At 38.6% G+C, this 108,054-nt stretch overlaps 6 protein-coding genes and 3 pseudogenes across 10 annotated transcripts; 3 read left to right on the forward strand and 6 right to left on the reverse strand.

Moving 5' to 3' along the window:
* Positions 1-6,133: 6,133 nt before the first annotated feature.
* On the reverse strand, positions 6,134-12,635 carry LOC121796952 (annotated as a pseudogene).
* On the reverse strand, positions 9,267-12,511 carry LOC121795861 (serine/threonine-protein phosphatase 7 long form homolog). 3 transcript variants are annotated; one of them, XM_042194507.1, is made up of 5 exons: positions 12,053-12,511; positions 10,748-11,604; positions 10,593-10,680; positions 10,068-10,514; positions 9,267-9,973 (listed from the first exon to the last, which is right to left on the reverse strand). In XM_042194507.1, the coding sequence occupies exons 2-5, from the start codon at positions 11,374-11,376 to the stop codon at positions 9,923-9,925; spliced, it is 1,215 nt and encodes a 404-aa protein (XP_042050441.1). In that variant the 5' UTR covers positions 11,377-11,604; positions 12,053-12,511; the 3' UTR covers positions 9,267-9,922. The 3 variants fall into 3 exon arrangements, with proteins under 3 accessions (XP_042050441.1, XP_042050442.1, XP_042050440.1); XM_042194508.1 differs by having other exon boundaries at positions 9,267-9,970; positions 10,748-11,609; XM_042194506.1 differs by having other exon boundaries at positions 10,748-11,609.
* Positions 12,636-12,954: 319 nt separating the features above from the next.
* Positions 12,955-14,961, forward strand: LOC121796953. Its single transcript, XM_042195707.1, has 2 exons — positions 12,955-13,866; positions 14,714-14,961. The coding sequence occupies exons 1-2, from the start codon at positions 13,650-13,652 to the stop codon at positions 14,959-14,961; spliced, it is 465 nt and encodes a 154-aa protein (XP_042051641.1). The 5' UTR covers positions 12,955-13,649.
* A 2,293-nt stretch (positions 14,962-17,254) lies between these two features.
* On the reverse strand, positions 17,255-31,539 carry LOC121796954 (annotated as a pseudogene).
* Positions 31,540-34,176: 2,637 nt separating this feature from the next.
* Positions 34,177-38,013, reverse strand: LOC121796955. The gene is made up of 5 exons (XM_042195708.1): positions 37,893-38,013; positions 34,774-34,932; positions 34,606-34,683; positions 34,406-34,531; positions 34,177-34,310 (listed from the first exon to the last, which is right to left on the reverse strand). Exons 1-5 carry the CDS (start codon positions 38,011-38,013, stop codon positions 34,177-34,179), a joined length of 618 nt encoding a protein of 205 aa, XP_042051642.1.
* A 1,566-nt stretch (positions 38,014-39,579) lies between these two features.
* Positions 39,580-41,149, reverse strand: LOC121796956 (protein IQ-DOMAIN 19-like). The gene is made up of 4 exons (XM_042195709.1): positions 40,910-41,149; positions 40,770-40,820; positions 40,046-40,564; positions 39,580-39,708 (listed from the first exon to the last, which is right to left on the reverse strand). The coding sequence occupies exons 1-4, from the start codon at positions 41,147-41,149 to the stop codon at positions 39,685-39,687; spliced, it is 834 nt and encodes a 277-aa protein (XP_042051643.1). The 3' UTR covers positions 39,580-39,684.
* A 27,595-nt stretch (positions 41,150-68,744) lies between these two features.
* Positions 68,745-75,665, reverse strand: LOC121795862 (annotated as a pseudogene).
* Positions 75,666-95,433: 19,768 nt separating this feature from the next.
* On the forward strand, positions 95,434-97,697 carry LOC121793506 (homocysteine S-methyltransferase 3-like). Its single transcript, XM_042191523.1, has 7 exons — positions 95,434-95,521; positions 95,555-95,841; positions 96,277-96,333; positions 96,561-96,787; positions 96,852-97,185; positions 97,259-97,330; positions 97,401-97,697. The coding sequence occupies exons 2-7, from the start codon at positions 95,662-95,664 to the stop codon at positions 97,539-97,541; spliced, it is 1,011 nt and encodes a 336-aa protein (XP_042047457.1). The 5' UTR covers positions 95,434-95,521; positions 95,555-95,661; the 3' UTR covers positions 97,542-97,697.
* A 1,863-nt stretch (positions 97,698-99,560) lies between these two features.
* Positions 99,561-104,249, forward strand: LOC121795863 (pentatricopeptide repeat-containing protein At3g22690-like). Of its 3 annotated transcripts, XM_042194510.1 has the most exons (5): positions 99,561-99,761; positions 99,856-99,957; positions 100,184-100,244; positions 100,326-100,400; positions 101,558-104,249. In XM_042194510.1, the coding sequence occupies exon 5, from the start codon at positions 101,631-101,633 to the stop codon at positions 104,157-104,159; it is 2,529 nt and encodes an 842-aa protein (XP_042050444.1). In that variant the 5' UTR covers positions 99,561-99,761; positions 99,856-99,957; positions 100,184-100,244; positions 100,326-100,400; positions 101,558-101,630; the 3' UTR covers positions 104,160-104,249. The 3 variants fall into 3 exon arrangements, with proteins under 3 accessions (XP_042050444.1, XP_042050445.1, XP_042050443.1); XM_042194511.1 differs by lacking the exon at positions 99,856-99,957 and having other exon boundaries at positions 100,140-100,244; XM_042194509.1 differs by lacking the exon at positions 99,856-99,957.
* The last annotated feature ends 3,805 nt before the right edge of the window (positions 104,250-108,054 follow it).

Here is a 108,054-nt window from a genome sequence, read left to right on the forward strand (position 1 = left end):
CTAAAGAAATTCTCTTCCATTAATTTACTGGGTATTGTTTCAACACGGCTTAATCAATTTCTTCTCTCCCGTGGCTTAGGGGATTAATTCCATTATGCTTCAACCAATTTAATGGTCCTAATAAATTCTTAGGCCCAGAATATTTATCCCCCAATTAAAATCGGCCCAGTTTTGAATAAATGGGCAGTGGCCCAATTCATGTCACTGCCTTCTCCACCGATTCTCTCTCTCCTTCCCCAAATTCAATTTCACCCAAGTTTCCATACGAGAGCCCTAGGTCTTCTCGGTGACTCCTACCACTGTTTGCCATTCGCCGTCGCTCCGGCTCGCTCGTTTTCCTTTTTCGAACCCTCACCTAGTCTTCTCACGACATTCCCAGCTTGGAGAGATCGAGTCGCGAGGTTCCAGCTTCCATTTGAGGTGGGGTCTGGATCGAACGACGTCGCCTCCTCAGCACGCGCTCGGGGCTGCGGAAATTCGCAGGGCTCTCCGTCGCCTCGCCGTGGACTCGCGCTGCTGGTTCGAGACTCAGAGTTGCGGAGGACCGCAGGGTTCCCCGTCGCCTCGCCGCCTATTTGCGCTGCTGGTTCGAGAAGCACGGCGTCGCTGCGGCCGTCAGCACCGCCCTCTCCGACGACACCTAAAGCTAAGTCTTCTACCCCAACTCATATCTGATTTTGTTCCTCGACAATGGTTACTCAAAATTGTTGAGAGTTAAGTCTGTGCTAACGGTGACTTGAGCATCCCCTTTGGATCTACTGTGAAATTGGATTTCTAAATGGAGAAACTGATTTTGGTAGAAATTTCAGAACTTAGCTATGCCTTCTATGCGCACGACGCCATTTCTTTGTGTTCTGGCCTGGTCTAAAGGTGTATGGGCTATATTTGAGGCATTTATCACTATTACGTTGTTTCCCTTGTGTGAGGTGTTATGTATGATGCTATGAGCTATATTTGAGTTTGAGGAAGAAAAAAGGTATGGAAGTTACCTTCTTCCACTGCTCCGATTCCCCTCCTCTGGCTTCGGTGTCGGCCTCTTTCCCCCTTTCGGTTCTGCTTAGAAATGCAGCTGATATGTGGTGTGAAGGGGCGGCTAAGGGTTGATCCCATATTTATGCACAGCTTGTAACTGAAAGCTGCTAAGTTTGTTGTGTGGCTGGAAAAAGGGTCCTTGGTTGGTTATATGTTGGCTGGCCTTGCAGCCTTCTTTAACTGATTTTGGTGGCACATTGCAGGTGTACTCAGTGGTGTACTCGTGAATTAAATGCAGCCTCTGTTGCTCTTATACTACCTTACTGTAGTAGCCTTAATTCTCTTTGTTTTTCTTGCTGCATTTTCACTGGATCTTTCATGAGTTGTGACTTCTTTTGGCAGGTATTCATAGAGATGGCAGGGTCTGTGGCTGACCACCGAGGCTGCCCTTCCTCGTAGTCTTGCTCTCTCGGGCTTGTCTGGAATCTGGGCCGAGATGGCCTATCGACAAAGTTCTTTGGGCTTCCACCATGTAATAGTGTAGCTCGAGTTAATTTTCTTTCCAACATGTACAAATTTGTTAGCTTTGGAATTTCTGAAATTGGTATTTATACTCTTTATTCAAGAAATAAAAATACTCCATCATTCTTTATCGTAACTTCTAGCATTTCATTTCAAAATTCTCGAGAATCTAAGTCTCGGCTATTACAGTTTGAATTTATAATCAGTAAATTTAGAGCATTCAAAATTTTAAATTAAATTATTAAAATTAAAATTGCTCACGATAATTTTAAATGAACCAATATGTCGAGTAAAATAAAAGTATAAAAAGAATCCATCACATCACTTAATCTACTTTATTACCAATCCCTCTTACCACACTAAACAACACTACCTAAAATCCCGTGCCCAAAAGAAGTGCCTCACTTGAGGCGGGACGGAGGGAGTATTATTTATTTCCATAGATATAGAAAATAATAAAAATATTCCTAAAATCTAGATTAATATTAGAAAACTATTAAATTATTCTCATCAATATCATCTAGGAATAAAATAATACTTCCTCCGTCCCGGACTACTTGCACTTATTTCCTTTCTGGGCGTCCCAAGTTATTTGCACTCTTTCCATTTTTAGTAAAAATTATCAACTACAGCCGCAATTGTTGACTTTGCTATACACTTATTCCTTAATCTCCGTGCCGAAAAGGAAATGTGCGAGTAGTCCGGGACGGAGGGAGTATTATTTATTTCCATAGATATAGATAATAATAAAAATATTCTTAAAATCTAGGTAAATCTTCCAAAAAGATTTTATTTCCATTAAATAATAATATTTTAATGATATCTTTTTATAAAATAATTAAATAATCATTAAAATAATCCTTCATCGTTATCTCATCGCACGAGGTTCGCACGAACGATGAACGACGAAAATCCGACGAATTCGTCGTCGGATCACGACGCATGAAGTGTCTCGGCCGTGGCACGCAGGTGGAGCGCCAGTGTCTCGGCCGCCTGCTCGTCGGGTGTCGCATCCTCTCGGCCAGGAGCGTGCACGTCGGTGCCGCTCCTCTCGGCCAGGTGCGCCTTGCCCTTCTCGGTGCGTTGATCCGTCGGGTGTCGATGCTTCTCGGCCAAGCGCGTACGCGAAGGCGTGCGCCTCTCGGTGTCTCGGTGGTTCTCGGACGAACCACCACTCCGTGCCAGCCTTCACGTTGGCCTTGGTGCGGGAGCCGCCTCGGAGTTGCGGTCTCGGCTGGCGTCGCGCTCGAACCTACGCTCGACTGCGCGTCACCCCGTTATCGCGATCCCTCGGCTCCCACTCAATCGACAACCCTATTTCACGATCGCGCGTGGTGCAATCCATCTCGGCGCAAGCGCCGACGGATCGCACGTCTCGTATGATAGAGTAATTCAAGTTCTTTGATTCGATAGTTCTTGAGTTCATCATGCATAATAAATTAAACAAAACACCAAGAACATACTTCGCAATCAAATAATACATGCATACATAAATTTCGCGAAATTTAAATCCAAATAATCAGAGCTAAAGACTGGCTCTGATACCAATTGAAGGGGTTGGCAGCGAAACGTGCGTAAAATCCGATCACATAATTTGATCTATTTAGCAGATTATTTAGACAAATTCTATTCGCGTAATTATCACATGTATCATGCTCATAACTTGAATTAAAACATGCTTTAGCATATTAAATCCCTAAAACAGGCTTACTACGGAATTAGCCAGTTTACCTCGTTGATTCAATCAAGAATCGATGATGGCTTGCTCCGTCTCCACGTGAAGATCTTCAGTACTCGACCTCGGATCTTCTGACTGGTGTCCCGGACTGTACACTGTTATTTGTGTGGGAAAATCTCACCAACGTACTAGGACTTGAATAACGAAGACAGAACTCTGCTCACGGAGGAAGCAATTTTTGAACTCTCTCTCTCTTTGAGGGGGACGAAAATTCTGAGTAATAATTATTATTCATCTACCTTTCTGTCTCTTTTATTCTCCTATTTATATTAAGTCACATATTGGGGCCAGTCAGGGATCTAAGGAAGAATTTGGATCAGGCCTCACTCAATTAGCTTTTTACTAATTAAATTGAACCCACAATTTAATATAAGCTTATATTGGAATATTACAAGCAGCCACTACAGAAGTAATATTGCACTGCCTCTCCAAATCCGAAATTACGAGTATTCCGGGTTTCCTTTTTAAGTAAGTAATTTATTTCCCGTGCTTAAGATGGAAACATCCATTAATTAATTAATGTCTGCTATGGACTTAATTAATTAACATATTTTAATCTCCAAGAGTGGACTCAGCAAGAAACTCTTATTTATTATTCATAGAGTAATTAAACTCCAACTAGCTAGGTTCCGAATAATAAAACCTTGTTTCGAGCTCCTCTCGTGGATGTTATCAAAGGAGACTCTCCTCGCGCACGATTCAACGTAATAGCAATCCTAGCACCGCTAGATAACTATCACCACTACCCAATATACCTGGATCGTTGAGTGACGAAAAACCCGCACCTTTGGTAAGTCAAAGTAGTAGATACTCAATATCGTATGCTCAATGCTAACGTACACTGATTAAGAAATTAATTATCAAGACCTCGTCTTTCAATAGATAGCATAAAGACATGTCTTGCTGTTAGATCCATTCAGTGCTATACCACACCAACGTCATCTTATTTCAATAAGGCTTAGAAATAATCGGACTGACATTGCAACCTTTCACGATAGGTAGTCTAGGCCTATCTGAGTTGTGAAATTCTGCTTTTTCTTTGTTCAGAACTGACCGTGTTACCTTAAATTGGACGACGCCCACAACCGGTCTACTAGAACAAAGACTTGACTTTGTTACGTTCTTATACATTTAAATATGCAATAAACAACCATTAAATGTAAAATATAACAACATTATGACAAAAATAATCTGTTTTATTTATTGAAAAATAGCTTATAGAGTTTTACAATATTCAATCACTCGAAAGGTGATTTCTAGTATACAAATTCTAACATAACTTGTCACTAACATCAAAGCATTATGAAGAATATGGGAAAACCAATAAAATAGATGTGAAAAAAATGATTGTAAACTTCAAGCGTTCATGAACTATTGTAGAAAACTTCATTTAAATTCAATAGCAAGTACTTATTTTACATTAATACCTTGTTTACTATTTAATTCACTGTTCAAGACACCTCACTTAAACATTGGAACACAGTGCACTCTTCAATTCACAAAACAAAAACGCTTCAATTAAAGCCTATATACAAAACTTTAACATATAAAATACATCACTCTAACGTATTTGAACATCAACGTCGTCACTCTAATCATGATGAGGACAAACACGAATTTCAACTTCGTCACTATAATTATGATCGACCGTAATTGTTATAGAAGTGAACGAATAATGATTACCTTTAGAAGTCTCAGCTTCCTCGCCCGAAGATGATGAATCGAAATCGAAATAAACTTCGTCCGACCTCATAATTGAATCCATTGATTAGAATCACGATGATTGATTTGAATCGCGATGAACGGATTGAATAACGAATTGAATCGCGTAGAATTGAATTCAATCGCGATTTAAATGAAGTGATCAGATTTGTAAGGAAATTTGGAATGAAATTGAAGAAGATTTGATCGCAGATTTGGAAGAAGAAAGGATCGCAGATTTGGAAGATTTCACAATTTGATCGCATGTTTAAATTCAGAAAGTAATTTCCAAAAATATCCTCAGCATATTTTATATTATTAAAATAAATAATATTTGTTCCATTAAGATGTGTGGCTGAGATTTGTTCTCTAGTTATACACTTAAAAATAGTTATATCTTGATCACTACTATATATATATAGATTAAAATATGAAAGAAAAGAGAAACTGGAAAAAGCGAGTAGAACTAAGAAACTTTCAATTTTTCAAAATAATAGTACTATTTTTTGTGGATATTTTAAAAGTAACAAATGAGACTATTTTTTCATGAACGAAAGGGAGTATAAAACTATGACTTAAAATTAAAAAGAGAGATTAACTACATTATTTTTATATATTAATTTTATATAAGAAATTAGCAGTATATAAATTTTATTTTAAAAAATATTACTTTAAAAAATAATTTTAGGACAAAAACGAAGAAATTCCTTGACAAATGAAGGAAGTACTCTCTCATAGTATAACTGTTTAAAAGATGACAAGCTCGGTGTGAATTTGAAAAAGAAATCAAAAACTTTAGGACATTTTGTTTGTGAGAATTCTAGTAGGGAAAGCAATTTAATTTTTTAATTTTTAGAATTTGGTGTTTGTTTTAATTATTGTAATATTATTTTTCTTATTTTTAGGATTCTAATTACTATTTTAATATAATGTATTAAACAATAATTTAAGCAATTATTTACAACAGTGTTTAGAATTTTGGTTAAAATAGTATTACTATAATTAAAATAGTATTATTGTTTATACACTGTTTCCTTAAATTTTTAGTACGGAGTACTAGAATATAGTGTTTGTTTTGATGTATGTTGTGGACTTGCCGCTTGGTCCTATATTTTTATCAGTGGAACGTGGACCACACTTTTATATATTGATTTATAATAAAATAAGAGTTTAATTAGTTAGTTGAATGATTTGGTCCATTTACCTAAAACAGAAAAAAGTAAATCAGACTTAAATCACAGACATTCTAATATAGTAAAATTAGACATTTTTTTACCGATGGAGGGAGTAATTGTTTAAAAATAATTGAGAGTTATAAATATTTTGGTGTTTCTACTCAACTAAAGAAGTAAATTAGACTTTAAATTGCGGACAAAGAGAGTTTTCTTTATATTATTCTCTCTCTTACTTTACTGTCTTTCTATTTTAACTATTTATTTATCATTTTTTTGAGAATGAGTGCCCAAAAGAAATGTCTCAACTACATAGCAAGAACAGAGGACCGAGTGCCAAGTCCACAACATACATCAAAAAGCAACTTTCATAACCAAAGCCTTATGATGTAACGTTACATATTGTAGATATTGCGAAACACACAATAATAGTTGACTTAAAATTAGCATCCATATCCTATCAAGAATTGTTCACTCGAGCATTCCTTTAGCCTCGCAACACCGGTTTATTTGGAGCTCAATATATTACATGAAAGCGATTCCAGTGCAACCACACATTGAGGTTTCAAACAGTTTGAAAACAAGCGTTTTAAGCTGCAGCATTGACTGCTGGACCACCGCTTTGTTCACAAGGTTATCAACATATTCTTGCCTGCACATAAATATAGACGGAATTGCTAATATTTCGTGCAAATGGTTATCATACACCCTTTTATGATAGGTGGATCTAGGATATACTGATAAATGGGGGGGGGGGGGGGGGGGGGGGGGGAGGGAGATGGTCGATTAAAAGGAGTCCATACAGGATCACCAACAAATAGCCTCATTGCCTGTATACATTCAAGTGATGCTAGTGATCGTGTCAATAACGATGTGAAGTAGTAACTGCTATTCTGAACCTACCTTGATGTAATTGTGTGAATCAAGTGTGAAGCGGTCCAGCTGGAAGAACAATCCAGATGCGGATCCAAGCTTCATCACGATCACGCACATCAAAATAACCTTCATGACCAAGAAACTGCTATTAGGCACTATGGTCATCCAATAGCATACACTAACCACCAGCTAGAGTCGATCACAAAATTTACCGCTTCCAGCAACACAATAGCGAATCTCCTCATCAGTGTGAAGATGTTCTTCCGTTAATTTGGCAGCTTTTCGGGGCAAACTTCACAAAAATCCTAAGCCAATTGTATTCCGTTATGCTAATGTTAAACAGAGAGCAAGTAACTATCTATGTAGAACATGAGTTGAAACAAATGATACCGTATCCACGGTCTTCACGAATTTTCTTCAACTCTGGGTCAGTTTCGTAATTATCAGCATCAAGCCTCCAGCTAAGCACACCTAGCTCTGAAGAATGACAAGGCAACTCATCTTAGAAGCTCAAAAAAAATGAGAAAGCGGGTAAAACAGAATGCATTAACAATAAAAACTAGGTAAGACAAATTAGAAGGTATGATTTTGAACGAGCTCTAGGAGGACGAGGTTTTTGTCACGCAAGTTAGCTATTAAATCTACTTATATAACTGAAACAAAGGCTGTAAATTTGATTATATAGTGGGGAAATGCGAAGACTGAATACCATCAAGTTTCTCAAAGGGGACAAATTGCTGTGGATTTCTATGATGAGGAAGCCTCTGGTCTTCATCACTGTCATCCATGTACCATGCCTGAATAAGCTCTTCCCTTGGATCCTGCATCAAATATTTGGGTAGGTGAGCAATGCCTGGATTGACTTTGTAATTTTTACTCTTTTTGGTGTTCACATACAATCCACTTAAGTAGAGGGGAAATCACAACAGCAATGAAAAGAAGATAACAAGTCACAATATTACCTAAGTGACAGAAACGACCAGTTAATCAACTACTCTAAGCAAACCAGGAAAATAAAGTAATACTCCATATGACATGAAGTAAAAATAAACTGAACAAGTGTTTAAGATCTCAGAAGTAAATATCATTCTATCTACCAGTATATAGACATATGCAAAACGCTAGATAGACAATATAGGAGAGCTATTCCTTATTAAGCAGTAACTGTATGTAAATATGGAATATATTTTAGCATAACACCAGAAACTGAATAGGATATACTGTTCTTTTTTTGTACTCCGTATTATAATTGTGTACTACTACTACTATAATCCAATAACACAATGAAACAAAGAACATGTTTTCATAACTTCTTGCTCTTTACATGTTCAAATAGATTGAATTAAAGGTTCAATTTCTCTGTTCTTTGAAACTGATTCAGACATATGTATTTGCAAGTCCTCCCAAAGGAGCAAGTTAAGTTACTGGAAGCAGCCAGAAAGTCAAGGATTGGAGCATTTTACACAGATTGGAAATGCAACAACCAAAACTCGTTCCGTGGAGATTATGGATTCGCGAAATTATCACTCTCCAATTCTTATTTTTGACAAGGTTCTTGAAAAACTCGTTCCAATTATTAAATCTAGCAACTGAGTACGTATTTCTCTTCGGGTTTTTTCTTTTTTTGTGCTAGAATAGAGTTATCATTCCATGTTTGTACTGGACTTTTTTTTTGTTCCGGGTTTGGGAGAGACGCATGGCGATTATGCGTCTTTTATAAAGACGCATGAGGGTCATGCGTCTCTCTTTTTTTTCATTTTTTTTAACGACGCATGAGGGTCATGCGTCTTAGGGAGAGATGCATCTCCCTCATGCGTCTTTTTTTTAAAATTTTATTAGACGACGCATAAGCATCATGTGTGTATTAAAACTCACCTGGTCATGCGTCTATTAAAACTCACCCGGTCGGGTGTGTTTTTTTGGCCTACTAATTCCACCCGCCCGAGTGACAAATTTAACAAAGGCGGAGTCCAGAGGCATTATACCCGACCGGGTGAGTTTTGCACCAATAAATCACTCGGCCGGGTGACAATTTTAAAGCATAATGCGTCCATCTTTGCTACTTGTACTTTGAATGAAATTATCCCTCAAGGTGCATCTTTTGTGATAGTTTAAATTTCTTATTTTGATGCCTCTTTAGCTTAAAATTAGATGGACCGAAGTAGTATTTAATTATCATTTGTATTCGTTCATATTATCATCTGCCTTGAAAAAAGTTCACTACTTGAATATGGGCGACAAAAGTTCTCTAAATTAAAAGCTACTTATACGACGACAGAGTGTATTTAGACGGTTCAATCCCCTTATTCTTCCTCGTTGACAGTCTCTTGTACACTTTACTCATGAGCTTCCCAACACCGCCGCGTGATGAACCCTCCGCAGCTGGTCGAGGTTGGACATGGATGCTCTGATCAACGTCTTCTTCCTCATTTTCCTCCTCTATGTTGTCATTTTCTTCTTCTCCTTCATCATCATCCTCTTCTTCAGCTTGTACAGGAGGCACGATCTGATAATTCTGGAAGAATGAATCGACCGACGCTCGGGCCCCACTCCACCCACTCCATTGCGGCACGTCTTGGCTTTGTGAATATAGGCGACGATTCCAATCAGGCTCAGGCTGGCTTGGAGAATACAGGGGACGGTGAGAATACAGGGGACGGTCCCACTGTGACTGAGACTCATGCGCCGGGTATGAATACCACTGTGGTGGGTCATGCTCTTGATTCTGCGGCTCTGGTGCTACATAATCGGGATGCGGCTGCGACATCCTAAACTGCTTTGTGTAGCCGTGTCCCCCAGTCCGAACACCAGGCACTCCACGACGCCGTGGAACTACTTCTAGTTGATAAGGCATGACCACATCCTGATGTTGAGAAGCGGGGTACTCCATTACATCAGCGTTGTTCGTAGATTTGAGGATATTCCTAACAATTTCTCGAATCTAGCGTACTCGTGGGTCCATTTCGTGTTCCGTAGTTAAATGAAAAACCTGCTAAAAACCATCAACCGAGACAGAAAAATGATACAAATATCAATACGAAACAATCTATCACATGAAAGCATATAGTTTAATATAACAAACTTACAAATAGTCTCATTGAAGCAGCCGACTCGTTCATCCCAGCAGTGGCCCGTGCCCCAGGCTGAGTCATGTACGTCACGATAATCCTGTTATACCACGCCATATACCCCGGGTTCATGGGAATATTCATGGACATCGGTGCGGGGTATTCGGCAGCTTGGAACCTTTCGTACCTCATGTCCCACTCCCCAATGTAGAACTGATGCGTGTTTGCCCAGTTGTTGCCCTTCTTACCACGTCGATCATTTTTGCCCAAATGATCGGCGTTCCTTAGCATCCTGTCTACATACTGAGGTATATCCTGATACCGATTGAACTGTCGGCGCACTCGTCCAGGCTTATGGGCCTCGACATATGCCCAACATACCCAGTAGGATTCGCACAAAGAGCATCCATTCACATCATTGCAGTAGTCAGGCAGTATGCAATTTGCGTATGGCGTCCAAATAAACTACAAAACAGCAATGCAAATGCCAAATTACTTCCATAATAAGTTTATAAATGAAGTCTAAACCGAAATAATATTCACCTGGCCAGGTCTAATCAGAGATATTTGGTCACGGTAATGCTCAACCGAGTGTCTAGGAGTATTTCCTATCTGCGTTGTTCCTTTCCACCTATACATAAAATTGATGTAAGAAAATAACCCAATATGCATTAATAAATAAATATTTAGATATATACCTGGCGCAACATGGTGTATATGTCTCGTGCACAACTGGTCCTATGAACGCAGGCCTCAATGTGGGCATTCTTTCCCACGCCCATACCTGTAGAAGGATCATAGGCCCGCCCAACTCTTTTCTCTTATCCATGGAAGCCTCGCACAGATAATGATAAAGGTAGGCCAATGCCGCACTTCCCCAACTAATATTCTTCACCTCTTCCGGATCCCCAAGCCCATTCAACCACATAAATGGCACCTTACACCCCGTGGTGTCCGGTAGAATGAGACCTCCTAATAAAATTAGGGCATGGATACGTGCCCTTTGGATGTATACGTACGTAGGTAGGTCATCACCCAGAGGCATCCTTGTCTGGTTGATCAACGCGGTCATCAGCAAACTGCCTTGCTTTGTCTCTGTGGAAGTATCTGGTATCCATCCCAACAGATCGCGACACTTGCTGGTCCAATCTGAAAAGTTGTCATGATAGTCACGCCCTGTGAAAACGTGACCCTCCGCCCTCAAGCCCCAAATGGCTTGCACATCTTCCAAGGTGATCGTCGCCTCACCGATCGGTAGATGGAAAGTGTGCGTCTCCGGCCTCCAACGCTCAATCAACGCCGTGATCAGCTCATTGTCGACCTTCATGGGCCTCCCAAAATCGATCACGCCTTTGAAGCCAAAGACGTCAAGCCAATATCTAACATTCTCATGAATTTCGACGTCTCAAGTCTTACTTTCTGTCCTTCGGACTTTAAATACTTGTGTTGTGCCCTCTTTCATGAGTTTATTTGAAATGTGATTTTTCTGCATATTTAGCACGGACGGGTCTTCGGGTCCATATAATAATTGTCCGCTAGAACTTGAAGTCTCCATCTAATCTAAGTACATATTCACAAAACAACAATTACAAACTCACAATTGCAATACAAATAACATATACATTCAAATTCATCGGCAAAATAATAAAACATCATAAACCAAATGATTCACTCCAATTCAACACAATTCATGATTTATAATGTCTAATTTATATATAACTACTAAATTAGAAGGTTAAATTAAAAGATACATTTCAACCCATACTCTATTCTCCAATTACAACCAAAATCACAACACCAAGTATCTAAAACATATCATAAACTATACAATAGCATGAATTTAACCAATAATATCCATTACCATTAACAAAACAACAAAACATCGGCTAAAAATTAAGCAATTTGTTGTAAACCCTAATTTACAAAAATGAGAGAAATCTAAACAAAATATGCACATTAACAATAAATAAGGGAGGAATGTTGAAAGATTGAAGGAAACTTACCGGAATACAAGGGAAATCGTCGGATTCGCCGGAATTGCCAATGAAAAATTGCCTAAATCGCCAAGGGAAACTCTCTTTCTGTCGCTGCGAATGAGGCTACTGCCTCTGACTCGTCTGATTTAATTCGAATTTGAGACGCATAAGCCTCATGCGTCTCTCCCTAAGACGCATGACGCTTATGAGTCGTCTATTAAAATTTTTTTAAAAAAAGACGCATGAGGGAGATGCGTCTCTCCCTAAGACGCATGACCCTCATGCGTCGTTAAAGAAAACAAAAAAAAAGAGAGACGCATGACCCTCGTGCATCTTTATGAAAGACTCATAATCGTCATGCGTCTTATTAAAAGGAGACTCATGCGTCTCTCCCAAACCCGAAACAAAAAAAAAGTCCAGTACAAACGAAGAATGATAACGCTAGTCTAGAACAAAAATAGAAAAAACCCATTTCTCTTCCAATCTCGCGAACAACCAAAAAGAAGTAAAAAAGTTGCAATTTTACATAATTAACAATCACAACGCCGTAGATTACAGATTTTGAAAAGATAAAACTTGAGAAAGTTCATACCGTGGTTAGAGAACCCATTATCTCTCACGAAAATCAGCATGGAAACGCCTAAATTGGAATTTTGTGTTGGTGTTTTTTGATTTGAAATTTCTGCTGTAAGCACTAAAATACCTATTTGATGTGTCTAGGTTAATTGAATTGACTGAAGTCATTGGGGGCGTTTCGGTCATTGAAGAAGTGAGATTAAATTCGATTAAGAAATGTGTATGTGATTGTGATTTAGTATTTGATTTTGAATTGACTTTTATTTTGTGGCACGTTACCTGCGGTTTTCCTTTTATTTTGTGGCATGTTACCCAATGGATTTTCCAGGGAAAGAGTGCGCTAACGTGTCGTATTTAATTGATGTGGCATCTCGTGGCCGTTAACATGTGCAACAATTATTGAATGTGCAATATACAAAAAATAAACTTAAAAAACAAAATTAAAAAAACAATTAGGGCCAACTCCCAAGCTTTCATCGTCTTCCTCCCACCCTCGTTTCTGGCTCTTCATCTCCTTCCTTTGGGCCCAAGCCCTCATTATCTCCATAGCCCGCACTCCCCCCTCTGCTACCCCGACCGCTCCTCCTCCCCCTCCCCTCCGTCCGCTACGTCCCGATTCACTCACCCTCCCGGAGCATCCTCCCACCCTATACACCGACGATTGCCCCTCCGGCTGCGTCTTCTCCTACGACCTCCCCCCTCCTTCAATCGCGACCTCGTCGTCCCCAATTGCACCGATCTCGACTTCTGGAATTGGGAATGCAGCATCATCTCCAACCAAGGCTACGGCCGCGCCGCCTCCGAGCTTCGCCGCACCCTCCCCGCCGATCTCCACAAATCCTGGAGCTCCTCTTCTATGAAGGTGTTAATACGGCGTATTTTCCTTGGAGCTCATCTCCACAAACCACACCAATCAATTCTCCACATTTTTCTCATCTAAAAACAAACGCAGAACACATTTTGATTTTTGAGCAATTTTTTGTTACAAAATTGAAAATAAGCAAAAGATGAGAATATTGAATTGGAGAATACGCTGAGAAGTGCGGCGATGAAGGACAACAAGACGGTGATAATCACGACTCTGAACGCGGCGTGGGCGGAGCCAAATTCTCTCTTCGATCTATTTCTGGAGAGCTTCAGAATCGGAACGACGCACCTGTTGGATCACGTGGTGGTCGGCACGTTCGACAAGACGGCGTACGAGCGGTGCAAGGCGGCGGGACTCCACTGCTACACAGTGAGGACGGAGGGCGTGGACTTCTCAGGTGATGTTTTAACTTTTAAGAACGTCAAAATTGTGCAACTGTTTCTCGCCGTCCACGTCAACATTAGGCATGCCACATAGGACGCTTAGTTGCCGGAAAATATCAGATCGGGTCAATTTGGTAACCCGGAAAAGTTGGTAACTTTATACACTAATTTTATAGGTCGTGGGAAAAACTGGAATTCGAGCAAAGTTGATGACTTACCGTTATCTTATTTAAAAATATAAGAAGACAATGTGTGGTAGCAGAGTGATGTGAAGTTTAGTAAGCAGCAGAAGGTCCTATCCAATTCCTATCTCACAACTTTTCAATTTAGGTAATAAGATGTCTCTTTGACTTGGACTCTATCGCACGCAATGCTCTTCCATTTCATTTCACCAATAATACATTCCCTATTCTCCCACTCATTATACTACTCTGTAGTACATGTTTTTATTCTCACTCTCACTCTCACTCACAATAATTCAAACATTCTTTTTCCACCGCCGGCAGCTAGTCCTCTCCTTCGCCACCCTTGCTCTTTTTGCCCTTCTCTCCTCCGTTTCAGCTCTACTGTATATATTTTTCTAGAATGTTACCTAGATATAAAAATAAGTAGTCTCATTAGTATTTAACAAACTCTCATTCTTGTCTCATATTGACTTGTTGATGATTCTGTTTCGTTTACACATTTTTAGATAATCTTCCTTTTATGAGGCCTTTTAAGTGGTGAGTAGCACATATGTGCATTATGGCCCATATGTGCGTGTTGGAACCCCCGACTCCTTTATAGGGCCTATTTCTAAACTTTCCAATTCTTCCAAGTAATTCAATATCCAAATTAAATAATGATCGATTTAATCCGCAGGTGGAAGGGCGGTGATGGAGCGGCGGCGGCGGCTAGGAGGACTGGGGTCGTCACCGCCGTGGTGCAAATCGAAATGCGGGAGTTGTGCACCGTGCAAGGCAGTGCACGTGTCGATTCAGCTGGGGGTTAAGTATGCCATTGGAGTACTATCCAGAGGCCTGGAGATGCAAGTGTGGAAACAACCTCTTCATGCCTTAGGATTTTACTTTTTTCTTTTTCGTTTTTTAGAAGTACATATTAATTTGTAGTGTAATACTTATGAAATACAAGAAGAATTGTTTCAATGACTGAATGAATATGATGTTGGAATTTGGTCCGTCTCACAATCTGCATAGATTTTAGTTCAATCTGTTATCTGTTGTTTATTTTATTATTTTTTGTAATAATTGTAATTACTGAACTTGCTGCTTCTTTATTTTTTTTATCGCTTTTTATGTGTTAGTAAAAGAGCCTTGGGAATATAATTTCTGTTTTTTTCCTCTTCTAAATGTGAGTGTTTCTTTCTTCTTTAAATAATAAGTGAACTACTATAACAGTCTCAGATCTTGTCGAAAAATACGCCAATAATCCTAAAAAAGTTTTATACCATTTTTAGTTCCTAAAAATTACATTTTTGGTACCTGTCGGTCTTTTATACCCTTCTGCATTTGAAAAAATCCCCTAAATGCCACGGAGGACATTTTTTATCTTTGAAAAATCACAATTTTAGTACCTCTTCAATCTTGCATTTTTTTTGGACATATATAAAAAGCACCTTTTCGGGTAAAAAAAATTTTACATTTCTAGTACTACTAGTTAATTTATATTTTTACAACACTAACATTTTCTTTTGAATTATAGTTCACTTATATTTTTTCAATAATTACTTGAATAACGTATAAATTGAGCTTTATAATAAAAAGTTGATTTAATTTACTTTAATAATTTTATTAAAAATGTTACTTGCAAGAGTTCGTTTTAATTTACGTTGGATATAATTTCACTTAAATTTTAATGATTATACTTAGAAAATATTTTTTCACATACTTTAATTAACATAATTAAAATATTTATTTTTCACTTAAGTATAGTAAAACATTTAAATATTTAAGTAACATTTTTTAAGTAAAAAATTACTATAGTTCATTATAATATTTTTTCTTCTCAAATGTAAAAAGTTTAATTAAATTTTTTAAGTAAAAATAAATTGCACATGCAAAAAGAATTTTCTATAGTCCACTTTAGTATTTTTATTAAAAGAAGTTACTATTAGATTTAATTTTTTTCCTTATAGATTGAGTTTAATAATAAATAATATTTAATTTTAAAAATAAATAAAGTATAATTAAACTATTTTAAGTTGTATTTATTTTTAAATACATAATGTCAATAAACTATTTTAAGTAACTAAAATTACAAATATAGTATGCTAGTATTTAAGGTCCAAAATGCCCTCAAACATTAAAAATTTACATTTTTAGTGTCTGGGGTTATTTTAGTCTTGTCGTACCAAAAATGTTATAAAAAATTTTAGACCATTTATGCATTTTAGTCTTAAATAATTGTAGTTACTGTCATTTTTGTAACGGGTTATTTTAGTGATAAAATAGCCAATTAGGATATCTGTTCTGTGACAGATGGAAATAAAAGCATGGATTTCTTAAAAAAGAAACCATAATTCATGTTGCCGTTTCTCTTCTAGCAGAAAAACAGTACTCCCTATATAATCCCTACGTCCCACATAATATATTTCTATTTTAATCAATTTTTTTCATAAAACTGTGTACTAAAAAAAACCAATAAGATAATTTTTGAATTTATATGTATATATTGTTTTTTATGATAATGTAAACGTAATAAAAATAATGAGTGCAATCTTCAGATCATGAGAAAAAATATATTTTAATGTATACTAATCTTTATATTTATTGAAAAAATAATACTGCTTCTTGTCTCTATTAAAAGTCTCTTATTTCATCATTTGGAAGGTTCTAAATAAATGCCCCACTCTATATTTACTAAATACGGAGTATTTTTTATAAGTGAATCTCACGTTCTTTTGTTTTTGGTAAAAATGCGGGCAGAGCCCGATTGCACACTAACAAACGTAAGAAACACCTAATCCTTTATGCATAAGCCAAATAACTCATTTTACTCACAATTATTATAAATTTCAATATATAAAAATGAGGCTCACATTTCTCTATTTGTTTTACTCATTTTTTTCTAAGTTAAACAATTTCTTAAAACTCAGTACTAATCAAATATGGGATATCTGTTAGGACAAGAGAGTATATGTTATTCTTCTACTGTTAAGTAAAATTGCAGCAAACTGAAATTTAGTAAAATAGACTCGCACAAATCGAAAACAATACAGATCCAAAATTGACAAATTACAGCTACCACTTTCCCGAGGTTGAAAATGGTCAAGCTTGCATAACGCAAATTCTTAATTAGAGAGTTTGGAAAGGCAACTAAAAATCCAGCAAACTACTACATTTCACATTTTGAATTGTCTGTTTATTAGTAGTACTACTGCTACATACTAACTCTTCAATTGAGCTAGACTAGAAATTCAAATGTTGAAAGCTGAATAGGAACCATTTCATCATGCCCTTCTCTTATTGCAACAAGTTGGCTCTCATCATCTTCCAAATAAGCTTTCAAAAATGCCCCCAACAAATATCGTCATTGGGCCCCTAGACTCCCCATTCTTGCACACACAATATGTCAGCCTTTAGTATCATCGTCGAGCATGTCAAGGTGGCCGTAGTCCTTGGCCACGCAGTAGTATGCTGGCTTGCAACACTCACTGTAGAAGTCTTTGTGATTCACTCCTTTTGGAGCACACGGCGGGAAAAGCGGATTCTGCCTCACCTCCCCCACCACTAGCACCGCAGTGCCATCCAGATCAAAGGAATGCGGTGAGGACGGGTGGGGGAGTTTGCTTCCTGAAGTCTCTTCCATCAACCCCAATTAGGGCTGAGAACTTTAGGGATGTTGATTTCGTTAGAGCTAATGCGAATGCAACTTAGGGCCAACCAATTGGTTATTTCTGCAGTAGTCTTAATTAAGAAGCAAAAGAATGTGTAATATATAACTAACCACGACTATGAAACCATGGGATGCTATGTGTTGGAGAAGGAGAGAGTAGAAAGAGTTGTAGAGAAGATAGCTGATGATGTGGCGAATTTTTGATGGGAATAAATGCAAGTAATAAACGATCACAACACGGAAAATTACGTGGTTCGATTTACTGGGGTAAATCTACGTCCACGGGAAGAAGAGAGGGCAAATTTGTATTGCTTGGTCTCGCTTACAGATTACAATAATGATTTGCTATAAGATTCAGGATCTAGAGAGCTTCACCCCTGTCTATCTGATCTAGGTTCTATTTATACATTGAACTAAGACCGTGGTTTGCAGCACCACTCACTAGATCGTGGATGGTTGATAACTGCTTAACACCACTAAATAGATCGTGGGTGTAATGGAGGTCGTGGAGATCCTGCATGGGTCCACTATCTCCTTGTTCGGTCGAACACTGAGACCGAACTGCTGAACTTTGCCGATTAGCTTTTGCCGATCTGAGAGTAGAGCTTGATTGGTTCTTTTGCCGATCTGAGAGTAGAGCTTGATTGGTTGGCTTTTACCGAGCTGTAGGCTGCGACCGAACTCTTTGGTTGTGCCGAACCGAACTCTTTGGTCATGCCGAACTGATACTCTTTCTTGGGTTTTGGGCTGATGGGTCGTCACTGTTAATGGGCTCGCAACTAGGGTTTAGTTGTTTAGTTCGTACCCCATCACCACCCCCCCCCGAAAAGCGAAGTGAATCACTTCGTCATTTTGGATAAATGTAAGGGGGAGGCTGACGTCAGGGGACGTGCCATGCGCGTGTCTGCATTAAATGTGACAGTAAATCCGGCCGTTGAATCCAGAAAAAGTGAGATTTGAAACGGCGCGACGGATTTGAAATGCCTTTGCGAATCCGATAAATATTTCCTCTCTTCATCATTGGAATACTTTTGCGATTATTTCTTCTGTATTCTCTCTCTTTTTCGTAAAATTTTCTTCCGCTTCTTCAAGAATTTCTTCAGACTTTCGACCATCAAAGAGTAAGAATCATGTCTTCTTCTTCTGAATCTGTTTCTGAATCAGGTAGTGGTAGGAAGGGGGGTGAGGGGTCTTCTGGCCGGAAAAGGTCCGGGGAGAAGACGGTAGAATATTTTCACAGCATTTTGAGTAAGGATACTGTGATATCCTTACACAGAAAATATTTTCTTCCTGGGGGGTTATTGGTGATTCCCGACGACATTCATAGGGCTAACTCGCCGCCGGAGGGTTATGCCACCGTTTACGAAGCCTGCTTAGAATGCGGGCTTCGTTTCCCTCTTCCCCCTGCCTTTGTAGAGCTGCTTGATTTTTTTCAACTTCCTTTAGGTCAGGTGACTCCAAATTCTTGGAGGCACTTATCTGCCTTTGCTGCCGAGCTGCGTAGACTAGAAAAGGATCTGTCTCTGAGGGCAATCCTTAATTTCTTTCAGTTTAAGAGAAAGGGATCCTGGTTTTACTTGATCCCTTTACAGCCCTTCAGAGCATTCTGTAAAACCAAATGGCCGAAGTGGCAAAATCGTTTCTTTTTTTACAATAGGACAGCGGCTCCGGACTTTTCCTGGAGAGGGCCGAAGTCCGTAATTCCTCATCCTCGGGTAGAACCGTTGGACGAGCTCGAGGGCGAGCTCAATAAGATTCCCATGATTAGGAAACAGTACTCGGAATCTGAGCTCGTCAAGGGTGACTTCGTGTTCGATATCTCGTCTTCGGACGAAGAGACTGAGGGTGAGGATTTCTTTTTTATGCTTTACTGCTTTAACGACGAAGACTAACCTTGTTTTCTTGCTTTTTGGCAGTGAACATGCTAAACAAGCTCGGTCGCAAATCCTCCGAATCTAATGAGCCGGAGAGACAGAAAGCCACCGGCTCGGCGTCTGATGCCGAGAAGAATCCGAAAAGGCAGAAGACCTCTTCTTCGGATCCAAAAAAGCCGGAGTCGACTTCGGCAAAGGGGAAGGGGAAGATTCAGAAACCCCCAAGAGCGCCGGAGAAAGACATTGTCTTGGCGGCCCCTTCGGAACATGTCTGTGAGCCTTTTGCATGGCCAACGGACTTTGTAGAGGTGAATTCTCTTCTTGATTTTCTGGCCTTGCTTTTTTCCTATATTTTTTGTGGCCCCTCTGTTGACTTTTTCCTTTTTCCATTTTCAGAGGAACAATATGCTCTCCAAGCTCGTCGCCGTTGAACTCTCCAAAGCGTCCAACGATTATGCTGAGATGCAGAGGAAGTTGAATGCTGCTCGTCACCAGGCCGAACAGGCTCGGGCAGACTTTGAGAAGGCAAGGGCCGCTAGGATCTCGGCTCAGGATGAAGCTCAGCGTGCCAAAAACCAGCTCATCATCCAGAGAGAGCAATCTAAACAGAGGGAGGCTGCCGCCGTGGTTGCTCAGGGGGAGGCTCTCCGTGTTTTCACGGAGAAACTCTTTTTGAGCAATCAATTTTCGGCCTTTATCGGTGATCTGCTGAAATTGATGACCGATAACGCTGAGCAGGGACCCGAAGTCGTCCTGCCGCTGTATGGCCGAGAGATTCAGCTCGTCTCCAGAGTCTGCCGCTCCTTGAGGAGCTTGCTTCTTCCTCGGTCCTGCTCTCTGCTGAAAGAGTCCGTAACTGCCGCGCTGACCGGGACGAGAACATGGAGGCCATCTTTGCCTCCTTGGGACCTGTTTCACCCGCTTCAATCTTTAACGAAGAGGGTGGGCAGGAAAACGAGGCCGGCAAGGAGACCGAGCAGACGGATCAGCAGGCCGGCGACGGGCATGCCGAGCAGGAGGTGCAGCAGATCGGCGATGGGGGCACCGAGCAGGGTGGAGGGAGTAGGGAGGCCGAGGCTGAAGCCGAAGTAGACAAGGAGAAGGAGGCTGAAACCCACAGAGGAGCCGGAGACGAAACTGGCGGAGTATGATTTCGTCTCCCTTCTCTTAGTTTAGTTTCTTTCTCTCCTTGTAAAATGGCCTTGAAGCCCTCCTTGTGTAAAAAAATTTTCTTGTGAATGAAAAAAATTCTTCTTTCTACACTCGTGTCTTCTTTATAGCTTTTCGTAATCTCTTTTACTCCTGTTGTGGTTTACTGCCTGCTCGGTAAACTGAAATGCCGAACTGACATAGCTGCTTTGTATTCTTAACTCTAAGGAGCTGGAGGTACTTCACTGGAAGCGGCTATACTCTTCGGCTTTAAACGAAGCTGAGAAAAAAGCCATAGATGACCAGGTGAAGTATGACGAACTCTTGGCTCGGTTAGTGGAGCTGGAGTCCAACAATAAGGACTTAAAGTCCATAAAGAAAGATCTGGAGGCCGAGCTGAACACTGTCATCGCTGAGAGGACTGCATATGAGGATTTCATCTGCGGGCGCGGGGGAATGACCATATCTGAAGTTCAGAATCAAGTTGATGAACTGTGGGAGGAGCTTCATGTACTCCGGAAGAACAATGCGCTGGAGAGCTCGGCTTGCCAACAAGTTGTGAAGTCATTGCGGCGCTTGGCTTCTCGGTACGACATCATTCTTTCCCGGCGTCCCTCAATCGAGAGATTCCTTAGGCGTTTCCCGCCAACAGATGCTCACACTCCAACTCAAACCTCTAATCCACTTGCTCAAGATTCTACTCCAAACCAACAACGGACTCAGGATGAACCGGAAACGTCAAGACGAGAACGTACTCCAAGTCAGCAACGGACTCCGGAGCAACCGGAAATGTCAAGAGGAGAACGCCCTGAAGTTCGTAGAGGAGTTGTGATTATGAGTGAGCAAGATCAGCGGATGCTTCGTGAAGAGACTCTTCGCCGCCGAGGTGCTAGAACTTCCCGGACTCAGGGAAGGGGCGGTAGGTCGATCAGAGCATCTCGTCGACCTACTTATTCTTCAACTGTTCGGAACACCCGAACTCAGCATCATGAGGATTTTTTGGATAGGTGGCTCAACTTTAGCAACCGTGGACAGTAGAATAGTCCTTTGTAATGGTGTAACGCCTTCTCGTAGGGCAGCGAAATTGTATGCCGAACAAGACTTAATAAATGAAATTTTTTCATTTCGCTTCTATCGCTGCGTATTTACAGTTCAGCGATTTTTTATTTCATTTATTGTACTCGTCCGCGGTCTTATGAAGAAAACTCTTCTTTGGCCGGACTCGTCCTCAGTCTTATGAAGAAAACTCTTCTTTGACCGGACTCGTCTTCGGTCTTATGAAGAAAACTCTTCTTTGACCGGACTTAGTTTGTGTCCTTATTTGGCGAGTTTTATCGCTTGGATTGGACTTTCCCTTTGTGTCCTAATTTGGCGAGTTTTATCGCTTGGATTGGACTTTCCTTTTGTGTCCTAATTTGGCGAGTTTTATCGCTTGGATTGGACTTTCCTTTTGTGTCCTAATTTGGCGAGTTTTATCGCTTGGATTGGACTTTCCTTTTGTGTCCTAATTTGGCGAGTTTTATCGCTTGGATTGGACTTTCCCTGGTTGACCGAAGTGGTTTTCGGCTTATTGCAGTCCGTTTCAGACGAACTGCTTGTTTCTTAAGCTGAATTGTGGTCTTGTATCTTCCTTAGAAGCTTGGACTCACAATTGTCTTTAATACATGATCTAAAAAGGGGATCAGCCTTTAAAGATCAATATACGTCAGTAATATTTATAAGAGACAAAACGCACATAGAGACTAAACGCACATAAAGACAAATAAAAAAGACGAAAAAGATTTTAAACTTTTATAAAACGACCAGCATAAAGGACAAATAGAAACATGAAAGCACATATCCCTAGGACCGAACTAGATACAAGACTGACCGGACCTTGTCTCTTACAAATGGAACTTCTTGAGGTTGGAAATATGCCATGTTCGGGGTACTTGTTCTCCTGACATGTGGGTCAATTTATAAGACCCTTTTCCCAGGACTTCTGACACCCGATACGGACCTTCCCATGTGGGTTCAAGTTTGCCCAGCTTTTCTGCTCGGCTTACTTCATTGTTTCTCAATACGAGATCTCCCACTTGAAACTGCAGCTTTTTCACCCTTTGGTTATAATACCGGGTTACTTGCTCCTTGTACTTGGCTGCTTTTATGCAGGCCAGTTCTCTTCTTTCTTCGGCAAGATCTAGTTCGGCTCTCAGTCCGTCATCATTCAGTTCTGTTGAGAAATTGAGTGTTCGGGGGCTGGGTATGCCGATCTCAACCGGAATTACGGCTTCAGTGCCGTACACTAGACTGTACGGAGTTTCACCGTTGGAGGTTTTTGGTGTAGTTCGGTAAGACCATAGGACTTGAGGAAGATTTTCTACCCATTGTCCTTTGGCTTGTTCTAACCGAGCTTTTAATCCTTTCACCAAAATACGGTTTGTTACTTCCGTTTGTCCGTTTGCTTGTGGGTGAGAGACCGAAGTGAACCGCTGTTGAATATTCAACTCTTGGCACCAATTCTTGAATGTCTTGTCGGTGAACTGAGTCCCATTATCCGAAATGAGGATATGGGGTATGCCAAATCGGCAAACTATGTTCTTCCAAACAAAATCCAATGCCTTCGAGCTCGTTATCGTAGCTAATGGTTCAGCCTCCACCCACTTTGTGAAGTAGTCCACGGCAACGATCAAGAATTTCATTTGCCGAGGAGCTTGTGGTAGTGGTCCTACTATGTCTATGCCCCATTGCATAAAAGGCCAAGGGCTTTGCATAGCACATAGATCGGTCTGCGGCATCCTTGGGATATTTGCATGGATTTGGCACTTCGTACATTTCTTAACGAGCTGTACTGCTTCTTGTACCATAGTTGGCCAATAATATCCCCATCTCAGAACTTTTTTAGCTAAAGCTCTAGCTCCGATGTGGCTGCCGCACGATCCTTCATGAACTTCTCTAAGGATGTAGTCCGTCTCTTCTGGTCCTACACATCGCAATAACGGTTGAAGGTAGGACTTTCTATATAGGACTCCTTCATGAAGTTCATACCGAAGTGCTCGGCATGTGATTTTCCGAGCTTCTCTCTTATCCTCGGGCAGTTGTCCTTGATCTAGATACTTTGATATTGGCGTCATCCAGTTCGGCGAGCTGGTTACTGAAAGTACCTCAGCATCATCAATGCTTCTGTGCGGTAATTCCTCCACTTTTGAGCTCGGATATGAGGCCAACTTGCTTAAAGTATCTGCTCGGCCATTTTCCGCTCTGGGAATGCGGATTATCCGAAAATAAGAGAAACTTCGGCTAATGCTTTGCGCTTTGTCCAAGTATTTTTTCATCCTTTCATCTCGGGCTTCACTTGTACCCAACATGTGATTCACTATGACTTGTGAATCACAATGGATTTTGAGAGATTTGATAAATAGACTTTGCGCTAACCGAAGTCCGGCAAGAAGGGCTTCGTATTCGGCTTCGTTATTAGTGGTTGGGAATAAGAACCGAAGTGAGTAAGTTACCTCGTGTCCGTCGGGAGCGATAAGTAGAATACCAGCTCCACTTCCCGTCTTATTCGAAGCTCCATCTACGAATCCAATCCAACAGTCCGGCGGCTCTACTTCGGGTTCCTGGGGCTGTGTTGGTTCATCATTGGTAGGGCTTTTCGGTTCGGCAATAATAGGGATTGCTTGATCGAACTTTGCCTCTACCAGAAAATCTGCCAAGGCTTGTCCCTTGATGGCTTTCCGAGGTAGATATTCTATTGAATGTTCTCCCAACTCTATGGCCCACTTGGCAATTCTGCCTGATGCTTCAGGCTTAGTCAAAACTTGCCGAAGTGGAAGATCGGTTAAGACGCATACCTTGTGAGCATAGAAATATGGCCGCAGTCTCCTTGCTGCATTTACTAATGCCAGAGCAATTTTTTCCAGAGGTTGATACCTTGTTTCGGGACCTCTTAATGCTCGGCTTGTAAAGTAGATAGGACGTTGCTTTAGGCCTTCTTCTCGTACAAGTACCGCGCTAATGGTTTGATCTGATGCCGCTAAATATAAGAATATCACTTCGGCATCTGTTGGAGCAGAGAGAATAGGGAGTTCGGCTAAATAACTTTTGAGTTCGTCAAAAGCCTTTTTCTGTTCGGCTCCCCACTCAAACTTTGGTGCCTTCTTCAAAACATTGAAGAACGGCAGTTGCTTTTCGGCTGCTTGGGAAAGGAATCTATTCAGTGCGGCTAGACATCCAGTTAGCCTTTGCACATCATGTATGGACTTCGGCATTGCCATGTTCTGAACAACTTGAACCTTTAGGGGATTTGCCTTGAGTCCGTCCTTTGAAACCCAACAACCCAGAAACTTTCCCGAATCTACCAAAAAGGTACATTTTTGGGGATTGAGTTTGAGGTTGGCTTTTTTGAGCACGTCGAGAGTTGATTAGAGATTGTCTTCGTAATCCGAAGTGCTTCTACTTTTAACAACTATGTCGTCAACATAGACTTCAACCTCTTTTCCGATCAGGTGCCGAAATAGCTTGTCTACCATCCTTTGATATGTGGCTCCGGCATTCTTTAAACCGAATGGCATCTTTTTATAAGCAAAAATGCCGAAGTCAGTAATGAAAGCCGTTTTTGAAGCATCATTCTCATCCATTAAAACTTGGTGGTATCCTTTATACAAATCAAGAAAACAGAAAATTTCGAAGCCTATCAAAGCTTCTACTTTTTTATCTATGTTCGGAAGGGGGTAGCAATCTTTAGGACAGTGCTTATTTAGATCGGTAAAATCTATGCACATCCGCCATCCTCCTTCTTTTTTCTTGATCATCACAGGATTGGCCACCCAAGAAGGATATTTTACTTCGAATAATACATCCGCTTTCAGTAATTGGCGGACTTCGTCATGGATGACTTGATTTCTTTCTGCCGCAAAGAGTCTTTGCTTCTGTTTTATAGGCCGGACTGAAGGATCAATATTTAACCGATGTGTAATTACCTCGGAAGACACTCCGGTCATGTCCAACGGAGACCACGCAAAGACATCTTTGTACTCTTTGAGGAGCTGGATGGTCTTTTCCCGGAGCAGAGGTGTTCCCGCGAAACCGATCTTGACCGTTCTGGATGGATCATCTTCGTATAACTGAACTGTCATCGAGTTCGGCTCCGGTGTGACTTCGGTCATTTCGCCTGCCCCTGACTCCGGCTGCTGTGATTGTTATGCTTGATGGTGCCGATCTGATTGCTCGGCACTTTTAAGCGCAATCTGCAAACATTCTTTTGCTCTCTTTTGATCACCTCGGATGACTGCAATCCCTCCTTTAGTGGGGATCTTGATTGTGAGGTGATAAGTAGAGCAAATGGCCCGAACTGTGTTGAGCTAGTCTCTTCCCAGGATGATGTTATACGGGGACCGAGCTTTTACCACAAAAAACTCGATCATCGTACTGGAGCTAGTAGGCGCTCTTCCCACCGTAATCGGAAGGCTGATAGTACCTTCAGGGCGGGTGTCTTCCTGGGCGAAACTTTTCAGAGGAAGTGGGGCCGGACTGAGCCGAGCTGGATCCACTTCCAGTTTATCAAAACATTCTTTAAAAAGAATGCTAACCGACGCTCCTGTATCCACAAACACTCTGTGGATCAGTTTGTTTGCCACTCCGGCTTGAATGACAATCGCGTCTTGATGAGGAGAAATGGCCGGGACGGGATCTGCATCTGAAAACGTGATTACTTCCTCCTTCTTCAGCCTTTTATGCATAGGCTCCTCTCGATTGACGCCTCTGCGTTCTGCTTTTAGAGACGACTTAGTCTTCCCGGCTGGGAGAGCGTCAATAGTCTGGATTACTCCGTCATATTGCGGCTCGTCATCGTCTTCGGGATCCTGTTGCCTTTTAGGATCCTGAGGAGCGCAGTTCGCACCTCTCTGTTTCTTATTCTTCTTCGGCAGCTTGCTTTGGTATTTTTTTAACGTCCCTGCTTTCACAAGAACATCAATACCTGCTGCCAAATTTCGGCACTCCTCGGTATCGTGACCGTGGTCTTGATGGTAGGAGCAGTACGTATCCTGACTTCGGCGCGTGGCTGATTTCGTCATCCGCTTTGGTTTTTCGAACATATCAGAATGCAGTTCGAAAATTTCCGCTCTCGACTTGTTCAATGGTACGAACTGAGCGGGCGGTTTCTCAAGATCGAGACGTGGTCCCAATCTGCCTTGTACCGGTGCCCTTTGAATTCTTTCAAAAGGAGTCCGGCGAGGAAGCCCCTGATCGCTATGATCGGGCTTCTTTTTGTCTCCTCTGGATGAGCTGTCTAAAGACCGTTTTCGACGGTCTGCCTCATCGGCACGAGAAAACTGGTCCGCAATGTCCCACATCTCTTGAGCTGTTTGCGGACTGCACTCAACGAGCTTTCTGTAGAGAGCTCCGGGCAGAATTCCATTTTGGAATGCCGAAATGACAAGTAGATCATTGAGATCATCTACTTGTAGGCATTCCTTGTGGAATCTCGTCATGAAGTCGCTAATTTTTTCATCGCGACCTTGACGTATAGAAAGCAGCTGAGCCGAAGTGATTCGGGCTTCCGCTTTCTGGAAGAATCTCCTGTGAAAAGCATCCATTAGATCTCTGTAAGATCTAATGCTCCCTTGAGGGAGGCTGTCAAACCACCTTCTTGCGTTCCCGATAAGCAGCTCGGGAAACAGCTTACACATGTGAACCTCATTGAGACCTTGGTTCGCCATATTATACTGATAGCGTCCCAGGAAATCATGAGGATCCACTAACCCGTCATAAGTCATTGACGGAGTTCGGTAATTCTGTGGCAATGGAGTTCGGGTGATATCATCCGAAAATGGAGTCTTCAGCGCTCCATACATGGCGAATCCGACATCTCTTCGGTATGGTGGAGATGGAGTTCTCCTGTGATTTCGGTACCGAGGAGGAGAAGGAGCATGTCGGTGGTGAGGATTCTTTCTCCTGGAAGATACGACACTACTGCGGTAGTGACTTTCATGTCTGGAGGGGGAGGGAGAATCCGCCGTTTTCTTCTCCGGCTTCTGGCTCTTTTGCAGGAATGTTAAGAACTCATCCTGCTTCTCAGCCAAGAACGACTTGACAGCCTCATTCAAAGCGAGCTGCTGGGGAGGCTCGGTGCGATGACTTTTGGAGTGGTTTGTTCTTTCACCGTGAGAACTGGAGGCAGATTTCTCCCGAGGCTGTTTTCCGGGCCTACGGGCTGGACTAGCTTCCTCACGTTCATCACGGACGGAAGTATGGGTATTATGTGATCTGGTATGCATTTTTTGGTGGAAGAGGATCAAAAACTCGCTTTTATCACAGTTTTGGTTCTCTGGTTCCCACAGACGGCGCCAGTGATGATGTGGCGAATTTTTGATGGGAATAAATGCAAGTAATAAACGATCACAACACGGAAAATTACGTGGTTCGATTTACTGGGGTAAATCTACGTCCACGGGAAGAAGAGAGGGCAAATTTGTATTGCTTGGTCTCGCTTACAGATTACAATAATGATTTGCTATAAGATTCAGGATCTAGAGAGCTTCACCCCTGTCTATCTGATCTAGGTTCTATTTATACATTGAACTAAGACCGTGGTTTGCAGCACCACTCACTAGATCGTGGATGGTTGATAACTGCTTAACACCACTAAATAGATCGTGGGTGTAATGGAGGTCGTGGAGATCCTGCATGGGTCCACTATCTCCTTGTTCGGTCGAACACTGAGACCGAACTGCTGAACTTTGCCGATTAGCTTTTGCCGATCTGAGAGTAGAGCTTGATTGGTTCTTTTGCCGATCTGAGAGTAGAGCTTGATTGGTTGGCTTTTACCGAGCTGTAGGCTGCGACCGAACTCTTTGGTTGTGCCGAACCGAACTCTTTGGTCATGCCGAACTGATACTCTTTCTTGGGTTTTGGGCTGATGGGCCGTCACTGTTATTGGGCTCGCAACTAGGGTTTAGTTGTTTAGTTCGTACCCCATCAATAGCCATGAAGGAACAGTAACACTGGGAAAACACCTTCTTCTACGGGGCTGCATTGGTTTTGGAGGGCTATTACTATTCTTATTTCTATTGCATACGTTTGGCTCAGCTCTTATTAATGTAGGGGTGTAATTTTCAATCTAAAAAACATTTGTGGAAGGAATAGTAGTTGAAGGACTCATGACTAAGGCAATTCTTCAGCCTTGCCTTTCTTCCTAGCTATGAATGTGTTTCTATCAACTGAACTTTTTTTTCTTTTATCTTTTCAAAGGGATAAGAAAAAAGTTGAAATTTGTGTGGCCCTTAAAACCTCACTAGATGGGATATAGTGTGAAGGCTTGGAATTTTGTGAGATGATATCTGGGAGTTGTGAGTTGTGAGAGTTTTAATGTTGTGACTTGAGAAGCCACTCTTTTGTTACTGCTAATATCTAGACTGCTTATAGATAGGTTTTTTTAAAAATTTAATTTCGTTCTTTACACTATAAGTATTCATACATTTAAAACTACATAATAATATTTTGGAGCCTACCTTGGGAGAGAGGGGCCCAGCCCAATTTACAATTGGATTTAGCAAATCAAAATAAGAAATATTCTGCCGGCCTGATAGAATAAAGCCCGGTTCGACGGAGAACTTCCAGAATCCAGATCTTTAGTATAAATGAATTGTTTGTGAACTTTTATTAAAGGTTTAGAAACTTCAAGAACTTCATAAACCTATAGTATCGTTTATTTTAAAGAAAACTTTTATTCTCTTTATCCATCATTTAAAGAAGAGAGGTTTAAAAACTTCCAGAACTTCATAAACCTATAGTATCGTTTATTTTAAAGAAAACTTTTATTCTCTTTATCCACCATTTAAAAACTATATTTTTATTCTCTTTGTTCTCTATTTAAAGAACAACTTTGCTATTTTAGGTTGTTCATAATACATAACTATTTATTTTATTCTATTTTTAATATGTGTATCCATATTACACCAACTCTGTATACTCAAAATCCAATATAAAATTAATATTTTAAACCGTCATTCATTTCATTCACTTTTTCCCTTTACTTTTCTTCATCACAAAGTCAAACAATTTCAAAATGGCTCTTTAAATGGTGAATGGAGCGAGTATTAACATAATTGAAGTGGCTTTGTGACGGTGTTCCGTGGACATTGAGTAATACATGAATTGTGAATTTGTTTTTGCGTTAAAATTAAATAACATCGAAGTAGCTTTGGTCAATAATAGATGTGACCAGGTCAAATTAACAACTTAATTACTTGAGATATATTATGATATAAATATAATTCACGAATATGATAATCAAAAGTGAGCACTTTCTATAACAGTTAAAATTAGTAGTCCATTTAAATGCAAATTATGATGGTTAAATCCCATCTCCAAAATGAAATGTTAAAATTAGTAGTCCATTTAAATTTCAAATTATGATGGTCAAATCCCATCTCCAAAATGATATAGGTAACGGTTAAAATAGGACTCTCCAAAATGAAATCCAATATAAATAAAGGAAAATGACTTTTAGACATAATGGCTATATAGCCATAATGGGGTTGAAATGGTAATTGTATATTATATTTTAATTTTAATTAAATTTATATTTTATGTATGTACTGTATTACCCTTGCATTAATATGTTTATTAGATACACCTATTTAAAAGACATAGATGTAGCTTATGCATATTTATTCAAGCATTTAATGAATATGTCTTCATACATTCTATTTAAAATATGATTGGATAATATTATTTTTATCTCTTCCCCTTTAATTCACTCATATATTTAACGTTCTAAAGCTATATATTCTTTATATTCTTAATTTATAAATAAATCGTTGATATATGATAGTACATTAAATTAATCTAAAATGATCGAATTCATCCAATTATTTTTGTATTAAACTATAATTTTATTGATTTTTTATTTTTGAAATGTTACACTCGAATCTCAATAAAAAAAAATAATCGTATGTTCTTCATTTATCTATTTAATATTTGAAAGCAATATAATTACATTTTTTAATAAAAATATTAGAGTTTCAAACTCAATTAAAATAAAAAAAAAGTTACATGTGAAAATGCTAAGGAAAATAACAAAAAAATAAAAAAAGATAATGAAAAAAAAACGCTTCATCATAACAACTACGGAGATTGATTGAAAATCCTGACTCGTTACTTGGACGGGTTCTTAAAGCTTGATATTTTCCTCGAATGAGATTCTTGATGCTGGAAAGATTGGTAATCAAAGTTCGTTTTGGAGTGGGTTAGTGGCACCCAAAGATCGTCTGAAGGCAGGCTTTAGGCAACACATTGGTGATGGAAGAGAAACGCTCATTTATGGGGGAAATTGGTGGCCGAGTGTCAATAAACTCCATCCAGTCTCGTGTAGAGATGATCAATTTCGTGATGCTACGGTGTCAGAGTTGTTCTCTGAGGGGGCACATGTATGGAATGAAGCGGTTGTTAGAGCTGTGTTTACGAAGAAGAAGCTGAGCAACTGTTGAGCATCCTGTTGGCCCGGAGCTTTAGAGAAGGTGCATTATTCTGGTGTCCGAAGCGGAAAGGCTCTTTCTCTGTACGTCCAGCATATAAGTTTTTGTGCGAAGGCTCCTTTAAAGTGGCGAAAAACTCAATGGTATGGGGTAGGCTGTGGAAACTAAAAGTGCCACCTAAAATGAAGATCTTTTTATGGAAGGCATGTAGAAATTTCCTCCCAACGAGGGACTGATTGAGACAGCGCCAGATGGAGGTTTCAGAGATCTGCCCGGTGTGCAACTTTGAGCCAGAAACTATTATCCATTGTCTTATTTCTAGTGGCCTTGCGCGTGACTGTTGGTAGAGACTAGGGGTGCCGTTAACCATGCCAGGTGAGAGGGGGTTTATTTAGTGGTTGGAAAAAATAGTGAGTGGTGATTTAGAGGTGGAAATTGAAGAAGTAATTGTTGCGCTATGGCATCTATGGTTAATAGAAACAAAATTATATGGCGAAATGAGAACGGGTCAACTACAGGAATTATTGGTGCAGCCCGTAGCTGTCTGGCGGCTTGGAGAGAAGCTCAGGTTCTAAATGACATTGGTGCAGGGGAAGGGGGGGCTTTATTTGGAGGAAAAATGAGTGAAGCCGCGAAATGGTGTGCTAAAATGCAATATAGATGCCGCTGTGTTCGAGAGCCAAAGAAAAGTTGGTTGTGGGGCGGTTGTTTGAGATTTTGAAGGGACGGTGGTAGCGGCGATGTGTGGACAGGTGGGAAGGGTGGCTGACCCATCTATGGCCGAGCTCCTTAGCTTGAGAGAGGTGCTAAGTTGGATCAAAAGAGAGGGATGGAAGGATATAGAGAATGAGATGGATGCTCAAACGGTAGTACTCGCGGCGACATGTTTACGGAAGGATGAATCTATCTTTGGGGCAGTAGTAGAAGATTGTCGTCAGCTTTTGAAAGAGGTCTCCCGAACCTCTGATCAGCGAGTCAAGTTGCTCACACGCTTGCTCGGGCATATGATTCTATAGCTGAGAGCTAGTTTTGGTTGAATTGCATTCCTATTTTTATTCGCGATGTAATCGTTATAGATTTGTTTGAATAATATATTACATTTGGCGGCAAAACCAAAAAAAACATTTAAATCTGAATAAGAAAAATATTTAATTTAAAAAAATTCCATATATTAAATAAATGATTTCATTGCTATTGCATTGATAAAATATTTTAAAAGATTTAACATAAAAAGAACAAACTATGAAAGAACAGCACAATGGACAAAGAAAAAACTTAAAATTAGAGTATAAAGGTATTAAATAAACTAATGCTATTTATTTGAAAAATATACTATTGCTATTTAAGTTATCAAATTATTTTACAATTATATATAGTGATTTAGTTGTGTAGTGTACGTGTTAATTAATTACTTTTATAATGCATAATTTAAGTTTACTTATCTCGCCCAATATCATAACAGAATTAATTATAATCGCAAAAGAAATCCAATATAAATCAAATCCACATAATTAATTAAGATAATCAAAAGTGAGCACTTTCCGTAACTGTTAAATACAAGTACTAATATTTAAATAATTACGATGGTTAATAAAATTCCACCTCCAAAACTAAAATGAAGTCCAATCTCTCAATCACCGCCCCTCTATCTGTGCCGCCGTTGGGCTCCGCCACCACCCGCATTCTCCTCCAAGCCCCCATCATCTCCACACACAAGAAGAATTTCGCTATCAAAGCCGCCGCCTCCTCCTCCTCCTCAACGAATGCACCAAACCCCTTCCTTCCGCACCTAAAAGCTGCCTCTTGCGCCGTCATATTCTCCGCCGCAACATTCTGGAAGCTTCCCGCCCCTGCCCTGGCGCAGCTTCCGATACCGTCAGAAGCCTAACGGAAATCATATGTAGCGCTGAGGATTCTCTCCCGTTGAAATCCAGCTCCGACTCGATCGGCGCGCTCAAGGCTCTGCTGGAGGAGAAGCTCGATGACTGCGACGACTATGAGAGCCTGTCGCTTCTATGGAAGCTGGCGGCCGCCGAGCCGGAAAATGAGAAGTGAGGGTGCATGGCCGCGAGGATGCTGACCGAGATGGGGAGGTTCGAAGAGGGGAGAGGGAGGCGGTGTTTCCACGGCTGAGCAACGCGCTGGAGGTGGCAGAGAGGGAGATGAAGCCCAAGGAGGCGCGGGACGTGAGGATGATCATGGCGCAGATGAAGTTCTTGCAAAAGGAGATGGAGGAGGCGATGCGGAGCTACGATGTAATGGCTAAGGAGGATGATCCCTTAGATTTCCGCCCATGCTTTACAGTTTGATGCGTAACTACAGAGAGGCCGACGAGCAATTCGATAAGTATAAAGTGGTCCACGCAAAACTATACGGATTGGAAGCCTATATGTGGAATGCTCCATTTTTCAAAATGCTGCCTTTTGACGACAATTAAGATCATTAAAACACTTTCACTTCTTATTTTCAGAATGTTATAGCCCATTTTGCACTTGTTAAAGATTCAAAGTATTTTAATTAGTTACTGTTTGTTTTACTTGCTTGTTATACTATACCAAACATAAATAACAAAATAATGTAAAATCAAAGCAATTAAACTCACCTATTGCGAAATAATTTTGCAAAAACATCTAATAATTGTGTCTCGTTATTTAGACACTTGTAAAGATGGATGGCCAAAGGCTATATATTCAATCAAGTTCTTGTGGACGGACTTTTGCATTATAAAACTGGAGCTTATGAATCATAAACGGTCTGCGAGATTTTCGAAATGGAATTCGATTAGTTTATTTAGGTCTCCAAAGGTGGTAGATGAGTCTCAGAGTGAGTTCCATGTGAAAAGGATATAAGGAGAATGACTATCTATGATAATGAATCACAAGATGGATGCCTCTTTCAACTGTAGCTCCACACAAATGGAGCTGACATTGCAAATATGGGCATGGCAATCAGCCAACTGCAGGTGATAAAGCTTGATGCTGCGACAAACCGAAATTAAACAGTTGTTTTACAATGAAACAAAAGCTAATGCAACATTGCTAGAAAATTTCTCACCACTATCAGCAACTTCACTGGAGCTTTGTCGATCCGATGAGTTCGTCGTGTTGTTTCCTGAATCCGGGCTGTCCCCTCCAATTGCACCTGAAAACAAACACCCATGCCAATTGCCAAGAGTCTAGATTCTGATTTTGTAACATTATAAGTCTAAAATAGAATTAAAATGAGCAACTACTTACGCTTTTTTAAGCATGGGAAAGAAGTGGAATTGAACAAGTTGTAATAGCCCTCGTTACACTCACACGTGTGAGTGAGCATGGACGTCTTCTTGCACGTGCCTCCTCCACAGTTAGTCCACGAGCAGGCTGCAACACATGATCAATGTGGGAATTAATTAAATGATCAAAGAAGAGATTGCAAATTAAGACTGGTTTCATACGATCAATAAAGCTTGAATTGTTGTGGCTGGGTGCAGGAGCAGGAGCAGGAGTAGGAGCTTTATCACCGCTGAAATTGACTGAACCATGAGAAAAACAAACAAACGATAAAAAAACCTAAACGACAGTAAATGTAACCTAAATATTTGGTGAGATTAGAAAGAACTGACAGTAGGGAACAACGCAAGGCAGGAATTTGAAGGAGTCGCTATCATGTGGGCGTGATTGTGTCCACCCTTTCTCGCATTCACACTCGTATCCAAGACTGCTACTATTCGAAGCCACGCACTTTCCTTTTCCACAAACAACTACTTTGCACACTTTATCACCTAATTATCAACAATCACATAACTATGAGATACAATAAGCATTCCCTAGTTACACACGTAGTATTTTCTTTCAAGAATAACATAGATATGAAATGGAATATGCATTCCCTAGGAAGCTTGTTTCAGGAAGAAAGTGGAGTATATTAAACAAGGATTCCATAGTCAAATCGACGAGTAATTTGTTTCATGAATCACATCAAAAATAGTATAAATACAAAAAGTAAGAATGTCATTGCAACCAAAAAATCGTGGACTCATCCAAATAGCCGGCTAAATTTTAAGGATTATAGTTGAAAGTCTATAGCCAATAAAATCTATAGTTCGATCTATTCAATGTTTTAAAAACCGGACCGGACCGGCCGGTTCAACCGGTCGGACCACGAACCGGTAGGTAGTCCCGTCCGGTTCACCCCTTTAAACCACCACTGCATTGAACCGTCGTGAACCGGTGGAACCGGCCGGTCAGACCGTGACCGGAAACCGGTTTTCTATTTTTTTTCAAATTTTTTTAAAATTTGTTGTTGGTATAGGTTGAACTCGTGAGCTCTCTTCTAGTTAAGAAGAGCTCTACCACTCCACCACATGGGCTCATTGAACAATTTGAACTTTAAATATTTTTATACATTATCCATTAATTTTATCTACAAAAACTAATAATTCATTTTAATTTTATTATTCTTTAATATAATTGTTAATTATAATATATATAATTATCATCCTTTATATTTTAATGATGCTCTACTTACCACCTATATTATTATTAGTACCATATAAGATTCATTATTTACTATAAATAAATTTTTTATATTACATACTTAATTTATATACCCTAGCTATTGACATTAATGAATAATCTTATCTAAACTAATTAATAAGTACTTAATTCGTATTTAATTATATATTATTTTACGAAATAAATTTTCTTAAATTAATATAAACATTATCTATTTTAATACATGAAATATTAAATTTTTTATCTAGACTAAACAAATATTAAATATATATATATATATATATATATATCTAAATATATTTACTAAATTTTAATATTATTTATATTTATACATCACTAATTATCTATAACGTTTAATGTTTGTGATATATTATTAATTGTAAATCATTTACTAAATTTAATATATTTTTATATATATTTGCAACAGTAAAACGGTTAGACCGGTGGTTCGACCGGTTGGACCGGTTGAACCGTGAACCAGTAACATCGCCGGTTCGCTTGCCAGTCCGGTTTTTAAAACATTGGATCTATTGCATATTCTTCCATCTTATTTGGCAAGATTTGACACTTCAACATATATGCATTAGGTTTATTAATACTCTCTCCATCTACAAAAAATTGTCTCATCTTTTTAATTTCATCTGTCCTCCAAAATTAGTACTCACAATACAAAATGGGAAGTTACTTCTAATTGTCTCATCTATTTTCTTATCTTTCTCTCTTATATATATACTTCCTCCGTCTCACTCTAAGTGGAGCATTCTAATTCAGCACGAGATTTTATGTCGTGTTGTTTTGTGAGGAAAGTGAAGAGAATAAAGTAAGAGAAAAAAAAGTAGAGCGAGTGATGTTTCCAATTCAGAAATGTGTCATTTAGAGTGAGACATCCAAAAAGGAAAATGTATCACTTAGAGTGGGACGAGGGAGTACTTTATTTACATCTTGTCATTCTCTCCTTCTTTACCCACTTAATCTATATCTTTCTAGTACATTACTCCATCTGTCCGCCATTAGGAGTCTCATTTCTTGGTGGCACGAGTTTTAAGAAATGTTAAGAAAAGTAGGTGGAAAAAGGTAGTGGAATAAGGGTCTCACTTGTATATAATAGTTAAATGAAATGTGAGTGAAATGAGTTAGTAGAAGATGTGACACTATTACCATTTATGGTAAAAGTGAACCGGAACTTCTATTCGCGGACGGGTGAGTACTAATTATGTATTAAAACTCGTGTCTTCCACCAACGGACCTATTTTTGATGGATGGATGAAGTTTAACAAGTTCACAAAAAATATAAAACATTTGGTAATATTTATCAAAATTTGTTATGTTTCATTTTAATTTACAAATCTTAATTACTTTTTTTTAACTTGCAAATATCATCACAATCTTTACTTATACATGAAAACATTTAACAGTACAATATTTATCAAATAGTATCATTCATAGACTATATTTTTAATTTTATACCAGTAGTATTAAATGTATTTGTGTTTACACTTGTCTAGTAATAATCTCTTTAATTTTTTTTTATATTTTTATGTATTATAAATGTAGGATGTATAGAACTAAAAATATATAGATTAGATATACTTCATCCGTCCGCCAATAGAAGTCCCGTTTCTTTCCACGAGTTTAAGAAATGTTAAGAAAAGTGGGTGAAAAAAGTTACTAGTAGAATGAGTCTCACTTGTATATATAGTATTAGTTTTAAATAAAATATGAGTGGAATGAGTTAGTGGAATGTGAGGCTCTATTACCATTTATAGTAAAAATGAACCGGACTTCTATTTGCAGACGAACTAAAATAGAAAAATAGGACTTCGATTCGCGGACGAAAGGAGTAATATTTATTTCTTTAGCTCGATTAAACCGGTAAACTAGCACGTAATTTGGATGTTAAGAGTTATGGTGAAAATTTTAACCCTATAAAATTTCAATATGATTAACCCGCAACTTAAGTAATACTACTAAAAGAATACGGTATCACATACTCGCATCACCCTCAAATAGTTTCGCTCATATCACAAAATTTCATTCCAAGAAACACACAATAAGAGAAAAAATTAGTTGCCTCATTTTGCAATCAAAATGAAAGCCCAATCACAATTTAATCAACCCACAACTCAACAAAACAGAGTAATAATAGATGATTAAACTGAAAATGGAAATACCGAAACCAAAATTTTCGACGAGTTTAAGAAAACAATCCAAATTAATTAAGACAAACCGAGAAATGGGATGCTGAATTTGGCGGAGGTGGAGGTGGAGGTGGAGGCGGAGGCGGAGGCGGAGGTGGATCCCATGGCCAGTGTAATAACAACAAAACCAAAATACATAACTGTAGCCATATTCAAACTTCTATAGAAAATGATCCTATAAAAAATGTGTAGTGAAATCCGAGCGTTTACTGTAAAATAGAACTAAATTGGTAGGTATTTCGGTGCAGCAATTACTTGTCGAACGAGATCATATCTATGAAATAAAATAAGATTTATGTAATAAAATGGGATTTGGATTTAGAGATATATATATATAGAAACTGTCGACGTAATGAGATTCGATGTGTGTTAATGTAATAATATTGGTTGTGATCATAATATGTTACTATTTTTTTCTCTTTTATTGCCGCATCCTATTTCAGGAAATATATCATAGTATATGTGTAAGTAGAGTTGTCAAATGGATTGGACCGGTCCAAATCCACCATGGTCAGACGATTTGGGGACTGGCTCAGCCCAGGCCAGGTACACACCACCTAAGTGGGCTAGCTAGGTTGGATTGAGTTTTTTTTAATTACCTTCCTCGAGTATGTATAAGACCGAATCCATTCGATTTCTAGAAAAGATTACAAATCCTTAACTTTTCGAGGAATCCTTTTTTATAAATTCGGACTTAGCCCTAACCCACCTATTAAGTGAGTTTGGATGAGTTGGCTCGGTTTGTTCAAAAAAAAGAGTTTTCATGCATTTTTAATGTCATGTATTTTAAATTTTTAAATAAAAACAAAAAGTTACATTTTGATTATACATATTTATAAAATTTATTTTTTACTTATAATTCGTATATATTCATAGCATATTTTTAGAATTACATAAATATTAGTAGTAGTATACTATTATGTATTAAATAAATATCCAGATTAAAATTTATCTTATTGCAATTATTTTTAAGAAAATAAAATATAAGAAAGAATTTAATAATAGTTCATACAAAATTTTTAAATAAACATAATTGTAGTTGTGAGTCTTATTTGAGTCTTGGCTAGGATGAGTCTGGGTCTAAAGAATGGTTCAGTTGGAGGCTTGGAGCAACTTCAGCCAATGAATTAAGCCCAAGCCCATTTCGTTTTACTGATGGAGTTGGCCCGGATGGGTCTGGGCTGATCGGTCCGATACAACTGACAACTCTATTTGTAAGTGTAATCATATACCATCAAAATGTATCTAAAAAATTTGGACTTTGCTAATGCAGGCAAGTCACATTTATTAACAAAAAGGTGTCCTGATATGTGTATTAACAAAAAATTATGGTAAGTTTACGATTAAGCACTCGATTTTCGGTTCAATTTTTCATCAAAATAAATTTAATTTCTTCAAAAAATGAAACCTAATCGAACCGAAATCAAAATAAAATTGAACCTGAGAAATCATAAACCAAACAACTAAAAACAAAACTAAATCGAAAAATCGAACTTGCATGAAAAAAGAAATATAACAATTAAAATATCAATTTGATTTGATTTTCGTGTATAGTCGTATATATAGATAAATAACTTTATAGAAAATTTTATTATGTTTTCATTTACATGGTTTGGTTCGATTCGATTCGATTCGATTCGATTCGAAACCCAATTTTCTTAGAAAATCAAACCGAATAAAAAATCCGAAAAAAAATGATTTTTATCTATATGATTACTTACTCTATGATATAGGAATAGCATTCACTTGTAAATAAAGGGAATTTACAACCCACAATGTCGCACCGTAAAAGTATTTATTCTCTCATTTATTTCATCAACTTTACAAAGTGGTTTCCAAGTAATCCTGTGAATAAAATGATACTTTTAAATTAATGCATGGGAAACATTAATACTCCATATATGTAAAACTATCCAAAAACAGTTGCATGTCACCCAGAAAAATAAGGATATGTTATAATTACAAAATACTATGAAACAAGAGACCCCCTAAGGATCCCTCAAACAAGTAGTACAACAAATGAACACATACTCATTCATGAATTAGTATCCAACTAATATAGCTACTATTATTGTTGAACTTTTTCTGCAAAACCTTAATCGAAACGGAAAGCTTACTGAATAAAGACACAGAAAATCAAATTAGGCAGAGGTTTTCCGACAAGATCAATAAGAAGACATACCGATAAATGGTGATAGAAATGGGACGGCAAAGTTGGCGGCGGCGATGGAATATTGAAGAGCGATTGTAACTGCAAGAAAAACGGCGTAATGAACTGTAGCCATCTCCAAACATCCTTACAAACAGACCAAGGATAGTGCGCGACGACGTGGGAGGACGACCTCTGCATCCTGACCGCCCTAGGCACGTTCCGGCCTTCTATGGAGGGGCGGCGCCTGTCTAGGAGCATCTCGGGAGGCCGCTGCTTGGGGGCGCTGTTGGACCGGACTTTAGCCCTAGACGACTGCGTATTGGCCATGTAGTTGGGGTAGTCGTTGTAGAGGGACTCTGCTTTCGGGTATGAGAATGGGAGCCTGGCGCGGTCGGCTTTTGACACCACGGCTGAGTAGCACTGCGGACTGCTCTCCAACGAGTACTCCTCCGTCTCTTGTTGCGAGTAGCTGTTTCGGCCTCTTGTTGCCGGCTTGTACTCGCCTAGATCCATCTCCACGATCTTCACATTCTCTTCCGCTCCCAAATCCTGCATCATCGATATTCATTTGCAACTGCATTCTTCAATAAAACAGTATGATGATGAAAATAAAAAATTTACTTGATTGGAATGCCTAAACATATTTTCATGGGTAGATTTTGTGTGATTCAAGTGATGGGCTCGGGCTCGGGCCTGCACCGCGACCAAGGCCTGCATACACTGCAGCGTGGCCGTGGACCAGATGGCCTCTCACCAAGGCCTGCAGCTTCACCAATCCTTTCAGCGCATTCAAAGCTTTTCTTGCCTGCAACTCACTCAGATCAAGTGAAATGTTAGTATGTTCGAACTCGATTTGTTTGATCTGAAGAGGAAGAAAGGAGAAGCGGGAAAAACAGCTTGGATCTTGGTAGCCGCCGTGGCCTTATGAAGGGAGGCCGGGGCGGGCAATGGGTGCTTCTTGGGTTCGTTTTCGATGTGGATATCTACGGGCTTGGGAGGGGCTGCGGCGGAAGCTCCAGCGGCGCTTCTCCTCTGGGGTGGTGGGAGGTGGTCGATTTGCTCCTTTTCTCTCTCTTTCACCTTTTCTTTCTTCCCGGTTAAGATGTTTCTTAGCCATCGCCCTGTTTTCCCCATTTCTCTCCTTTCGCTGTCTGAATCTCTTCAGACAATACAAAGGAAAGCAACAGATGATATGAAGAGCCTAGCTTAGCTTAGCATATTTTCTTCTTCAACCTCTCTCTCCCTCTCTGAACTACACATATATGATGATTAGTAGCTTTCAAGAAATAATTGCTACCCTTTATGGTTGATGTACTTTTACATTTACAACTTTGTTGCACTTTCAATCTTTATCAACTGTAAAATAGGTATTATTGCAATAATGGTATGTAAGAAACAGAGAGGAAACGGGCCTATTCTTCAACTCATTAAATATATTCAATCTATGTACTTTAATACAGGGGTCACGTTATCCTAGCACGCTCCTCGTATAATGAAAATGATTACTTAGGATATCATATGATTGAATAAAAGAAAAGTGTGGATTTGGAAGGAAGACTATAGTGATAAGAAAACATGTGAAAAATTGGTTGGACTGATCAGAACATGGTTAATCCGTGTAGAATACTCATGTCAAGACAACCGATTTCATCCCACATTAAAATTTGGGACATGGTTTCGATCATTATATTCATTTCTTGTAGTTGTGTTTTTGCTTTTATGAATTTACTTTGCTATTACACTTTTGTGCATGTGGGGTGAATGGAATCTAACCCAACCTCATTTCATTCACTTTATTGCTAAAGGTGACTCTTCCATGTTACTTCCTCTTTCTCACTTCGCTCTAGTGTGACAAGAATCTAGATATAGCTATATTCTAGATGTAAAAGATATGAAAATATTTATTTGTGCAATAAGGAAGTCAATTTCATACTTTATTATATGACAGCATTTTAAGATCATACATATTGTAAAGCTTCAATTATATAGAATTATAGATTGATGATTGCTTCTTGCTAGTACTATACTCCTTTCTCTACATTCCTCTTTCAGATTATTTTATCATTCTCTGAACAATCCTTCATTTGTAAGACTTACTCATAAATTCACACACGTGATCATTTTGCATAATTAAATCTATTAGTACATGGTTAGTTGCCAAATATCATTAGCTTTGACTTTATTTTATTTTTAGACATATTTTATGAAAATGTTGAAGATCCAACAGTGTATTTTCCTAGAATATTTTGTAATGAAAGGAATTTTTCAATAGTATCATTATTGATACCTAAATTTAAAATTGGATCAAAATACAAAGTAGAGAAATAAATAATAGTAGTCATATTATGAATTTATTTAATAGTATGAATTTTATTAAAGTATGGTGACCAACAAACATAACAAAATTAGTGGGGCAAAAAATTAGATTAAAATTAGGTATATGTATTGGGATTGGGAAGAGTGGTTTTTATGGGATCTAGCACATGGTCACATCTAAATTGCCTTGCTGTGGTGCTTTAATAGCATCCACTATAGAGTGGAAACTTTCACCCGCCCCGCCCCCTCCGAAGCGTCCATCCCGGGGCGGCCACAAAAAAACGTTTCCGCAGCAATAGTGGACACTTTCGCCTAAAAGTTTCCGCACAAAAAGTTTCCGGATGGCCGCGCAATAGGCCGGCGCGCTTATCGCCGCCTCCGGGGCGGCCGGCGCGTCCTAGGTGAATACCCGCCGACGCTACTTCTGCCCCCGAAAATGCGTCAGCCTCCGGGGTGGACACTTCTACCACTATAGATAGCCGCGTCCTCGGCGTTTCCGTGGCGGCCGGCGCGCCGCCCCTATAGTGGATGCTCTAAATTACTCTTTTAATAGCACTACTTGCTCAACCCCTATTAACTATCCTATCTATTTCTGTTTATTAGTGCTCTTTGATACTGATACATGCATTTATTCTTCACGCACATGCATTTATTTTATCGACACAACTTAGAGGTCTCCAAACCGAACCGAACCGGACGAACCGGCCCGGAACTGTCACCGGCGGTTCCGACGGGCCGGTTCAGGTTTGCGAATTTTGAAGAACCGTAACCGGCGGTTCCGAACCGCCGGTCTCGCCGGAACCGCCGGTTCGGCGGTTCCCGACAACTCTCGACACCTTTTCAGGCCTACTTCCTAGCCTTTTCAAAAACCGCTCCCGCGGCCGTCGGTTTGGGCAGAAACCGTTGACGGAAACCGCCGGTTCCGGCGTGGTTTTTAAAATTCTGAAATTTGAAATTGACGAAAAACCGCCGGTTTCCACTGAAAACCGGCGGTAAACCGGCGATTCGGCAGTTATTTTCAAAAATTATTTTTTTTAAATCACAATTTTCCCCTATAAATACCCCCATCCTCTTCATTTATACTCACCCCATTGTTGTGTTAATAAGAATTTCTCTCTCAATTTCAATTTCTCTATTCTCCATCCTCATTCTCTCAAGTTGTTTACGTTATTTGCGCTCATAATTTACTCACGTTGTTCACGTTATCATCTTCACACAATCACACTACTCTCTATTCTCCACTTTCAATTTCCATAAATATTTATATCATGTCTTCATCTCGTCGTGGTGGTGATCGGGGCAAGGGAATTGCCCAAGATCAAAGTGATACTCGTCGTCGAAGTGCCCCTTCTAGAGCACAAGTTGCGGAGGAGGTGGGAAGGCTAGCCGCTCTTCGAGCTCAAGTAAGTTATAATATGTTTTAATTTTTTGTTAATTCATTTTTATTAAATTCATAATTTCATTTTTCAACATCTATGTGTATATGTGTTTTATTTTTGTGTTAGTATTTTTACTTAGTTATATAATTTTCGTAGGAGGAAGAAGATCGAAATGCGGCCTTGTTACTTGCCCTCGCCGACGACGACCAACAAAGGGGGCATTCACATTCGGCTTCGCGTTTCGAGTACGATGTGAATCTATCGTCGGACGAAGGCGATGATGGATCGCATCAATTCCCCCCTTCTAGCACCGGCCAAGTTGGCGACAATGATGAGGAGGAGGCCGATGCTCCTCCTCCCGCAGGACGACAAAAGAAAAAGATGCCTCCCAAGTTGAAATCCGAGATTTTCACCAAACATTTCAAGAAGGTCCCGGTGGTAATTTCAAATCCTAATGATCCGACCACTACCGTTGAGACAAGTGAGTTCAAAGCATATTGCAACTATTGCGATAAAGTCTATCCATTTGTTATCAGTGGGGGATATGGTACTCTCCATCGCCATTTGAAGGCAAAACACCCCGTGAAATATGGGCATTCTAAGTCCCAAAGCCAAATAAACTTCCCCGCCGGCTCATCGTCTCAAACAGGTACGCCGCTATTTAAATATGATCCGAAAAATGTTACCGATGCTATGGTAAGATGGGCGGCAATGAAACATTTGCCGTTCAATTTTTTTAATGAAAAAAAATATGAAGTTACTATGCAAACCACTTTTAATGTTGCTACAAAGAGAATTTCCCCCTTTACTGCTCAAAGATCTAGCAACCGTCAGTTTTTTGACAAAAAAAGAGAGGTTGGAAAATTTCTATCCACCTTAGGGCACAAAGTTAATATTTGCTCCGAAGTGTGGACGGATTCTTTCCAACGAAATTCTTACATGGGAATTTCATGTCATTTTATAGACAATAGTTGGTCTTTAAATAAACGTTTAATTGGTTTTAGACAATTTCCTTCCCCACACACCGGACAAGAAATTGCATCTTTAATTATTCAAGTTTTGAATGAGTATGAGTTATGCAACAAGATATTTTCGGTTGGTTTTGATAACGCAACCGCTAACACCGCAAGTATATGCGATTTAATTGCGGCTTGCTCCCCGGCGATAAGTGGTAAGTATTTTCACCAACGATGTATTTGTCATATTTTAAACTTATGTGTACAAGATGCTTTGTCTTTATGGCAAAGACATATTCAACCTATTACTACAGCTGTATCCTTGATCCACTGGAAGCCTCAAATTGGCAAGGCGTGGAAGAAGTATTGCCACACGAAGAAAATAAGGTACACAACTTTTACTTTAGACGTGTCTACTAGATGGAACTCTACATATGATATGTTGCATTCTACATTGGAGCATATAGAATATTTAGTTGATTTTTATAGAACTTACCCTGTTGATGATTTATATCTAACATCTTCTTGTTGGGATCAATGCATGAGCTTGTTTAAGTTATTCAAAGGTTTTCGAAATGCCACTATTGAGTTATCGGGTGTGTATTATTGCACATCCGTTCGTGTTTTAGAACATGGCATGATCATATCACTTGGTTTTAAAACTGCAATAAAAAATTCCACAAACAATCTTGAGTTAATGTGTGTTTTATATTACATGGTTGAAAAATGGCTCAAGTATTTCAACGAGATCCCCACGGTTTTTTTGCTTGCCAAAGTTTTAGATCCAAAGTGGAAACTAGTTGGTACTTTCAAAATTTTAGAATTTTATTACAACAATTTGGCTTCTATTGATCTTTAACCACTCCGAGCTTTGCAAACTGACGAGGACAACAACTACATAAACATAGCCCAAACATTCCAGATAAACCTCCCCCACCTCCCAAGCCTCCAAAGAAGTTTTGAGTTTGACTTACGGGCTCTCTTTCACGATTACGAAGCCAAGTACAACCGTACCCACCAAGTGAGACCTAGACCCCCCCCCCCCCGTCAAACACATAACTTTGGCTTCTTCCAAGTTGATGACCCCAACGCCCAATCCTAATTGGCGGACCTATACAGCTTCAGCAGCGGAGGAAGGACGGCAAATTCGACAAGTGAGTTAGACTTATATTTTGACTCACACTTTTCATTCAATGATGAAGAAGGAGGTCCCGTTCCCCAACAAATCAACGTCCTAGATTGGTGGGGATCACACGAGAAAGATTTTCCCATCCTTGCATCAATGGCCAAGGAGATCTTTTCGGTTCCGGCTTCCACTGTCGCCGTCGAGTCCGCCTTTAGTGTTGGAGGCAACGTCTTGGACGACAGAAGAAGTAGACTCACCGGGAAAAACATGGAAGCCACCATGTTACTTGATGATTGGTGCTTCGCCGAAATTAGAGACCAAGAACCGGATTGGAACAATCAAGTAGTACAACCCGACCAAGACTACATCCCCGACGAAGAAGAGTAGGCGCGCCGCCAATTCCTACGATCAAGCCAAATAGGTAAGCAAGGTAAGAGAACTACGTGGACTGTGATTCCAAAATGCAATTGAGCATTGAGGATACGTAGGCATCTCAACTTAAATTTTAAATTTAAGTTGAGCTCAAGTCCTTTTCCTTTAATTTTTTCCCCATTTGTTTCGAATATGTAATTTGTAAATTGTAATCAAGACTTTAAGTCTTTTGTAATTTATAATTTTTAAGTTGTAATTTGTAAATTTTAAGTTGTAATTTGTAGTTTTAAAGTTGTAATTTGTAAATTTTAAGTTGTAATTTGTAATTTTAAAGTTGTAATTTGCAATTTTAAAGTTGTAATTTGTATCAATAAAATTGCATTTGTACATCGCTTTATTCTAATTTTATTTATACAAATATATTTACCCTTTTTACTTGAATTACAAATTCACAATGTATAAAAAAAACAAAAATTGAACCACCGAACCGGACGAACCGGCCCGGAACCGGACATGCAACGGCGGTTCCTGCGGTTCACGGTTCAGGAACCGGAACCGCCGAACCTTGGCCGGGCCGGTTCAGGTTCACTTATTTTTTGAACCGGAACCGGCGGTTCCCGAACCGTGGTGACGTCTAACACAACTGATACGAAACCAAGATATATGTAACATTTGGTGGATAAAAAATTAAATCACGGCCAACTATAATTAAAGCTGCAAATTAGTCAATTGAATTATGTCGTGAAATAAATTTCCGACCTTATTTGATCTCGAATAATTTTCAATTTCACTTAGATGTTGTGGAATTATGGACCACCTTTTGGGCTTGGAATTAATTCGGCTGGGCCGTTTTAATTGATGGCCCGTTCTAAGTGTAATGAGTCCAACTCTTCTTGGCCCATTACTTATGGAGCGATTACCCGATGGCTGCCACGTGTCATCTTCACCCGGATTATGGCGCTGAGCCGTTGGATTGTGAGGTGTGTTTTCTCTGAGTCTTTAATCGACTCTCAACTCTTCACTCACAAAAAACTTCGATTCACTATTCTCTCTCTCTTCTCGAGCTTTCGCTCTGCCTTCTCTCTAAGAAACTCTCTCTCTCTCTGAAACTCTGGCCGATTTTCGTCTCCGATGGCTTCGATCTCTTCTTTTTGGTGAGGATCGAGTGTTATCTCTCAACCTCTGTGTTGATCTGGAGATTTGAGTGAGTTCAAACGGTTGAGTTTGTCCCTGTGTGATTTCTGGGAGGTTTATCGGTTGGTTTCTTAGATCCGTGAGATCCGAGGGTTCTTGAGGCCTTGTGGCTGTTATTGAGTCAGATATGTGGCGTGAGGTGGCTGTAAGTGGTAGTAGTCGGGTAACCCTAGCTCGAGGTTTAGATTGGTTCCACGGTGCTCCCTTGTGACTTGTTGGATAGGACGGGGGGAGGTCCTTGGCCCTGGTGTAGTCGTGGTTGCGACCTGAGCCATTTCTCTGTTCCTTGTGTTCTGTTTTTGTGTTTACAGTTTTAGATCCATTCTGGATCTGTTTCCTTATATTACTAACTGATTTCTTGAGTGTGCAGGTGAATTGTGGTGAGAAGCCTGGTACTATTGCAAGAGGTTAAGTCTTGTAATAGATTAGGGTTTAGTCTACCAATTCTTGTACTCCCTGAATTGTTCTTGTTTGTAATATTTGGTGTTGTACTTGGCTTGTACCTTTTGAGATTAGCCATCTCAGTCTCTGTCATATAAAAAGAGGTCCCGGTAATTAGTGAACCCCGAGTAATCTGATCCCTACAGTGGTATCAGAGCCACGGGGGGATTACTTGGGCACATCGGGTCGCTAAAAAATTAAGGAGGTGGGCTCGTCAGAGTAAAGCTCGGCCTCCGGTATAGGCCCAGTGGTAAGACGGTTACACCTTAACGATGGGTAACCGCTCTGGTAAATTGGCTGAAATCCTTAAAACCTTTACTGCTTTCTACTCTAGGATTGGGCAGTTGTTTCTGGTAGATACCACTGGCCGTGGTCTAGGCTTATGTGCTCCTGTGTTTCTGATTTGCTTCTTGATGCATTCCTGCTTAACTTGCTTCCGTTGATTACAGTCTGTTGTGTGTTTTCTCCTGTCTTGTGTTCTAAGTTGGTCTCTAAGAGCCCAAAATCTGTGTCTTGAGTGAATTACCTATCCACCCTGCACTGGTAACCGCCTTGAGTGACCCCCTGCGCCCCCATACATTGGGTGATTGCGAACTGGGAAATCCTCTTGCCGGGGTGTACGTGACAGATAGGGAGGAACTCAGTTTTGACATTTTCTGTGGGGTTTCTGGAACCACTTGGAACTGTGTTGGAGTGCTACTTGCCTGTCTGTTGTGTGCCTGGTTTGCATCTGTGTTTTCTGCATGAGAAATACCTGTATATCTGTTTTAAGTGGTCTCTCTAAGTCATGTGTTCTTAAGTCCAGCTTCTGTGACAGTAAAGTTGTTTGTTGTGCTTTCTGATTGCTGGTACTGTTTTCTGTGTGAAAGTTTTCTTAAAAATGACTCAACCAGTTGGTATTGTACCCTTTAATGGGAAAAAATGATTTTACTATCTGGAAACAGAAAATAAAATGTATTTAAATTCAGCAAAAAGTTTTCAAAGCTGTGGAGGGAACTATTCCTGACACTGAACCTGCTGAAAAAATTTCTGAAATGAATGAATTGGCCAGATCAACCATTATTTTAAACCTTTCTGATTCTGTGATTAGAAAAGTTGGGTCTATTGAATCTGCTTTTGAGCTATGGCAGAAACTTGATACTTTGTATATTGAAACCTCAATGTCCTCCAGAATGTATTTACTTGAAAAACTTTTCAAATTCAAACTCGATCTTTCTAAGGACATTGATGATAACATTGATATTTTCCAGAAACTTGTTCAGGACATTAAAAGGTCTGGTGACAAGACTATTGATGAATATACTAGTATTGCTTTGATGAATGCTATCCCTGACTCTTATAATGATGTTAAAGCTGCTATAAAGTATGGTAGGGATAGTGCTCCTCTGGACCTAATCATCAGTTCTTTAAAATCTAAGGAAATTGAAATTAAGGAACATAATGCCTTTAAATCTGCTCAGTCTATAGCCCTGCATGTTAGGGGTAGATCCCAAACCAGAGGGGGTAATGATAACAATAAATCTAAGGATCAAGGAAAGAAGAAAGGAAAGGGAAGGTCTAGATCTAACAGTAGGAATCCTAAGGCTAATAGAAAGTGTTTTAACTGTGGTGAGGTAGGCCACTACAAGAAAGAGTGCCCCAACCCTAAGAAGCAGAAACATGGTAATAATAATCTGGATTCTATTGCTAACCTAGCTAAGAATAATGATCCTGAAGGAGTGTGCTTCATGGCTCATGATATTCTGTCTGTAAATTCTTCTCTGGGTTGCTTTTTTTTACTGAAAATGATTGGCTGATTGATTCTGGATGCACCTATCACATATCTCCTTTTAAATCTGTGTTTTCTGATTTTAAACCTGTAGAAAATACTTTTGTTTCTATGGCAAATGACAAGAAGTGTCAAATTCTTGGCATTGGTACAGTGTGTTTAAAATTCAGCAATGGCTATGTGCTAAACTTGAACAATGTGAGATATGTGCCTGATCTGTGTTACAATTTGCTTTCCTGCACTTGCTTGGAGCTTGATGGGCTAGAGGGTAAGTGGGGGCAGGGAGTTATGAAGATCTGTAAGGGTGCTATGTGCTTGTTTAAAGCTGTGAAAAAATGTAATCTCTATGTGTGTTCTGCTCAACCTTTGGCCTGTGTGAATAATGTCTCAAGCCTGGCTCGGGTTAATAAAGCCATGTTGTGGCATAATAGACTTGGTCATATGAGTGAAAAAGGTCTAAATATTTTGAAGAAAAATGAGTTGCTTTCTGAAAATGATTTTCAAAATAGTCTTTTTTTGTGACACTTGTGTCTTGGGCAAACAACATAGGGTGTCTTTCCCAACACCTGTCACTGAAAATATCAGTCACAGTGTGTTAGAATACCTACACATGGATGTGTGGGGTCCAGCCTCTGTGTCAACTCATTCTGGGTCAGTCTATTTTCTGTCCATAATTGATGATTTTTCAAGAAAAGTTTGGTGTTTCTTAATGAAAAACAAGTCTGAGGTCAGTGATAAGTTTTCTGCATGAAAAAATCTTATTGAAAATCAAACTGGAAAGTCTATCAAAGTGATTAGGACAGACAATGGTCTTGAGTTTTGTAATTCTCAAATGGACTCCATGTGTACTCAGTTTGGAATTAAAAGACACAAGACTACCCCCTATACCCCTCAGCAAAATGGAGTTGCTGAGAGGATGAATAGAACCCTCCTAGAAATGGTTAGGTGTCTCCTGTCTAAGAGTGGTATGTCCAAAAAATTTTGGGGTGAAGCCCTACTGACCTCAGCCTACCTTGTAAATAGGTCTCCTTCCGTTCCCCCTAAAGGGAAAGTGTCCTGAGTCTGTTTTCACTGGTAGAAAAATTTCTCTGTCTCATCTTAGGGTGTTTGGCTGTAGTGCCTTTGTTCATACCAAGACTGACAAGTTAGAACCTAGGTCCAAGAAAGGAGTCTTCCTAGGTTACCCTGAGGGAGTCAAGGGTTATAGAATTTGGAACAGAAGTGAGCCTGGCTTCAGGGTCATTATAAGCAGAGATGTCATCTTCAATGAAGATGAGTTCCCCTGTGTTAGACCTGCCCCTGATACCACTCCTCTAAGTGTGGACAATGAGCCTCCCAGTGAGGTGGAGTCCACTGATAACCTCACTAAGGTGGAGGTATCTGAGGATACTCCAAGTAAGGTGGAGCAATTTTGGGTTCCAAATCCTATCACCACTGACCCTGAACCTGAGCCTGACCCTGACCCTCAACCTGAACCTGAGCCTCAACCTGAGCCTGAACCAGCTTTACTTGATGACCAAGTTGTTAACCCTGGTCCAGACTTGAGTGATTATCTCTTGTCTAGAGATAGAGTCAGGAGGCACATTAGTCAACCTGAAAGGTATACTAGTTTGGTTAACCTGATTTCTTTGGCTTTTAATGTGCATGAATCTGATGGTGAGGAGCCTCAGTTTTATAAACAGGCTCTTAAATCTAAATTTTGGAATGAATGGCAAAAAGCCATGGAAGATGAGATGTTGTCTTTGAAAGTCAATTGTACCTGGTTACTTGTTCCTCTACCTGTTGGTGCTTCTGTTGTTGACTGCAGATGGTTGTATAAAATTAAAAATGAGGTAGAAGGTCTTAGGTACAAGGCCAGACTTGTGGCCAAAGGGTTTACTCAACAAGAGGGGGTAGATTATACTGAGATATTTGCTCATGTTGTTAAATTTACAACTATTAGACTTATGCTTGCTTTGTGTGCTCATTTTGACTTGGAACTTAAACAAATGGATGTTAAAACTGCTTTCCTGCATGGTGACTTAGATAAGCCTATCTATATGAAACAGCCTGAGGGATTTGTAGATCCTAAGTATCCCAATCATGTTTGCCTGTTAAAAAGGGCCTTATATGGTTTAAAGCAATCCCCTAGACAATGGAACATCAAATTTAATTCTTGTATGCAAAATTTTGGATTCATGAGAAGTACCTTTGATGCTTGCCTATATGTGAAAAATCTTGATAAAGTTCCTGTGTTTCTGTTGCTATATGTGGATGATATGCTGATTATGGGACCCTGCCTTAAATCTATTAAGTATGTGCAATCTGCATTATGTGATAACTTTGACATGAAGGATCTTGGGGATGCACAAAAGATCTTGGGTATTAATATCCATAGGAACAGAAAGGATTCTGTGCTTGTGCTTCACCAAGAACCATATGTGTTTAAAATCTTGCATAAGTTTAACATGTCTGCTGCTAAGTCAGCCTCTGTGCCCTTAGCTGCTCATTTTCTGTTGAGTAAAGATTTATGTCCAAAGTCTGAAGCTGATATCCATGCTATGAAAAAGGTTCCTTATGCTAATGCTATAGGTTCTGTGATGTACTTAATGGTTAGTACTAGGCCTGACATTGCTTATGCTGTTTCTTGCTTGAGTAGATATATGTCAAACCCTGGACCTGTGCACTGGGAGGCCCTGAAATGGCTCTTGAGATATCTGAAACATACTTCTAAGTATGGTCTGTGTTTTATGAAGAGTGATGATGGTGTAAATCTATGTGGTTTTGTTGATTCCAATTATGCAAATGATAGGGACAAAAGAAAGTCCACTACTTCTTATGTGTTTACTGTTTGTGGTTCTTGTATAAGCTGGAAGTCTCAATTGCAGCACATAGTAGCCCTCTCCACTACTGAGTCAGAATATATAGCCATCACAGAGGCTATGAAGGAAGCAATTTGGTTAAAGGGAGTTCTTTCTGAACTTAAATTCTTAAAATCTGTTCCTACTTTATATTCTGATAGTCAGTATGCTATTCAACTATGCAAAAACCCTGTTTTTCATGATAGAACTAAGCATATAGATGTTAGGTTCCATTTCATTAGGGATGTTGTTGAGAAACAAGAAATATTGTTGCATAAGGTGCATACTGATAAGAACCCTGCTGACATGGGAACAAAGTGTTTACCTGCTGATAAACTGTTTAGTTGCATTAAAAGATTGCATTTTGATTGTGGTTAGCATGTACATGTGCATGTCCCGGGGGAAGACCTTGTTGGTCCTCTAGACCTTGGTCTACTGGAATCCCAAGGCAAAGTTAAAGACCTACTTGACTAATGAGCTTTGGTTTTTTGGTGTCTTGTTAGGCAACCTGGTTAGTTCTTGACTAATGAGCTCTGCCTCTTTGGTGTCTTGTTCTAACCTTGTAGGTTGTGATGAAGCAACACGATGACCAAGGCTCTCCTCTGTTTACCAAAGGTAGTCCAAGGTGGAGTATGTGGAATTATGGACCACCTTTTGGGCTTGGAATTAATTCGGCTGGGCCGTTTTAATTGATGACCCGTTCTAAGTGTAATGAGTCCAACTCTTCTTGGCCCATTACTTATGGAGCGATTACCCGATGGCTGCCACGTGTCATCTTCACTCGGATTATGGCGCTGAGCCGTTGGATTGTGAGGTGTGTTTTCTCTGAGTCTTTAATCGACTCTCAACTCTTCACTCACAAAAAACTTCGATTCACTATTCTCTCTCTCTCTCTTCTCGAGCTTTCGCTCTGCCTTCTCTTTAAGAAACTCTCTCTCTCTGAAACTCTGGCCGATTTTCGTCTCCGATGGCTTCGATCTCTTCTTTTTGGTGAGGATCGAGTGTTATCTCTCAACCTCTGTGTTGATCTGGAGATTTGAGTGAGTTCAAACGGTTGAGTTTGTCCCTGTGTGATTTCTGGGAGGTTTATCGGTTGGTTTCTTAGATCCGTGAGATCCGAGGGTTCTTGAGGCCTTGTGGCTGTGATTGAGTCAGATATGTGGCGTGAGGTGGCTGTAAGTGGTAGCAGTCGGGTAACCCTAGCTCGGGGTTTAGATTGGTTCCACGGTGCTCCCTTGTGACTTGTTGGATAGGACGGAGGAGGTCCTTGGCCATGGTGTAGTCGTGGTTGCGACCTGAGCCATTTCTCTGTTCCTTGTGTTCTGTTTTTGTGTTTACAGTTTTAGATCCATTCTGGATCTGTTTCCTTATATTACTAACTGATTTCTTGAGTGTGCAGGTGAATTGTGGTGAGAAGCCTGTTACTATTGCAAGAGGTTAAGTCTTGTAATAGATTAGGGTTTAGTCTACCAATTCTTGTACTCCCTGAGTTGTTCTTGTTTGTAATATTTGGTGTTGTACTTGGCTTGTACCTTCTGAGATTAGCCATCTCAGTCTCTGTCATATAAAAAGAGGTCCCGGTAATTAGTGAACCCCGAGTAATCTGATCCCTACAGATGTTACTCATGAAATTAATTTTCTTATTGATTTAATCTATGTAATTGACCGTAGCAAACAAACTAAAATTATCAATATTCAAGTATCTCAAACTCGGGTACATTGATTGTTAACTCTCGACGTTGATTATCTGATTATCTCATCTATATATATGTGAAATTTGATATTTTGATGAGTCGTAATTAATGGCTAAAATAATTTTTGTATATGTTCTCAATTAGACTCGAATTGTTTACAAAAAAAAAATTTAATGTTTTGGTAAGTAACATTATCACTTAATAATAAAGTTCTCTGTTATTAATATTGTAATGTTTTAGATGTTGGAATTAAGGATTATATAAATATAATTATGATTGGTTGTGCATCACAGGGATTGCTTGATTGCTTGCCCCTTTGACTTGACTGTTTGTCTTTAGGAAGCCGTTCTAGCGGCTAAATTCAATAATTTATTCTTTGGCAATTGGAATTTCGGAATACAAGCTATTGAAGATTATTACTACCATTAATTAAACTTTATTGTATTGAAATCGACCCAGTAATTAATGAAAAGGGATGTGAAATTGGTTGATCTAGAATGGGATGAGTTTTAGTTTAGTGGGAACTCTATGTATGCTATCCTAGTGAGACATATTTTTTTGGGGGCTATCCCAGTGTAGACAATATCAACACAGTATCAACGGTTGATACTGTGTTGACATCAAAATCTTGAAATTTTACAATATATTAACATTTTATGAACATCGTGTTAAAAAGTTTGTACAATATATAGAGTAAAACATCTCATAAATTCCCAAGAAAAATATATCACGACAAAATATTCGTTCTCACTAATTGGTAAAAAATGGTTAAAGAGTATTTACATATACAAATACTCAAAAAATGCTTAGCATTGTAGTACTAAACTCTAACAGACATCTACGCTTTAAGTCCATAACAATTTAATACACTTTGACCCCCCATAGCCTAAAATTTAGTTTTGATCATTTTATTGAGCCACATAAAGAGTGTCACGACCGCGCTTCCTAAGGATAGGAAGCACGGGGAATCGTGACTAGTGGGGGAATTAAGAAGCGGGGAAGAAAGGGAAACAATCAAAGAAGTACGACATATCGGTCGAAATACGAAATTTCATTTATCAACATGGTTCCAAATCCCGAAGGTACATAACGTGAATGACATAGTTTGACAATTTAAAGGAAATCAAAGAAATTCCTAAACTTGGCATAGCGGAATCATTTGAGAGTTAGCTACTACTATGTATGAAGACACAATAGCAACCGGATCATTTATTGAATACTGTCTCTGTCCAATGCTCAACATCCTCCGTCCCCCGTCCACGCTCAACCTGCACATAGGGAAAACATATGCAGGGGCTGAGTACTTGATGCACTCAGTGAACTCATGCCCGGAATACATTCATCGTTAAGATATGTCAAGCCATCATTGAGTGAAACTCGGGTTTTACTTTAAAAGGCCGAGAAACACTAAATCATTCCTTAAAAGGTGTCTGCAGACACATCATTATCATCCTCCATCATATACCATATCTGAACCATCATGTGAAACGAGAATGTGGCCACAAACTCGATCACTGGACCGGCCGACCACAAAGGACGGCTCACGATCCCCATCAGTGCACTAGTCCGAGTAGGGACTCACTCCCTAGTCAGACCCGAATTCGTTAACCATCAAAGTCTAGTAGAACATTATCCTAGTAGACAATCAGATAGGCAATTCAAAACATAAAATACGGCATGACATACTATTTTAAACCGCCCTTATCTCACCATAACGTATCATTTCAAATAAAAGAGTTTAAGTAATAAAGCCCACCTCGATCATTTAATTTTCTGAATTTGAGTTCTCCTCTTCGATCTTACTTTGCTCGCAGAGATAACCCGTTCGATCCGAATTCTATGTGACTTTATAACATTGCTCTCATCCTTCTCATATTAATCCCAACCCAAAAGTTAGAATTCTCGAATCAAGCAATTTAAAAATAAAAATAGCTAACTTCTTAATTAAATAACAAATGGTCCGACCTTTATATTATTCCTTGGCCCAAAACTTAAAATGGGGCAGCCCAAAACCACATCTCTCCTCCTCCAAATATTGTACAGCAACGTCTCTGTCTCCCTCACTTCTTTCTACCAAAGCTCATTACATGTTCTCTCTCTGTCTCAAAACTTTAATTCAACGTCTCTGTCTCTCCGTCGCTGCTGCTTCTTCACACCGCCGCTGTTCGTAAGCAGGTTTTCCACTGTCAGACGCCACTGCTCCGTCGCTGCCTCACTCTTCGGTATTGCTCGCCGTCGGCTGCACCAATCGACCCGTTCGAGCAGCAGCTATAGTCGTTTCCGAATCTGCCGCTGCCACTGTTGTCTCTATCGCGAACAGCCGCCGCTGTCAGCACAGCACTCCGCGCCGCCGTCTCGCGGTTGGCTGCTGCTCGAGCAGTTATGAGTTGCTGGTCGGTAGCTCCTCCGTCGCCCGACGCCGCTGCCTCCTTCATCTCATCACGTCACGCAGGCAAGGCAAAGCTCTCTTGTATGTAATGTGGAGGATCCATCACTGCACTGATATCGGACTTCTCAAAATCAGCAACCTCTCGTTGCAGAGAATTGAAAAAAACTGGTTGGTGAAACGTATATTATAGAGATGAGAAGATTTGGTTTAGACGTGGGAGCGATTTAGGGAGTATGGAGAGAGGGGCGGTTTCAACGTGGGGAAGGAGTGGAAATTCGAATTCCTCCCTTTTTTATTTTGGATTTATTTAGATTTGTTTGGTATTTTATTTATAGATTACGGAGGAGGAAAATCTCTACAGAATCTTTATTTAAAATTTGAATTAAGGAATAATTGATTTTTCCCCCTCTTTTTTTACGGGGTGTTACAATCTATCCATCTTAACAAAAATTTCATCCCGAAATTTGCTTACGTCCTTCGAATATAGAATTTCTCCACCATCTTGTCTTCCAAGCAGCTTCCTCATGTCGTTTAATTAACATTGTAGTTGAAAGTCACATCGCTGCCACTTTTAATAAATTACGCTAGATTAGACTATATTAAATTAAATCGCGCACTTCGCATCATCCCTTCTTCTCTTGCACGCTCTTTTGCGTTTGTACTTCATTTCATCTTCGCTATCTTCCACTTCTTGAAATCTTCCTCGTATCCTTTTTATTCTTGTCGTTTAGGGAAAACGTAGGAAATAGTAAAATAGTTCACACATCAAGCTTGCTCCAAAGTTTCACGCAATTTTAAGAAAAAGTTTCATGGTCCATCGGCCTCCATTCGCACTCTCGGTCTTCTTGCCTCGTCGTGCATTGACAAATTAGGGGTTCACCCTAAATTTTCAGATTCTCGTTCGTTTTTGTCACTCGGGAAAGTGATAGATTATCTCAACTTAAAACTACGGTTCGCGCGTATTTAATCTAGCCTACAACATAAGCACTCTATGTTCGCAACATACTTCATCATCATTCATACTTAAAGATAACCAAGTATAACACACAACATTTTAACATTCCAAAGCAAAAACACTTTCATACTTTAAAACTCAAACTCGAAATCAAACTCATAATTTCTCTTCAAAACTTGGTCTTTTCTCAAACATCAGAAAATACTATTCTCAATTTGAAACCAATCCCTAACGGAAAGATTTTACTTCCTCGTTCTTATAAAAATTTTCTCCTCTTTCATTCTCAAAATTTCTCTCATTTTCCTTTCTCCAAAACTTTCTCATAAAAACATTCTAAAAAAACATGTTACCTTTTTCTCGGTTGAGTGTGACGAGTCGGGATGTTGAGCCTTCAATGCATAATTATCATTATCATTATTATTTTAGTCTAGTGAAACAAGTCTAGACTAAGACAGATAAAGACTCTCGGGTCCAGAGCGGAAAGAAAAATTACTCTGATACTACTCTGTCACGCCCGCATTTTCTAAGGATAGAAAACACGGTTGATCGCGACTAGGGGAGGATTAAAGAAGCGGGGAAGAAAGGGGAAAACAACACAAATCGACCATAGCTCGAAACAAATGAGAATAGCTCAAATAAAATCAGAGTATCTCAACGATCAACAACTCCAAATGAAAATATCTCAACAATACACAAACTCAAAAGAAACAATATTTAGCGGAAGCATTTCGAGAGTAGAATAATGCTATGTATGAAGACACAATATATTCTAGACATTTGATAGACATTCTTCACTTTTATGCTCAACATTCATCGCGCTCGTCACCGTTCAACCTGCACATAGGGAAAACACATGCAGGGCTGAGTACTTGATGTACTCAGTGAACAAATGCCAAAACAATTTTATAAAAATAAATTATATCATGCCACCATTGAGTGACCTCGGGGTTTTAATCTTGAAAAGGCCCGAGACACTAAAAATATCTCAAACACAAACTTTCAACTCATCCTCAAATCCTTTTTCCTCATCATTTCAAAACACAATTATTTCTCCTTGATTTATTTAAGAAACTGCCATATCTGTTCTCTAGGGTGCCGTGTAAGGGGGCCACTTTCCACGAGCACGAAAACTGGCCAACCCGTTTGATGACTCACGGTCCTCATCGTGTACACTAGTCCGAGTAGGGATGCACCCTTGCTAGGACCCGAATTGGTTTAAACTCCTAGTAGGGACTCACTCCCCACTAAGCAATCATCAACATCAATCTCATCAACATCAACATCAATCTCATCAACATCAACATCCTGCGAACGAGAATGTGGCCGCAAACTCGATCACTAGACCGGCCGACCCAAAAGACGGCTCACGATTCCCATTGGTGTACACTAGCCTGAGTAGGGACTCACTCCCTAGTCAGACCCGAATTCGATTTCAATAGGTCTAGTAAGGACAACTCCCTTGCTAAACAAACAGATAGGCATTTCTCAAAACAAAAACATGGCATGATATTCCCTTTGCAAACTTTATTTTCCTCAAAAACGTATTTGAAACATAAATCATTTTTCTGCATAGGTCGAGCATCATCTCACATCACATCAACAAGTCGAGCAATTCACAACCACTCAAAAAGCTATACAGCGCAACACGTGACAATCACTTTCACTTTAAGCACATAAATCACATAATCATGTAATAATCGCAATCACAAACATTTCGTCACATAAAATGATGCTCAAACCAATATATTAAATCGAAAGCTCTTGAAAATACTTTAGTTCGAAAGCCCACCTAGTTCGTTAAAAGTCTTTACTTGTGCTCCATTCTATTCTCGAAAATCGTGTGTCAAGTCACCCATTCATCTCCTTAATTAAAACAAAAGGCCCAACACTTAAGATTAATTCACATGGGCCAAACATTTAAATAAGAAAAAGGGCCCAAAACTTCCAACTTTTCTCACTTACGTGAATAGTGAACTCCTAGAATGAGATTTGAATTCCCCTTCTTCTTCTCGATCTCTCCCTCCGTCTTTCATCTCTCTCACTCTTCTACAGCTCTCCTTCGATCAGAACGCAGCGTCGTTGCTGTCACAGTGCAGTCAACGTCGCATCGCCGCTGCTTTCGCCTTCCGTCTCTCCATCTTTTCTCTCTGCCGTCGTACCGTCTCCTCCGCGCCACTGCTGTCAAAGCGTTGCCGACGTCGTCGCTGCCGGTGGAGTTTCATCAGCCCGTTGATGTTGTCCGTCATGAGCAGCCGCTGCTGCTGCTGTATATCTCCCGAAATCGTTCGCCGCCGCTGCCCTCTCGAAGTTTCATCAGTACGCTGTTGCTGGCCGCCGGTTGCGAGGCTGCTGATCGGGCAAAGAGGCGTCGCCGTCCAGCACCGTATCATCTCGGTCAACGCCAGTTCAGATTTCCTGAACGTGCTGGGTTTGAAATTGAGTTCGAACAGAATCCTCCTTGCTGAATTTCGACTCGCCGAACTCTCTGCTTTCACTCGGGTGCTTCCTCTCAATTGTGAAATATGGAGCAGATTAGGAAGTATAGAATGGATTATGAAACTGCCGTTTGGAACAAGGTGTAAATGAGAGTTTCGCTTGTAACTGCAGATCATGGGAGAAATCACGGTTTCTCTGAAATTGCATTTATGTGTTATCGTGGGATTGAGGAAGGCCTACACGTATATAAAAAAACGGTGAATCTCTAATTGTTGAGATTTTGTAGGGAGTGATTTACGGTAACAGTTTTGTGTTGAGAGAAAGACTGACTTGATCTTCTCCAAAATTTGGGCTTCAAAAAGTAGCTTCAAATAACATGAATTGGGCTTGAAAAATTAAATAAATTGGGTAGGAAAAGAATAATGGTTATAGACCCAAAAGTAAAATCATTCTCTCGATAAAAGAAACAATTGACGAAAAATATTTCGGATGCACCAACGATGTCCTTTCAAGAACAAATAAAAAGGTAGAAAAAGTCGGGGTATTACAGTCATACACTTAAGTTTGTAACGTGGTAGTCCAATATTTTGAATGTGATCATGATAATCTAAGGGCTAAAATTTGGTAGTATTAATTATGATAAAAATTAGGTTCATGGTTTTTCCTCTATGTTCATATGCAGATAGAGGTGCCCACGGTTCTGGAATCGGCGGTTAAGGTTTGGAACTGGACCGCGAGGGTGTTTCGCGGTTACGGTTTCGGTTTTAGTTCCGAACCGGCGGTTTTTTACGGTTTCGAACCCCCAATTTTTTGTGGTTCAGGCTTGGGTTCACGGTTTTTCGGCGTTTTTTTGCGGTTTTGGTTTGGAAACACCTGCAACCGGCGGTTCTGGCACGGTTTCGGTTCGGAAATTTTTGAACCTGAACCGAACCACGGTTCAAAAATCGACGGTTTCGGTTCAGGTAAATTCTCACGGTTTCGGTTCGAAACAGTAAGCGACGGTTACGGTTTCGGTTTTAACCGCCGGTTCGATAAACCTTGGGTAGGTCTATATGCAGACGTCCTCTCAGCATTTTATTTCATAACTATTACTCCCTCAGTCCCACGAGAGTATGCACTCTTTCCTTTTTAGTCAGTACTACAAAAGTATGCATCTTCTAATTTTAGAAACCCATTTCTCTCCCATGAGGTGAGACTCATGCATTCTTCACTAATAATATTTTAATTATTTTTTCTCCTACCAATTTCTTACTTTATCAATTATACATTAAAACTTGTATCCAACTAAAAGTGCATACTCTTGCAGGATGAAAGGAATATTATTAATGACCAGTTAATTAATTTAAATTTATTCATTGCATTCTTTAGCTTGAAATTTGATACCCACTTGTTAATACAGTCATACTGGATTTGCATGTGGCGTGAATGGTAGAAATTTACATATTATCCGCTCTTCAGGGCACCCGCAACGCTGTGCCGTTGCGGTTCCTATGCCATTCCGGCGGAACGGTTCCGCGGCGGCACGCGTTGCAGGGTGCGTTCCGTCGCCGTTCCGTGCCGTCGCCATTCCTATGCCGTGCCGCGTTCCGTTCCGGAGGAACGCGGAACGGAACGTTCCGCCACGCGCCGAGACGACGTGGCGGCCTCCCATTCGACGCGTGAAGCCCACTCGCTGCCCCGCGAGTGGGCTTCGTCCGGTGACGCAATAATTCATTTTTTTTTTTAATTCGAATTTAATAATTTTTTTTTTTGCAACGGTAATGAGACCGTTTTTTTTATATCCGTTTTTTATTTTTTTTATTTTTTATTTTATTTATTTACTCTATAAATACTCCTATTTCATACTCATTTCAATCACAAACACACATCTATTCCTCTCTATTTCCACCCCAATTTTCATCTCAAATCAACTATATTTTCCTTCTCCCAAATTTAATCAAACTAATGGATCCTTATGAACAAATGCGTCAAATATTGGAACAATCACTTGAAGAAGATCGACGACGGGAGGCGGAAGAAGCCGCGCCGCCCCAACGACGCTCCCGTACGTACATCCATCGTAACCGGGAGGAAGCCGCCGCAAGGTTAGTACGCGACTACTTCTGCGATAACCCGGTTTGGGGAGATACGTACTTCCGTCGCCGTTTTCGCATGGGGAAACCGTTATTTCTCCACATCGCGAATACTTTGGCAGCCCGGGAAGAGTTCTTCCAGGAAGGGTTCGACGCGGTCGGCCGTCCCAGCCACACGACGCTGCAGAAATGTACTGCAGCAATTCGCCAGCTTGCGACTGGACAAACGGCCGACATGTTCGACGAATACCTCCACATCGGAGACAGCACTAGGCGAATGTGCTTGCTCAAATTCTGCCAAGGCGTCCGGGCAGCCTTCACCGACGAATTTCTCCGAAGGCCAAGCACGACCGATTGTCAGTTCCTGCTCAACCTTCACGAAACAGTGCACGGATTCCCCGGGATGCTCGGCAGCGTCGATTGCATGCACTGGCAATGGAAGAATTGCCCGGTGGCGTGGAAGGGGTCCTACACGAGCGGCCACAAAGGCACCAACCCAACCGTTATACTTGAGGCCGTTGCCGACTACCGCCTTTGGATCTGGCACGCGTACTTCGGGGTCCCCGGGTCGAACAACGACGTAAACGTGCTCCACCAGTCCGACCTCTTGACCGAAGTTTTGGATGGTAAAGCGCCGGCCATCAACTTCGTCGCCAACAACCGGCTTTATAAAATGGGGTACTATCTCGCCGATGGCATCTACCCGAAGTGGCCTACCTTCGTGAAGACGTGCAGTGGGTCTGCGAACCCAAAGCAGACTCTTTTTGCGCAGAAGCAGGAGGCTGCTCGCAAGGATGTGGAGAGGGCGTTCGGGGTTCTCCAAGCGCGCTTCAACATCATCAAAGCCCCGGCTCGTACGTGGTTCATGGAAAACATGGTCGACATCATGTATACGTGCATAATCTTGCACAACATGATTGTCCAAGACGAAGGACCCGAGGCGGGAAATTGGTTCGACGACGAATCCCCCGGAAGCTCAACCGCAAGTAGTCCGCCTCGAAGTGGAGCGCATCCGTCTATACAAGAACGGTTATCTATTCGTGCAAGGACACGCGACTCTAGTGCCCACACCCAACTCCAACATGATCTAATTGAGCACATTTGGGCAAATTTTGGCGGATGAAATTATTAAAATTGTGTACTTTGATTTTTTTAGGATTTTAATTGTGTGCTTTTTATTTTTTTACGTTTAAGTTGTAATTTTTTTTAATGTTGTGTGTTTTTTAATAAAGTGTGTTTGTTTTTTAAAGTGTGTTTATTTAAATTGAATTGGGTTGGAAATTAAAAAAAATGAAATTGAATGAATAGTAATTTAAGGAACGGTTAAGGAACGGTTAAGGAACGGAGGGTTGCAGGTTCCGTTCCTTAGTTAAGGAATGGAGTAAAAAAGTACAGTGGGGCCCTCAAATAGTGGTTTAAGGAATGGTATAGGAACAGCGTTGTGCATGGCCTCAATTATTTAATTTCTGTTGATTTTTTAAAGCACTTTATTTGTGACTACGATTTGCATCACATATGGGTCTTGATTATACGGTTTTCGACGATTATTCAATAACTGAAATTTAAGCCCATGGTTGGTCCCGTTTATTGGTTAGGGATGTGATTGGTAACCAATTACCAATAGGTTAAACCTAAACAATCGATATTAACCGAAGTTTTAATTTAGCATTAAAATTTGATTTAATTTTAATTTATGTCTTAAACTACTACTCCTTGTAATTAAAATATTCAAATACCCTACGCCTAGGCATGCACAAGGGTCGAAAACCGCCGGTTCAGGGTCGTGAACCGGCGGTTCAAGGGTCGGGGAATGTATGAACCTGAACCGGCCCGCCTAGCTCCCGGCGGTTCCGGTTCCGGTTCAAAAAACCGGCGGGTTACGGGGCGGTTCAAAACCGCCGGTTTTCGGCTTGAACCGCCGGTTCCGGGCCGGTTCGACGGTTCGACGAATTGTTTTTTTTTTTTTTTTGCATTTTTCAACTTTTCAATTTTAATCAACTTACATTACACTTTTCAAGTTTGTTTTTTTTATGAAATGTGAGTAAATAAAATTGAAAAAAATACGGATAAAGTTGCAATTTTATTGAAATTGCATGTTTACAAATTACACGTTACAAGTTACAACAATTACAAATTGAAAACATATGGCGGTCTTGAAGTCTTAAACAAAATTTAAATTCAAATGAGACTACTAGTGAAGAACTAATTACAAATGACAAGAAACGATGTTGAAGTTCTTAAACGTATAAGTGTATTATATATATACTCTTAACCGGCGAAGAAGATCTTTCTACATAACTAAATTAAGGACACCTTTAGCAATTCAACTTTAAATGTTGAGTTTCGTCTAACAATCAACAAATATAGTAGAATTGTCAAAAGTTTCCCTCATTTAGGCGTATAGAGAAATATACTTCATCGACTAGAGTATATACAAATACAATTATGTAATTGTTTTTGCATATACAAAAACATATGGCGGTTCAACCCTAAACCGGCGGGTTGTCCACGGTTTCCGTCAGAAAACCGCCGGTTTCTGACCGAAAACCGGCGGTTTCTGACCGGTTTTGCAGGCCTACACACTGACCCTACGGCCTAGCCTCTGAAAAGTTGCCGGAACCGTCAGAAACCGGCTCCCGAACCGGCGGTTTACCCCGACAAACCGGCGGTTTACCCCGCGAACCGCCGGTTCCAACGGCTATACTAAACCCCTACGCGAACCCTACGAACCCCTAACCTACGAAACACTATTTAACCCTTTGAACCGGCGGTTCGAACCACCGAACCGCCGGTTTTGAACTGCCGGTTCAGGTTCAATATATTGCCGAACCTGAACCGGCCCTTCCGACCCTTCAACCCTTCTGCCGGTTCAACCCGCCGGTTCCGGGCCCGGTTCCGGTTCATGAACCGGCGGGCCCGAACCGGCGGTTAACCGCCGGGCCGGGTCGGTTTGTGCATGCCTACCTACGCCCTTCCTTGTACCCATACCCAGCCCCGATACAATAAATTTAAGAGTAAAGGCCAAAATTGGTCCTGAACATATAGCCATTTTACGATTTTGGTCCTAAACATTATCTTTTGGATTTTTTGGTCCTGCACATATGGACATTTGATCATTTTGGTCCTCCGTCAATATTTCCGTTAAAAACTAACGGTCAACATTATCTTTTGGATTTTTTGGTCCTGCACATATGGACATTTGATCATTTTGGTCCTGCACATATGGAATTTTGATCATTTTGGTCCTCCGTCAATATTTTCGTTAAAAACTAACGGTCAACGACCGATTTTTGACTAAAACAATGGGTTGGGTCGGGTCGTGTTTAGGTCGGGTTTGGGTTACACGTTAAGAAAAAAAATAATATTTTCTTAAAATCTAAGCATAATATTTTCGTTAAAATCTAAGCATAATATTCTTAAAAAATTAATTAATATTTTTTAATTAATAAAATTAAAGTATAGTATTTTTTAATTAATTTTTTCATGAATTTGAAGAAAATATTATGCTTAGATTTTATTAAAATATTTTTTTAATTATTTAATTTTATTATATAGATTTAATATTAGTATACTTTATTTTATTATTTTGATTAAAAAATGATTATTTTAATTTGGTAATTTTTTATTTATCGTGTAATATCATGTTTAAATCGTATATTAACATCATGTTTTAGTCGTTATAATATTTTTAATCAACAAAAATAACTAAAAATTAAAGTTTTATAATTTTTTAATTAATAAAAAATAATTATTTTTTTTCTTAACGTGTAACCCAAACCCGACCCAACCACGACCCGACCCAACCCATTGTTTTAGTCAAAAATCGGCCGTTGACCGTTAGTTTTTAACGAAAATGTTGACGGAGGACCAAAATGATCAAAATTCCATTTGTGCAGGACCAAAATGATCAAATATCCATATGTGCAGGACCAAAAAATCCAAAAGATAATGTTGACCGTTAGTTTTTAACGAAAATATTGACGGAGGACCAAAATGATCAAATTTCCATATGTGCAGGACCAAAATGATCAAATGTCCATATGTGCAGGACCAAAAAATCCAAAAGATAATGTTTAGGACCAAAATCGTAAAATGGCTATATGTTCAGGACCAATTTTGGCCTTTACTCTAAATTTAATAAAAAAAATTGTAAAAATGCTTATAGAAGCGATGACTTGGGTTCAATTTTAACCTAATCTATCGAACTGACCGAATAACACCGACATGATTTGTTTTCATTTAATTACAATCTTGATTATGTCTGCTTGTCGATTTAGGGATCTGTAGTTCTAAACAACAACTTAACAAAGCTGCCAATTATTAAGTGATAGATTTTCGTAGTTTCGCCTAGGTTGAGATACAATTGGTCAAAAACCAATAATTCATAATACATTATTTTTTTAAAAAAAATTAATAGATTGGATATATTTCATTATTTAGCTTTTTCATTAATTATATAGCATTTATCAACTCATAACATCATAGTTTGTTTAAACGGCTTATACTACTAAAATAAAAGCCCATTTTCAACATAACCTAAAGCGTGCTCATCAAATAGATCGGGCTTTGATTGAATTATTTATTATAATAGGCCCAACTAATCAACACAAAATGCAATTTGAACAAAGCACACCATAAAAATTATCCTACTACATGACAAGATTTATGATTTCTAGTTCATCCGTTCATTCACATCTTCTAGCATTTTTATTTTATTTTAATGCTTACTCGCTTTATTTATTTTGTGCTTCAAGTTTTGGCCATACTGGAACTCAATCTTGTTACTTGTTTTAAACTTGAGTAAAGGCCAAAATTGGTCCTGAACATATAGCCATTTTACGATTTTGGTCCTAAACATTATCTTTTGGATTTTTTGGTCCTGCACATATGGACATTTGATCATTTTGGTCCTCCGTCAATATTTCCGTTAAAAACTAACGGTCAACATTATCTTTTGGATTTTTTGGTCCTGCACATATGGACATTTGATCATTTTGGTCCTGCACATATGGAATTTTGATCATTTTGGTCCTCCGTCAATATTTTCGTTAAAAACTAACGGTCAACGACCGATTTTTGACTAAAACAATGGGTTGGGTCGGGTCGTGTTTAGGTCAGGTTTGGGTTACACGTTAAGAAAAAAAATAATATTTTCTTAAAATCTAAGCATAATATTTTCGTTAAAATCTAAGCATAATATTCTTAAAAAATTAATTAATATTTTTTAATTAATAAAATTAAAGTATAGTATTTTTTAATTAATTTTTTCATGAATTTGAAGAAAATATTATGCTTAGATTTTATTAAAAATATTTTTTAATTATTTAATTTTATTATATAGATTTAATATTAGTATACTTTATTTTATTATTTTGATTAAAAAATGATTATTTTAATTTGGTAATTTTTTATTAATTTTTTCATGAATTTGAAGAAAATATTATGCTTAGATTTTATTAAAAATATTTTTTTAATTATTTAATTTTATTATATAGATTTAATATTAGTATACTTTATTTTATTATTTTGATTAAAAAATGATTATTTTAATTTGGTAATTTTTTATTTTATCGTGTAATATCATGTTTAAATCGTATAATAACATCATGTTTTAGTCGTTATAATATTTTTAATCAACAAAAATAACTAAAAATTAAAGTTTTATAATTTTTTAATTAATAAAAAATAATTATTTTTTTTCTTAACGTGTAACCCAAACCCGACCCAACCACGACCCGACCCAACCCATTGTTTTAGTCAAAAATCGGCCGTTGACCGTTAGTTTTTAACGAAAATGTTGACGGAGGACCAAAATGATCAAAATTCCATATGTGCAGGACCAAAATGATCAAATATCCATATGTGCAGGACCAAAAAATCCAAAAGATAATGTTGACCGTTAGTTTTTAACGAAAATGTTGACGGAGGACCAAAATGATCAAATTTCCATATGTGCAGGACCAAAATGATCAAATGTCCATATGTGCAGGACCAAAAAATCCAAAAGATAATGTTTAGGACCAAAATCGTAAAATGGCTATATGTTCAGGACCAATTTTGGCCTTTACTCTTTAAACTTATACATCACACATAATCTTGCATATAATGGTACTCACATATCTGTGTAGCAGAAACAGTTTATTCAAAATTAGACAACACCTAATCCTTAGAGTAGGGATGTCAATCGGGCCGGCCCACCGGGTTTCGGGCCAACCCTACTCGGGTTGCGGGTCAATCGGGTGCGGGCTAATCGGGTTGAGATTTTTTCGGGTTATAAAAGTTCAACCCTAACCCTAAACGCTCGGGTTTCGGGCTGGCCCAGCGGGTTAATCGGGTTGCTACCGATAAAATTAACATGCAATCAATCCAATAAATAATGACGAAAATTAGTTATATTTATAAAATATAAATATTTAATTATGATAAATTTGAGATATATACTTAAACTCAAACACAAACATGATCAAATACTAATATTTGAGATTTGTGTAAAATAAAACATAAATTTATATATTTTAAAGCATGTTTTAAAACATGTTTTACAAATTTAAATATTTATTAATGAATTAGAAGTTTCTAATTTATTTATTTATTATTATATTAATAAAAGTTTAATATATAATTTATATGTTTAATATAAAATTGAATGTTATTTTTTTAATTATCTATATTATAAAAATAATCAATGAAATTGTCCAATTAGGAGTCAAATAAATAGAACAATAGAAATTTTATCGGGTTTTCGGGCCAGCCCATCGGGTTTTCGGGTCTGACCCTAACGGGTTGCGGGTTAATCGGGTGCGGGCTAATCGGGTTGTAATTTTATCGGGCTAGAATTTTAAACCCTAACCCTATAAATTTGGCGGGTTATTCGGGTCAGCCCACGGGTTGCGGGCTGCATTGACATCCCTACCTTAGAGTTCCATCTACACTTTTTCTCCAACTAATCAAAGGGATGATGATACACAATACATATTAAGGGCTGCTTCCATTCCTACTACTTGAAGGCCTAAAACACCCACACAGAGGGCCCTTCTTGCGTCTCCCGCTGCTTCTCCTCCCGTTGTAGATGATGAAGTCTCTCAGAATGATAGTTTTTCTCTTGAGAAACTTGCTCCTCTTCTTCTCATCCTCCATCTTCAACAACATGTACTGTATCTTCTGAAGCTCCAGCTGCAGCCTTCCGATCCTCTCAGACCCTTTCCGCGCCGGCTCTGCCACCTTCCTCCTCCGTGTCTTCACACCCTCTTTCTTCCTATCCGCGGAATGGCATTCTTCGATGCTCCTCACAAGCCGGCCGTTCAAATCCACTAGACTCACCACTGTTTCCTCTGCTTCCACCAGCTGTTCTTGAACTGTTTCAAGATCAACATTCTTGGCCTTTCTATAACTCTTTCTGTTTGTCTCCAGCTTGCCTCTCAGGTTTAGCACTGTTGTCTGAAGGCTCTCGAGTTTTTGGGCGTCAGAGGTCAGCCTCTCCAAGACTCTCCTACCACTCATTTCTCGGTTCAGCTCAGAACTGCTGCTGCTTCTCGAGACCTCCCACTTATCCACGCCAAGCTCCTTCTCCACGTCAGAATCCGTGAAGGGGGGATCAGAGAGGCGTCTAACGTTCTCAAACTCATTGTACACTATGTCCTAGTCAGTTATCTTAAACGACCTCCTAAGCGACTCGCCTATTGTTAGGTCTCCTCTTTTCTCCTCAGCAGTCTCCCACAGCTCAAGCATCTGATCGTCTACCCTGCCACTACCTTTCTTGCGGATCCCTTTGAGCGAGCTGCTCGTCACTTGATCGAGTGGAATGTCTTTTATTAGCATTCCGTTCTTTGCTTCGCAGGCTTTGGTTTTTATCTTCTGCAACTTGGGAGTGTTGCATGTCTCACTTCCATGTCCTTTCCTCCGGCTGTCCTCATACTTATCCCTGCTCAAGTAACGACGTGACTTCACCTGCTCTGTCTCATCCACTGCAGATTCTTGCCTGATTTTCGAGATTGATCTTCTGGGGGCTACCGGTTTGTTCATCTCTTCCATCAACTTCCCAACCGCGTTTACTCTCATCTGCAAGCTCTGTAAGCTAACAAGGGATGAGTCTTCCACAACTGCTTCAGAGTCATCTCCAACGACTTCGAGAATCTAAAAGATGCAAATGTATTATTCACAAGCATATGATGCAAGATTTAAAATACTATAACAAAAATTAGAAATGAATTGATCTACTGACAAGAGAGAGTCTGTTACCTCTGGCTCGTGATTACGGGATGCTTTGAGCTTCGTCTGAAGAAGAGCATTATGCTCAAGAAGCATTATATCCTCTCTTAGAGCAGCTATGACTGGATTGTATGCATGTAGCTGCGATTTCAACCCGCCAATTTCATTCTCCATTGAGCTAATCTCCCCTTTCATTTGCTCAACTTGAGATGTTTTTGAAGCATTTTCAATCTCAAGTTTCCAGCATACTCCACTAAGCTCCTGCAGCTTGTTCTCGAACAGAACTTCACGGATAGAAGAGATCTGAAGGTCAAAGTAAAACACCGTAGCTTCTGCTTCCCAGAGTTCAAACTCGTTGCTCTTCTCCTTGAGATCTGAACACAGAGCCTGTTCTCTAACGGTTTTCTCTTCCATCTGCTCCCGGAGTTGGGAAAGCTCGCTCTCAACGTTCCTCTTCAGCACATTAAGGCTGTCCATTTCCTCCCTCTGAGCTGTATTAGCTTCGGACAGCCGGATAATGTCCTTCTCAAGAGTCTCCTTCATCTGCACTGACTCCAGGATATCCGTTTTCAGCTCATCGAGCGTTGTGCACAATTCCCGATTAAACTTCTCGACTGTTTGAAGCCTCCTTTCTGCGTCCAAGAGCTTCCCCTCTGTTTGAAGCAAAGTCTGTCTACCACTCATAATTTCCTTCTTCATCTCAACATTGTATTCTCTCATCCCTTGCATCTCTCCTTCCAACTTTTGGACAGCATCTTTCAAGAGTTGGTTTTCTGCCTTTTGCAGCTCCAGCTTCTCTACCAATGCAGACATTTCCCTTTCAAAGCCACAATTGATCTGATGCTGTATCCTCAGATCATTGAAGAGTATTTTTACTTGTGAAGACTTCTCCTCAATGAAGCTCCTAAAAACGACTGATTCGTTAGCAGTTGCTAGGCATTCAAGTAGAGCAGCATTGCTATGCTGATCTACCTTTTGTTTCTCCTCCTTTAGATCAGAAAACTTGTTCAGTAAATTTGTATTATCCCGGCTTACTTGCAAGTATGCCTCCTCTAAAGCGTTGTAGGATTTATGCAAATCGGCTTGTTTGATAGTAAGACTCTCCAATTCAACTTCAAGCATAGCAGCATGCTGGCGACTCTCACGCACATCGGATTTCAATATTCCGTTCAGCTCTTGGAGCTTGTCGTTTTCAGTTTCTGCCATAGCGCTAATGGTTTTGAACTCCTGCTCTAGTGTCTTCCTCTGCAACTCGAATGCCATCCCCTTGGATTCTAACTGCTTGATGAGGGTCAGGAGAACAGAGTTCTCAACCAAGAGCAGCTGCTTTTCATTCTCCTGGCTTGATATGGAACTTTTCATATCTTCGAAAGTTCCAATAATATGGTGCACGGTGTTCTCCATCTTATCCTCGGGATGACAGTCCGATTCAGCTTCAAGCGCCCTGAAAACCTGGTGTATGGTCAATCTGAGTCTCTCGATTTCATCCAACAAGACTTCAGCTTCCACTTGCTGCTCAAGGCTCTCACTCTCCAGCTCCGCGATCAACTTCTCTGCCAATTTGGATGCCTCAACGTGTTTTTGGCACTCAATGATGAGAGAGCAGTTCTTCTCTTCCATATCTTTCATAAATTTGTGCAAGACGGATATCTCAAACTGAGCTTTTAGTGATTTCTCGAGTTCCTCTTCGTATTCCTTATTTTTTCAGCTATTTTCTTGTTTCAGGAAATGAATCTGATCTTCTAGTCCAGCGAATCTAGTGTCACTCTGAAGCTGGGAGGAACTTCGTTCTTGCTTCTCCATAAACAACGAGATTTTGAGTTCTTCGACTTGACAGTGAACGCCCTCCTTTTCTCTCTCGAGGCTCATGCATTTGTCTTCAAGCCCCGTATATTTCTTCTCCAAGGTTTCCAGTCTTCTCTCGACGTTTTCCAACCTAGCCGCCAAGCTACTCCTTTCCTCCAAAAGATGAGACCTTTCCTTCTTAAGCAATTCACACATTTCTTCCAATCCCTTTGATTTCTCCCTCAAACCTTCAAGTTCACCTCTTGCATTGCAGAGGGTATTCTCAACAACAGCATTTCTTTCCAATAGGTTGTGCATATTATCGGTCGTAGCCTTCAACTGAAAAAGAAGAGAAGCTTTCTCGGACATGAATGTGGCTTTTTCTTCATGGAGAAACCGGCAAGATTCCTGCAATGCTTTTATCGTGTCTCGTGAGCTCTCCAGCTCACTCTGCAAGTGCGAGATGGAGCTTTCTAGGACCTCCTTTTTATCCAAAAGTTCCTGCATGCTCTCCAGCTTACTCGACATGATTTGTCTTTCGTTACTCACCTCCTCATTCATCTCCCTCAGCAGAGTTCTCATTCTGCAAGCTCTTTATCGAACTCGTTACACAGTTTTTACTCAGACCTGCTGCTTCAACTTGTTCAACTAAAGCGTGATAGCTCCTATTCAGCCCTTCGATTTCCTCTTCCATACGCGTTATCTCCTGCTCGAGGGAATTACTTAGGTCGCTGTGGCGTGAAACTTCTTTCTCGAGTCTCTCTTTGATATCTCTCAAGGTAAGGATTTCGTTTTGCATATTTTCAACCGAAGATGAGTTTGCTCCACTCAGGCTTTGATTCTCTTCCGGAACCTGACAAACCTCTTCTTCAAGTCCTACTTTGCTTGCTTCCAAGTCCTTGAGCGTGTGGAGCATGTTTTCCAGCTCCAGCCTAAGAGCTCTCTGATCGTCTCGAGATTGAGAATGCAATTCCTGAAGAGTGGCCTCAACTTTTGCACGACGTGAGTGTTCATCTTGCAGACACGTTTGGTGGCTCTCCAACTCCTCCTGCTTCCGTGAAAGCTCTTGATCCTTGGCAGCAATCTTCTTTTCCAGTTTCTCTGCCTCTGTTTGCAGTGAAAGGTTCGACATCTCCAATAGCAAAGACTTGTCTTCAGCAGTCCTAAGCTTCAGATTTCCAATCAAAACATCATTGTTAAGGCGCTCGACTTCCTCTTTCGCACGCGTCAAGTCCTTCTCGAGCTTGGAAATTGTCTCCAAGCAGCATTTGTAGCGGAGAGCAGACGCTTCTTTCTCCTTGTTGAGATCTGCAAGGGACTGTTGAAGCTCGGAGACTTGGTTTTCAGCTGTCTCTGCTTGTTTCTTGAGCAGTTGAGCCTCATTTTCAAGAATGGTGATAAGATTCTCAAGAACTGATATCTTTTCAAGACATTGTTTGTAATCTTCTTCATTTTCACGCTCCAATTTACAGATTTCGTCTTTCAATTCCCTGCGATTCTCTTCCAAATTTGCTATCTTCTCCAAGTACTCGTTGTGTTTAATGAGTCCAGCATTCTTCTCGGCTTCTAACTGAACAAGAGCTTCCTTCAACGTCTGAACTTCTATCTCAGCTCTGCTAGCTCTCTCATTGAGCTCGATGGAGTCATCCTTGGCGTTGCTGAGCTCTCCCTCGACACTAGATAGCTCTGCCAGACACCGTTGATACTGGACAAGGACACTCTCCTTTTCAGCTCGGATATCAGCAAGGGCACGTCTCAAGCTCTCGACTTCATTCTCAGCTTCTCCAGCTCTTCCGGCCTCCTTCACGGCCTCATGATTTTCGTTTGAAAATTTCAGCACTTGAGCATGAAAAAACGGGGTCCTTTCAATAGATTTTGAATCTTCTTCGTCTCCCCCTAGTTGATTATCTTTAAGCCCGTGCAAGTTACCTGTGCGAGGAGGTTTTGAAGGCGAATCTTCAACCATCTCGACAGGTACTTGGTCAGGAAACGCCTTTGCTAAGGTCCGATGGGCTTGGCGCAACTCCCCTGTTGCGTGATTGTATCTTTCAGCTAGTGCACGATATGCCCTGTAGAATTCCTCAACTAATTCCATCAACTCGGGCCGTTTCTTGTAGTACATCTCAGCCCTTCTAGCGAATGAATCCGCATCCTCTTCAAGTAGCTTGATCATAAATTTAACTTTGGAATCAATATCTGATACATCATGAAACATAGGTCAGCATATAAAAAAGAGAAGAAAATAGCAAGCAAAAGCATCAATCTAGTGAAGATGCACATATATAGGAAACTGGATCTTCCTTTCAACGGATAGAAGAAGTTTAAACCAAAAGTGACAAACATACAAAAACACTAGACATTTCGAACAGTAAATCTTCACAACATTCATATCAGAAAAAATGAACCTGTTAGATTGTCATGGAGCCATTTAGAGTTCTTAGGGCTGTTGTGGCTATCCCACCACCAAGAATATAACCGCCTCGATTCTGAATGTGATAACGCTTCCATAACTCCAGCTACGAGCAAATAATGAGCTAGTTCAACCTCAAAAAATTGATCCTTGTATGTTAGGCTCTGCAATCCCAAAAATGACAGACAGTAAAAAACCAAAATTTTAACTATAACTTCACAAGATGCAGGACTTTTTCGAGCAAGGGCATATGGTTTTACCTTCTTGATCAGAACTGGTAAACAAAATGCAGTTCAATACCGTGAGCTCTAAGCAGTGGAAGAAATCCTGAGCCAAAGAAATAAATATGATATATTTCAGGCCTCACATGCATAAAGCAAACTAAATGTGAAAACTTTATACATATAAAGATCAAATAAAGTAAAAGAACAAGTACAGATTTAAGAAAATTAATTGCAAAATTTTAGTAGAAAGAATATGCCTAAAATCACAATAACTAAAACCACTTCCTACGCAACAAATGTCAAAACCGAATTGAAAATTCCAGGATTTAAAGTGAAGGTCTTATAGCAAAAACGTTCTGAGTAATCTAACATCAAGGGCTGTGAATTTGGATATTTCATCATGAAAAAGATAAGTTTCTTGGAACACAAAACAACTGATATTCATGAAGCTACAGAGCTAAAGTGGCCAAGCAACTTTCTGGTTTAGTAAAATTTGGGTATTGCTGTGAAAGAAACTGTTAACCAGCAATGTGCAGTTTTAGAATAAAAAATTTGTTGAACTCAAAACTCAAATTGAAGAAATGTTCTAACAAAGCAAATGGCTTTCATTGCAATGAGTTTCCCCATTACTGCAAATTGACACACGTTTTCCCTGACAACACAGATCAACAACTTCCTAAACAAACTACACAAAATTTATTACAGTAGCAGAAAGCATTTAAATGATAAAAAAAATATAAATAAATAAATAAATAATCAGAGCCGCCAAGCACAATATGAAGCCATTCATGAAAATGGGCCTCTCAGAAAACTCCAAGATTGAATCTTTCAACTAATATCAATACAAAATAAAACACAGATCCAATTTTTACAACTACCCAAAAAAAGACTCACAAAAAAACTCAGAAACTTGATCAGCAGCAGCCGCTAGATTCTCACATTCACCCCATAGCTTCTCTCTCTTTCACCAAATTCTGATTCTCTCTGAGTCTCTCCTTTCTCTCTCTTTATCTTTGAAGGGTCATCAGCATTATCAGTCTTAGGTTCTTGTTTGGTGCTTAGTCAGTGTGACAGAACTCTGTAGTGAAAAAACTTTTATGGAAACAATGAAACTATACATACAGATTGAGATTGTGTGTATGTATACGTGTCTTTAAGAGCATCCGCAGCGGTGCGCTCGCTGGGAAGGACGGCGTCCGTGCCGCTGGCACGGCAGCACTGTCGCCGCTGCTGCACTCCCGCCGCTGGCACGATGCTGTTCGATGCATCGAGCACGTCCGTGCTGCTGAGCAGGCTACGTGGCGCGTTTCTATTGGCCAACGGATTATCAGTTGGAAATTTATTTATTTTTAAATCGAAACTAATACCAAAAATTTTAAAAAATATATTTTCAGATTCCCAAAAATATGGTAGTTTTATTACCGTTTTTCTGAATTTATTTTGATTTTTTTATAATTTTTTATTTCTAAAATCATCTATAAATACACACATTCATCATTCATTTTTCACATCAAATCATCTCTCATTCATATCTCATTCATACTTTTTTCATACAACTCATCTACATCTTCCTCTCTCACTCAAACCCTCTCAAATGGATTTCACCGATATCATGGCGGAAGCGGAGCGCAAAGAACAAGAATATTATGAACAATATCGTGTCGCCTATGAAGCCTATGTCGCCGCCACTACCCCCGCCCCTCCTCCTCGACAAGCTAGATCAATTCGCCGCTACATCCCTCGTGACCGGGAGGGAGCCAACGAAAGGCTCGTTGCAGACTATTTTTCCGACCAGCCGCGGTTTCTGAAAGATTACTTTCGGCGTCATTTTCGCATGTCAAAACAGTTGTTTATGCGTATTGTCAACACATTATCCGTCTGTGTTGAATACTTTCAATCAAGTAGAGACGCAACCGATCAGCAAAGTCTCTCAGGGTTGCAGAAGTGTACTTGTGTCATCCGACTACTTGCTACTGGGCAAACAGCTGACCTCTTATACGAGTATTTGTATGTCGGTGAGTCAACTGAAATCATATGCCTTAAAATTTTTTGCGACGGCGTTCGTTCTGATTTCGATGAGGAATTCCTTCAGGCACCCACCACCGATGATTGTCAACGGTTGCTTCGTCTTTACGAAATAGTCCACAGTTTTCCCAGTATGCTTGGCAGCATTGACTGCATGTATTGGAAGTGGAAGAATTGTCCGACTACTTGGAGAGGGCAACACTTAAGCGGTCACAAAGGCGGCGGCCCAACACTTATCCTTGAAGCTGTAACATCCCAGATTTTTGTGACTTTTAATTAATAAGTTGAATTGAAATTTCAAATATGAAATTTATTGTTTCTATGTGATTAAGTGAATTATGTGAAATCATTCTCGTTGGTGATATGGAATGAAGTATTTGATACTTTTATTTTATTTAATGTGGGGAAGATCGACTCTTTAGTGTTGTTTTTCGTATCTAATCTCTTTTACCTCGCGTTGTGATCGAGTGTTATGTTTAAAGTAAGTATCATGTAGTTCTTTTAGCATTGAAGAACAAATAGCTAGTTGTGAGGTTCTTTTTACACATAAAAGTCCAAAAGCGTTTTTACAACGAGTTCGATGCTAGAATAGAATAAGAACACGATTTCGGACATCACAAGAGTTGTGCCGGGATGGACTCGCGCCGGACAGCCGTGCCGAGTGCCGGGCAGCCCCGGGACGGCCCGTCTTCTGTCCTCCGGGTCTTGCTCAATCACCACTTTTTGCACTCCCGATACCTACACGAAAGAATAAACCACGTATCAAATACACTTTCGACAACAAATCGAGACGAAAAGTTGGATAAGAACCGCGTCACATCAAGACGAAAAGTTAGGATAAGAACCACGTCTCATCAGGCACGTTTTCCAACGGCCGCATTAATTACTCGTCGTGTCGAAATGAAAAGACGTGAATTTTTGTCTTTTATGAAAAAAAAATTTCTATAAATATAACCTTTCATCCACTTCAAATTCTTTTATTTCACAACAACGAGCTACTATCAAGATTTCCGACCCCTCTTCATTCTCTTCAAAATTTCCTTCCAATTCTTGTTCTTGCAACCATTGAAGTTTATTTTCAAGAGTCTCCGACGAATCGCAACGTTCATTGTTTCTACCGATTCATTTTTTGTCAAAGAAGGTATATTTGCTCACTTTTCCTCATTCCTTTCGTTTGAACCATGTTCTTGAATCCTACGTGCATGTAGTGGGTGTAGGAAGCATAGATCGCAAAGTTAATCGGTGGGAAAGTGAGTTTGCTTGAAAACTTTGATAGTTATGCGATTTTTGATTAAGTTGTGTGAAGTATGATTTGAATCCTTGGTGAATGATCTAAGTTTATGTGCAAACATGTTTAAGAGAGTCTTATCAAGCATGATTGTGTGTTATAAGCATGAGAATTTGTGGTTGGATGATTGGGAAAGAAACTCTAATTTCAAAATTTTGAGTCTGAAATTTGTGACGTTCGAATAGTATTTCCTGATGAGTGATTGACCTGTCAAACGGTCGAATTTTGATATAAAAATTTTACTGAGTAAATTTCAAGGTGATTTCTGTGTCTCGTATAAAATTCAGCCATTTTTGTCGAAAAATGAATTTTTGAAAAATGTTTGAAGTCGACTGCGCAATTCTGCCAGTAACGTGTGTTCTCGACCAGAAGGTTTCGAAATCTTTTTGACCGACCAAATGATCTCCGTTTGATGTGATTCTTGAACTAGATGAAAATATTTGAAGTGTCTTCTGAGTCTTGTAAAATTTTCAGCCTTATTGGACATCGTATGAATTTATGGTAAATTTTTTAAATGAACTGCGCAGTGCTGCCAGAATTTTTATGTTCCGATCAGAGAGTTGCATAAATGTTTTGACTGACCAAATGATATGATTTCGGTGTGAAAGTTTAACTGGATGAACTTGAATGTGTCTACTGTGTTGTGACCAAAATTTAGCTTCATATGAGGTCGGGTGAATTTTTAGTGATTTTTACAACACGGTCGCGCAGTTCTGCCAGTTTTCTGCCTTGATAAAAATGACACTTATTTCCAAGTTTAAAAGTATTATATGATGCATGTATGTCCAAGGAACGTGTTTAACAATGTGATCACGTGTGATACGTTGAAATATATATTATGGTGTATTTTTCCGCCTTTGTGACGAACGTTGGGTTGGGTAAATTGAGAATAACGATGAGAGAGAAACAATAGGACATGCATGATAATATAAGTTTACGAAAGGCTGATTTGTGTTGTCGTTGGCAAGGGTGATTGAGTATACGTGAGCTCGAGGAACGAGGGTTGCCTTAAATGGATGTTGAATGGTTTAAGCAAACGAGGTGGACTTTCTTTTACTAAACACTTTTACGCTTTCAAAAGTATGATCATGAAGAAATAAGGGTGGTTTAAAGTGTTATGTCATGTCATGATGTTTTGTTTATGAGATTGTTGCCTGATGCCTAGTTCGTCTGAGCTTGCTCCGTTAGGCTATATGGCTGTAATGAATGAATGAAACGAATTCGGGTCTGAGTAGGGCCGCAAACCCCCGCAAACCCTATCAGGCTGTGTACACAAGTGGGATCGTGAGCCGTCCTTGCTAGTCGGCCGGTCTCGTGGGCGAATAGTGTGGCCAAACTTTCGTCGCACTATGGAAAGAGAATGTGATTGAATGATTGATGAGAAAGTGGGGAGATTGATTGTCTGGCCAGACTTTGAAATATTTTTGCGTTCTCGTGATATTTCTTAATTACACATAAAACTCGAGATCACTCGTATGGATGACATAACTATTTTTATTAAAATGTTTTCGGCATGAGCCCATTGAGTACAACAAGTACTCAACCCTGCATGTGTTTTCCCTATGTGCAGGTTGAGCGGGATGTTGCTGTGGATGTTGAGTCGGCATAGGGAATATGGATGCGTTATGTCTTCATACATAGGCATCATCCTTGACTCTCTTTGAAACCTTATTTCCACTGCTATATTTTTGAACTAAAATACTATTCTTTTAAGCTAATCGAGTCTTTCTTATGAACTGTTATCCTTAAATGCTATTCTTAAATGTTTGTCCCTTGGTCACGATCGCCTCGTTTGTAACACCCCTAGTATGGGCGGTCATGACAGAAGCGGTCGCTGATTACCGCCTATGGATTTGGCATGCATATTTTGGTATTGTCGGATCCAACAACGACTTGAACGTGCTCTATTCTTCACCACTCTTCAATGATGTTTTGAATGGTGTAGCACCGGCGATCGACTTCACCGTCAACTGAAATGCATACCACATGGGTTACTATCTCGCCGATGGTATCTACTCAAGGTGGTCGACTTTCGTGAAGACGTTCAGCAATCCACAAGACCCGAGACAGGTTCTTTTTGCGCAGCGTCAAGAGTCTGCTCAGAAAGACGTCGAAAGAGCTTTTGGGGTCCTTCAAGGACGATTTAACATTGTGAATACCCCGTCTCGGCTGTGGTACGTTAAGAATATCGCCGATATCATGTACACATGTATTATCTTCCACAACATGATTATAGCTGATGAAGGACCGAGGGCGGCTAACTTTTACGACGAGGATGAAGCCGGAAGCTCAACCGCGAGGTCTCCCCCACGCCGAGGTGTGCATACGACGGTGGGCGAGAGGATCAAAACAAGAAACACAATGCGCGATACCCGAACTCACACTGAGCTACAAGAAGACCTAATCAAACACATTTGGGCGAAATCCGGCCACGAGTAGTGAGTTTTTTAATTTTATGAATTTAATTATGTAATTTTTAATTTTTAGGATTTTAATTATGTTATTTTAATTTTTAGGATTTTAATTATGTAATTTTTAATTTTTTTAATTTGTAATAGTATTTCGGGTATTTTTAATGCATTTTAATATTGTGGAAATGTTTTTATTTAAATTGAATAATAGAATGGTGGGACCCTTTAGCATATCCTTGCAGAAGAGTATGGATATGAGTGTTTATGCTCTTGTCTAAGAGTAGAGAGTAAAAAAATAATAAAAGTGGGGTCTGAGCACGGATGGACATGCTATAAGGTCTATGAGATTTAAAAAAAGAAATGAGAAAAATCAGCGTTCATTATGATTTAAGAAGATTTTGACAACGGATATATTATGCATGGAGTTTCATGGCACCACTTTATTGGGTAGAGAAAATGGCGAGTACTCATCACTCACACACTACTCTCTTTAATTACATCTTTTATTTATTATTTGAATACGTATTTTTTTCCTATATCCTTTTATTTCCAATGAGATGGGGTGATTTTTGTTTTATTTTTCGAATCAAATAGATAGATAATGTGTTTGTTTATAGTCCTTACATTTTGTATGGTGGAATTCAATCAAAATCTCCTTTCTTTATGTAGAAGTAACAATAAGATGCCAAGATATAGCAACGTGGCGAGCAAGGGCTCTGATGAAGCACAAGCACAGATTTTACTTAACAGAAAATGAGCAGCTAAGGGCACAGAGGCTGAGGGCTAAGGGCACAGATTTTGTAAGGTGGAATTCAATCAAAATCTCCATATATTACCCTGATTATGATGGTGACTCTGATGGATATGATGAGGACGCTGGCAACTCACAACTAAGTGTCATTGTTGTCCCGCCACCACCACCACAACGCTCGCCATCTTGCTTGAGCATGACAAGCCACTGCCGTTCAGCAGCGTCACTGCCCGCTATAGCTGTTGTCCCATCTTTGAATCTACCCCCAATAGTCCCGTCTTGCAGCCCCGACGACGACAGCGGAGAGGAGAGCGGATTGATAGATGAACTGCCTCCACCAGCTATGATCTCTCCGTCGTGCAACCCTAGAGAGGAAGAAACATTGTTAGATGGCGACGAGGAGGTTGATTCCATTGAGGAAGTGAAGAACGTCGTCGCATCTCTCGATGCTGCTCTAATGACATCTCCCGATGTTGTTGAGAATTGTTTTAGTGACAATGGTGGTGCTTATCTATGGGCATTAGTTGGAAATAAAGTTGCACTGTCCTTTCCAATACATGGGAAGGAGATTGCCTGTATCTATGGGGATTTGCATGTTAGGGATGCTACACGTCTGAATCCTCGATCAACATCGCTCGACACCGATGAGAGGTTAATCCCTCCGCGCAATGACACGCCATGTTTGAGCATTCTCAGAGGCGTGAACAAGCTTTTCGTTTTGGCATGGAATTTTGCCAACATTGGGTCTCCTTTGTTGATTTTTGACAAAGGTGATAAAAGAAGACATTCAGTTGTTCGATACGTGTTTGATCCAGGAGGAGACGCCTTGCTAAAGCTTTTGCTTCAACTCTCGTCAATGGTTCGTGGTTCTCACCTTGAGGACAAGGTGAATTTCAACCGTGGGGGAGTTGATAAGATCATATCCATCATATCTCTTAGGATCTTCTAATTATTTAGTTTTCCCTTATTCACCATATATTTCCCATATTTATTTAGATATTTGTTTCTTGTTCATTAAGTTAGGGTAGTAGTATTCTAGTATTATAAATAGGAGAGCTTGTTATCATTTTAATCATTCAATGAATATATTATTTTCCACAAACTTGTCTTGAGTAATAAGAATATCATATTTCGTTTCCAAATTGTTGTTCATCGGAGAACGTCCGAAAATCAGCAATTCGTGAGCTTTCCTTCGAGCAAGTCGAAGGTTCGATCACCTTATCTCTCCGAGAAGTTAGCCATCCGGCCTCGTTACGGAGAACGTCCGTGACATACTCTTGTAACGCTCGCATTCTTCTAGGCTTTTTATGTTAAATTTTGTTTTGAACTTCGAGTGTTAGAAGTTGAATAATACCGGCCTCGTTTTGTTTGAAATGCCAATGACAGTGGAATCGTAGCCCAATTCCAAATCCTTCCACCCCCAACCTCACTTTCACCATACCTCTATTTATCACCACAAAAATTTCAACCACCTGAAAATTAGGAAGATTCAATGCAGATTTTGTTTATACACTCACGTCTTTCACTCTTCAAATTGCAATTTTCTTCTTTATTCCAAAATCTGAAAACTGAAGTAGAGAAAGTAACGTGAGTACTCAAACGGCGACGATTTTTCGAAACTAATCCGGTGGGAAGGAGCATCGCGAATGAGAACCGGCGGCAGCCAGATGGCGTTGCGACGGTGGCAGCGGCGGTGTGGAGTTTTTTTTTCGAACGAAGACATGGGACTATGGGAGTCACGATTGGTTCTGAATTGGGAGATGTGTACTTTAGAAAGATCAAAGGTCATTTCTGGACCGACTATTTTATAATTTTGATCAAAAAATATTAACTTTTAAATTATTGAATCATAAAAAAAAAAGAAAATAGTCTGGATTCTGTCCATTTTTAACGGAAATGTCTATTTTAGACGATCAACGCTAATCAAATGGTATTTGACTAAATTAGTATTTTCTAATTAATATATTTAATATTTTGTAAATGATTAGAGTATTCAATATAAGGTGGACACTTCCAATAGCCCTACCACTTTTTTTGTCCATAGCCACTTCTTATTTGTTCGCGCCCACAAAAAAAGTGTCCACAACTATAGTAGACACTTTTTCTAGTCAATTTTCATTTTATTTTATTTTTGTATATTTTAATTCAATTATAATAAAAATTATTGGATTACACATAATTAAAAAAAACAGCTATAATTAAATAAATTAAAATTGAATACTAAATTTTCGTCGTATTAAAGTAATGGTAAAATTATACAACGAAAATTTAATCTACAGAAAATCACACAACATCTGCACGCTGTGCCCCCTCCCCTACGTGACCATACCCCTTCAATCAAATCGGCCTGCAGTGTGGTATGTGTTGTGCTCCTGTGCATATCAGTGAAACGTTGGAGCAAATATTCATTACTACGTGGTACACTCATCTGTATCGGCACGAAGGCAACACCGTGACTTGAACTTGCACCATCTTCCGGTGCCCAGCGCTCCGCAGCAAAGCATTCATCTTCTATTATCATATTGTGCAATATGATACATGTTAACATAAAATTCGCGACATCATCTTCGTGCCAAACTCGTGTCGGGCACCGTATAATGGCCCATTGCGCTTAGAGCACACCAAAAGCTCGTTCAACATCCTTCCGAGCAACATCTTGTTTTCGCGCAAAATATTGTTTCTTCGGTCCAATCGGTTGGCGAACTGTCTTGATGAATACGGGTCAACGAGGGTATATCCCATCTGCCAAATAGTACCCCATTTTACTGTGTTCTGTTGGCTACGAAGTTGATTTCTGGACCTCCCCCGGCACTCATCATTGAAGAGAGGCGATGACTGAAGAACGTTGATGTCGTTGTTCGAACCTGCAACACCGAAATACGTATGTCATATCCGCAAGCGGTAGTCAGCAACGGCTTCCAGAATCATCATGGACCCTTGCTTTTGAAACCAGTAGTGAACTGGCCTTTCCACGCCACCGGGCAGTTTTTCCACTCCCAATGCATGCAATCGATGCTCCATAACATCCCTCGGAAACCATGCACCGAACCGTGCATATCTAGCAATCTCTGGCACTAATCAGAGGTTGGCTTTCGTAGGAACTCCGGACCAAGGATTTCCCGGATCCCCTTACAAAATTGCCTGAGCACCGTTAGGCTAGTCGTCTCACCCATCTGTAGGTATTCGTCGAACATATCAGCCGGTCCGGCATAGGCAAGCTGTCTAATTGCAGCGGTGCATTTCTGAAAAGTAGACAACCCGATCCGGCCAGTGCAATCACTCCAGAGGGTGAAACACCTGTACTGCTCCGCCAAATTCGTCGCTATATGGGTGAAGAGCCGTTGCGACATTCTGAAACGGCGACGGAAAATCTCGAGTGGATAATGGGGGTTATCCACAAAGTAGTCTGGCATTAGCCATTGGTGCACTCCACTATGGTCTCGTTGGATGGTCCGACGACGAGTAATCTCACGAGGGATCGCGGCCTCAGCCAATTCCGTCGCGCGCTACATCCTCCTCGTCGGCTTGGTTCTGCACCTCTTGAATTAGAGAATCCACGCGTCATTCCACAAATCGTCCATTTTTAATACTAATGGAATCCACAAATTTTAGTAAGAAAAAATATGAGTGAAGAGTTGGAATTGTGTGAAAATAATGAGGGGAATGAAGTGTATTTATAGGTAAATTAAATTGAATTTTTAAAAAACCAAAAAAAATCGACCGCCCCTAACCGGCGTGGCGCACCGAGGTAGGCGCTTCCTCGGCGCCTAGTCGCCGATCGCCCTACCGCCCCGAAAATTTTGTCCGCTACGGGACGGACGCCCCGCCCACTATAGTCTACCGCGGCTTGGGGCGGCCGACGCGCCCCCTACAGTGGATGCTCTTATTCCAATGTTTTTGAACCTCACACTCCTGTCTTCGTTCATTTAACAGATCTAAAACCTCTGCATTGTCAGTCGAGCTTGGATTTGAAACTCCGCATTATCAGTGTGGATCGGACCAGAACCTTCACAGTCGAGCCCAAATCAGGAAGCTTCCCAGTCTTCTTGTACTCCTCCTCGGTTTCACGCCCTCTTAGATAAGCAGCGTGGTGTCGACGAAATCAATGGTGGGAACCAATCTGGATTAAGAGAAGGCCGCTAAGACTGTCGATTTCAGAGAATAGAATGCCTTTGGCGATTTTACAGAAGAAAAGATTGTAAAATTCAGAGTAAATTCCACCGCTGACGGAGAGGGAAGAGAGACCACTGGAAAGGTGTCGGCCAGTTCATCAGGCGGCGACGATGGCTGGTCCCCAGTAAGCGACGACGACTGGTTTTCGATGCAGGGAGAGAAGAGGTGAGGGGTTGTGGAGATTTCTAAATCAGAATCGTCGTGAAGAAGAATAATGAAAAAAGGTTTTTATTTTTTCTAATATAAAATTGCAATTTTGGCACAAATGGATGAACAAACATACAAAATAAAAATGCAGACCAATCAAAAGCAAAATGATCAAGATATCGATGCCCTTAGAATCCAAATATGCAGAGAGAAAAAGGGTTTTGTGGGTGGAGAAGATGTTGCCGGTTTCTTTCCCCATCCTAAGTAGTGAATCATTAAGATCCGTTTATGTAATAAAAATTTTTGCATTCACAGGTTCCTTCATTTCCACCACTTCGTGCTAAATGATTAGGTCAAAATTCTACAATGGAGCTTATAATCCAATTTATTCTCGAGTCAACCAAAATAGACGGTTCCATAAAAAATGGACCAAATGCAAACTGCTTTCATTTGTTCAAAATTCAATAATTCAAAAGTTAATGTTCTTCACCAGAATCGTAAAATGACTATATGTTTAGGATCGAAAATAACCTTTACTCTTTTAGAAATCTATCTGAGAGACAGAATTGGATTTGTTAGAGACGACACGTTAAACCCATGTTGTAGTTACATGTTGTATATTGGTCCCAGTGGCGGAGCCACCCAAATATTTATGTCTTAGTGTATTATTGTAGTGAAACTTGGTAGCTCTTGTGGTCGGGTGGTTCCGCATTTGGTCATCCTACATTTTGGCCAGTGTTCGAATTCCCCTTATGCATACTACTTCTAAATGTTGTGCATTTCCTTTTACTATTAGACATATCATGGAGTTCAATTATTTTATTTTATTTTATCTTAATGATCTTATTTGATTTTACTTCTATCTCTATATAGTTTTTAAATATTTTTTATTTTTATTTGAATTATATTCTTAATGTGCTATAAAATTGATCTATGTAGTTTTTTTATTGCATTTTTACTAAGTATAATATGAAATATATTCTTAATTTGATATAAAATTTGAAAATACAGTTAATCAATTTTCTTTTTCAAAGATTAGGTATGTACTGCATTTTTTTATTTTTATTTTTTTTCAATTATATTCTTAATAGTAAGTATATGAATTTGAGTTTCTTTCAAAGATTAGGTATACATATATTTTTTTATTTTAGTTATAATTTTAATGCTTATGTATGAATTAAAGTTCAAAATTCAATAGTTTACTATTTTTCTTATTTTGTTTTGTGTTTTTTTTTACAAACAGAAACTACTTTATTAGCTTTCTTATGCTACTATTTTTATATTATTTTTATACTTCCTATATAATATAATTATTTGTTGTATAATTTGTACCCCAGATTAAAAGTTCTAGATCCGCCACGGATTGGTCCACCTTTTTAGTCACTTTATCCTCATAAAAATAGAGTAGTTTTATCATTTTAGGTCATTCCTCGTGGAAGTGTTTCAACCAATAATAATCCTACACTTCATTTATAATATGTATTGCACAATTTACTAACACTTATTTCACTATCTTTTTCCTATCTTTCTTATTTTTTTCTGTATCATTTACAAGTTTATCAATTTTTTTTTTACCGGAGGGAAGTATTTTGTGGCTTGTTTTGAAGGTAGGCTACGGGTTTAGTTATGATGGGCTGACCAAACTGTTTTGGGTGAAACGAATAAGTGTTGGGAGAGTGATTAAATTAAATCCGCAATACGAGGATTGTTGAAACTTCTTTTTTTTTTTTAAATTATGAATGAAAAGAATGAATGTCAGATCTATGCATCGTTCTAAATTAAATTATTTTTCTAAAATTTAATTTTAGCATGCCGCGTTCTTTAAAAATGGCATTCTTCGCACTTGAATTTAGATTAAAAAGTAAAATCTAAATTAAGGAACTAAGCGAATGAGATTCTAAATTAAGGAACTAAGCGAATAAGATCCTATTTTGCGTATTAATTTTATAATAAAATATGAGCGAGATAAAGTTAGTGAAATGTGTGGTCCGTATCAAAAGTAATAAAACAAATGAAATATTTATTGGTGACGAACGAAAAAGGCAAAATGGAAAATTTATTAGTGGACGGAGGGAGTAAAATTTTCTTCACAAGAAACTCTAAAATCTTGTCTTGATCAATGGGCTTGCCCATGCAATCAGGGGCGGAGCCATGGTAGGGCTAGGGGGGTCCTTGGGCCACTCAGCAATTCGTATTGTTCCTATATAGTACTCCCTCCGTCCGCCATTAGGAGTCCCAGTTTACCATTTTAGTACGTCCGCCATTAAGAGTCCCGGTTAACTTTTACTATAAATGGTAGGTACACTTCACCTTCCACTAACTTATTCCACTCACATTCAATTATAAAACTAATATATAAAAATGGGCCCCACATTCCACTATCTTTTATCACTCACTTTTCTTTATATTTCTTAAAATCCGTGGCGAACTCAAATGAGACTCCTAATGGCGGATGAATGGAGTATAATATATGTATGCAACATAATACATATAAAATGCTAGCGTTGTTTGTTTGAATATCAGCCTCATGTTCGCGAACTTTCAAGTTCGATTTCCATGTTGGAGCCAATCTGAGGGATTTTGCTCCTTCCGTTCATTTATGTTTTATTCTATTCATATTAATTAGATTTATATTATTACTCGTAAAATTGATTTTATGCTTGTAGTTCATTTTCTTCTTCATTTTTCAAATTAATTTTTTTGATTTTTTCATATTCATTTATATTTTATAATTTTCTCACATTAGTAACTTTTATTGATTTTTTCACTATATTGATTTTTTCACTAGTAATATTCATTTTAATTTGTAATCATAAAAATGATTTTTATAATTTAAAAATAGGAAATAATTCTTTGATTCTATAAATATTTTTAAAATATTATATGATAATATTTTTAATTTGATGTCCTTTATTATAAAAAAATTGGATTAGAGAATGATAAATATGTAAATATATCATATTATTAGTAAAATTGGTGCTACACTAATGAATTTTCTCATCATTCGTTTCTAACGCACAACTTTTTATATTGCTCACGTCCAAGTTGTTTCCGTGTCATTAGCACTGAACATACTAAACAAGTTTTAATGATAATTTGGCCTCGCATCATTAAAATTCTTGCTCCGCCACTGCCAGCAATGGACGTTTATTGATCACTAAGCGTAATTCGATGCCTACCAGCCCCAGATATAGAATTACGCCAATCAGCTCAGTGAATGCATTGAGACTTCACATGTGATCGATATTGCATATCCTATAATATATTCTATCTGCCTAAAATTTATTTCAGAATTTCATCGACTATATCACTCTCTACTTTTCAGTATATTTATTTTAGAATTTCATCGACTATATCACTCTCTACTTTTCAATACTGAATACTCCCTCTGTCCTATTAAATATGCAACATTTACTTTTCGGCATGAATTTTATGTAGTGTTGTTTTATGAGTTAATGAATAGAGATTAAAGTAAGAGAGAAGAAAAAGTAGAGAAAGTATTGTTTACATTTTTAAAAATGTTTCATTTTTAATAGGATAAACCAAAAAAAAATATTTTATTTCTAATAGGACACCGGGAGTAGTATTATCGGATACAAAGATGGATTTGGCTAGAGAAAGATGCCCTCAATTAGTGGATTTACAATGTTTGTTGCTAAGATAATTGCTGACTATATCTCCACTCTTTCGATAAATATGGATAGTGCACGTAATTCTATTATCCATTTAAAATAAGTCTCTTTTTATAATGATTATTGATATTGATTTCTCTTAAAAGAAGAAACCGTTACTATAACTTGTGATAACAATTAGCATCAATAACACGTATGTAACATTTTCATCCCATATTTGATCACTATAAATTGCGTTAAGATTAATTAACTTATAAATTAACTTACTTTAAAGTGAGGTTTTCGTTTCCTATTTTCAAATGTTTCGATCGCTAGAATGCTCAATGTTTATTGTTAAAGGTAATTTATATACTCCAACCTATAATATACAATGTATTCATAATTTGCAATTGATATAATTTAAGTTTATTTATCTAAAGTGGAGGAGGGAAGAAATTCCTCTAAACGATAGAGATAGGGTTGTCTGGTTGATGTGATGACATTAGGATTAGGACTTAATGTTTGAGCTTTCCCCAATTGAATTATGACAACGAAGGCATTGAAAATTAAAAAGTCTAATACATAATTGAATACTTAAAAGACTTTTACATTTATATAGTACCGATATACTATTCTGAATAAATATTACTCATACATATGAAATGGATTTACAAATATATGTCGATATATAATTAAATTACAGAAAAATGCTTAACTAATTATTTCAATTATACCCAAATATATCCTACTAAATCTTTTATAGGACGTGGGTAATTAATGGTGTTTGACTAATCTTAGAGATCTTAATAGTTTTAAGAGCTTATACAATATTTCAAGAGCTTATTATAAGATGTATTCTCTTAAAAGCTTATAAGTTGTAATCTTAAATGATTGAGCTTATAAGGTATAGATAAAAAAATATCCAAGTTTATTGAGAAAAAAATGGAAGACATTTGAAATTGAAAGAGCATATATTGAAAGCAATAAATTGTACGTACATATATATGAAATTAATTTAACAAAAATATCAGTATTATTTATAAGTGTGTGAAAAAATAAGCTGGTTTTGAAGATTTCTTTTTGAGAGCTATGAATTATTGGAGTTATTTCATTTTTAAAGATTATAAATTATGTAAGTTATTTTGTTAAATTGTTCTAAATTTTGAAATTCTTATATATATATATATATAATATATATATATATATATATATATATATATATATATATATAGGGTCATGATCTATGGCAAACACCTCTTAACCATATAACTAGAGAACAAATCATAGCCACAAGATCAAGAAAATCAAGGGCTAGTATTAATACATGTAATTTTCTAATTTAAGGAGAAATTAGTTCTCTCAATCACAAATTTACTCCATAATAACAAGGCGGGGGTATTATGGTAATTTTGTAAAAGCTTGATACCAAAATCAGGTTAGGCGCCCAGCAGAGGCTTCGAATCCACTTCCTCTGCATCTTCCGCAACGGCACCGGCGTCTCCAACGGCCGCCCCGTCTACACAGTGGTCTCTGGCACATCGCCGCCAAGGTCTTCTCCAACATCGTCACCGCAGTCGAAATTCAGGTGATGGTGTAAAATCACTGGAGACGATCATCTACAATAGTGACGTGCATAGGAAGGGGATGAGACACTAGCGCAACTTCGTAGTGGACAAATTTTTGTTTCTGTCTTTAATTTTAGAGCACATGATATCCCAGCTCTCACAGAAGATTGTTTCGATCTTTCAGCCTGTACAGATGGACACTTTAAACGGATTCGAGGATGGTAACTTCTAAATGCCTGTTTCTGCAACTAAATAGATAAGAAAGCTACCAAATTAGAAAGAAAAATACACTAACAAGCATGCATGTGCCACGACAAACTATTGCAAAGTTCTACCATCCCCCATCAAAATTTGAGAATTTGAGAGAGCTGATGTTCTTTAACCGAGTAGGAATTGTTATATATTAATTATATATAACAATTTTACACCATAAACAATTTTACCACCACCACCGTTACCGATGTGTTTTGTAAACAAGAGTGAAGTAAAATCATGCTAAGAGTGATGTGTTTTGTAAACAAGAGTGAAGTAAAATCGGAATAATAGTGATGTGTTTTGTGAACAAGAGTGAAGTAAAATCGGAATAAGAGTGATGTGTTTTGTGAACAAGAGTGAAGTAAAATCAGAGTAAGAGTGATGTGTTTTGTGAACAAGAGTGAAGTAAAATCAGAGTAAGAGTGATGTGTTTTGTGAACAAGAGTGAAGTAAAATCAGAGTAAGAGTGATGTGTTTTGTGAACAAGAGTGAAGTACAATCTGAACAAGAGTGAAGTACAATCAGAGTAAGAGTGATGTGTTTTGTGAACATGAGTGAAGTAAAATCGGAATAAGAGTGATGTGTTTTGTGAACAAGAGTGAAGTAAAATCACAGTAAGAGTGATGTGTTTTGTGAACAAGAGTGAAGTGAAATCATAGTAAGAGTGATGTTTTTTGTGAACAAGAGTGAAGTAAAATCAGAGTAAGAGTGATGTGTTTTGTGAATAAGAGTGAAGTAAAATCAGAGTAAGAGTGATGTGTTTTGTGAACAAGAGTGAAGTAAAATCATAATAAGAGTGATGTGTTTTGTGAACAAGAGTGAAGTAAAATCAGAATAAGAGTGATGTGTTTTGTGAACAAGAGTGAAGTAAAATCAGAATAAGAGTGATGTGTTTTGTGAACAAGAGTGAAGTAAAATCATACTAAGAGTGATGTGTTTTGTAAACAAGAGTGAAGTAAAATCATACTAAGAGTGATGTGTTTTGTAAATAACAGTGAAGTAAAATCATTCTTATAGTGATGTGTTTTATTTAAAATGGTACTACTATGAATTGGTGGAACTGATTCCCGCATGTATACAACCAATCTAAGTACATTGATTAGAATTTAGAATTGATTGAATTCGTATCAGACTACCAAACAATTACATATTAATGCATAAAAAACACAAACCAAAAAGAGAAACACAAAAAAGAAAAAGGCACCATTCCAAGCTACAAACAAAACCCTCCCCAAAAGTAAACCTCAATTCCAATTCAACAATCAATCCATGGCGAACTCCTCCGCCGGAGCTCCCCCGCTGCTGGAGCTCTCCAATTTCACGGCGCTGCTGCTCCGCCTCATGAGCAAGCGCCGCACTTGGGCCTGCCTCTTCGTCTCCGTCTATTTCAAATTCAAAAGTGAATGCACCACATGTTTCCTTCTTCCTACGCATTACATCCAACGGCATCTGAGCATCAGAACCTTCGATGTTTACTTTCATGTCACGAGCACACTTTTCAACATCCAATATCATCCAATACAATAACAAATTGCATGTGATAATCCTCCAGTAACTGATTCAATTTTGAGAAAATACAGAGAGATAATTCAAATTGTACTTAATCATCCGCCTGTAATTGTTTGAATTTTAAGAAATTTTAGAGTGCGTGTGTGTGTGTGAGAGAGAGAGAGTTACGGAGAGATTCCGAGCACAGAGGGAGCATTGAATAGAAACCCCATTTTTGAAATTGGAGTTGGAAATTTGAAGGAGCCGGATGAAGTTGAATTTAGTTTCCAAAAATACCCTTATTAATTACTTTTTGTATAAAACATGTAAAAATAGCTAAGCCATAGGATTAATTTGGAGTATTAAGATGTGTGGCTGAGATTTGTTCTCTAGTTATACACTTAAAATTAGTTATATCTTGATTACTCCCCTATATATATATATATATATATATATATATATATATATATATATATAATCCTAAATCAGCGTTGATTATATATATATATAATCCTAAATCAGCGTTCATTCTATTTTAAATCGTACTCCTATATACTTGGGAAGTGCCAAGTACACGTCTAAAGATCAACTGGTAAAACATCTCCACTATATAATTAAATCAATTGAATTGATAAAAAATACTATTACTACTATAATTTTAATTGTAATTCACCCTGTAGAAATTCCATCTTTACACTGAAATTAAAAACATTATGTACCTGCTGAAGTGGAACAATATAAAAGGGGGGTAAAATAATAGTACGAAAATAAAATGAGAGGGAATATATAGAGTGGGCATAGGTTCGTTGTTAAGGTGTATATTAACTGGACCTCTAATCTTTTTTCCTACTTGTCTCGTGGCAAAAATGAACCTGGTCTTAATTCTCAGCAGATTCATTGAAGAGATGGTGATTAAAGTATGTTTTGTTTTATTTTTATACTATATTAATATTAATTCAGTACACAACAAAAAGAATTGACGTGTCCTATTAGAAGTGAAATTACTGTGGGCAAATGAGAGAAAAATAAATATAATAATATCTTAGAATTGAAACTGCTATAATTTTTATAGATCACTCATATACAAAATTAGTTTTAGAATGAAATCCTACCGTATTCAATCATGGTATTAAAGCAGATTACTGTGGGTAAAATTTAATTGATCCAGTAATATACTATATATGGATTGTAACTAATGTGACTCAATAGTATATACTCCTATGAGCTTAAAATTTGTTCTAGTTAGATAGGAGTATAAAAGATTGGTTAATCCGTCCAATTAAAAAAAATGTCCGAACCCCTCAAATAATTACTACTCCATTATTTTCATCAATATAGGATAGTGTTAAAGTGTGAATCTTTGAATCTCAATCAAAACATAACTTCCATTGATTTCGAATCGATACGTAAATTGTAAATAGTTATGGCTGTTGCAATAATATACAAATAAGATTATAAAAAGATGATGTACGACTAGAAAAATCAAAAGTAACCAATTTATATTGGTGAGATTATTATTAAATTAATTTATGATAATGGGTAAAATGTTCCATTAAAAGATATCAATATCATGCACCTGGCCGGCTATCCAACTGACCAAACAAGATTGGAATTCCACGTCAAGAATTAAGATTTTTTAAGAATGGTTGCGTATATCTAAAGTGAACAATAATAAGATCCTTCGCTTCGATATGTCCATATTGGTGACGGCATTATTAGTACTAAAATTCAAATGAAAAACAAATTAAAAAATGTTCATTTTTAAAAAATACTACTACTACCACTAACTTAGTACAAATTAGGGGTGGTTCGGTACGGTATACCGTACTGTGAGTGTCATACCGTATACCGTACAAAAGTTTCGGTATGACAAAACACCATATCGATACAGTATCGAATTTTTCGGTATACCGGAGTTCGATATACCGGAAATTCGGTAAGGTAGTTTTGATACCGTTACCATAGCGTGTTTTCGGTATACCGTACTTTTGCGGTATATCGAAATGCGGAACGACATACCGTTATACCTGTTATATCGGAAAAAAAATCTATTATACCCAAAATATGCAAAAAAACAATTCTAATGTTCAACTACTTCAAAAAGTTCAAAACAATTATACTTCACCACAATAAAATCTTGTTCATACAATCATTCTTTTTACATTTTAGTATAAATATAACATAAATATATATGGGGAACGTTAAGTCCTACTATCTCCTTAGTGTTAAGCATCAAACAGATCACAACCCTTGGATCATTGGATTGGATGGTTGTGATAAGCTACATATTAGACTAAAATGCTACATTATTATTCAAGTTACATTATTACACTAAAATGCTACATTATTTTACTAAAATAGTACATTATTAGTTAAGTTACATTATTAGACTAATAATCTACTTTATTAGATGACACATGACATTAATCTAACCGTTAGATCATAAGATCCAATAGATAACAAGTGTTTTACATGTTGAAATTGAATACATCACCCATATATATATGTTTATATATGTAATAATCAATTGATATACCGTTATACCACGGTATAGGACGACGATTTGGTATACCGGTATACCGAATCTTCGGTATACCACGGTATAGGAAATCTAATATCGTTACCGTACCGAATCTTTCGGTATGGTCATACCGTACCGAAAACTACGGTATACCGAAAAATTGGTATTTTCGGTACGCTAAGTTCGGTATTCCGGTATTTCGGTATAGTTCCTCACCCCGAGTACAAATGGCTCGACACAACACATGTTCATTGGCATGGCAAATCTGCTTGCTTAGTGGCAAGGTGCATGCTCCAATTGCCTCAAGTTCACTATGACTTACAAATAAAAAGTTAGTTATATAAAAATGTAAATACTGTAAAAAATTAAATTATTTACTTATATTACATTCTAGACCCTGCTTCTATGTATCTTTTTTTTTTTTTTTTTTTTTTTTTTTAAAATTAACTTCATATATTTATATCATATATATGAAGGAGGAAATTGCAAATCAACTCCTATAACAAGGAGGAAAGACAAATTACGCCACCCAGGGTTCGAACTCGAGACCTCCGGGATGGACGCGATATCCAGCACCCTTTACCGCTAGGCCAAGGGGCTTGGATCCCTGCTTCTATGTATCTTTACAAGACCAAATTACAAGTTTTGTTTCGAGCAAATTAATTTGGACAGTTATCATGACTTGCAGTTACGTGACATCAATTGGAATAATATTATAAGTATTCTCTATATATAGTATATGCGATTTCATTTTCTACCAACTTATAATTCTCCCAATTGAAACAGAAAGCAACTGCTCTTCTCCTCTCTTCACCACCGCCGATCTGATAGTAGAATTGTGCAAACATGGTTCTAAAAAGAGTTGATCACCCTTCCTCTCTGATGACGAACTTCCTCCGGCGCTGCGGTAGCTCTGCCGTCCTCGACGGCGGCCTTGCGACGGAGCTGGAACGCCACGGCGCTGACCTCAACGATCCTCTATGGAGTGCCAAGTGCCTCTTAAGCTCCCCTCATCTTATTAGAAGGGTACACTTTTTGAGTTTTTTTTTCACTTTAAGATCAATTATTCGCTTATTTAATTAAGTACCGAGGTAAATTTTTTTAGGATTTCTTCGAAATTAAACAAATTATACTTTGAATTTTTTTTAAAATTTAATACGGAAGATGCTATTTTTATGTCTAGATGGATAAATTTGAGGTTAGCCACCTCGTGAGAGAGTCATGCTGTTTGCCACGTGTATTTTCCTTCAATTATTAACATTATCAAGACTGATGGCAACTTTGTGAATTGTAATCTTGTTTTTTTTAAAACCATAAATAATTTTTAAAATGTAAACTAAGCCTTCCAAACAATTAGGAGTATCATAATTGATAAATCCCCTGTTTCATCTATTGTTATTTGTAGTATAAGAAACTTGAACTGAATTTTGATTCCGGCATATGTTGGGTTTGTTTGGACAGGTGCACCTGGATTACCTTGAAGCAGGAGCAAATATAATTATATCTTCATCTTATCAGGTAAGCAATAGTAGTATAATATATCTGTCATTAAAAAGTGACATGTGTCGTAAAATATTCGAAAATTTGATAACACTATAATAACACAACACATCGAGTTCATTATCTACATAATTAGAATGAAAAGGGAATTTTGATTAGTTATGGTATAAGAATGAGTTTTGATTTGATCCCTTCCCTTCTATTATCTGTACCCTATGTTGTAAGAATAGAATATGGTAGTGCAGGCTACTCTTCAAGGTTTTGAAGCAAAGGGAATTTCAAGAAAAGAAGGGGAAGCGTTGTTAGAAAAAAGCGTAAAGATCGCTTGTGAGGCTCGGGATATATACAAGGAGAGAGCGAGCAAGGGGGTGTGGGATGTTTCTGCAACGCGTGATCATGAACAAGCCCCCATTTGGGTGGCTGCATCTGTCGGAAGCTATGGCGCCTATCTCTCCGATGGCTCCGAGTATAGGTATATGATGGACTAATGATGCATGATTTTTACATTCCATTCTGATCTAAGGTAGCACCTGCAGTGGGATGTATGGAGATGGTGTGAGTTTGGATAGTCTGAAAGATTTCCATCGGCGAAGGGTTGAGGTGTTGGCTGCGTCCGGGGCTGACCTCATTGCATTCGAGACCATTCCAAATAAGCTCGAGGCCAAGGCATACACTGAGCTTCTTGAAGAAGAGGGCGTTGAGATTCCAGCGTGGTTTTCTTTCTCTTGCAAAGACGGAGCAAACGTGGCGAGCGGTGATCCAATCGAAGAATGCGCTGCCATTGCTGATTCTTGTGAGCAAGTCATTGGAGTTGGAATCAATTGCACTGCACCAAGATTTGTTCATCAACTCATCCAATCTATACAAAAGGTATATACTCATATAACTTCCATCCCAACGCATACATAACTCCCAAATTAAATTCTCATGATTTAAATTGCAGGCAACAAATAAAGCTATTCTCATATATCCCAACTCTGGCGAGACTTATGATGCAAATACAAAGGAATGGGTGGTAAGCAGCTAATTAGAGTTGATGATTAATTAGCTTATTTAGACTCTAATTATGTCTTAATTTGTATTAGAAATCAAGTGGAGTTTCGGATGTGGATTTCGTGTCATATGTGAAGAAATGGAGGGAGGCAGGGGCTTCCCTAGTGGGAGGGTGCTGCAGAACTACGCCCAATACAATTAGAGCTATTTCCAAGGCTCTCTCAAACAATTAAGAGACTCTACTCTAATGCTTCCTTGTTTTTGGCTTATCTACGTAACTTGTATGTATGTATGCACAAATCAACCATTGGTGTGTAATAACAGGGCAGCACTATCTACTCATGTACTAGTGCTTGCTTTCTAAATTCAAGAATTTTCTCTTTCTCTGAGTGTTGTTCCAATTTTTATAGATTTCTCCAAATGGCAGGGTGATCAGTTGGTTGAGAGCTGCGGTGAGGTGATAAAGAATGTGTGCTAATATATATACACACTTGAAATTTGAACAACATTAAATTTGTTTCCATTCGGTTCATAAATTAAAAACACGATACCATATATTCTATTTTGGCAATGAATAATAAATTATTGTATAGTTCGTCAGAAAGATGACAAGTTGATGCTACACACTGTCTTTCAATTTTCTAATTTATGGAGTAATTGTCAATTGCCTATGACCTTATAAATTTTTTTTTATACGTATGTGCGTGTCACATATCGTTTAAATCACATTTTCATAGTTTAATACTATCTGCTAGGAATTAATTATAATAGTACACTAGTATTAATTAATCTCTGTGGCATCTAGTACTTCGGCTTAAACTCATCAAACTTTTTGGTTTGTAGTGTTGGAACCTTTTAAGTTGTTAATGGGCATAGTCCAGTCCGGCTAATTCAATATATAATGTGATCTCGAAGTTATACAATAGTTCTATCAAGCTTAATCAATTCTAATGTGTTTTCAATATCAATATATTCCTAATTATGTACAAGGATAAACTGTGTATTTCCCCTATTAATTGTCTACTTTTGTCATTTGCATCCATCCCCTATTAATTGTCAATTTTTACTTTTTACCATAAATGAGAAGTAGACATCACGTTCCACTAAATTATCTCACTCACAATTTATTATAAAACTAATACTCCATATAAAAGTGAGACACATATTCCACTAACTTTGTCAACTCATTTTCCTTTACATTTTTAAAACTTGTGTTAAAACCAAAGTGGACAATTATTGAAAGACGGAGGGAGTAGTTTTAAAAATTATTACTACTCCATATATTTACTCAAACCTCAGTGCGATCGTAGTATTTTTCTATTTTTAGTCTTCAATCAAAATTAATATTTATCTTAAATTTCTCAAATTAATGAAGAGTGTAATTTGAATCACTACTATTAACACCCGTGCTGCACGGGACATATGATTTTCACTTAACGAATACAAATTCAAAATAATTCAATAGAAACAAAAACTAATACTCCCTCCGTCCATTATTATGTACATTTAAAAAAAATGTACTAGTTCCTTCTCACTCTAAGTGAAACATATTCTATTCGGCACAAGATTTTATACGCTTTTATTTTGTGAGTTTGTACAATATATGAGTTCGCATTTTATCACTACCCAAATTATATATATATATATATATATATATATATATATATATATATATATATATAAAATGTTTCAAGAATTTAAGCATATACATGATTACTACTCATTTAAGCGCATAAGAAAATAAAGTAGAAAAAATATATATTTGATCACAATAACATGTACTTCCTTCGTCTCATCATAAGTGCTTTTTTTACTTTATTCTCTTTCACTTGTCTACTTAATTTTTTTTTTCCTCCTAATTTACTTTCTCGAAAAAAAAATTGAAGAATAACATATCTCTTGATCTTCTATTCTCCACCGTTGGCACTTTCTGTTAATTATAAGAAAATTCATTTTTTCAATGTATAGATAAAATAGAATAAACTTTTAAAAATGGAAATATTATATCCCATCTGTCCTAATTAAATGTAGTCGTATCTCTCGACCATTCGAACAAAATTGAGTTATTTCATTTCTAAATTAAATTAAAAATTTAATTGAGGTACCTTAATTGATATCCCCGTAAAATCTAATTGAGGTATTTCATTTCTGAATTAAATTAAAAATTAATCCTTTCCACAATAGTACCTACCCCATATTATAATCTAATTAATTCTAAACAATTTATCATTAAAAAAAAAGTTTCACCCAACCCAAGCACCCCCATTCATTTCATCCGCACCGCCCCCCTTCTCTCTCATCTTAGCAATTTTCTCTAGTTCATTCTCTCCGCCGCCTCTCCTTCTTCCTCCCACACTCAACCCTCTGCCCTCGCCCATCCATTGCCCCGGAGTAGATAGCCGTCTCGCTTCTGCCTTGCCGTCGCGGAGTAGGGCTCGGCCTTGACTGTCATGGTAAGTTTGGTTGTGTTTGTGATTCCATTGGTTATCTTCTTTATTCAGCTACAATTCTCCATTTTACAGAAATTTTGTTGCTGTGTTTTCACAGATTTAGTACTCTACACAAAATATTTTGCTATTGACATATAATTCTTGTGGATCTGAAAATTATGCTGTTATTATATTTGGGAACATATTATATCTTTTGTAGGTATGTCGACTGGACCTCTTTCCTTGATTTTTCAGATTTCAAAGTTTTTTATATTCTCAACTTTAAACTTTTGAGCATTTCAACAATGTTGTAGTACTATGGATATATTGTTGGGTTGCTATTCAAATTCGATTTTCCATCCATAATCTACTTCTAAAGTAATGAAACAAATCAACATTTAGACTAACTCCATCCTATTCACTTGGATGCTTGATGAAAACTGAAGGAAGGGAAGACATATTTTGTAGAAACAAGAGTAAAGCAATGACTTCAGAAATGATAAAATGGTAAGAAAAATAGTACAGTCAATCCTCTGTGTTAAACAAACAGCAAATCAACATTTAGAGTAAGCTCTTTCTTTTCTGCAGGTGATGAAATGCTTACAAAAAGAATATAGAACACAGGTTGGACTTAAAGATTGCATCACAAAGAGATTAACAAAGGTTAGTTTATACTAAACATCTAGATAAGTATGAACAAAGAATGAAAGAAAAAAATATAAATTGCTTGCTGTTTAAAACATACTCCCTCCGTCCCAGATAATTTGTTCCATTTTTTCATTTCGGTCCGTCCCACCTAGTTTGTCCCATTTCACTTTTTACTATTTTTGATAAAAAATAGTAAAACCGTCAAATATTTGACGGAACCGTCCAAAATGGACCAAATGTGATCCGATTTCAAATGTGAGGGACCGAATAATTCAAAAGATAATGTTTTGGACCAAAATAAAAAAAACGCAATATGTTAAGGAGCATTTTGGGACTTTAGTCTTTAAAATGCTAATCTAAAGTGTCATTTGGGTGAAATGACTATTTTGTCCTTTTGGGTGGGAAATGTAGTGCTGACTGTGTAATTAAATTTTTTATTTCTCTTTCTATTATATTCCCTCCGTCTCCAATGAATATGCACTTTGGGTTCAGCGCGAGTTTTAATGTAAAATTGGTAAAGTAAGAGAGAGGTAGAGAGAAAAAGTAATGAAAGTATTGTTAGTGGAGAATGAGTCTCACCTCATTAGAGAGAAAATACTTTCCAAAATTAGAAAGTTCATATTCTTGTGGGACAGACTAAAAAGAAAAGAGTGCATATTTTTGTGGGACGGAGGTACTATTATTTTGTAAGCATCTTTACTTAACTTTTCACATAGTATGTAACGAGATGTGTTGTCTTTTGTAGTCTGCAGCCTATATTTTTTTAGGTTTGCATAGTCTTTAGTAAAAAAAAACTACTTCTATTACAATATGTATTTATATAATCAAGAATTTTTTTTCAGCAACAAAGGGCATTGGAAATGGATCAGCAACAGCTTTGAAACACTATAAATACATATTGTAATAGAACATACTTGTGAAAAGTTAAGTAAAGATATTGACAAAATAATATAATAGAAAGAGAAATAAAAAAATTAATTACACAGTCAGCACTACATTTCCTGTCCAAAAGGGCAAAATAGTCATTTCACCCTACTGATTTAGATTAGTAAAGATGAAGATAAAGATTTTTTCTCTATATCCCAATTTTGAATTAAAACTAGTAGTATTTTATGGACGAAATAGTACTATTTACTTCAACAATTTGAGTTAATAAGCGATTCAATTTCCAGATTTAATTTTAAAGTCAGAACGGAATTGTTCGCGCGCTACCATTATCACCAACAGTGTGCTGTGGCAGCACCGATGGCTTTCGCCGCCTCAATCGTCTCTCTTCCCCCATCCGCCACCCCTTGTGTGCCAAAGATTCAAATTCAAACCGAGCCCATTTCGTCTAAACATAATCCCCAAAACCGGGACCTCAAATCTTGCAAAAATCTTCAAGAAATAAAGCAAATCCATGCGCAATACATAAAACACGGCCTTGTGGGTGACCCTTCTTTGCTAACAAAACTCATTGCCAAATACTCAGAATTGGGCTCTCCTGACAGCTTGGAGTTTGCAGAAAAAACATTTAAGATGTTCAAGAACAGCCGAAGGGATCGGACTAGTAACATAATTTACCTCTACAATTCATTGGTGAGAGGAAATTCATTAGTTGGAGCTTATCACGAGGCTATTGCGCAATATGTGGATATGTTGATTGATGATTTGGAGCCCGATAACTATACCTTTCCGTTTGTTCTCAGTGCTTGTGCCAAAAACTCGAGCCTTTTTGAAGCAAGGCAGATTCATGGCTCCGTTGTTAAAAGGGGTTATCACAATGATGTATTCGTCTCGAATTCCTTTGTATACTGTTACGGCGAATGCGGCGACACTGATAGTGCGAGGAAGGTGTTCGACAAAATGTCTGAAAGAAATGTTGTGTCTTGGACTAGTTTGATTTGTAGTTATGCGAGGGGAGATCGGCATCGCGAGGTGATCTCTCTCTTTTTTGAAATGGTGGGAGAGGGAATTGAGCCCAACAAGCTCACCGTGGTGAGCGTTGTCTCGGCCTGCGCAAAGTTAGGGGATTTGGATTTGGGAAAGAGAGTCTTGAATCATGTTGAATGCTCTGCGCTTGAATTTAATGGTGTTATGGTGAATGCTGTTGTTGATATGTATATCAAATGTGGATGCAGAGAGAAGGCGAGGCAGATCTTTGATGAATGTACTGATAAGGATTTGGTTCTTTACAACACATTGCTGTCGAATTATGTTAAGTTGGGGATGGCGACAGATGCACTCGATGTGTTTCGTGGAATGCTTGATTTTGGGGTGAAGCCGGATAAGATCACCATGGTGTCTGTGATGGCGTCTTCGGCTGAACTCTCCGAGCTGTCCCTGGGGAAGCAATGCCACGCGTATGTCCTGAGGAACGCACTATGGAGTTGGGACAGTGTTGAGAATTCACTCATTGATATGTACAGCAAGTGTGGCGAGCAAGGGCTCGCTCGTAGAGTGTTTGATCAAATGTCCAACAACAGGACCGTTGTGTCGTGGAACTCTCTCATTGCAGGTTTTGCTCGGAATGGTGATGTTGATTCAGCCATCGGAACGTTTGATGAGATGCCTGAGAGGAATGTCGTGTCATGGAACACTATGATCGGAGCTTTGGTTGATGAGAGCTTGTTTCTTGACGCTATTGAGCTCTTATGCTCGATGCAGAGCCAAGGGATAGCTCCGGATGAGGTGACAATGGTGAGCGTGGTAACAGCCTGTGGCTATCTTGGAGCACTGGATTCTGCAAAATGGGCGTATCGCTACATCAAGAAACGCGGTTTTCACTCTAATATGCGTCTCTGCACCGCTCTTGTCAACATGTTTGCTAGGTGCGGGGACACTCAGAGCGCGATGGAGGCGTTTTGCTCGATGAAGGAGAGAGACGTCTCTGCTTGGACTGCAGCAATTGGAGCGATGGCCATGGAGGGGAACGGGAAACGAGCCCTTGAGCTCTTCCACGAGATGGTCGGGCGAGGGATTGCACCTGATGAAGTAACTTTCAGTGAAGTTCTTACGGCATGTAGCCATGCCGGTTTGGTTGAGGAAGGAATGCTTATGTTCAATAGCATGAAGGAATATGCAATCACTCCGCACGTCATCCACTACGGATGCGTCGTTGATCTACTAGGCCGCGCTGGTTTGCTAGACAAGGCTTTCGAGTTCATAGGCGCGATGCCCTTAGAGGCGAACAGTGCAATATGGGGGGCGTTCTTGGGTGCATGCAGGAAGCACGGAAACGAGAAGATGGCTGGGCGTGCTGCTAGAATGCTGAGCGAATGTAGTGGTGATCAGACGGGAATCCACGTCCTCTTGTCGAACATCTATGCATCCGCCCGGAGATGGGGCGATGTTGCTCGAGTCAGGATGAGTATGAAGGAGCGAGGCATGAGGAAAACAACGGGTTCGAGTGCGATTGAGGTTGGAGGAGTCGTTCGCGAGTTCACTTCTGGTGACGAGAGCATGAGCGCAACCTCGATGCTCCAAGAGATTGAGGCCAGGCTCAGAGATGCGGGGCATGCTTCTCATCTTATGGAAGTCTTACTCGACGTGGATGAGCAAGAGAAGGAGTACTTGCTCAGTCGACACAGCGAAAAGCTCGCCATCGCCCACGGCCTCGTGTCCTCTGCTTGTGGAACGCCGGTGAGAGTTGTCAAGAATCTGAGAATCTGCTCGGACTGCCATTCCTTCGCAAAAATGGTTTCCAAAGTGTATGATCGAGAGATAGTTATTAGAGATAACAAGAGATTCCACTTTTTCAACCAAGGTTTGTGCTCTTGCCATGATTACTGGTAAAACAAAATGCAAATTTTTGATCAAACACCTTTGACTATCTCAGTTTATTTTGATTTGAAATCGATTTCGTATTAGAGCTAAATACTTAAATGTTGCGACCAATTTACATTATCTTTACGGAGTTGATCTATAGATATAATTGGAATTCCAAATTTCAGTATCGGTTAAAAAAGATAAATGCGGGATGATGAAAATTTGAAAGTTAACCAGTGTGTAAGTAAAGTTTGAAAAATGAAGCATATTCTTCTCAGGAAAAAACAATAAAATGATAACATTAGTATTAAATTTTCCATTCTAGAGAGAAATCATAAATGCATATTAAATCTCAGATTATTTTAAACCATTTCAATTAAAATCTAGCCAATTAGATTCAAGTTTATAAATTTGCAGTAAATCGGATGAAACACGTGTTAAAAAAATAAAATAAAAGAGTCTACTTTGTTACAAACTGTGAAGTTGTTCTGATTTGCTACAGAATTTGGATGGGATCGAATTTATTCAATGAATGAGAATATTAATATAGCTGTATCATAATCATAAATGAATCGACTGATGGTGACTAATAAGAAAAACTGAAACCAAAAGAATACATAAATAAAGATGAAAAAGAAGTATGATCAGGTTTAAGAATTTATGTTTGAGAAAATAAAGAGCATAAGTTGAATAAATGGATATCAATATCGATATGAATGTGATACACAAATTGATGGAGTAGAATGAGTGGCGCTGAATATGAGAACCACAAAATGCCCAAACACATTTTTCTCAGCATTTATTTCAAATTTTAATGCACCTAATTATACAACTTTCTTATACTCAATTGCAGCAAGATCTGGTCATCCGTTGGCAACTGCGCTACGCCATGCGGGCAACTTTCTTATACTCAAATGCGCGCACACACACACCACAAAATCTTCTATCAGGAGTAAAAGAGTTTGCCGAGTTCCGTTTATTTTTCATTTCAAGTTTTGGTCAACAGTAATTTATTTTACTAAATAAATGCTAGCATAAATATTAATCAAGAAAGGAGATCAAATGATTTGCCAATTAAACTATGTGAAACTTTATTGCAAAAGCAAATGATCGATTTGAACTTTTTTCAAAGAAAACATTAATGTGAGCAAACGATATGGAGCAATTAAAAAATGTGTACATTTAGGATTAGTTGAAATCAAAAATGACAAAATTTTAAACTATGCAAGTAAAGGAATGCAATTATCGCAGAAGATAAAATTTCCAACCTCATAAATATGAGCTTGAAATCAAACCAGTGTAGACTATTTACTTTAAATTACCTACCGATCATAATGTGAAATTCACATCCTATATAAAAATATTAATTTACAAAGACCTAAATAATTTCAGTTTTCTACTATTAATTTACAAAGACCTAAATAATTTCAGTTTTCATTTGCAGTGTCATGAAGAGTTGGGAGAATTCATTCAGGCGTTCTACATGATGGGGTCTAACAAAAATAAAATAATAATCGCATGTAATTGCAGTATATTATATGCAGTGGCGGATCCAGAACTCGAATACGGAGGGGGCGGAATTAAATATTAAAAAATTAATATAATTTTTAAGAATAAAATTAAATAATATATTTAATTAAAAATTAAAAAATAATACTATATTTAATAGAAAATATTTAAACTCCATAAATATTTCAAATGTTTATTTTGATATGCTAATAAGATGCAATAAAAATTACATAAAATAAGTATTTTTAATACTAAATAGTAAAATATAGTATAAAAAAAATTTAACTAAAAATTAATAGTATAACAAAATAATATGTGTAAACTAATAAAAATATAGATTTATAAAGTATTTCAATGGTTTAATTTGGTAATAAGAAGTCATATGAATTGATAAAATAACGAGAGAAAGGTCAAAAGAATTAAAAATGGTCTTATTGAGGCTTGATCCATGGACCTCTTGGTAAAAAGTCCAAGAATATAACCACTAGGCTAGTAAATATAATACAACCTTCATTGAAAACTCATATATTTTTTTATGCACGGAGGGGGCGATTTTTGCTATTTCCGGATCGATTACAAGGGATATTTAGGCTCTCCGAACGGCCGGGAAGGGGCGGTCGCCCCCTCCTGCCCCCCCCCCCCCCGGATCCGCCGGTGATTATATGCATATATCAGAAAATGACCGAATAAAAAGGGAAAGAAAAAGATTTGATGAGTTTGAAGAAGAGACCAATCTTCTAAAGAAAAGGATATAATCCACAAAATAAAAAGTGAAAAGGAGAAGAGATAACTATTCATTCAATACATCCAAGCCCCTTGGCCTAGCGGTAAAGGGTGCTGGATACCGCGTCCATCCTAGAGGTCTCGAGTTCTCGAACCCTGGGTGGCGTAATTTGTCTTTCCTCTTTGTTATAGTAGTTGATTTGTAATTTCCTCCTTCTTATATATGATATAAATATATGAAGTTAATTTTTATGGAAAAAAAAAAACTATTCATTCAATATGGATGTAAAGCTATTCCTTGACTGCCTTCTCAATCTTAATTTGATTTTATACTTCTGGGCCGTGATCTATCAATGACAATATTATACTCCTATATGACTAGATTTTCATAAAAATTAGATTTTTTAATTGACTAACAAATCGTTTAATAATTTATCTTGGAGGGAGAATTGAAAATTTACTATAATTATTAGTAGCAGTAGTAGTATTTAAATTTTAGTGAAACATATTTTTTTTTTACTTTTCTCTTTTAGCTGGAGCATTAGCAGGGTCCATGGTGTCTACTTCTTTACATTTGATTTTATGAATATCCACTTGATCACTAGGACATTTTTTTTGGCAATTTTTGAAAATATAACTTTATATTTCGTTTTGATTGGACCTATTCTAAATTTTATTTTTGATATTTTCTTAGCAATTTCTACGCGTTATACATGTCATTTCAAACGAACGGATTATTTCTAAGGAAAATTGCCTAAAAAGTCACAAACTTTGGGGAAAGTTTGGTTTTTCCCACAAACTATAAAAGTTGCGCATAAAGTCACGAACTTTATCGGATCGTGCAAATTTCCCAAACTACCTACCCGACGACATATTTCCGTTAAAAACTTATCCCACGTGGCATGTCGGAGGCGTGACTTGGCAAAATTTTTGACTGGGCACAAAACGATGTCGTTTTATGCTTTTTTTATTGAATCTTCTTTACACGTCGCCGATTTCATCCATAAACCGTTTGTCGACGATTTCACTCTTGTCGATTACGTTTTCCGTCGATTGAATTGGGGTTGCGCTTTCGAAATCAGCCAAAAAGAGGTTATATTACCTGAGTTTAGGGTTAAGCTAGAAATTTTGCCAAGTCATGCCTTCGGCATGCCATGTGGGATAAGTTTTTAACGCAAATATGCGCCGGGTGGTCAGGAAGGTCGTTAGCATTATTTATAGCAAGATTCTTTCTTTGGTTTCAAACATGTAATATATGCTAAGATTCTTTGTTTGGTTTCATGTAGATGAAAGTGGAAAAAATTCAATTGGCATCTACCATTTCTTCCCATGCCTGCATATATTCCGCAATAAAAATTCTTCATTAAGATTGTTGTGATTTAGACACACAAGGCTTTCACACACTCAAGAAGATCACACACACACTCACTGTTGTATGAGATCACACAATGCAGAAACACACACACTCACACTTTGAGTATTGAAGATGATAATCTTGGAGAGAAACTTGAAAACTCTTTATTGATTAAACTCCTAAACTACATACACGGTTTTGAGCTATTTAAAGCTCTACACTCAAGTAGCAACTGCTACTAACTAATTACAACAAGAATCAAGAAAGCAAGAAGAATAACCGCTACATCTCAGCTAACTAACTGCTGCTCCAACGGCTAGTTCGGCTAGGTTGCTT

This window comes from Salvia splendens, chromosome 3 (genome assembly GCF_004379255.2).
Source record: "Salvia splendens isolate huo1 chromosome 3, SspV2, whole genome shotgun sequence".
NCBI lineage: Eukaryota > Viridiplantae > Streptophyta > Magnoliopsida > Lamiales > Lamiaceae > Salvia > Salvia splendens.

Excerpts from the sequence above, each read along its gene's own strand:
- LOC121795861 (XM_042194507.1), bottom strand. The coding sequence starts at position 11,376 with ATGAAGGTCGACAATGAGCTGATCACGGCGTTGATTGAGCGTTGGAGG. Across the intron at positions 10,515-10,592 it reads CTCTGATTAGACCTGGCCAG|TTTATTTGGACGCCATACGC; the intron begins GTGAATATTATT and ends GCTGTTTTGTAG. Across the intron at positions 9,974-10,067 it reads CTGCTTCAATGAGACTATTT|CAGGTTTTTCATTTAACTAC; the intron begins GTAAGTTTGTTA and ends GATGGTTTTTAG.
- LOC121796953 (XM_042195707.1), top strand. The coding sequence starts at position 13,650 with ATGAAGGACAACAAGACGGTGATAATCACGACTCTGAACGCGGCGTGG. Across the intron at positions 13,867-14,713 it reads GGAGGGCGTGGACTTCTCAG|GTGGAAGGGCGGTGATGGAG; the intron begins GTGATGTTTTAA and ends TTTAATCCGCAG.
- LOC121796955 (XM_042195708.1), bottom strand. The coding sequence starts at position 38,013 with ATGGCTACAGTTATGTATTTTGGTTTTGTTGTTATTACACTGGCCATG. Across the intron at positions 34,684-34,773 it reads GCCTTGCGTTGTTCCCTACT|TCAATTTCAGCGGTGATAAA; the intron begins GTCAGTTCTTTC and ends CTCATGGTTCAG. Across the intron at positions 34,532-34,605 it reads CAATTCAAGCTTTATTGATC|CCTGCTCGTGGACTAACTGT; the intron begins GTATGAAACCAG and ends CATGTGTTGCAG.
- LOC121796956 (XM_042195709.1), bottom strand. The coding sequence starts at position 41,149 with ATGGGGAAAACAGGGCGATGGCTAAGAAACATCTTAACCGGGAAGAAA. Across the intron at positions 40,821-40,909 it reads CGGCTACCAAGATCCAAGCT|GCAAGAAAAGCTTTGAATGC; the intron begins GTTTTTCCCGCT and ends AGTGAGTTGCAG. Across the intron at positions 39,709-40,045 it reads ATTTCTATCACCATTTATCG|GATTACTTGGAAACCACTTT; the intron begins GTATGTCTTCTT and ends TTTTATTCACAG.
- LOC121793506 (XM_042191523.1), top strand. The coding sequence starts at position 95,662 with ATGGTTCTAAAAAGAGTTGATCACCCTTCCTCTCTGATGACGAACTTC. Across the intron at positions 95,842-96,276 it reads CCCCTCATCTTATTAGAAGG|GTGCACCTGGATTACCTTGA; the intron begins GTACACTTTTTG and ends TTGTTTGGACAG. Across the intron at positions 97,331-97,400 it reads CAAATACAAAGGAATGGGTG|AAATCAAGTGGAGTTTCGGA; the intron begins GTAAGCAGCTAA and ends AATTTGTATTAG.
- LOC121795863 (XM_042194510.1), top strand. The coding sequence starts at position 101,631 with ATGGCTTTCGCCGCCTCAATCGTCTCTCTTCCCCCATCCGCCACCCCT.